The following is a 121,896-nucleotide window of genomic DNA, read 5'->3' on the forward strand; positions in this document are numbered from 1 at the left end:
AACTGGGAGTTTGGCCAAGCCCCAGCCTGACCCAGTGATAGCAGCGCCTGCTGGCTCATTTCCTCCCACCAGTGACAAATTGTCTGTTCTCCTGCCGCTCTTTGCTGATCACACGTTGTTGTCTCAGCATAAGTGTTACAACTGAATTGCTTGCAAGCCAGATGTGCATTACAGGCTTGCCACCCTGGTTGTATGGAAGAGAAAAAAGTCATCTCTGAGAAGTGGAAGTGCTTTTCACGGGTTGGAAAAGCAGTTTCACTTCTGCTATGAGCACAAATGTAAAAATGTGTACCAAACTTCAGGGAAAAGAGAACTGTCAAAATTTTCATTGAATAGAAACATAAATATAGTTGTGTGTCAATTTAGTCCCAATACTACATGTGAAACGTGTTTGCATGGCATAATTTTATATAAATATGTAAAAAATACTGTAGATTCATATAACATTTTATATTTTGCAGTATGTATAGGTTATAGTGAATATATCAGTTATTGAAAAATTTAAACCTTGTGGTAACAATACATATATTATCTGGAAAAGCACTACTAAAGGGTTAGCTGTCCCTGTCTAGAAATCCCAATATATTCCCAATCTATAGCTATACACAATTTTGTTTATTTTGCACTATCTGCCACCTGTATCCTAATGAAAAAAAAGTGATAAGTGCTTTGCCTCTGAAATTTTAACACAAATGCATTCTTCTCCCAACAGGAAAATCTTGCACTATATTTTTTTTCCATCGTGCACTTTCTTCTTCTTTTATTTTCTTCAACTTTCTATACTTCATCTCTCAATCATTTTTTTATCTTCCAATCCCCAAAGAGACTTTGTCATGTAGCTAATACCAACTTGTCTGTCAGTAGCAGGTGTTGACTTCCATCAGCTCGCAGTTGCTCAAGCAAATGGATTATAATGATGTTTCACAATTTAAGGGTGGAGGGGAGGAGAATGGACCATTCACATGTTATATTTATGTTTCTTAAAGTGTTAAACACGCGCTGTACTACTGAAAATCTATCAGAGTTATAAGGGCACTGAGATGCTAAAAATCAAGTCCATATATCCATAAAGCTCTGAGACAATATATTCCATACTGATAAGATTCTGTCTCTGGCAGGCTTGTATTTGGGGGCAGAAGTGTGGAGAGGGCCCTTTTTTCTTGGAGAAAATGATTTCTTTTCCAAGTAATGTTTTTAGTCATTTTTAGAATGACTGAAAATGGTTTTCATAAAGTTAATTTTTTTCCCAACCCTGTTTTTGGCATGTTTCTAAATTCCATTTAATACTAGGAATAGTACATACCGGGAAGGTCAAAGGCAAAGGGGAGCAGTGCAGCTTCACAGAGGGTACTAGTAAACCATTCTAAATTGATTAGGAAGATGAAGGAATTTAACACATTATAGATAAACTCTATAAAGAGAAATAGTAGCTATAAGAAAAGCTCAAAATGGCAACAGATATAGTCAGCAAACACAGATAAGATAAGATAGTGTCTGTGATACAGTGATAATAGAATACATATTGTAATGCTCAGAGCTAAGTTTTATCCAGATCATCCTTCACCTTCATATACCTGTCCAGCTTTAGAGGAGCATACTTGTAGATTGATTGGTAGATAAGTGTGTATGCACACACACTAAAAAGCAGGGTTTTTAATATATGTAAAATACAAACATATCTTTAATTGTATGTTGAGGTCCAAGAATAAAAATTAATACATGCATACGCAAAAAAAGAAGCTGTTATAAATTCCATGGTGTAGTAGCCATGGTCATTAAAGTTTATTCATGGAAGGCACTTGCTGAAAGCATACACGTTAAAACTACCTCAACTCTGCAATTTGCCACATATTCATAAACTATTGCTATATACAGTTTTATTTATACTGAAGAATACTACTGCCAAGGAGAAAACTGAAATAAGCTTTCTTATATACAGGAATAAAAAATGTGGGCAAAGCCTTCTTTAATTAGTGCTTACAGCAATTTCAAAAGGAACTCAAAACTGAAATGGGCTTGATTTTATGTACAGTGGATCTTAGAGTTATTAATGTCTGCAAAACAAAAATTCAGAGGCTGAATTTTTGAAATATAAAGAAACCGCTTTTGATTTGATGTGATTTAGATGTTTAAAGCCAACTGTAGCCACATCTATCGTGGGAATTGAATGTGAAATATTTTCATTACTAATCTGGTGTTGATGGAAATCTTTTATGACTTTGGCATGCCTACTGTCAGATTAAAAAACATAAATATAGTAAGAAGAATGGATTTATTATTTGTTTCTATTTCCCTGCCTGTCTAAAGTGTCTCTGTGCAACTATTCTATTAATATCATGACAGTATAATTGGGTAACCAAAGATACCTGCCTGATTTTAAAAGCTCTCTAATAATCAAGGTGAGGCCAAATTGCAAACTGTAATGCCCACAGATACTTTGAGGCAAACAAATCTTAAAGTGTAGAATGTGATATCCATATGTTTTTCTAGATTAAATAATCAGCATTGATCTCTCTAGTATAGACATAAATTGTATCTTTGGCAGCAGGTCTTGCAAAAAGCATGAAATTTATCTGACTGAAGATCCTTTCTCCTCAGAACAGCAGCTGGTATTTAGGTAGGACAATGGATGTTTAAGGTTGGCTTTTTCTATATTTACCAGCCACTTCACCCTGTCTGCTGGTACTCCCACAATGACCATTTCCCAGAAGCAGTGTTTTTACAGATTTTCAAGTGTTTAATCATTTAGCATATGTAAAGCAGAGCTTCTCTTTCCAGAAGTTTACAGTAATAAAGGGAAAATGTGGAAATATTCTTACTTCATAGGATATAGTGGAAGTATTTAAAATGCTCTAAACCAATCTCGTCTCTGCTCTAGAAGCAGCGGAGAGCTACTCGACAGCATTTCAGTTAACAGCCATTGCAAGATTTAGCATGTGATCATTGTGTTTTTCATGGAAACTTGGCAGAATGTGTCAAATTCCTCCCATTCTCTTACTCTCACTTCCTTTTTTCCATCCTTTCATACTGTATGTGCCATATCCCATTTCAGAACAGCAGTAAGTGATTTCAGATATTTCTCAGGGATTATCACACTACTTGAGCAGCTGTACAATCCAAAGCATCGAGAAATGCCCCAGAAATGCTTTGTTTGGAGTATCTTGCTGCTGAAACGGGGCTAGAGGTACCCGCTGAAACAGGCAAATATGGAAAAGAGGCAAAACAATAGATTTATTCTTGTTCACAGTAGAAAATCAAAGCGGCACACACTACGTCAAAAACTGAATCTGATTTATGGGCTTGTTCAGTCTCCCTGAGTTCATGTTAACTTTGGGGAGTTGGGGGGCAAGCTTCATCTGCACTTCACAGTGTATATTCAGCTTCTTTCAGTAAGCAGCTGTCACAGACAGTTTGCTGGTTTGCTCTAAAGTGCTACTGATTGCAAGAGAAATATAAATCTCCATTTTTACCTGCTACTGAGAAACCATGAAGGGGCCATTTAAAGACACTAATTTATGCAATTTAGGTTTGTGTCACATCCATTTATCAGAAGTCCAGTGTAGTGGAAAAACTTCCGCTCCTGAATTGTTTTCCTGAGACTTATTGAAAGAGGCCTAAAGTACTAGAATGTACTTCAGAGGTTAGTTCTATATTGGTGACTGAGGCTGACTCCAGGTGGAGACGAGATGTGGCATTTTGCCTTGCTTTTTACAGCTTTGCCTCCCGGTGTTGGTCTGAGTTAACTCCTCTACTGGTTCCCTTCCTTAAATTTGGCCTTTTCCGTTATGAAGCCATGGTGTGAGAAAATTACAAAAAGTATGCCACTCATCAGGCACGCCCTTTTGCTGCCATGCTTGTATGGATGATTTTAGTGATGCCATATACAATGTTGCTTAACATGCTTGTTAATTATTATCTCAACCTGTAAACACAAGATGACTAGTTCTATTGTATCCTCTGTCTGCAAAGCAGAGGGCTTGTGTAGGCATGGAATTTGGCCCTACACCAGAATTTTTTTTTTTACTTCTAAAACTATCAGGAAAATGTATGTGTATTTTCTGTTTGTGCAATGTCCAGCACAGTGAAGCCCTGTTTTCCTTAAGGTGGTGTCTTGATAGAAATATTAAATAGCAATAGAAGTACAAGATTTTCAAAAGCTGTATGACCAGTACAAGCATTCTCTCCACCTGAAAACATTCAGTCGCTCACAGCTAGCTGCCTTGACTTTTGAAAATATAATGGGAAAATAGCCTTGTTTTCTGGTTGCTCCATGAGCTGTTGTACTCCAGTGGCCCTTTCTCACCTTAATTTCATCCCTCTCCTAGTATAAATCAAATTTTCTTGCTCAGGCACCATCTTACCTTTGGCTTAAAAATTCAATTCATACAAGAGACTTTGTATAGCTTCTATCATAAAGGCCTCTCACAGAGTCCACAGCTACATACTGAAGACAGATTGGAAAAGTAGAAAAACATTCCTGCTTGACATGGGTGTGAGAATAAGAACTCATATTTTCATCTACCATCATGTTTTTAAGAAGGGATGATGTCTTTTAATATGTTTCCCTCTTCTGCATTGCAAAACTGTTCAGAAATTGCCAAGGCACGGATGCAATATTTTCCCCTTTTTGCCTAGGAAGAGTGATCAAAGAATGCAGCAATAGCTTTTATCTTCCATAATAATGCTCTTGCTAGAATGAGTTTTAATAATTGCCATGCCTATAGAGGTCAGGTTTAGAATACCCATCAGGAAAGCAATTTCCCATCACTTTGAGTAAAAGGCAAGGGTGACTTTTCCCCCTTGTGAATGGCCATTTGCTTGAAGATGTCTCAGTGCATCCAAAAGTCTACAGTTCCCTGGTGGAATGTGTAGCAGAAAAATGTGGATGCAGGGAAAGGGATAAATAAAAGAAAATTAAGACAGCACAGGAGCAGAGAGTGCTCAGACAGCTTCTCTGTTGACATATTTAGTACCTCATAGAGATAACTCCACTACTTCCAGATACCTGTGCTAGAAAATAGCCCATTGTCACCAGCTCTATGTAGAAAAGATCATTTATCTTTTTTAAAGCTCAATTTTTCCACACTGCTGGACTTTAGGAGACCACTATTTTGCAGGTGTAAAGTCTGTCAGCATAAGCTTTTCTGATCTTCCCCATCAAATCGTACTCCTAGTAATTCCCTCAGGGGAATATGGACTTGGGCAGCGTGCTATGTGATCACCAGAAGGGGATGGCCTAAGAACCTGTAAAATTCATTCATATTTTAATGAAAACCCTGAAACTTAAAATAGTAACTCAGCTGATTGAGCCATGAGTCACAGAAGGATGTTTCAGTTTCCCATTGATTTCTGTACATTTTTACTACTAGAGTAGGTGGCTCTTCTCAATTGCTTGGAGCCAGTGTGGATCTTGGGGGGTGGTTATGTGTCAGGGAGACTCCTAGAACCACCTCAGGGCAGAGCTCAGCTTGCAAAAGTGACCTCCTGAATCACTTGCTTGTGTCAGACAGCAAGGAGCACACTAATCCTCCTGTTGCCCAGAAAGCCCAAGGGATTGCTGTCTCCTTGTCTTAAAATTTATGTGTAAAGGAATTGGAGTTGTCTTCCCTTATGGAGAATCAAACCTCTCTTTACACATCATCTATAAACAATATTTGTATAACAATTTTGGGGATGGGGATGGTACAGACTTTTATGGTTTTGTTGGTTCTACTGTCTGCTCTGCAAAACTATACCACAACATTCCTGGGAGCTCTTTCAGAAGCAGGTTGATCCACCTAGGCCCATACTGAAATACTGTGTGATGGAGATGAAGGCCACTGACAAGGCCAGTGCCATTCTAGAACTGTGTAGCTGCTGCTTTTGGGTCTGCTGGTAAAACACGTGCTGTCTTGGGAGCGGATGAGCAGCCACGCCATTGTCTTGACAGCCTTGTGTCTTAGCTCCAGGAAGAGCTGAAGTATTTCTGGCATAGGCTATTAATGGATAAAAAGCATGTGAACTTCATAGATCAGTCTGCTGTGTAGTGTCCCAGGGCAAAGATGAGCAAGAAGCACTTCAGAAAAGAGGGGGAGGGGGGCGAGAAACAATGAATCGAGCCAAGTGGGGTCTGTACCTTATATTTTTACTGGCAGAAACACAGCTACAGTCTTTTGCAAAGCTTCAGAGGTCTCAACTTACTGTGAATAGCTCTTGGATCAAGCTATCAAAATGCAGTTTTAAAAACTCAAGAGATTCAGGATATGGAAATTATTATGGCATATACCAGACAATCCCAATATTAGTTTTAAAACTTCAGGGTCCTATAAACAGACTCTTCTGCCTTCTTGGTATTTGTACTCTCTAAGTGTCCATGAAAGATATGGGACATGACTTTAGTGTTTATCTGTCTAAATTCTTATTTCACTTTTGTGATTTCAGTATCACTTGATCACTGCACTTATTAGTAAGCTCTTGTTTTTAAGTAATCATAGTTCCATTTTTTCCACACTGCATTCCCTGTGTTAAAGCATTTTTTCAAAGGAGAAGAAAGGGATCTGCTGAAAAGCAGTAACATTTTTTGTATAACAATCAAGAAGTAATTGATGTGTTCATTTTTATTTTATTTAAAGTGAAAAGTAGAGAGGGGAGAAGAAGAAAGCCTCTTTAGCCTTAAAGAACATATGAAAGTGTGTTGCTAAAAGTATTTTAATAGAAATATACAGAAGAAGCCAGAAGTGTTTGTTAGTGGTAAAGAACAGTATCAAATAGGAAACAACCCAGCTCTGTGTTTGCACTCTGTTAAGGCCAAGGAATTTTTTTTCCATATTATTCTTTAAACAAAATGGAAAAAATATATACATTTAATATATAAATTAAATATTATAAAACTAAATAGCCTGAAAGCCAAATAGCCATTTCACATATATTTATTCCAACAGCTCCTTTTTGGCCAGTGGGAATACAGTGGTGTGGGATGAGTTCTTGATTTTTCAAGGTCAGTCATCTAAACAGTATGTAAAAATCATACATTTGCAAGGAAAGACAATCCCTTAATTGCTAGCAGAGGCTGGTGACATCTGAAAGTGGATAGGCAAAACTGCCATAGGTCCAAGACCAGAGCCAGTTCAGAGCATCTGGTAAAGATCACGGAGTGTTAAACTTGCATCTGCCTGTGACACAGAGCCCTGTCTGTTAACTGGAATCCTGCGTATCAAGTTGCACAAACAAATGCGGATTTTAAGATCACTTATAAGGTGGCTACTTTGCAAGCTCTGTTCTCTGCCTTCAACTCTGGTGCAGTATCAAACATTCCAGAGGACAGGTGGCTATTTTATTTGAACTGTGCAAGAGCAAATATATTACTTGGAGTTTCTCCTTCATGCCTTTCTCTACATGTATATGCATATATTATTCAGCTGCATACAAAGATCATCTGTTTTGCGTATCTGTAAATGATAAGGATAGAATTGAACAGCAATTATATATTTATCTAAAAAAAGTTCTCACTGTGTTGCAATAAATGTGAGTAATTAGAGCTCTTGGAAGAAATGGCAGGCAAAATTATGAAGCAATGCAAAACACCCTTTTCAGGTTCAAAAAAATCAATTTAGTAAAGCAAGATATGGACTGATTCTCTGATTGTCATGACTTTGAAATAGAGCTCTTTTTTAGGTGTAGCAGGTCAGGAAATTCACATCTTATTAAGACAACCACTGTATATGTGAATCAGTTTGGCTAATGTTCTTCCTGTTTTCCAAATTTGTGCTTATGTTGGTTATTTTCTACTTAACAGAACTACACAATTTACAGATATTAAAATCTAGTACCTTGTTCAGATTTACTCACCTGCAGGTATAACATATATTCCCTTTGATACTGTAGTAAACTGTTTCCAAATTGGAAACTGGGCCCCAATATTGTGTACCAACATTTCCATCCAGTAATAGGTGGTAGCTGTTCAAAAATGCCACATTGCAACATTTTCCTTACTAAGCCAGCAAGGGATAAGCAAACTGTGTGTGCAGTAATATAGCCCCACTAATATGTAAAGCCTTTATCAGAGTTCCTGCTGAAGGTCTTTTCTGACATGCACCAGGGTATGGTTTCAGCAATTAAACATCTGAAGAGAGGACTCAAGATATTATGGGGGTTTGTGCATGTACATGGGTGGCTGGCCGTGCCCTCAGAAAGGAGCAGAGCTTGTGCAGCTTCTATCCTCCTATCAACATTTGAGGTTCCTTTTTGGTGACATAAACTTAGGAGATGAATGTCAGATAATCTAGTGCTACTCTCAGCTCCGACTGAGGAGATTTACCAGGCAAAGGTAAACCAAAACCTGTAAATAGCTGGCAGAGTGGCAAGATAAAGAGAGCTTCCTCTCTGAAGAAGTTGTATCAAACAGAAGCCATTTGCGGCCTTAACTTTTTAGAAGTTAAAAGCTGCTTACTGAAAAGCCCTGTCTAACACTTTTGTTGCTTTATCAGTTTGTTCTGGGAAAACAATTGTTTAATATGTTATATGGAGATCAGCCTTGACAGTATTCTGTTAATGTGGGTCTCAGGGCAGATAGCAGCTGAGGCAAGAATGTTGCATAGGAAAAGTTACCTCATAACAGAGTCCTACATAGTAAGTTTTGTAGTTAGATTTATATGCTGAGAAATCAAGTAATCACTGATGTTTCATGCAAGTGTCTCTAAAGCTTGGATTTAACTGGATCATTTCAACTGAGGGACAAGAAACAGAAACAGCTTTCTAAAGCTGGAAAAAACAGGACAGGGTAGGAGCACAGTACAGGAAGAAATTATGTGTGATGCACATGGCATCTGATTTCAATAGGATGACTTTTTCTGCCCTCTTTGAATGTGTATCTGGAGTATGCCATTTGTTTTAATGTCCACGGATTGCCTGGTTATTAAATTAAATGTGACCTCTGCATTTCTATCAACCTTAGAAAGAACTGCTGCTTTTGTAACTTTATAGATGGTTTTGTCAAGTATATTTATAGCCTATTTATTCAAATAGTTCTTACTATCTTCAAAAGATGTTCCAGCAAGTCTGGCACCTTGCAGTAGCTTTGTACCTTTGCTGTAATTTAAATGAAGTTTGAAGATGATAATTTCTTTTCTGCTTTCTGAGATACAATCTTTCTGTCCTTACCCCTATCTATTTCTTCCCTGGTATTCTGGCTGCCAGTTTTAGTTCCTTGGACAGCACTGCGGCCTTTGAAGTCAGAAGAAGAATGTATCTTTCCACATGATCAATAGGCATTTGGCCACCACGTCTCCACAACACTATTTTTAAAAATAATCACAGAAGTTTCTCCTGAGAGAGAGGAAAATAAATTCTTGAATGGCTAGGCATTCATCAGATGAGGCTGAGATAAGCAGATGAAATAGGGGGGGCTGGATCAAACTGCTACAGCATTAAATTTTTATGCTTTAACATTTTTTGCTAGATGAGTTAACACTTGGCCCATTTGTACTGTATATTTAGGTTTGGGGTTTTTTTATTTTAACATATTCTTCCTTTTCTCACTTGCTAATAAAAAGTAGTGAAATGCCAACATCTCCCCTTACATTGGAGCCTTTTAAGATGTATATTCAAGTGGAGATTGGCACACAGAATTTAAGCAGACAAATCTTGTCCAGGGAAGTGCTATGCCTCTGACAGCCGAGGATCCACAGGCTCAGCTTGCCAGTCTAGGGCAAACCCTAACAGTCAGGAGATTTTAGGGGGCTAAGAGGCAAATGCAAACTGGGAGAAGGAGGGGAGCAGCATGAGAAAAATGAAGATGGGGCTCATGTAAAGAAAAAACCTCTAGATTGTGTGAGACTCAGAGTACAGACAGAGCTGGCAGTGAGAGCCCGACTAATGGACAAGTTAGAAAAAATGGGCACATTGTTGAAATGACTGCACATGGTAATAGGTGGTAAATAGGGAATGAGTTATATATGTCTACTGAAAAATTATCACAACTGATATCACACTTTTCCTACTGTGAGTACATGTAGTGATGCACCAAAGAAGCAGATTAATTATGACTGCAATGTATCTTTTTAGAGAGGACTACAGAAGGACAAATTTACTAGAGAGGTGTATAATGCAGCTGTGACCTGCTTGAAAGGCAGCAAGAATGTATTTTGCAGACACCTAATAAAATGCATGTACTTTTATTTCTATTAAAAGCATTTAGTTGAAAAAAATGCACTAAGCTTAGATTAGATTTTTCCCATTTTATGTAATTTTCATTTATTTCTTTTAATGGAGGCTGGATATATCACATCTTCATACTCTTACAGATAAAAAAAAATTATGCAGTTTTTCAGTGTAACTGTTTTGTAAAAATAAGGGATCTAGTAATGATTTACTATAAGAATGAGTAAGACTACAGTAAGGACTGTGAAAATATACAGCTGTTTGTAATGAGGAACAAGCACCAGGAATATGTGGGATAGTGGAATACGGGGAGAAGAAATATGGCAGTCAAGAGTGGAACGGAATGGAGTGGAATATTTTTAGTTGGAAGGAACCTACAAGTCCAACTGCCTTGACATCTGAGGGCTGACTATTAGGGGCATTGTCCAAATTTCTTTTAAACACTGACAGGCTTGGGGCTTTGACCACCTCTCTAGGAAGCCTCTTTCAATGTTTGACCAACTTCTCAGCAAAGAAATAGTTCCTAAAGTCTAGTCTAAACCTCCTCTGATGCTGCTTTGAGCTGTTCCCATGTGTCCTGTCACTGGATGCCCAGAAGAAGAGTTCAGCAACTTCCTCTCCACTCTACCTCCTCAGGAAGCTGCAGAGAGCAATGAGGTCACACCTCAACCTATTTTTCTCCAAACTGGATAAACCCAAAATCCTTTGTTGCCCCTCCACAGGACACACCTTCTAGCCCTTTCTCCAGATTGTTCCTCTCCCCTGGGTATATTCGAGTACCTTAACATCCTTCTTGAACTGTGGGGCCCAGGCTGATTATGCAGTGATTATTGCACCCTGACAATGAAGATTATGTCTCTTAACTGATTCTCCTTGCCTACTTCAGTTATCAATGTAAAGAGTTATGAATATTCACAAAACAAAACCCCAAAACCAAAACAAACAAAAAACAAGCAAACAAAACAAAACCTGAAAAAAACAAACCCAAAACAGTGAAAAGTGTAAAAATTGAACCAAAACTTATGTCTAAGAATTTCTGATTCCTGGAACTGTTTTTCTTGAGTCCTTATTGTTACTCCTGTACGAGACAAGCTTCTCTAGAGGGAAGTCCTTAAGGCAAATGCTGCCATCTAGAGAGAAGCAGAAAGAAAGTCCACGATCTAAGGGATACGATTTTCATTTACAGAGAGCCCCAGGAGAAACCAGGCACAGAATGTCCACAGAATGGACTGCTGTGACAGAGATAGGAGCCTTTGGGATGTCTTTTCAACAGCTGTTGACTGAAAGTATTCAGGTAATTCCAACAGACACTGAGCAAAAAAGCCACTGAGAAAATCCTGACAAAGGATTTTGAGTATGTATCAAAGGTACTGAACAGGCATTTAACTTCTTAGCCAATTAAAATAATTTCATGTTGCATTTTTTTCTCAGTGTTTCCTTTTTTTCTGTGAAAAGCTGTCACTCTAAATTTATTTGGTTTAAAGAAAGAAATGCAGAAGAAGCTTGTATTATAAGCAATTTATTTTTCATCTGCCCTTTTTTTTTTTTTTTGACATCACAAAGCCTCTGTTTACTCTTCATCTAGTTTTGAGAATTAGGATTCCAAAATTCAAATAAAAGGAAAAACACAAAGAAACCACTGAAAATACCTGAAAGACAAGAAAGAAAATTGGGGATTTACCTTGTCTCAGTATATTATGTGTGCAGCTATATAAACATCCCAGTATGTTCAAAGACTGAGCTATTCTTGTAGGTGCTTTCAAAACTCTGCTAGTAATAGCATTTCTCTGGGTATGGTGAAGAAGATTCATTATGAACTAGTGACTGAGAAGAGCCTGCAAATAGTAGTGCACATGTTCAACCTTGTTGTGTCCATTCATTTCACTGAAATTATTTGTACAGTTCACCATAAGTTACTCAGAGTTCCAGTTTGAAATGTTCAAAGGAATAAAAAGAAGGTACTTAATTTTTTTTATGGCAGATATGTTTCAATGTCAGTGAGTAAAACTCTGTAATGAGCTGACAAGGTCTCTGCACAGATGATTTTTAATTTCCACTTTTCTTTAATGTGTTGTGCTGTTAATGGCTATCTGTATGTTGTCTTGCTAGTGATGTGGGTAAGCAGCAGGTGAGAAGGAAAATAAGGCAAATTGTCTGCACCCAAACATTTAAAATCTGAGACTTTGGAATAGCTTAGCTGCTTCTCTGAAAGTGGTGTCCTGCAAGTGGAAAAGAGCTATGGTAGAGCCCTGACTTTTTAAAATAGATGTGTATTTGCTGAGGTGTGTGTTTACAGGACTGGTAGTTGGTATTTTCATCTGAAAATTGTGAAGGAGCTGGAGACACTCTGAAGAAATACTACTAATAATTCCTTTATTTTAGGTATATTTGTAACATATATAATGCTAGTAGATTCTGTGTGCCTTGGGATTTGCTGTGATTTCTGGAAAGACCTTTGGGTTTTGTGCAAACTAAAAATGTAGAGATCTTCAGAGCTCTGTAATGAACTCAAACAAAATAATTTTATAAAGCAATACTGGGTTTAAATATTATTTGGTAAGTGGGACATTTTCCTAGTGTTTGTAATGCATATTAGTATCAGTAATACCTTCCACTTGGAAACTTTTTTGCCCTTCATATTTCATATCTAAATCTGTAGTACGATTTCTGTAGTACGATTATATTGTAAATTGCTCAAGCATAACCTATACACAACATGATGGAGTCAGAGAAAGGCTAGTTCTGCCCTGTACCATAAAATATTCTGAAATCACAGAACAGATTCTTTTTTTTGTCACCACACTTCTTCCTGGACTTTTGATACTGACGTTTCTATCCAAAAGCCTTGACCCATTAACCTTACTCTTCATTTGTTTTTTCAGTCATGAGTTTAGCTGGGTTTTAAGCACCAGACATGGGAACTGTTGCAGCCCAAAAGCAATGATTACCAGACATTTTTATTTCATTGGGGAGGAGGCTACAAGTTTGAAGCACTACAGGATGCTGAGGCTATCTCTTTAAGTACACAAAAAACACAGTAAGTTTTAAAATATATTTTCTCTCTGGCTGCCATAGAAGATTAGAGAAATGAAATATGCATTTCATAGTAATGCAAGGGCATGTTTTGAAGTGACAGTTCCATATGTTACTACAACAACAACGACAATAACAGCAAAAAGTTGGGGAAGGGGGAGAAGGAAATCACAGATGCCTGAAAATGATGGGGTAGCTGTATCCAGTATCACCTGGAATACAGTTTATGTTAAAACTTGCACTGAAATGTCTTACTTCTGACATCTCTGGATTGGTGATAGACTGGAGGTGGCACAAATCTAGACACACTATATTCCAAACAAATTCAGGACAAAATTTGATTTAATTGAAATTTTCCAGAAATTAGGAGCTTGGAATTAAATTTATAGCACATTCTGGTTTTGATAATCATACAACAGTATAAAAATCCCCACAATTTATTTTCTACCACACTCACTGGGCATTTAGCATCTTCAACTTTTAAGCAACATTTTGCTCAAAACAACTGAACATATGCAGTGCAAATAAATAGATAAAGGCATGCACAAGCACTTGTGTAAACTGGACAATGTGCAACTGCCAAATGAATCTGGTATGGCTGGCAGCCACATCAGCAAGTCTTCTCTCTCTCGCCTGTTCCAGAACAGTTTGCTGTACACAGCTAAGCCTTTCCCTTCTCTTCCTTTCAAATTAGAAGACAATACATTCAGTTCATTCCTGCAAGTGTCTGTTTAGTAAATGTGGCCTCCTCTTAGCAGTTCTAGGTTACGGTCCTGTTGGGGTTTTATTTTCATTCACTAGTATATTACATTGTAATATATATGTAATATTCTTCCCTTTTTTCCTTTAAATAAGCTGTTTCTAGCACATACCAGATAAGCTTGATCTGTTTGTAAGTATGGAACATTTTAAAACAGATGAATGTAACCAAAAGATCCTTTTAACTGTGGTTTGTAAATGGCTGTTTTAGAGGAACGTATTGTTAGTAGCCATACTGTGTACTGTGGGCCTTTCTTTGTCTATTCATCACCAAATACAAATCCATGCAAATTCAGTGATACTAAACAGCAGTGCAGAGCTGCAAGAACAGTGGTAGTTTGTAATCACTTTTTCATACACAATATGACTGGACCATAATGTAGATTTGAAGTTCTAAGTCAAACTGCAGGGAGAAATGAGTTATTACAGGATCTGGATTCTGGTGAATACCAGAGATAAAGAAATTTTATTTTGGAACAAGCTGTTAAAAATCCTGACTAGCTGGGACATTGATTTTATTTTGTCTAAAAGATGGCATCCCCAGGATATAAATTCCTAGGCCTATTCCAAAGTGCTTGGTTGAATACTGACATATAGGGAAATCTTCCAACAGATCAATGCCAAGAACATCTATATCATCAGACATAAGCATGCCTTGGTTTATAACCATTTTCTGTGACATGGTTTGGGCCCAGTTTTTCTGCTGATTTGTTCTACTTTGTATATTGACCCATTTTGTCTGTAGTAGATTCTTGACAAGGGGGGATTATTACCTAGGCCATTGTGTCACAGGATTATTCTACCGTGTCAGATAATGATGATCACAGAGTGACCTACCACAAAGGTTGTGATAGGAGTTCTTCCCTTCCCTCTAGAAAATGTGACAAGGAATGAATTGTTGACACGTTTCAAAAGACTCAACTCTTTCTTCTGAAAAAAAAAAAAAAAGATTAATCAGTAAAATCCGAAAGAATATTCTATTTTCTGCAAACCAATGGGTTTGTCCTGTGTGTTGAACTATGCCCCCAATCACTCCAAAACCATTGTTGTTGCCTGATTTGATTGTCCAGTGACCTATGCTTGGCTTCTGTTTGTGCTGTCTGGGCTTAATGTTTGGTTTCCATCTATCATGATACTACCTTTCTCCTGAATGATAAACTCTGCATTCAGCTAATAGAAAGAGCTATAAAAATTAACCTAGTTAACTTTTATTGGCTTGTTTTGGTCAACTACAAACAGGGTGCGACAAGACGCACCCCTGACCTGAGCACCTTCATCATCAACTTGTGGCATGTGACATGCCTGCTATATGCTAGATAGTTATAGCTGACCTCTAAATGCTATTTTCGAAAACCCATGCATTAGGCAGTCTCTCAATTGTAGCAAAACTTGAATTGAAAGTGGATGAGCTTTAAATTCCATAGCCTATAAAACAGACCAGGTAGTGTAGCTGTGGAGCTTGACATAGCTTCCTATACGGCATGGAAGGATATTTTAAAAACCTCAGCAAAAGAACTATTTCTCTTTGGACTTACTGTCCATTCTCATCTGGAAGACAAACATTGCTTTCACAGAGTAGGACTCGTCTGACCATTCTCAGGTGTCTACATCTAACCTGGTTGCTGCTGGCAGTCTGTGCTTAGAGGAAAGTGTGGTGCAAGCCACCTCAGTCTGAAACAGCTGCTGAAATAGATCAGGTAAATAATTGTTTGTAACTCTTTACAGACTATAAAGTAGGTAGTCTGCTGGGAATCCCATCTCCAGTGTGGTCACCTGAAGTTCAGTGAGCTGGATCCCATTGATTAAACCTTTGTTAGGCCTATTAACACAGCCCTCAAGATGTATGGCTGCAGTGAAAATGCTTTTAGAGTCTGCTGCATTTTTTCCCTTAATTAAACAAAGCTGCCTGTTTTTCAGAACATATACCATCATTTTTGTTTTATTCCTTTCCAGACATGGTCACCACATTTTTTAATACCTAAATTAGAAGTGCTTTCAGGTTCCTTTAAGCTTGCAGAGCAAGACTGATATGCAAAGAACAGCCCGTGTTCTGTGGATCATTCAAATACCTACACATACCTTAACTTAATGCCTGGCCAGTAAACATAATCTCAGGGTCTGGCCTGTTATAGCCACTGTTTCTCATGCTTCAGAATAGATTTCCTTTCAATTTATATTTTAAATCTTGCTACAGATACTCTCTCCTGATAACTGAATTAAGGAAATAACTAGAGGCAGGAATCCAAGTTTACCAAAATGCAGACAAACTCCAAATCCCTTCCTACTCTCTTTTTCAGGCAAGAATCCCATTGCTGAAAAAAAAAATAATTGTGTTGCCTAAATACTGTATTTCGGGATTTAGTCCTGAATTGTTCTAATATTTACAAGTATTAATTTAGAGATAGATTCAACTGGATCTAAAGATTGAGAAACAAAAACACAGTTGATGTTTGTTAAGTGGTAGAAAATGCTGGGTGTCATTAAACATATTTTTAAAATGTAGCTAAAAGCAGCTAAAATGATGAATTTAAGCAATCTCTGTGTAAAACATGGTTAATGTATCAGTGCAAATAAATTCACAGCATATACAGAGAAAAAGCTAATATGCTGGATTTAAGTGAGAGGTTTTTGCAGCTTTCAGAAATTCTAGGAGATCAATTTAAAAATTATTTCAAAATAGATTTGAAAAATGCTGTAATTATTATTCTCATCCAGGTAAATGGACATTAGATGACTAACTTAGTCATCTAATTAATTGCTTTTATGTGCCATAGTTTTCACAGACATTTTTCTAGTCTGTGGCGAACTGATGTGTAACTCTGCAGTCATATATTGTTCAGCAGACTCATAGGGTTAGTATCTCAAACAGCACAGGCTATTTTAACCTGTCTCAGAAATTAAAAGCAGTCTTTTTAATTCCTCTGGTACAAAGGCAAATATATGTAATTCTTAGGAGTTTATAAAATGAAGGTTTCAATTGCAAAATGAACATGCACATACACTAAATTAATTTGTGGATTTCCATGACTTTGCCTCAGTGTCCTGACATGAATGCATAGAGGAACTCACTTTCCCCACTAAATAACCCTGTTCTCCCACTCCCTCCTTCCCCCCCAGCACTGCCACATGTATCTGTAGTTTGATGGCATCAATCCAGAGAGCGATGAACAGGTCAGATCAGCAACCAACTTTTTATCCATTGACATACAGACTGACTGATGGAAACTTCTAACAACCTTAAGACTTTAAGCCTCAGTACAAGAGTTTACATCAGACCCTTCACAGAAGGGGAAAGCCGTTTAATCCCAGAAACTGTTAAAACTTCCCACAAGACAAAATAAACTACCATGGTATAGTGTTTGTGTATTTTATTTATTATTTCTAAACAATTCGCTATGAAAGATAATAAACTCGGATCTCTGTGTGGTTTTTTTCTACTTAATCTGGCATTGGTACTTGAGTGATCTGCTTCATATGGCAAGACCTTTATTATCTGCCACTGATAGATTTTGTTCTGAATGCCTTCACTTGTCAGGTACTGCTGGGAATCTTGCTCCCTCATTTCACTGTAAAAGGGAGATTTTTAAAACTTGAGTAATTCTTTGTTACAAGTTCAAATTCCAGCTGTCACTTAATTCTAAAATAATTTCAGAGCATATTTCCTGTATTATTACCTTACTACAAATTCCACTATGAGATTGCAAATTGCGGTGTATTCGATGAAATAATTTTACAGTATAGCCTGTGAAATCTAAGAAGCCTGAATGCAAACATACTTGGGCAGTGTCCATTACCCATCTCTAGTAACAGATGCAAGCATTATCTTGCATTCTGATTGCCAGTCAGCAGCTACAGCCACACTGCTGCCAGCCTACGCATGATCCCCGCCTACAAGGGACAGGATTTTCTTCCAGATGCAAGAAAGGTTTTCAGTAGTGTTTCTATAGTGTGCAGGACTTAGATGAAAGCATACTGTTTCCTGAAAGGTACAGCCATTAACGTAGCTGTGAAACTTCTGCTAAAAATGTCATCAGAAGATGATTACATACTGTTGGGGAGTTCATCAATAAATTAAAATTGTTCAAACTTTTTCAAAGCCAACAAATACATCTGAACTACAGAACTTTTCAATTTCTTTACTAAACCTATAATTTTGTATGATTATTCATAGCCCACATATTCAAAAATTGCAAAGCACCAAATCTTCTGCACAGTATTTGCATCAGTTTGCTGTTTAACATGTACTCATATGTCATCATTAGAAATCTAAGCAGGCATACATCATCATTTGAAGACCAATTTAACACAACTGTTCTGCTCCTGACATCTTAATTCTCACTCTAAAGAAATAAAAATATGCCTTAGATAAAGAATTTGCTGTCCATTTTTAAAGCTTTTTGTTTGTTCATTTTCACTCAGCCTAGGCCTCATTTACCACAGGATTTGTGCGGGATCCTTCTGGAGTGCCTCAGAGTTGTTAAGTGACAATCTAAAAGCCAATTTAGGATTAGCTAGCTTAACCAGGTGAACTGAGGGTTTCACTTTGATTGGGTAGAAAAGCCGTAGCTGTGCTTGGAAGTCCATATTGTGATACTGAAGGGCTTTATCAACATCCTGAGAGAAGTGCATTCAGAATAGGTGATGATGCGAATCTCACTAATCAGTGAAGGATTATCTGAGGCTCAGAGCTATACTGCTTCTAATTCCTTCTTCATGACGCTGTTCATGCACTGCAAAATGATCTAGTGCAACACCAGAAGTATAAATATTAGATGAGACTCTTCAGTATCTTAATTAGTGCTTTCTAAGGGAGCAGTTCTTGAATAGTTGGGGTAATCAGATGTTTTCTAAAAAAAACACAAAATCAGAATTGTAGCAGAAATCTATCATGATTTCTAATGTACAGTGATTGACACTGTGTCATACACAACATATATTACTAATTTTAAAAATGGTATCAGCATCAATGATGATGCCAAATTATTGACAGGATTTAGTATTTCTAGTCACACCTTTACTGTGAAGACAGTGATTCTGCATAATTCTTTCCTCTTACTGAAATATGTGAAATTCTCCGTTGACAGATTTTTCATACATGGATTAGGAGTGTGTCAATACCCTGCACAATCATTTAAAATAGATTTCTTTATACCCTATACATGTTTCTTCCACAGAAAAAAACAAAAAAGAAAAAAATAAAGGTGGGGGGAGGAATTTAGTGAAACTGAATAAAGTGGGGGGTTTGTTTGTTTGGATTGTTGTTTTTTCTTCCCCTAATAAATTTATCAGTATAACAGCCTAGGAAACATGGGATTGATAACAAAACTGAGCAGCCTGATCTAATGGGAGGTGTCACTGCCCATGGCAGTGGAGTTTAGAATGAAATAATCTCTAACATTTCGATGATTCTATGAATCTATGAAAATTAGTATTTCCTACCACAACTCTGTTGAAAACTTATGCTTGCACTTTCAGTAAATGACAGGTTTTCTAAATTGGAAAGAAAACTTATATATGTCTCTTAATGGTAAAACAAGTGTTGCTCTAGTCTGCTTCACTACACACATTGTCAAAATGACAGAACAAGATACCTTTAATTCTTAACATCTAATTAGGTCCAATATCTACAAGACCACCAACAGAGTGAGGAATTGCTTCCCAGCATTTCTTGTAGTGTTTTATATCTCTCTGTTGCTTCTTACCATCCTCATTTTAGTCTTCTGGTCTCCAAGAAAGGTATTTAAGTCATTCACAACTCTTACAACATGTTTTTATCATACTCTTTCTCCTCACCATAATTTTTAAAAACATACAGAGGAAGGGTGGGCTACAAATAAGGCCCTGGATCAGAGGAATCCAGAAACAGGTTCCGATTTTGCAGTATAGGACCATTCATAGAATAACTCCATATAGCCAAAATCTTCATATGATTTTGTACAGGATTTTCATACTACAAATTTTTAGTTGAATTCAGTCTTTATTTAAATGAAGCTTAACAAAAAATCAATTTCATAATTTTACCAGACAAGTGTCATTACTTATTATCAGAAACATCTATTTAAAGGTCACAGAAAGTCAAATTTTAACTTGTTTCTTTTTGAAGTAGGGGAAATGTTAATTTAAATTTTACTGGTGTTCTTAAAATTGTATTCATACAGATATACTTCTGCTCATCATGGAAAGTACGTACTTTCAATTTGGCTGGCAATATTTCCATGAATAGAAACAAACATCTTAGAAACCAGGCATTATACACACAAGTAATGTATTTCATTTTAATATTGTTTTCAAACCAGATAGCAATATTTTATCTTCTGCTTTCCATGATACCGAGCAAACATACATCCAGGTAGACTTCAGATACTGTGTCAGAGGACTTCCATTTCTATCACTCCTTAATGATGAATGACGTGGTTCTTCTAAACAAATAAGCACTTCAGAGACTTACCCTTGACAGGGCTGTTAATCCTGGGAGTCTGCCTTATCATTGTAGAATTCAAGGGCTGATGTTGTACAGTATCCCTGTACTGCCTGTCTCTTACGCTGCTGCTCTGGCTGAGAGCTGGGGCAGAACTATTTCACGTCTTGCATGTAAAGCCATGCTCAGGCCTTCTGTTCTGGTGTACTTGCAGATAGAGCGGCTTATCATCTTAGTAGCTGCTGGCCTTCTTTAATATCTGGCTGAATTTCTCATTCAGATAGATGTGTTATCAGCCTGCTTTCACTGGTGTATCGTTTCCTTTGCAGTCTTCACTGAATGCAATGAATCTTGGGCTATAATACAAAGCTTACCTTGAGTGCTACAGAAACTTAAGGCAAGTCAGATCACACTCTTTTGTCATAAATGAATTAAAGATGTGGCCCTTTAGCACAACAGAACATCACAAAATGGCGATTGTGAAGAAATGCAGAAAAGCTCTTATGATTTTGCATACCTGACAGCAGCTATTCTGCTTAATGTCACCATTAAAACTATAAAGCCTCTAAAAAGCAACAGGTACCTGTGTAATTCTGATGATTAAGCAGAGACTTTGGACCAATTTTCACAGAAGTGAAGCATTCTTCCAAATGTCTTTCATCCTTTCTTTCCACCACCTTTCAAATCCTTTCCACACCACCTGCCATAGAAATCTGGAACACTACCAGGATCATATAAGAATTACAAGTAAATATTTTTTATCTCCATGAGTTTCTTTATCCCTTAAAAGGCTTAGAACAGGCATGCGACTTCAGCTGCTGTTTGAAAATCAAAGCATAATGTGTTTCCAGTTTATAAATTATAAGATATTCAAAATCACAGACTAACATTAAGGAATTGGTTACACTACTTGATATCTAGAGCTGTTTGTCCCTTTTATCTCTCTTACTTTCCCCTCCTACTGCATCTTTCCTTTCCTTCTTAAGGATAGAACACAAAGAAAATGTAAATTTTGATGCCTTGGGCCTTGGAAAGATAGGAAGGAAAAAGATAATGCCAAAAAATAAATGAGGGAGATAGGGTGAATAGAGGGTCTCTTTTGATCTGACACCAGTAGTTCTATTCACTAGTTTCATTCCTTGCCCATCAGAAAGATTCCTAATGCAAAGTATTAGCTTTTTACAGGCTTTTCTGAACAGTGGGAACAAAACCAGGCGTGTATACTGTGCTAACTTTCATTCTAGTCTCTCAAAGATCATGTGAGAGAGACATTTTAACACCACTTTACAGAGAGGATACTGTGAGGTGCAAATAGTTAACAAGCATAGGGTAGCAGAAGAGCATTCCAGGAATACTGAACAGAAAACGAATGTTTGGGTCTGATCTTCAGAAGCTGTTTTCTTAAGGGGCAGGAAAAGCCCTGCACTCATAGCTGGTAGAAAATGTGCATACCATCCCCCTCAGCTGCCTGCACTGAAAAAGACAAATTCTGTTAGATGTAAAAGGTGAAATCCTCACTGGAGTGATGAGTAACTCCCTGACTTAAGCAGAGCTGAACTTTTCTTTACATGCTTATTTCTGCTTAGTATGTAGTTTGTCAAAGTGAAAAAGAGACTTAGGCTGTAGTTTGTTTTCATGGATTTGATAGTGGCAATCCACTATGAAAAGTTCTCTCTTGTCCTTTACTCCAGCTTCATAATCCCACATTAGAGTTTGTGCCCTCCTCAGCTATCCTGAACTGTCTGGAAAGCCACGGTTACAAATCAAGCCACTGAAATTTTTTTTTTTTGTATTTTAAATCCTCAGGACTTTTTTAGGTGACATTAGGGGAGAGAAAATTTAGTTGGGAGTGGTTTGTATTTTCTAAACCTAGATAATTTTACTGTTCTGTATTGTAACAAATTCATCAGACAGTTGCAGCAAGTGTTAGAGGTAGGGGTAAACTGGACTGCATTGGTATTCCTGCCAGGGGAAATAGGTTTAAAGGCCCTGCGAATCAGAAGCATTTGGATATTTCCATTCCGCCAGTTTACAGTGAGCCTATGTATTTTTATAGGTCCTAGCACAGTGAAAGCTTGATGCTGATTCAGATGTTAAAACTTCCTTAATAAGCCTTTAGTATTACAACTGTCTTTAAATTGAGTATTCATACACTTTTTTTTATGGAGTAATGGCATAAAGCTGTGACTTTTTTAGGACTTGCTCTATCTGCTGTCAATGACAAAAAAACGTGTGAGCAACTATTCTTTTTAAGAGACCCTTTCTCCATAAACCCTTGTGCAATGAGGATATGTTGCTTCTTTCTGATCTTGAAGAAAGGCAACCCACAGTTTTGAGCATACTATCCTAAGCCTTGTTTTCTGTGTCGTATCTCAGCTGCCTTTATAGCCCTTTATCTTTTAGCTAAGCAAATGCTTGAATATTTGCCATATCCCTGACATGGTGTTTCTAAAAGCTATAAATCAGAACTGCAAATTAGACTCAAAGTAGCTTTTGCTGCTGAGAATTCTATTTGCCCTCAATAGATATGTACCAATAGAGAGGCAAATACACCCTTCTTGATTGCTCTTATTTTGTCTTCATGTATCTATTGATTAAGACATTTATCTAAAGAATAAACAACTGCATCTTGGGCAGTGTTATCAAATGTGAGGTAATCATGGCATACAGAGATTTAGTCCTGTTTTCCTAACTTTGTTATCTAGCAAACACATCATTCTCTGTTTAATTCCAGTCTTACCTCTGCAATAATTAACATTCTTTATTTTATAATAGGTTAGATGTAACTTTTTTTGATCTATTTATATGTTATATGTAATTGACTAGGGTAAGTGATGATACTTAACTGACATTTAGTGATTTGAAACATGTGGGAAAGCATTATATTGACTGCATTTTATTATAGGATGAGTATATAAAATTGATTTTGTATGATACAAGGTTCATGCTCTCCATTTAGCACTTTTTATTATGAATGCCTGTTACTGCTGGTTTACTTTTTTTTTCCATCAACCAGGCAGAAAATACATTCTTTTTCTCCTTATTTAACAAAGCCAAAGGCTTGACCTGTAGCAAAAGGAGGCAAAGCACTAAAGCATTGCATGTCTGGTCTTTGAAAGCCTCAGGGTCTGCTACAGCTCCTATTGAAGTCACTGGGAGTTTTGCCATAGATTTCAATAGGACTGGGAGGAGAGCCTATGTTTATTGTTAACTGAGATATACTGGAGTTCTGTTCACAGTGAAATAGAATGATGGGTCTGAATTGTTTCAGAGGTTTATTATGTGCAGGCTGCAATTCCAGAGAACGTCTGTTTACAGGAGGAAAAAAATTCTGCATTCCTCGTACAGTCAGAATTTCCACTGAAGTCAATGAAATCTTTGCCTGAGTAAGGATAAACACTTGCAACCAAAGTAGATGATTTAGTGGAAAACAAGCATGTTAGTGAAGTGCCTGCTGGCTGTGTTCCTGTATTTTCTGTCATTTAGATTTGAAAAGTCTTCCAATACTAATAGGTTTCTGTTACTTACATCCAGTTACTGTTGGTCACTTTACAGCAACTACACACTACCACCTTTCTTACAAGGAGAGTTTGTGTGAAACGAAAGAGCTGAAGCCCTTTAACTGGTTTCTCATACAAATTCTGGTTGATTCGAAACACGCTGACATACCGTCTTCATTTCTTGTAGCTTTCTCTTGATAACCTGACCGTTGTACGAAATCCACAATGTACTTGTAAATTTGTGCACTCAGGGATCCAAGCTTCTGAACACTGAGGATCTCAGGGAGCTTTTCTCCTTCAGACACCTCGGCTACATCAGCTATAGCCTAGTCTCAAGCACTTTTCGTGCATGAGCATGCTGAACCCTCATGTCTCAACAGTTTTATCGCTGCAAATTAACTTCTCAGTGCTCTTCCAGGATTATTACTCTGTGACATATGTGCCGAGTACTGCAAAACTGGGCTGCCACAAATTGCCAATCGAAATTGGAAGGTTTATGAGTAATTCAGTACTAAAACAGAAAATACAAATAGGTGCCTTAAATGAAGCAGAGTAGGATTAGAGATTAATCTGTCCTCCCTACTAATTCTAAATCTTCAAAGATAGTGTAATACCTCAATTTGCCCCATATATGTATGCAGTAGTGTTTTGAGAAGCTTCTTGGTCAGGGGCTTAGTAACACTGATCCCTCTATGCCTTCAGCCTGCATTGGGACCAGTCAAATTCTGCAGCAATAATAGTACAGTAGGAACCTCCACAGGAGGTGAGGAGTGGGGTGGAATTACTGCCATGTGTTTCAGAGTGTTTCTCAAACTTACTGGTCTGATGTAAAAGAGAAATGATCTTCCTAAGATACATGTTAACCCTGGGTTTGAAGGCAAAAGAAAGTGATTAGAATTTGCAGAGAAGAGATGTTCAAAAAAAATAACAAAACCGAAATTGTTATTTGAAATTGGAGATGATATACTGCATTCTGAGAATAAGAGATACTAAGAAAACAAACTACTTAATTTGACATACATTAATTTCTCCACAGTCTCTATTATTCTCTGTCAAATATACTGGGAACACAAATCTGAATTGATTGGATGAATTTCAAAGACCTTTTACCTGCTCTCTGTTTGTGTTGCCTCATATCTTTATGACATGGAATGAACTGCTTGGCGCCACGTTGCTGTTATCCATTAACCATTCCTGTTTTCCTAATCATCTTAGACTCCATCTTTCTCTGTCCTATCTGTTATTGTCTTCTGCAGAGAGATGTGATGTTCCTGTAGCCTGTTCTGGTTTGCATGACATGATTTGTGTCTCTGCCTACAAGGGTTTCTCTACTGAACCCTGTACATTATCTTCCCCCAGCCCCCCTCCTCTGTAACCAGGAGAAGAGGGTCATACATCTGTAAAATGACAGCACTTATGAAAAATGGGAGTTCGGTACACATGGCTCTCATCAGACACAGACTCATCTTCCATGCCACAGACACTACTTGTTTCCTTGCAATGCAGACTGTAGCTGGAAACACAGGAAACACCTAATAAATTGCCTGACCTATCAAATTAACAAGTCATCAAGAAACTATTTTGGTAATCAATGAGCAAAGCAGAATTGTTTGCTTTCAGGCCGAGAAACAAGAATGCATGGAGATGGAGCAATTTATTTTCTTCATCTCTCTTCTATAAACAGCATTTAACTGGATTGTAAGTTTGTTGCAATACATGGAAAAATGTGAGGAATCTATTTTTAGAATTAGGAGAGCTCAGACCTAGAGGCATGCATTGGCCTAAGTTTATGGCTGAGTACAGAACTCAAAGAAACTCGGATATGCTCGGATATGTGACAATATAATTATGTCATCACTGTTTCTGGTGAAGGTGATTTTAGTTCTGATTATAATAAACACATAACAGAAATAAAGTTTTGTGGGTTTAAGCATGGTATGAATTGAAGTAAGCCTCAGTGTAGTTCCTATGCTTGCAGCCTTATAGAAAAACTACAAAGTATAAAATTTTTAGCCTTTCTCTAAAGCACCTAATAAAATTAAAATGAGTAATAGACAATGAATGAAGAAGCAGACATTTTCTTCTTCTACCCGATTTGCCCTGAGAAATAGAAATAGTTGGCTCTTACTTCTGGTTAGAAAAGGGAGATGTTGGAACTGCTGAAAATTAAGTCGTGGTGCTGGTTGTGCAGGCAACTGCCAAGGATAACTGGAGCATTTACTGCCCAGTTGGGATAATGCAGCAAAGACTGTTCCTGTGAAATAAGAACACCATATAAACACCAGAGACAGACTGGAAACTTGTGATTTTTACTTGTAACTGCCAAGGATGTTGTGCCCAGTGAAACTTGTATAGGAGACAGTAAGATGTTAAAGCAGGTGTCATTTATGTTGTGAGCTTAATAGTAGATGTCTGCTTGAATACTCTGTCAAACTGTGGTCTCAAAAGCAATTGGATTATTTGGAAATTTTTAGAACACCAGTAATGTTGCTACCAGTGTGACATCCTTTTGCCTTTCTTGGGCATTTTTGTGGTCCTTAACTTCCTGTTTTAATAACAGGCCTTTACCAAATCTCCATCACATTTTTAGAGGCTCCTGGAATATTATGCACCATTTCAACTGAATTTTTTTACTTCATTTACTTCATTACTTTTTTATTACATTGAAAATCACAAAATCAAAATCCTGATAGGATAGAATAGAGCTCTCCAGGTTATCAGGGTATTATCTATGGCCCTCATTTTCCATTACCTTCTGACAGTGGGAGGACAGAACAACTGCTATAGAGGAGTAAATGGGAGAATGGAAGAATCCTTCTGATAAAAATTATAATTACATTTTGTTGTGGAAATTCATGATATGCCTCTTGCAAATTCTTCTTATTTATTAAAAAAATGTTTGCTTTGAAGTTATGCATACTTTTTTCTGTTTAAATTCAGTTCCTTGTCTGTAGTCCCAGTTCAGTGAGATGTTTAAGCATATGGACTTTGGTAACAAGTTTTATGTTTTAAATCTGTTCTAAATAACTGTAGGGAAATTTTGTTGTTGTATTGTGGTGAAGGGATGAGGGATGGAGTGTGTGCAAATTTCCCACCTCGGTCAGTGTTAGTTTGACTTGGGTGTGCAGAATTCTTTTTGTTGATGTAAGTGAAGTTTGTGAAGATTGTGTGATAAATGTATACTTTAATGATAATTTTTATGCATGCATGTAAGTGTTTTCTTAATGCCAAAATCATATGACAGGGTTCCCCCCCCCCCATTTTTATGTAAACTGTGGTCAAACAGAAGAAATTATACCTCGTGTGGTTATCATAATAATGAATATTGGCCTAAATTAGGACTGTGAAACTTGGCACTAAGTTTCAGATGGGATAAGAACATGGGTTACACCGATGGCTCTTTACAACTGCCTAAATCCAGAAGTACACCAGAGTCAATGACTCATGGCCTCATTCCTTGTGTGCTGAGCAATGTCTCCAACATGTCTATAGAAAACTTTAAAATTGTGCTGTTGCACAATGTGTAAAGAGACAAATGAAAATTTCTGGATATTGATTAATTATTTAATTTTTAAGAGGGAGAAACAGTGAATGAAATGAAACTAATTGGTTAACTCTGACATTTAATTAACTTTTAAACAAAAAAAAATTATGTATAAACACTGAGTTATGGTAATTAAGGTTTCTTTTCCAAAACATCCCAAACAGAAATTGTATCTGATATACATCAAGATACTATAATGGACACTGATTAATGGAATATTTGTTGAAGGCACCATACCTTCATGTTAGGTTTATTATTAAATTTTAAAAATACTTGTATCACATAAATGCTAGAAACTGTTTCCTCCATCCTCAAACCCTGATTCAAAGATACCACAAATCTTTTAGTATCAGAACACATGCTATTAGGCAATCAAGACTTGATTTTCATCTTTTAATTGTTACTTTTTAATCGAATAAAATCACCTTTTTCATTTTTTAAATCTACAGGAAGCTTGAGATACAGTTAATTTTTTTCTTTAAAAATGACAGAAACCTAATTGCTTCTTATATTTGCTCCATATCCTTCCTTAGTTTAGAATTTTTCCTAGCAGGTTCTGTCTGTAACACTAGCAGTAGTTTGTTTATTCATAATTTTAGATTTCAGAAAGACAAATGGCTGTATATGCACATCTTCCAGTTTCTTAAGGAAAAGCTTCTGTCATGTGTCAAGGCATTCAGTTTGCAACTTTGAAAGTCAAGGTTAACCATGTAAACATATGACAGGAGAGCAATGAAAATGTTATTTTGAGCTTAGCTTTATTTAATACTAACTGTAATAGTTGTTTTGCTTTTTTGCATTATGTTAGCACTTTGCTAAATTTAATGGTCCTTGGTGTGGGACTGTTCAGCTCATGGGAGTTATGCATTTCTCAAGTCAACTTCTGGTTTAACAGATGTTTGTTTTAAGAGTTTTTTAGCAGTATAAATTATAGTGGACGAAATTGCTCATTTAAGGGCATGACAAAGTAACTCTCAGAGCATGCTCTGGTATGTGGAGCAAGCTGGGTAAGTGCAAAAAGCAGCACATGGGTCTCCATGAAAAAAGTCCTCTTTGCTATGTTTTAGAAAAGGACTCTGTCATACAAAAGTTATGCCTCCTGCTAAAGTAGTTGAACCAGCTGCATCCCATGTGCTGAAAACACTCTTGTCTCTTATTTCTCTTGTTCAATTATTGTGTCTATAAATTGCAGTGGGCCACCTGTGCAATGCACTCATCCAGAATAGCCCCAGAGGAAGCATTAACATATCAAGGCTCATAAAGCACAAATCCTTAAATGTAAAAACTGACACTTTCATCCTACTTCAGCCTACGTCTATATAGACGTTAGAACAGAAAGGAATAAAGAATATTTTGCTATGCAATTTGAAGGCCCTGCTCTCTCCTTGCAGAGGTCAGCAGCAAAACTCCTCTTGATTTTTCCTTGGGAACAGGATCAAGGTACAAAAAGCAGGAATTCTAGTTGCATATTTTAGAAACTTATTCTGACTTTCGCCATATATCAGGTTTGATGCACCTACTAAAAAAATGAAAGGAAGGCTTCTGTTCTTGACATTAACCATATTTTTCTTATTCCCAGTCTAAAAGAATTATATCAGATCTCTCTGGAAATGGAACTGTGGGTTTGGACTGACCAGAGGAAGATCTCCAAATTACCAAAACTGCTTCTCCCAGCTCCAATACTCCGTCTTTAGAAAGGGTTTAAGAATGATTATTCTTTTCTTGACATGTCAAGGATAAACCAACAAATGCTGAGACTGCTTTTTTTAACCTCTGGGCATAGCCAGAATGGATGTAAAGATGGCTGTTTTCCAGTTACTGCAATCTGCAACACAGGTAACTTCCAACAGGGACAGAGGAAGGTGAGAACAGACATTTTCAATCAACTTGAGCAGTTCTTGAGAAACATCCTTAAGAAAGGAAGCTCTCTGGAGAAGCAACCGTCTCTATGCACTCATCTCTAGTGCATACAAAGTATCATTGGCTAGTAGATAACAGCAATAATTGTAGTATAGACAGCATTTCTCTGTTCTTGGCACAGGTTGGTAAGGTACCCTCCGCTTCACTCCATTCCATCTCTAAATTTATGTATGCTTTCAGTTAAGACTTTCTCCAGGCCAGCGTATGAATATTCTTAAGGACCTCTTCTAAGAAGTGTTCTACCACATGCAACAGGGTTGTGCTTTGAAGGAATTGGGTTCGGGTACAGGAAATGCTGAACAAGACTGTCTGTACAGAAGGAAGCAAATCAAAGCAAGTGTCTCATAAAGTCAGCAAACAACTGGGTGATGCACATTTCCCAAAACAAAAGACTCAAGATTCCCCATGCTAAAAGCAAATAGGGCTGTTTTGGAGCTGATTGCATACCTAAGAATACAGACCCACCTAATCTCAATTTAGGTCTCTGTCTGAACAGCATATTCACATTTCCACACTTTGGACATTTGATGTTTATTGAAGTGGCTGCCTATTTGACTCAGCCCTTCGTAAACCACGCTGTCCTTCCTTACCTTGGTGTTTAACTGTATGTTTCTCTTTCTTTTTTTACTAATTCCCTAGCTCCAAATCTTAAGACAGTTTCTAACACATCTCCACATTGCAAATATTTTCCTCTCTGCAGCACAATTAGACCCCTGACCTTCTATTCCCCAAAGCTAAAGAAATGCCAGATTGCCACCAGCACTTCATTATGTTTATGTATTGGTCCCATGAGACTTGAATTTTCTCTGGCTGTCCACATCCCTCTTTTTATTTCCTGTTTATTGGCATCACAAAACTTTCTGTTATATCCAGTGTTCTTGAAATAGTATATATATGTATATATTTTTAATCAGGTAAGGTTATTTGCAGTTAGTGATTTTCTCTTTTTTCCAAAATTGTATCTTTTATATGAACCACTGTGAATTAGTGACTATTACAAAATCTAAAGAAAGGAGAAAAAAAAAAATAAGAATTCAATAGTCTTAGGCATAGAGACTTGTATTTCATAGTACAAGAAGACTTTTGGGTTTGGATCAAGATCCAGCATAGGTGTGTTCACTGTTACTTACATTGATGTCATGAAAATTTTTTGCCTTTTCTTTTGTACCCTTGTTATACCTTTTTACAACTTCTGTATTCTTAGTGCTTTTTGCCTACATTCTTGGACTTGTTCGTTCAGCTACAAGACTAAACATTTTAGAAGCTTCATAGGTAGAGATCAGTGTGCCCCAGACCCCAAGGTCCTCTCCAGAACACATTCTGTAAACTGAGATAGAACCATCCAGGGGAAGGCTCCTTGGGAGGGGGGCTCATTCAAGCCTCTCACTGGGGAATCTTTGATAGATATGCTAATTAGTAAGATCTATACTGTTATACCAGATCTTTTGGGGTGTGCATTTTGCAGGGTGCATCTCGATGCATATGACCTGGACATGTGCACCTAAGGATCCTTAAAATAAATACCAAGGTAAAATCCCTTTTTCCCTTCTAACCGTGTTTGACTCTTGATTTTAAGACCAGGAAAAGGCATCAACATGAGTAGCCTCTTCAGGACATTACTGAACCCTTACTTTTCAAGTGCACCCTTGCAAAAACTTTCACATTAAACCTTCCTAACTGCAGATAGAAAACTACCCACAAATGAATGCATTTTCCCTGAAGAAGCCAGGTCAGTAAAATTCATTCAATAAAGGATTCAAAATATGTTTTATCAACTTTAATACATAACACTGCTTAATACATCTTCTGTTTAATCAATCCTACACGAGCATTTACTGTGGCCATGAAGCACATGACATTACGTGTGTGCAGTGATCACACAACCTTTATCCTTAACTCTGCCCTGAGAACATCGAAAGAAAAGAAACACACACCAAAACAAAACTAAACCAAAAAAAAAAAAAAAAAAAAGTCTTTTCTTATCCTTATATATTAATCCTTATGCTTACTTCATGGTGTAAAAACGGTGGCCTCAACTATTGGTGTTAGCAGGAATTCTGTCATTCCTTTAGTGAATCAGACGCTGCTTTCAAATAGCATTACCCTGGCCTTTGAGAGGAACTGCTTCTGCAGGTTAGCTTCTAAGATCCTGCTCAGTTGTAATTGCAGCCTTTGCTTTTAGTACTCACCCTTCCATATATTCCCAATAGACTCTGGTAGCAGGCTCTGGTAGATTTTTTTCACTGACCAGTTCCTATTTCAATTTTTCACCTACTTAAGAACAGCATAAGCAATCAAGCAAAACTGTCCATCTTTATGCAAAATTCAATGCAGTTCTAATGCCATATTTTTGGCACAAAACTCTGTAATATCCTGTGACCCCTACTAGAACGCAAGGTCAGGCTAAAATGATAATAATGGTCACTTCTGGGCTTAAAATCTATTAATCTGTTTTCATTATTTGTAAATGCATGAGGTTAGAGGTTTGTGAGCAGACATGGCAATAGAATAACATCTTCTTAGTTCATGCCTGTAGGATTATTGGAAGAGTGGGAAGTTCAGCCTTGACCTGACTTGGAGGTAAGAGGAGTCAACACACAGGAGTATTCTTGATGGAGAGCTCTTCAGCAAAGGGGTTTTCCCATGGGTACACACTGATTCTTTACTACTTTCTTTTTAAAATTCAGCCTATTTTTCATAGCTTATGAGCCTTACAGGTAGAGTTTAAAATTACCAGTTCAGAGCAATCAGTGAAAATGCACACCTCTCTCTCTGGGGCTTTCCTCTGTGTTGAGTCAGTAGTTGTTTATTTTTAAAATAGTAAGAGCCCAGTTTGAAGTCGTCCAAAATTAGGTTTGGAAGTCAACTCCTGACTTCCTGGCTATAAAAAGTTCAGATTTTGCCTATGAATATCTTGATTGTGTTTGAAAAACCTGTTGCTTAGCTGAACAGAGCTGCCTTTCTCCTTGAGCTCATAACCACACACCATTTGCAAAATATTTGTACTTATCATGATCATGCTTGGAAATGTCTGATTGTTCTAAACTTAGCATCAGTTTTTTAAGGAGATTTAGAAATCAAAACAGGCTGAAAATTATCAACACACTCTATGTATTGCAGGGAAAATGCTGTGGAACTACTAACAGAAAGTTTACCGCTCAGGTCAGTGAGATCCTTCTCAAGCAGCTGCAGAAAGAGAGGAAAGGAAAGGTCTGGCACATGGCAGAAAGATGTGTGGTATGAATAGACCAATTTTTAAGGGGAAAGGTGTAAGAAATATTTGTCTCTGGTTTATAACAAAAATGTTCTAGAGAAAATGTGAAGCATGTTCTCATTTCTGGCATTAGTTCTTTTCATGAAATTTGCTCTTGTGTTTTTCCTGGGAATAAATAACACCAGAGGATGGGTAGAGAATATCAAAGTGACCTTCTTGATGATTGCATCTAAACTTGATGATTGCATTCCTTTTAAGCAAGCAGTTTCCCTGTTTATCTTCATTTCTTCACATCCCATAGTCTGACAGTGGTATAATGAGGAACATCAAACTTTTCAAATGTGAATTTATATTTTTTTGTTGGCACCTACTAAAGAAATATTTATGTGAAGGAAAGCAGCTCCTTTTCTCTTTCCCTAGCTTACAGAAATGGAGAAAATAAATAATGTGCTGCCAAAAATGAGGTCAGTTTGGTGGCACCACCTGCCAGCCTGTTTTAAAGCTTAGTGTCCCAAAGTCAGTCACTTCTTTCCCTCCGTTGCTGGTCGTGACAGGACTCCATGTTTAAAGTCAGCTGCATGTTTCCCTCCTCTCAGGAAAGGGGAGTGCTTTGAGGGTTCGTACTTCAGCACAGTTGTTCACTGACAGAGAGCAGTGAAGCCACATGGCAAACCTCAGCCATCTGGGCAGCTGGCAATGGCTCACCACTCTGGAGTGATACCGTACAGTCCCCATGAAAACCAAGGCAACCATCTCATATGAAAAGTAATAATAAATTGAGGACAGAGTTTCAGGAAGGAAATGATGACTAGTTACAGAAGGCAAAGCCAAACAGAAGTAACGCTGAGACTGTACAGCACAGCAAATTGCCCTCTTTCTGCAGCCTGTGAGCACTTGTTTAAGCCACACACAGGCTGCTCACACCATTTTCTCTGCACCAGTGGGTGTTTGGAAGGTCAATGAGGAGACAAACAAAAGAGAGGCAATACAAATACAAGCAGCCTTCTCCTTCTAATAACAGAACTCTACATGGGTATTGAAAATATACACAAGTCGCCTCTATCTTGCATATTAAACCACAGAGGGTAATGTAACGACAAACTGAAAATCTAGAGGTGTCCTTCTGAATTTACTTGCAGAAAAAAACTTCACCGAAAATAGTAAAATAAAGCTGTTATAAGATAGTGTAAGATTGGACCTCAGGTTTACACTGGGAATTTACCTCTGGGTTTACCCTTTTGTGCAAGAGATGGTAGCTGAGGTAATGACAGGACTGCATGGCTTGATTATAATATCCTGTAATTGCTGAATCCTCAGGGAGATTGCTGACACTGTGCGCTGGGGAATTTGTAAGCAAATGTCATTATCATTTTCTGTCAGAATTTTCTTATATTACCCTTTCCAAAAAAATACATCATTGGTGATCGCAGTCTGGTCTCAGTGAATCATCATGCTACAAAAGTGGCCTCAAGATTTCATTGAAATTGCATTCACCAGTCTCTGGATAATTCTCAGGCAGATTCAAATAGAAATAAGGCCAGTTGACTCATTCAACCTTTCCAGTGGACTCTGTTCCTGTATTTCAAATGATGGGCATTTGAAACCCAGATATAGTCCTAAAGTCTGTATGTAAGACTTTGGTCTCTCTTCAAAAGACCTAGAGTGAGGAATTTTGAGAGTTAGGGGTTTATTTTGACATAGAATAGACCAATCTCAACCTAATTCACTCTGAACACAGTCTTCCTACTTCAGTGAAATTACAAACCGGATGTACAGTCAGGCTGGGATGAAGGCAAGGTATTTTTCTGTTGGCTCAAGCTGAAATTCAGCTGCAGAAGAGTCATAGCCAAGTCAAGTGTTGCTGCCTGTTTTGAGCTTCCCATCCCCCCTCCCAAAGACATGTGCTCCGAGTTCCTTTGTTCCAAGCGCGGGCAAAGCCAAATGTAACTCAGACTCTTCAGCAGTGTCTGATTGGCCGCTCACCCCGGGTCCGCCCCCAGTCATCCCCTTGCCCCTTCTCCGAATAAAAAGATGGTCGAGGGGAGGCAAAGGCTCTCTCTCAGCTCAGCTACCTTCCTGTAAACATCTCTGGTCGTCTGTCTCATTTGAAGGCTTCTAACTGCAGGGAATTGAGCGAGCAGGGAGCTATATTTCTCCCTCTTTGCTTCTGCTGATGGTATTTGCTCTGCAGCTGATTCAGGTACCGATTTTAGAGCTACTAAAGTGCTAGATCGCCCGTGCTACCTCTCAAGGCTGCTCGAGGCTTTCTAAGGCATTGAAATACAAGCGCTAGCCGGTATAAAGCTGAAAAGATACCTTTACAGTCAAGTATTTCAGAACAAGTAGGACTGAGCTCTGTCTAGTTTGTGAGATACATGCTGACATACAGTAATTATCTACATAGTAATGAAGAGAGGCCTTCAATTAAAATCATCACTTAAATCCCAGTTCAGATTTATAGCACTTACAAGCCTTTAGGGTTATCTAGAGCTTAGGCTAAGACTTGGCCCCACTTAATACATTTCAGAGTTTTTTCATTGTTTCCAGTGAAATTTTCTGTATACAATTTTAGTAAGCTTATAAATCTTCCTTCAATCTGAGATATTTTACCTTTGGTGAATAGTACACAGAGCATACTGTTTATTTGTTCAATAATTACTACATTTTAATGTATTTCAGCTGCCATTGAATTGGTTAGTCTCCCTACCCTGGGATACAGCTGTGGGATAGCATGGAGATTGTCCTTGGGAAGATAGCAACATTTCTTCATAAGTCACTCTAAACACTGAACTGTCCCCTTGTGACCTCTAGCTTCTCTTAGTCACACATGTGCATGGAGATGAATTTTGAGACAGAAATGCTCTTTTGTAGCAGAGTGCACCTGCCATTTTCATCATGGACAGCAGCTACTCTGCAGCAAGCAGTAAATCTGTCAGTGGGATCAAGTAGTGGATGGCACCAGTGGTTTCACATCCAGCTATTTTGAGTCAAGCAGCTGAGTGATTTTTTTTTCCCTCTGAGCTGACATAATGCTATGCTAAGAAAATAAATTCCATTAGTATTTCTCTTGTTCCGTCCAACCCCCAGTAGGCTTCATATTCTAATTCTTTCATTCTGCATTTCCAGATTCTATAAATACGGTTTTCAAAAACAGGTTTCCTCTTTCCCAGCAAAATGCCCAAGAATGCCCATTCAACTTCTTTTTTCTAACACCACTTGTTTATTGAAGATTGACATAAAAATCAGTGAATTTAATTGTAGTTCACTTAGTAAACATTTAAAATACCCGTGTTTCAGAGAATCCAAAGAACTCCAGGCCAGAGATCAGAGAGGTGCAAAACCAATAAGGGATCTCACAAACATAAGCCTTATGTGACTCCCATCAAACTCCAGTGGCCTCTTCCACTCATCTAAAACCTGCCCATGTATGGCACCAATCTTAAAAGTTGCAACACGTGATCTTAAGGAACAAAAGCAAAACACAGAAAAACCTGAGAAAATCATGTCTAATGGTAATGTGATAATCATATCAAGATACAAAATTAACTGTACTATCAAGCCAGAAATCGTAAATCTGAGCTGCATATGGACACAAACCTGCGTTCATGCAGGTAGTGTGGTAAAAAGGCACGTCTGAATAGAGTCACTTTACAGATGCTTTTCAAAACACTTTAACTATTTTGGAAAAAAAATAAACAGTGTCTATTTCATGGAGTTGCATTGACTCCTACAGAGGAACGGAGCATCTTTGGATTTGGGCTGCTTAAATTTGTACTCTTGCTTTTTAAACAGGAGTAGAAAGTGTGTAAAGTATCACTTGTTGAAAACACTGATCTCTGTAAATACGAGAAACTTTTCTAGTCATGTCTTTCATGATACCAGAGTGTAAAGGAGCTTCTCTAGAAGCAGAAGGCAGCAAATTTAGAGCCAGGAAAGGTTTTTGGGATTTTTTGGTTTTGGGGTTTTTTTTGGTTTTTTGGGGTTTGTTTTGGGTTTTTTTTGTTTGGTATTTTTTTTATGCAAGACTAAAATGAATCTATGAAACTCCGTAAGACAGAAACGCTGGAGAAAAAAGTGAAAAATTATTTGCATTTGAAAATACTTCTGTTTGCAATAGTAAACATTTTTAAAAGGCAAAGAAAAAAAGAGAGAGAAAATATTTTAGACATAATTAACTTTCAGGGGTTATGAGGCAGTTTTCTATGGAAGAAAACTGTGACCCCCAGCTGGCTCTCCCTTAGAAATAGTTTTTGGTCTTGACCACTGCTGAGGGAATTGCTCTGGGCAGAACCGTGGGCTGGTCTGGTTCAGATTGAGATCTTCTATGTTGTGTGTCACACTTCTCATAATTTTCTTCACAGGCTTTAGGGGCACACACTCATAAAATGTGTAGAAACTGGATTGTCTCTGCTTTTGGCCTCAAGTTTGAATTTACAAAATCCTTTCCATTGAATTCCTCGGGAATTTGTTTTCATTGGGATCGGGGTGTGACAAAATGTTATTTTTTAAGAATTATATTCTTGCAACATAAATTGCAAGCTGAATTGTGCCAAAATGCAGTGCTATGTTCAGGCTTTGAATTCCTAAAATTCCTTCTGTGATCTGATTGGAAATATACCTGTTTAGCTGGGTGAAAAGCAGTGAAAAGTCCCTGGCAAACTTGAAAGGCAGACAATTCATGACCTCCACAGAAAGTCATGTAGAATCTGCCTGGTTTCTATAGACAGTAAAACTTCCCCCTGGTCCTTTTGGTAACAGTGTGAGGAAGTAAAGTCCTATATTTGAATGCTTGTTGAGTCTTCATAGGGTCATAGAATGGTTTGTGTTGGAAGGGACTTTTAAAAGTCATCTAGTCCAGCTCCCCTGTAATGAGCAGGGACATCTTCAATTTGATCAGGTTGCTCAGAGCCCCATCCAGCATGACCTCAAATGTTTCCAGGGATGAAGCACCCATCCCTTCTCTGGGTAACATGTTCCAGTGTGCCACCACCCTTATAAGATTTTGATCCTAAGAAGGGCAGGAAGAAAGAAATCCATCAGTAAGAGATGCAAAGAAGGTACTGTGTAAGTATTGTTTGAGTGCAGCTTCTCTATGCACCCTAGACCTGGGGCTAGACCTCCCATGAGATGCTGATTTGTATTCAAATCTGAAAGGATTCAACTAGTTTTGGACACCCCATCCATACGTGCAAATTTTGAAAAAGAGTGGGAGTTCATACATAGGATAGGAGGCTGAACCCATTGCTAATAAGAACCAATAATAGAGACAATAAACTTTCTTTATGAAATCTACTATCATCATGCTAATAATTGTATGCACATTTCATCCAGGAAGCTGAATCTTAATCAAATAATAATGTGTATCCTCTTTGAAATGCCTCTTCATTTTCCTTTGAAGTGCCAGACTGCAACCAGAATACTTCTGCATTTCTTACTTGACATGTTCCCATCTGCTACCATCAAAACTTTCTCTCCCTCACTGTTTTCTCCTCTTCCCTTCCTTCCTACTCTCCCCAAATATATTTTTAAGATGAAGACCAAAGGTTTCTGCACCTGACAGGGCAAAGATTTGTCAACTGCATCAAGCTTTGTGTAAACAGTGCTGCCTCACAGATAAGAAATTTGAAAAGTAGCAAGAAAGATAATCTCCCTTTTATTGGCTTCATTCATATTGAAATGTATGATCAGAGTAAAAGTCTTAACCTCACTGTCACAGCTGCTCAGCTAACCTTAGTGTGTATCCCAGTCCTCTGTGAGAAAGCAAGGCCCCTGTGATTGGATTAAAGGGCAAAGAAAGGGTATGTTGTGTTACCCCTTTAGGCAGCCCAAGCTCTCAGAAAGAAGCTCAAATAACAAAAGGTGAGAAATCTGACCCAGCAAAAGTATGGCAGGGTCCATCAGACTTCAGCCGGCTGCACCAGCTACAATGAGGTCACTTTTGACACTCTGTATGAGGTGACTTCTCAATTTGTACTAAATCCTCTCTTTTCTCAACAGAAGGCGGGAAGAGGTTGCTCTGCGCCTTCCTGCTGAGAGAAGCCAATCAGTAGCCCAGGAGGATAAACCAGATCATTGAAGCTTCCCTTGTAAGGCCTCCTGTTAACAATTATCAGCTCCTAAAATGTTAAAGAAAAATATTGACTGCCATTCACAACATGTATTTATCCAACAAATTGCACAAAGAAATCTTGTCTCTTTTTCTAATGTCTGAACAGTGAAGCTAAGCCCAAGTTTTGGTTGCTTCCCCATCACATTTGTTTAGCTCCTTACATCAGAAGTTACTAATAACTAGCTTGTTTGGATTTAAGAGTATTCACAGTCAAAAAATAAGAAGCTGGAAATTTGCCATTGTTCTTGATGAAGACATGCAAAAGGGGGAAGACTCTATGGTAACAAGATCTCATCAAAAGTTATTTCTTTTAAATAATTGCTATACTTCCCCAAGTGTAAACTGCCCTCACTTAGCAGTAAAGCTCTGGAGAATGAGTCCTCAAATAACCCACGCTGTCTCAGAGGCCCCCCTGCCTCTGGCCAGGTCAGGGCTGGGGGAGGGAAGTCGAAGTGAGGCAAGTTATGGAGAACCAGCTCTAAGGACATATTAGAGAAGAAAGGGCTGTCGTAGCCCCCCACAGCTGAATACCCAACTGCAGTATTGATTCATATGGTTTTTGAGAGGAGACTTTTAGTCAAACTTTTGAAAACATAATAGGAACAACTATAACCAGAAAACCCTAACAAAATCAAAAGTGGGCTGAGCTTCAGGTGCTTGAAGCAGAAGAGCAACTTTTTTGAAAATATCATGTTCTAAATTAAAATATAATTAAGCAAAAAGAAGAATGTCTGAAACATCACAAAACATATTTTACAGAGAAAGCTCACCTCAGCACATGACAGAACTCTGCACTGAGAGGTCAGTGAACTTCTGCATCCATTAGACTTGGATCTCTCCCGTCATTCAGCTTCCCTACAGCATGGTAGAAAGAACTTAAGTAATTAACAAATGTTAAGTCTTGTCCCTAGAATTAATCCTTGACTCAGGCACCTACAAACCCTTGATGCTACAAGTCTATCATTGCAAACACAGATTTGGCAGACAGAGATGCTGCTCTGAATTAATTGCGTTGAGGCCAGGCCTTTGGACAGTCTCCAGTGACTAACTCCCTTTTTACCAACCCTTTATAAACCTATCCTTTGTTAGAGCAATCCTCAATGGATGTAGAATCACTTCTATTCCAGGTCACCTTTATTTCTGTTGCAAAGCAGGTCTAGGTAGTACCGTGGTTATGGTGTCCTGTGAATCCCTGTGTGTTCAGCACCCAAAGCAGGATCAGGGTCATGTTGCTATAGATTAGAGCTATCACCCAGGTACTTTATTTTGCTGGCAGTTATTGTTTTGGTACTCCAGGGTTTGCAAAAGTGGCTTAAAAACACCTTTTCTTTCCACTTCCTGATCTCCAGTCAGATGTTGGTCAGCTAGACTGAGGGATTAAGTATCAAAGTCTGCTTTTTACATTCATCAGACTTGATGAGGAACTTTTTTTTCAGTCCTACTGGAAAGAAGTGCAGTCTCTCCTCCAGACTTGCACCTCAGGACTGTACACAGAAAAAATACCTAAATTCAGCAACAGAGTTTCCAGGAGGCTGCTGCTGCAGCAACAGAAATGGAGACATACTTAGTGACATGTCGATCAGCTCCCTGCTGCTCTTTTGTAAAAAGAGACCAAGAGCCAGTGTTTATTTTCAAATAGCATTTTTTGCTGAGGTTCTAGAAAGATGGATGAACTGAAACTGACTTTGATTTGGAGCTAATGGCCCAAATAAATCACTATAACTGGCCACTGCCTTACCTTAGGTGGAGGCATTGGCTGATGGTGTTTGGGCAACATACAAGCTGACAGACTTATATTTGCTGATGTGTTTACCTCAGCCATAAACCTTTAAGAGATTGGCCTATTGATAGGTGGGTCTCAGTTTACATTTATTACAGTAATATATGTGTGAATAACTGTAGAAAATATTTCAAGCCTAAAATGTTATTATAGAATGTAGAGAAATAGGAATCATGTATTCTGTACAGTGGAAGAAAAAAAGGCTTGTAGTTGAGCACATATAAATTTGTACCCTTTGCCTTGTGCTAAGCTATAATATTGGCTTTCATGCAGAAATGAATAATAGCTTTATTCACCCTCTCTAGATTGCTCTAACATGCTGCAACTTGATTAAGGGCATGAATTCAAGGCATGAATCTTCCTGATATAGTCAGATTATTGAAATTATCCCAAAAGAGCATGTTTGCTGCTCTGCATGCAAAGATCTTCCATTGTCTGCTTAAGAATACACAAGACAGGTCAAGAGAAGCTTAATTAATATGGAATTAGCACAAGTCAATTTTGGTTTTTTATATTGTCTTGCCCTTTGTGGCCATAGGGCAGCTGGCAGTTCAAGGAGATCATGCTCATATAAATGTATTGATCAAACGTTATTAGTTAAAGCTTATTTGTGTGCTATCTTTAGGGTAGCAGAACAGGAATTCTATACAGCACAGAGTGCTAGGCAGAAAAGGCCAACAGGTTTCTTCATTTAGGCAAGTCTGATTTAAGGCTAATAAGTAGGTGAGCTTTTCAGCAGAAAAAGGCAAGAGAACAAGGTTTTGGATTAGCTCTGTAGCTACATGAGGCATTTCTTGCCTTGTTTGATTGCATTGCAATCAAACGGCTTCTTCAACCAAACTACCATGTCTGTGTAAGATCATTTAATATCACTCGGTCATCTGGCAGGTTCCACTACCTAGTTTGCAGAAATAATTGGGTTTCTTTAATGTCATTTGTTCTCAAATTTATTGGACAAGGACAGGCAAAAACAGGCTATTCATCTAATTGACTGAGCACTACACTCTTTGAATATCATATTACCATTATGTCTAAGCTCTCAGGAGCCAAACTTAGCATTTGCCAAGAACTTATTTCTCATTATTTATCCATATTGCATGACAGCACAGGGATTCAGAAAAGATCATTCTGTCATCTTCACTATTCATTTCTCTTGGTAGTTGTACCAAGTTCATAGTGAGGCAACTGTATTAATCCTCGTATTTAATGATGCTGTGCCATGCAAAATTCTCATTGACTTAGTGGATCCCCTGTGGAAGGTACTACACAGCAGAAGGCGTCTTTTCTGGAATATGCTTTCTCAGCAGTCCTTCTCCATAACAGTAAAACACAGCACAGCCAAGGACCTTAGAGACAATGAATCCACGCTAATCAAGTCCCTGAACAACTGTTGCAGTTACTTTTTGCCTGTGGAACAATTCCACAAAATCTGTGATAGATGCAAACAGCATATTCTTATATGGCCCTGTAGGCAACCTGATGTTCCTCGGGACTTGTACAGTTCCGCACTAGCTCAGTTCTTAGATTTGGAAATATGTGAATTGTACTTCTTTTATTTAGTTTTATGAAAAAATATCTTCTCTGAGTCATCAACTCTTTGCAATGGGCTTATTCCCATCACTAGAATCACAATGATTTATGATTTTAAAGCAGAGTTACTTTTTTTTTTTTTACCACAACTCTTAATTCAGAAGGAAATATTCACCCACAAAACCTCCAAAGTGTTTTAGGCTTCCTGCCATGTGCCTATTCAGTTGTGCCTGTGTCAATCCACATCTTTTGTCTCACCCAGATTTGGATTTTGGAGTTTTTAGAGAATTTGTTGGATGAACAAGAGAGGAGAATATATCAGTTGGGCCATTTATAATATTCTTCTGGGACAGTATGAGTGTGACAGCTATCACATGTCTTTCACAATCTGAGAAAACAAACCTGGACAGGTTAAAAAGTCCCCTTAATGCACATGAACGGATACAAATACACACATGCAAGCACATGCACATGCTTCATCTTTTTGCTCTTTCTCTCAATTCTGCTCTTTACATTACTGCAATTAACATTATGAGCAATAACTGAATTAATTTGACAGTAATCCCAAGCTTAACAATGAACTTCACATCTAAATCAGTTCCATGTCTCTGTCAGTATGTGGAAATGCTCATGGAGTAGCAGAGAACTGCCATGAGCAAAACCCCACTGTGTTAAAATTAAAATCCCTCCACACTCTCATAGAATCATATAGGTTATCTCTTTACATTCTTTTTGGCAGCTCTTGTTTTGTAAACTGGAAATTTGATCACTGCACATTAAAACACCTTTATCTGTTATGCAAAGGTAGCAAGAAACAGGATTTAGAACAAAACCAATAATTAAACCTCAGTGAAGAAGTGGGGCTAGGAAAAAATACTGTCCAAGAATAATCTTCCTTTGATGTAAATTATATAAATTATATCAGCTTTAACTTCTAGACATTTGAGGCTGGGCTCTACAAAGTTCTGTAATGCTTTACTAACATCCACTTTTAAAAGCATTTGTTAAAAACCTCTTGCAAGGTTAAACTCCCTGCAAACTAATTTCAATCATTTTCAAATGACAGCAAATATTCATATACATTTTTATTGTTATAAAATATTTTGTTTCTGTTTATGATGCTGTGGGAGATGGTTAGATTATTTTCATATCACAGCTGTTCAGAAACCTTTCTTCAGATTTTTGTTTCCTACCTTTCAAAGCAATTGACTTCATAATAAGGGCAAAAACTACTTATTCCAAAATATTCTTTTAACAAAAGACCTGCAATACCCAGAGTGAAATGGAGTAGAGTAAGTCTGAGCCTGAACACACTAAACAAATTTCTTCGGGTAATCATTGGGATACTGGTTTATATCATAAAGTGTTCTGATTCATTTTCAGGAAACGTGGCTTATTTTTATGTTAATGTTTTTCTTTTCTCCAAAGAGGTTCTATGAATTATCCCAAATAGATTAATGTGCTGACCTTTGATCCCTAGAAACCAGAGGCTGGATTACAGCTGTGCGCGCCTTGAGAAGCTTAGCTTTTACCATTCAGTTAAGATGTGAGCAGCAACACTGAGAGCTGCCTGAACCTGACATTTGAAGGAAACAGCAAAATTAGCACAAGATTTTTCCAAGACTATTTATATATCTTCTGAAATAAAGAATAAGGCTGATTGTTGCCTTTGAAGAGTATTCACAGAAGAGGCAGATCACTGCTGTAGGAGAATAAAATCTTGCAGTCATTCTTTAGACTTAGTGAAAGTAATTTTCTTATACTCACTCAGCCCAGAAATATCTTTGCAGATATTGCTATTAGCAACTGCAAGTCATCTTTGCTCAAAAGCCACAGTAAGTTGGTGCTTTTTCAACAAAATAGGTTGTCCTGTCTCTGTAAGACACCTTGTCCTCATTGATACTCAGCCATATATATATACATTGGTTAGTAGGGATTTTGTCTGTCAGTGTTTGGAAAAGTTGAAAACCTAAGTAGGAGGATTGCAGCTTATTGTAACTCAGCTGACATAGACATGGCAATTCCCCTTGCATTCACACAAGCTCTCTGGTTCTTGGGCACAAATGCAAAGGGAAAAGTAGTTCCTTTTTCTCTGGAGCAGAAAATAACATGTGAGTGAGCAGCCTATAGAAATTAAGGAAGAAATAAGGTAAAATTTATCCATTGCAGCTTTAGAGCAACAAACTACAGCACTTCTTAGGAAACAGGATGAGGAAGATGAGAAGGAAGAAGTGATAGGTCTGATACTTATATCTCCAAGGATTACAGTCCATCACAGAAGGTTTAAGACAAAAAAAAAAGTAACTCTGCTTTAACAAAAATTAAGATAAAACTTGATTGCTTATGAGCAAAAAATATGAATAAATATATACAATTTTTTCCACAAAGTTAGGTATGATTGGCAGCTTCTCTTGGCAATTTTTTTTTTTTTGTAAAGTTTCCATAATACAGTACAAGATTTTGAGCTTCATTGATACCAAAAAATTCTAAACTGCACAGAACTTTAATCCTACAAGCCAAATGAATTCTCAGCAGTCAAAGCCTGCTAAAAATTCCTTGCATCCCTGAACAACATGAGAAGAAAATTTTTAAATCTGGTGTGTTGGTAAATGATTAATTTCCAATAAAATAAAAATTAGAACATGGTGGTTCTAAGACTCTTCTCATGGCATTTTCAACTTGTCTGAAACTAGAAAGTGTCAAAAGTGTTACAAGAAAACCTGTTCATAACATATTTGATTTATAGACTCCAAGAGGTTGGGCTGTATTGGGATAATAATTTCATTTTCTGGAAGGTGATCAAAACAAAACTTTCAAACGTTCTGAGGTTTACCCAGTGCTGGAGGGTTGAGTGGTTGCCATGTCTGCCATATGCACTGTATCAGAGTTATTCATCAGCTGTCTTTTTGATATATAGAGTTCATATGATACAGGGAGTTTTAGTCTACATTCATTCGTTTCATTTTACAGTTCTAAATATTCTTCAGGCATTAGAACTAATTTCAAAGAAAAAATTACTTAAGAGCATCACTTAAAAGAAGTTTTACTTATCAATTTCACAAAAAAACCCAAACTCCATTACTTACATCTGGTTGCTATTGTATAATCATTCAACAATGGCAAATACTGGATTTTTAAATGAAATATTTGTATCAAATAAAACTTTAGCAGTTTCTCATATTGTCTCTTGCTCACCAGTAGTGAGCAAGGGTTGTGCATTACATGCCCACGGTATATGTTAACACTGGAGAGTGAGAGCAACCCTACCTGCAGAAAACTCATCCTAAACCTGCCTTTCTGTGAGGTGTCTATTCATAAATGACTCTGTATGATTGCAGTTAGAATTAAGCCATTTTTCTTCCAAACCACAAAGTATAATATATGGAAGGAAGTCTGAAAGAGAGTTCTAGTTCTGGGTGTTTTCATAATTTAGGAATCCACTTTTCTGTGAGTCTCAAGTCTAAGGAGCAAACTCATTATCTTATTCTTTGCATTGTGCTTTTTTTTGGTGGCATTTTCCCTCCCAAAAGAAGTACTTTATTTCAATTATATTTGAAAAAAATTCAAATTAATATGAGGCTTGATGCAGAACTATAGGTAAGCAGCAGGTACGGTATGATTATCAGGTAGACCATGCTGAATGAAGAATTATAATGGTTCACACAGGGAGATAAACCAAGATTTTGACTTGGGTTTCAGTGTCTCACACCTAGGTCCACAGCCAACTTGTGACTAATGTGTGCTTTTTAACTAGGGATTCCACTTTTTCCACAGCTTACCTTAAACTGTGATGAATTCTTCATGTGAAATCTTTCTTCCAGGCTTGTGTGTATTATCAAACAGATCCGATGGTCTGCTCTGTCAGAAATTAAAAAAAATTATTCTGCGTGGGTAAGCAGGAGTCAATGCTGGGCTTGTTGGTGGGAAGCTCAATGAATCTGTTATTACACTGCCATGCTATTTGCTGGCCAGAGATCTCAGTGTAAGCAAACAACAGATTGCATTGCAAAGCTTACCATCACATCAGGTAGATGTGATGACAGTACCAAGGAAAGCAATAAATCTAAAAGACTAACTGGAAGTAGGAGGGAGTTAGAGTTTTTCTAAGTAAGCTGTGTGGCGCATTGGCTGTGTGTACAGTGGGCTTCACAGAATAAACAGAGGCCCAGGAGCCCAGGACTTTGCTATCTTTTCAGTGCAGCATATTCACAGTATAACTGGTAAGTGATCAAAGTGATGCTTCAACAGATCGAAGTTAAGACAAAAACTGAGCTTTAAGCATCCCTAGATGTGATTTTGAACAGTAGCGTAGCTTTGGGATTTGTTTAGAATGTAATTTATTTGCTTGCTTGTTTGCTTTTAGAGGGGTGAGTCTTAAAAGGATTTGTTGGCTTTGTACTGTTCAGGCACCTCAAAGACATAAAACTTGAAACATTGTCTGTTGACTTCCTGTTGGGAAAAACTTCTAATTGTCACGATTTACTAGAGCATGTTCATACAGCCACCAACTCTTATCCTGCTTGGAAGCACAAAGGGAACAGAAAAGCACAGTGTTTGCCAGCCTCTTTCCTCTCAAACCTCTATCAAGGGTGTCCAAAGCAGTAATGGGGAGTGGGGAGCAAGAGAAGTAGGAAGGGAGATCTTCAGGTCTGAAGACATGATGCTGCCTTTATGTGTGTTAGAATTCAAAACCAGGTATTTCATATTTGTACAGTCCTTCATTTGTTTTTTGGATCAGTAAAATATTTAAAACGTACAAACCCTTCCTTAAGCTTCTTTATTTTAAGAATCATTTGTAAATAACCTTTGAAATGCATTCAGGTGATGGAAACCATTTGTTTGTTTGGAAAAGGTAATTTTCCCAAGCTCCGAGGGGAATAGGCAGTTCTTTCTAGCAAAGCCTTTAAAACGCTATGAGAAATTATGGTCTCGATAGCTGGAGTGACCTCTCGTGGTCTTCACGGGAACTGAGGCAATTCACCTCCCTGCTTCCCTACCCTCTTTTTAGCAGATACAGATGAACGACGCTGGTTCTATCTGAATTAAGATTAGAAGCACAGCTCCATCAGGACAGATAAATGTTAAAATGTAGCTCACAATGTGCTCCGAACTTAATTATATCCGGAAAATACTATTTTAGCCTTTGAATGTCACTCATCTGTTCCCAGCTGCTCCAAGAAAGAAACGTTTTCCAGATATGGCAAGGTGGCTCCCTCCTACTATGTCTCATCTGTGTTTTTTTAATGTTGGCTAACAAAAGTGCAGGTCTTTAAAAAAGAGGTTAACATCTTCCTAAGCCACTGGAAATGGGAGCAATCAACCCTTCACAAAGAATCAACTAGTAGTGGTTTAAGTAGCTGAAATATCTCTAACAGATGCCTCCAATACCTTTCACTACCATATTGCTTCTATTTCCCCATTCCTATGAGTCAGCTGGTTCCAGATAACAGTGAGAAATTTCCATCAAATGTTTACAGACTGGAAAAAACAGTGTATATTTTCATTGCTGTAGCTTCATCTTAGCACCCAAGGGATTATTTTGTTTTCTTTAAAGTTGGTTTTTCTTTTTTTCTGAGGGGGAAGACAAGGAGGAGGAGGAAGGTTATGACAGTTGCTTAACATGACATAAAGCTATAAGTAATGCTTTTTTCAACAGGAATTAATTCCTCTTGTTAAAACCCAAGCACTGCAGATCAGATGTCCCCTGTCACCTCAGGTTGTCCTATGCCATGTATTCATGTATTGACCAGTGCATTAGATGCCTGGGAAAGTATTTACAATTTATATGTTCCATTTCTTGAGAGGGACAGCTGTTGCACTAGGATCCCTACATCCCTTCTTCATGTAGCATGTACATTTCTCTAATTTTAAAAATTAATCAAGATATATCGTTTATGAGCTGTTTTATATTGTTAGATGTTGTATCTCCATATATATCTGTATTGAGTAGAGGAGTCTGAACCAAACTACAAGTGTACACACCCTATTCACTCCCCAAACACTGCCATCAGAGTCCAAACCTAGATTTAAGTTTCACACTTTGCCCATGTTCCTAAACTCCATGCACCATGGAATAGAAAAATCCTCCTGCCAATCATGGTTCAAGAGTTGAATACTTGAAAACCAGATCATGGTCTTAATCAGCTTAGGCCTGCCTCTAATATTGATAGCTCTGCTAGACAGAGAAGACAACTATCAGTATCCCTACCCTTCTCAGTGGTAGGGGATAAGGAAAAAAATATCAGTCGTCTCTAGGGGCACAAATAAGTGTCTATTGAATGGCTTTGCATGCATTTTCCTTGCCATCTGTTCTTTTAATCTTCCATATGAATATCACATACTGTGACAGCATCAGTGCAATTCTCAGTTCTTTTAAACTTTTATTTTCCCTTTTCTTTTCTATTATTTTAGTGCTGACTGTTCACATATTTCTTCTTTAAGTTTCTGTTCCATGTGATTCTTCCTGTGGCTTTTGTAATGTCTTAGGGTTTTTTTTAGAGATGAAGTTCAGCATCTGGATACTGAAAATGGATGGTTATTTTGCTTAATAATAAAAATATCAGGTCATTTCATTTCATTATTTATAGCTACAAGACCTATCCAGCTATTTTCCAGACTTCAGTCACACATAGTATATACTAGAAGAGTTCAATTATTTTCTCTCATTTCCATCTCCTACAAAAAGTAAGAAAGTGTCCTACATTCTTTTGACACTAATACAGTAGCTTTTGAGATATGAGTCCAGACATGTCAGATATCTCAGTGCAGAGAACAGGATGTGCTCTTCAGTGCAACACAGACTGTCTGAACTTACTGCCAAAACCCATCTGACTTTTTGTACAAGAACTTAAGTTAACAGAATATGTTATTTTAAGTGCACAACTTCTCTTTAAAATTCTCATCTCTTCAGCCAAATCCAGCTGTCAGGGTAAAAAAAAATCTGCCTTCAACTCTAAAAGCAAAAGTTGCTTGACTGATATCTCTTTGGGCTTCTTTCATGTTCGATATGGTGTCCAACAGGGCAAACCCATGCCACTGAGGTTGATGAAGTTTCAGCCAATATAACTGAGGGGTTGTATGATGGCTGCTTTCTAGAGCTCTATGTAGGGTCAAAAGCTCTGATGTCCTCTTAGAAGGCATCAGAGGAACATTTGTTAAGAATATGTTTAGTTCAATGTTTTCAGTATTGTCAATAAAACCTGCTTCTAGCAAAGTAGCAATTTCAGCCTGCAGTGCTCTCCTACAATCAGGTAATTTAGGTCTCCTTTATTATTTGAGGTCTGGAATAAAGACAGCAGTAACAATTAAGATTCAGTACATTCTTGCTATTAACATCCACTATGGATTGCAGGCGAAAACATACATATGCATGGATGCATGAGATGTCTCTGTAGTTGATTTCTGTGGGGTTTTTCTCATTATTATTCTTACAAACATAAATATTTATCTTCCTGCTGAAATAGTCTCATTTCCATGCTTATTTAAATGGACTAGCTTGGCTGCTAGTGGTGCTTATTTGTGGTGCTTATTTTTACAGTTGAATAGAGGCTTCCAAGAATTTGTTAACTCAAAATGCAATCCAAATGTTTAGCATATAGATGAGAGAAAATATTTTAGGGTCATTGCTTTGCTGTTACAAGTCTTCCGTTTCGTGTCATTGCCCTATTTTTACTTCCCTCCTGTTTCTTCCATTTTCTTCACTACTGGGAGGGATTTTATGGCAGAAAACACACCTTTGAACATCACCACAGATTCCTTTCACAGGCATTGGAAGCAATGAAAAGGGGAGAGAGAGAGGAATAAAAGGCAAGAAGTGTTGCACCATACTTCTGCTTGCCATCCATTGACCAATGCCCAGCCCATGCTCCAGCAGCAATTGGACATTCTGGCCAACTCCCCCTCATTTACAGACTGAGCATGATGCGCTATGGCATGGAATATTCCTATGGCCAGTTCAGGTCAGCTGTCCTGGCCATGCTGCCTCCCAACATCTTGTGCACCTCCTCCCTGGCAGAGCACGGGAAACTGAAAAGTCCTTTGACTTAGAGGGAACACTGCTCAGCAACCATTAAAATATCAAAAGTGTTATCAACATTATTCTCACACTAAATCCAAAACCCAGCACTGCACCAGCTACTGAGAAGAAAATTAACTCTCTCCCAGCTGAAACCAGACCAATCCTGTTTAAGTAATTTCAAACTCAATATCTTTCCTTTGGGCAATATTTTTCTGTCATTGCTGCCTAAGCCAAGCACAGTTAGTAAGTTTTGCAGGAATCACACCATGTACATACATGCAGGTAATTATCAATGCAAATGAACTGTTAGTTTTTTAAAATAGCAGTATAACAATTATGTTTAACTATTTGAAGACATACCTTTGTGCATAGAGACAGAATGAGCAGCAGTAGCATAAGAATTTCCATTCTAAACATCCTTTTCCATTTCTTGTATTGTCAAATTTCAAAGCCTGGTTCCTCCCCCCCTGCAGAAACTGTACTTTTAATTCTGAGCTAAAATGTCTTACATATTTCCTCAAGGTGAACTATTAGCAATGTCTGGTGGTCAGAGCTGCAGGGAGGGATCTAATAAACCTTGATTCTATTCCCACTTTTGGGCTGACTGAATGAGTTTGCAGTCACCTTGCCTGTTTCCCCAAATATAAAATATTGCTGTTCTGTGCTAGGCAATATAAGATCTTCCAGTTTTAAAAGTAAGCAAACAGAAAACTCCCAGCTCACCATTGCTTTAGTTTAATGGAAGAGTAAGCACATACTTTTTGTTATTACAAAAACTTTGCAGTCCTTTTCTATGAGTCTTTTTTGATAAGTCTGGTATCTCAAAGTATGAAAGCTGAACATAAGGTAGAAATTAGGTTCTATTACCTCTGCAGGTGTTCTGATGAAATCCACTGAAGGTTAGAGAGATTTTAAGTACCCTGGGCCCATGCCACAAGTTTTAAATTTAAAAAAAAAAAAATTTGAAATTCACTTCTCACTATTCTATGTTATAAAATATGAATGCTAAAAGTTGAGTGCTTCCAGAAAAGCTTTGGATGTCTTTGGAGACATCATATGTAGTGGACTTTGAATCAAAACTTTCTATGACCAACAGAAGCTGTGCTACTGCTCTGTCTTCAGAGATAAGCAGAAGAATTTTTAGTGGCTGTTTCTGTTCCTACCATACAGACCAGTGTCATCTTTTCAAGTTTACTTATCTTTTTTACTGCCTTAAACCTAGGAAATTAATGACTCTGCAGAAGAATGTAAGGTGAAAATTTAAGAGATGCTAGAGTTAAGGCAGTCCATAAGAACTTATTTCCATTCTCTAGAATATTTTGCCTCTTTCTCTATTCTCCTATTTATTTTCTGGCTCTTGTTAGGTCTCTGTCTCTGCAAGTGCAATGCTGTGAAGAGAAAGGAGTGGGATGTCTAGCAAACTACACGAGCAGCTGGAGAATCTGGAGTTCCAACCCTAGCTGGCTGTGGCTTCTGGATACACATCTAGAATGGCTGTGCATTTATCCATGAACTTCAAACTTTTATAGGTCACAGTAACTGATAATATATTTGAGATCAGGACTAGGTAGAGCTGTGTTCTGAAAGGCAAGAGAGAAAACTGCTGTACAGGGGATGGCTACTCCCCTGTCACAGTGAGATGCTATATCTACAGGTGCCATCCCCTCCTGAAAGTGCATCTCTGTCTCCTCTCTTCATTCCCACAGCAACTGGAAATGTTGCATGTCAGATCCCATTAAGCAGCCTTTGAACTTGGGGGCAAATCTTTCTTTTGCTTTGGTTCTTCAAAGGCAGAATTTTTTTTGTTTAAAATAATATCATCCATAGAAAATAAGCCATTCCGGAAACAGCCTTGCTCCCGCTGGAATTAATGGCAATAATCTGTCTGCTAAAAAGTCTGTCTAGAAAAATTCACAGCTGCAAGAAAACCTGAATAAGATCAGACTTTGTTGTCCCTTTTTTTTTTTCCAGTGATTTTCATTTCCTTGCTTTCCCAAAGAGACAAAAAGCAGTAAGCAGCTGGATGGACAGATAGACAGTTGCTTGAAGTCAAACTTACTTAACTAGATTAAGTGGTAATCTCTTAAGTGTATTGCCAAACATACCACAATAAGATTTGAAATGGCTCTGAAGTGCAAAAAGCTGATGAGATGTGGTAACAGCACACCTCAAAATGTTTCTAAGTGAGCCTAAGACTTAAAAATGTTGCTTTCATCTTACTGGAGAGTGCATGAAATCTCAAAAGGTTTAAAGCTTTCTTCTTACTAAATGCTTCCTCTTTTCTTTCAACTGAAGGCTTTTAATAGTAGAAAAAATTTACCTTACTGAAGAAATTACTGCTTCTTCAAAGCAAATAGGAGTTAAAAATACCTCTAGTCTACATGAATTTAAATAAAACACTTCCGACTGAATCATCCTTGAATTTCCAAAACAAAAAATTGTCATTTAACTTGTTGTATTTTTCATCATTTTGTTTATTGATAGCTTCTTCTAGGCATGAAACTCAGCAAAAGGAGAGAAAAGTTATTCTTAGAAATGCTGATACCACTTTTAAACATAATTTCTCTCTTTTTGTGGGCATTTCTATTTTCTGCCTGCCTTTATTGACATATCAACTGGGATTGAAGTGCACACAAGTTCAAAATACCTGCCAATATGAATTAGAAAAATGACACGAGCATCACTGATGTTTAGATGTCAAGGCTGCTTCTGATACTTCAGTAGAAAAATTTTACTTCAGTAAACCAGCCTCACACAAACAAAAAGAGTCAAATTCAGAGATTGGTCTACTCTGATTTTTGCTGCTATGCCATCCATAGTTTTATGGTGTTCTTTTTCACTCAGCTCCCTAACTCTGTCAGACTCCACTCCATTCCTGGACCAAGAGGACACTACTTTCTGTTTTGTCTGGAAGGCTCTAGGTGGCTGTAGTGTACAGGCTGATAGACTGAAGCTATACTCACTGAGCTATACTCACCTAGATCTATCATATCTGATTTTATCCCTATGGACATGCCTTAAGAAATATACATTTTAGAAAAGGTTGAAGAAGAAAGGATTTTTTTGAATTACCATGATTCCGTTATTGCCTTGTGGAGAGCAGAAAGAAATGTTTTATCCCACTTTTAACTTGTCTTTATAGTGAAGGTATAATAAAAACTACCTACAGACAGAACCAGTGATTTGTTCACTTACCTGGTGTTCTGAGGAATGAGGCGTGAACTCTTGCAAGTATTACAGCCATGTTTTCTGTTCCTGCCCTATTTTTCACCTCTCTGTGGCAACCTCCAACCCAGGTAAGCCATCTGAGCTGCAGTACTGCAGCACAAATTCCAGCCCTCCAGCCAAAAGTCATTTTCCTTGACAGTCTGAGCAGAAACACCACAGTGAGCTGAGCACTCTCTCTTCTGCTGCCTGAACTATGGAAATCTAGGTGTTGCTTAGGATGTCTGGTTCTTAAACTCATAAAAACTCAACAGTTCATTGATGTCCTAAGTCTCACAGTTACCTATTTGCACTGAACATGCCACTTCATTTTTCCTTCCATTCTTCACCTTTTCTTTTCTTTACCATAGACTCAAAGTCTGAGCAGCCTAATGACAGTGATGTCCAGAGTGAACAAAGGATAAATCATCCCTTTTATTATCCAAGTCATTATCTGAATAATTCTATTATTCCAGGAATGCTGCCCTTATTGCTGTTGTAAATCAGAAAAAAAATGGAGATAAATAGCATGCCCTGAGGTATTTTTACAATGTGCTACTGTCAAAAAAACCCCAAAAGTAATTTTGCAATAGTGTCCACAAACTTGAAGCCCAGAACACATCCCAACTCCCTCTCTTTGGTGGAATTATTTGCCTTTAAAATCATAAGTCTGTTCATTATTGCAAGGTACCAGCTGCTATAGGGTCAGCCTTGAGGATTTGAAATTCTGCCAGCAACCTGTAGAGGACTTAATTTTATTTAGTAAATTAGTGACAAAAGACCCAACATTCCTACTGAAGTCCAAAATAACAAATGAGAAATCCAGTATATCCAGTCATGTAGACATAGGTCTGATTTCACTACAGTTTGTGCTGCAGGAGTGTATCCCCAGGTAGCTTTAAATTTCATTTTTACAGCATTCAAGTTGTTACACAAGCTCCATCAGGACTCCTTATTGTTCAAAAGAAATGGAAGCAGAAAATTGTTCTAATTTGTGTTACAAATGTTATCAAATTCTCTACATTTTTTCATACCTACTCCAGTGTGACACAACCAAGTGTCTGAAGGAGAAATCAGAATGAATACTGTATTAAGTAGTTCAGCTTGCTGAAGCCTCTAGAACAATTCCATATAGATATCTGGGTTGAGGTGATTGCAGGCATTGAAGCCTAGCAAAGACAGAGCAAGAGGGCCTTTAGAGATGAAATTATTAGAAACACTACTACACTCTGTTGAAATGCCTTCTACAAAAGGGCCTTTCCTTTCAGAAATTATGGGTTAAAAATTAAGAAGCTGTGCCATTTAAATAACAGCTCACAAAGATTTTGATCCTGTTTACTTAACTTTTACTTAACACTTCCTTTTGGTGTCAAAATGCTATTCTGCACTAGGTCTTTAGCTTCCCTATATACTCCCACCTGTAAAATGTGAAAAAATGTCCCAGGTGTAAGTTCAGAGGTTATATTCATGTCTGAAAGTTACTGCAAGATCCTCTGCCTGATATGAACACCCCAGGATTTGGGGTTGTTTTTATTCTGCAAGGGTACTTCACATTCCACTTTCAGGGAAATGAGTGATAAAATTCCCATGGATTTTAATTGTGTTGTTGTTTGTCCAGAATCATAAAGTAAGCTATTAATTTACATTTGCTGTTGATAAAGCCTAATCCATTTTCATAAGTTTCAGAAGCAGTCTTTCAGAATATAGACTAAAGAATATCTTCCAGCGTCTGTTGTCTGAATCAATGATATCTTGACTTGGTAAAGGACTTATGTGCTGACTGCAAACCATTTGGAAGCCTTCATTTGGAAAGAACTGTCATGTTGCTCCAGCCTGAAAGTATTGTCAGGATAAAATAGCTGAAATATACCACTCCTTTAACCAGGCCAAAGCAGTGCCCCTTCTTATCTAGGAATGTGTTATGGTTATGTCTAATAAACCAATTCAATAAGCACAGGATAAATTTAGTTTGTCAGTTTAATAGAGTTATGGTTCTTTGCATGTTTAAGTAACAGTAGATGTATGTAGATATAATTGAGAGGAAACCTCCATTTCAGACAGGATGTGCAAAAAAAAAAGGGATTTATATGTAAGTATGAACATACAGTAAATTACAGCAGTGAGCACTCAGGAAAGATGCCTGTTTACAGGCATGTCAATGCAATAGGATTGAAATCAAGACAATTTTAAGGTGGTTTGAAATGTCATGGGAGGCATTAGTTTAAACAGATGTTTTCCTTAAACTGGAAAGCATGATATGAGCAGTTGTCTTTTATCAGATGGAAAGAGAATGGATTCTTCTTTAATTCACTCCTTTCTATTTGTTTTGATAGGGTGCTACAAAAATGTAACCTGCATAATGTGCATCATTAGAAAAATGGCAATATTTTACAGTCACCTGGATTGTTTGATTTGGAAGGCATTCAAAGACTCTGTGAACTGCACTTATCCTGTAAGTTGGTGGTTTAGACACTACCAAGCATAGATGAACCACAATTGAATTTACTGAGCTTTGGGTTTTGCATTATGTGCAGAGACCATACTCTTTTGACCCTGAAGTCCCACAGTATTTATTTATACAATAGCAAAACATGGCTTTGAGATCAAATAACGGAGCTCTTTCTACCCCAGTAAATTCACAATCTAGGCTGAGTATGACATCACATTACTGAGTCTCACTGCTGACCAATTCCACAACATAGTTTTAGTGAAGAATGCTCTTATTCTGAATGGCTCCCCTTCTGAGTTCACAAACACATACTTGCCTAGAATTAAGAATACAGCAAATATTTTAATACTGGGATTTAACTGTTATTTCTTGAGGATTTTGGAGAGAAACTGCTACTTTAATTCCTCAGTAAGTTAGTAAATCTCACAGAGCAGGTGTAATGGCCAAGGCCAGTACCATACAAAAAGGGAGAAAGGCATAGAGGGAAAGTATAAGAATGAATTCTCTCATGCTGCTTGAGGTGCTCTCTGCCTCTTTCTGGGCTGTTAAAAAATTTTCACAGTTTCTGTGTCAGAGTTATGGTTATCATATTGGGGATGTGTGTGTGTCACGGTTCAAGACAAATTTGAAGGAACGTCCTAATTTGAACATCCTCTGATAGAAGGTTACAGTCATCCCTCCCCCACCAGGTTTGGGAAGAAATTCCTCAGAGGAAAGTGAAGGAAAAAAAAATATTTATTTAACAAACACACAGAAAAAGAATAATAATGCTAAATAAGAAAAGTTCTCGCTGTGGAGAGAAACCTGGGAAGATTTTAGAGTCCTTTCTGTGGGTGTAGTCTCTCTCCTCCTCTTCAGAGCTGGGTTTTCAGAGATACACGGTCTCCCAGGTATGTTCTGGTGTTGCCAAACAGTTCCAGAAGAGAAGAAGCCGAAGTCCCAGGGAAACAAAAGAGTTTAACTCTCCATGTCTTGCTTCTGAGAAAACGAGCCAAGAGCTGGGAAAAGGCAAAAGGTGCTTTTCTCCTCTCTTCAGCAGCAGCAGCTGCTATCTCTGTGTCCTTGGATCACAAACTGCTTTAAAATGTTTGTCTGGCTTTTTTTTTCCCTTCTCTCACACCCAGTTTTAAAGGCACTGAAAGGCACAGGATTCATGTCTGGTCATAGAGTGGCGATAGGGGATACACATCATAAAGTCACCCCAAGACAGTGTGGTGTGGTGTGTGAAAACTGAGTTGTGAAATGAGAGCAACCATAACTGGTCAAGTATAGGCCTGTTTAGTACAGGTAGTTTTTCATTTTACATGAGGTTTCTGTTGTACAGATTACATTAGTAATCATCATTAAATAAGGAAGCTTGGAAAAACTGGCAGTCTATTTACAGATACTTTGGGAAAGGAAAGAAACAATCCATCATAAAAGAAAAATGCAGGGTTTTTTTTAAAAAAAGCTGTGTGATACTTCCTACATTTTGTACCTGAATTGTGTGTATCTAAGTTGTATTAGGAGTTCTGTAAGGAGTGACCACAGTAATGTAGGAACCTTTAGGGTTTGCATTTTTTAAACTTCTGTCCTGAATCCAGAGGGTAGTAACTTGAATTTTAAAGTGAAAGCTAAGGTTCTCTCATGTTGAGATAGTGCTCTAAAAAGCGATAGATGTTGCAAGAAAAACTTGAGGAAGCTAGCAATACCACCTCCACCTGATAGAATTTCTTACAATTGCCCATTTCTGACTTGACAGTGACATTGTCTTGTCATAAGGATCCATATTGTAGTATCTAGAAGGCCTAATAATGCTCATGGTTTCTGCTGTGAGAAAGTATTCTGAAAACTGCACCAAAGCCTGCTCACAAAATTTATTCTCACTCTATTTCTACTGTAGGTTACATGAGAAACTTAAAATTGAGCCCTATTAAATTGAGATGTATGGTCTGTGCATTAACCTAGACAAATAGAAACATTTGCAGTTTTATCTTGTAGCTGAAGATCAAAAAAAGATCAAAAGCTGAAGATCAAAAAAAAAATTATTTGCACTAAGAGGAAGTAAAATCTTTCACCTATCATGTCTGCATTACTGCTGGTGAGCAAAATGTTTGCAGGGACAGAGGAATTCCTCACTGAATTGGAGGAAATATTTTTAAGCCCACTCTTCTCAAATATTAAATGGATATATGAAATAGATTCAGATTTATCAATAAATAAGTTAAATAAATATAGTCTTCACAGTGTACAATTATTAGTGTTGTTGTGGTAGCTGTTTTCCACTCTTACTATTAATTAGTCTAATTAGTGGTTAGCAGTTATGTTGGCCTTCAATCACTTTCCAATGTCTCTTTAGACAGATGTCAGTTACACTCAGATCTTCTCATGGCCCAGAAGGTGGCTTGGCTGTGGAGACAGGGGCTGAAACATAACACTCTTGGATTTGCCACCGAGCTGGAGCAGCTACTGTGAGTAAACAGAGCCCCTGTTTGCCACCCACTCATTTCAGCCTCTTCTGTCAGAAGCCAACACACAGTTTGTTGGCCATTGATACACCCAAATATCTTCTTATCTCTTCATCTCACCAGCTAGGTGGTCGGGGGTGTGCTTCCCCTCAGGGGAAATGTACCTGTTAAGGCAGTATTTCTTTTGGCTCTGGTTCCAAGCCATAGGCAGAGGGATTAGAGAGTCAGTTTTTAAAAGCTTGTCTTTTTCTCTTACACACGGCAATCATTCCATAGAACCTCATGTGATATGAAACTGAAAGTTGGATTAAAGCATATGTTTGATTCCTGACCAACCTTTCTGGTCAGAAAGGCACCTTGCTTAAGGGAGTGGGCGTACTTATCAGCCAGTGCAGGCTTTAGCAGCCACGTAGTGTAGGCAAATAGTGAGTAATTTCAAAGCAATCCAGGCTTCACCTTCTAGAGGAGAACAGTAAGACCTGTTTTGTGTTTTTGTAGACAACGCAGAGAATTATTTAGCATTGTTCATTTATTTATCAACTTCAAATCTTTAAAGTTTTGACAGATTAATAACTTCCTCCAGGAGTTTTAAATAAACATGATGTATTAACAAACAGACCAAGAGCCTACTTAAATTGTACAAACATATAAAGCAGGCTGCCTTGTCTAATGAAAACCTGATAAGAAAAATATCTTTTAAAAAAAAAAGTTGTGTCTCAATTTCTGAGGAAATAATTTATCTTTTTATATCCACTGGAATAACAGATGAATGGAGTCAATCAGAGTTTAAATAAACCCCAATTATGCTCTGCCTGATAATTCAATTTTATCAACACTGTATATATTTACTTATAGCTTCAATTATTTAATATTGTAAATATGGTGTGTTTTGGCAAACTAGGATTTGGTTTGTCCTTTTTTAATTTCAGCATAACTTCTGTAGATTAATAAATTAAGGAGGAAATATTCCATGCAGAGGGGTTTGGAATCATAGCTTCAGCAAACCTTATTAGTATTGCAGCTTTGCTAGAGTCTCAGCATCAGAGGTTGTATACTTCTGTAAGTTTAATTGGTGTTTAAGAACAAGCTGGATCCATCCAGTCATAGTCACTTAGTTCAATTCATATGCAAAACTGGTGTGGATTTTGGGCCAGATGACCCAATTCTCCACAGCAAAGATTGTTGCTTAGATCAGTTTACTGATGATTTTCAACTCTGATTTTCCAGATGCAGAAACAGGGTTGAAAGACCCACTTGCACGTGTTTACTATTGACAGGGTAGCGGGGTGAGCAAAATGTCACCATTAAACTACTGGTTTACATCCTCCAAATTCGTGCTCTGACATGTAGGCTTCAGCTAGCAAGTAGCTTAGCATTTCTCAGGGGAAAATAAGAAGTGAACTCTCATTCATACCTTCAGCTTAAAACCTCTGAAACTGCTCTGCGGCTCTACAGTGCTGGAGGGCAAGTCATGGCTACTATGGCAGCCGGGGGGGCCAGCAAGACTAGCCCAGCAGAGCTCCTCGATGTGTTTTGCAGGTAACCCAGAGTCCCAGCTCATCCTCCTCCTGAGAGCAGTGCCAGAAGCCCAGTTCCATCCACTCACCTTCAGCAATCTCTGAGTTCAGGCCTTCAATGCATATTAGCTTTGGCTTTATTGGCAGTGTTCTGTTTGCACTGATCGTATAATATAAAACAGTGGCATGGATTTATAAACATCCTCTGAGGAATATTATTAGATTTTGAAATGTCTTAACAGGTTTAAGAGGTGTGTTGCATAGGAGCAGAAACAGAAGGTGCAAACCAAAGAAACAAACAATAGCCAACAAAGCCAATGCTAAACCAAGTGCCAGTAAATATATGGACCAGTTTGTACAGGTAGAAGAGTACAACTGATTCAAGGGGATCCCAAGGGTCATTCAGAAGAACGAAATGTCTTTTCATTTTATTTTTCAGAACAGTTTATCACTTTAATGAAATAAATATCTGTATTTCATGAGTAAATCTACAAGAAAAATGACAGGTAGTACTCGTTCATGATAGATATTGCATTTTTGACCCCACCAAGATCGAATACTTTATATGAAGATATACATTCCTAACACTGAATTGCTTTGAAAATGAAATTATAATTTTTTCTCTTTTTTTAATATAAAAGTTTCCTCTCTTCCATACCTACTGTCATAAATCAGCTACCAAAAAAATCTTAGTTTAGAGGAGACATTTTGTATTTTGAAATCTTTGTTGTAGAAATATTGGAATGCTGTGCCTTTAAAATATATTTTTCAGGCAAACAGTAAAACTCCATGCAATTCATTTTATGCTGAATTCATAGTTCTGCTGTTTAAGCAGTCACACTATGTTTACATCAATATTATGGAAGGAACATGAAGGAAGTGAACATTTCATTCTTTAAAATTATTGCATTAAAACTACAGAAGATACAGAAATAGTACATGTAGGGCTTGAGGTAAGGGCTAAGTAGAGTGTTATTTTGCTACCAGCATTAATTTGAATAATGTTTGGTTTAAGTCTAATAGCTGTGATGCTTTTCTATAGTCAAAACAGCTGGCTTCTATTTTAGTTCAATCTGTTTCATAGAGATGTCTTATTTCTTTTGGAAAAAGAAATTGCAAACTATAGGCACTGAAGCATTTTTAATTACTTAAATCTTCCTTACAATGGAAAGCCTTCAACAATGATTTCTTCCCTTTTTAAAAAACTGTACCTGTTATCACTCAACATACCACTAAAACCATAGTGTTTGTTTTGGTTTATATGTTTCATTTTGGAACAGACTGCATCATTTTTGGAGAGAATTAGCTGAGATATAGGATTATCAGATTGGTTGACAGATTGGACCAAAAGTTCTACAGGGAGCAGTGGGAGAAAACACAGGCATAGCCATTCTACACAAAAATTAACACATCAACAAGGAGCTTAGAGGAATGAGAGATTTCAGAGACATGACAACACACACTTACATCAAGGGGTTTTTTTAGCTGTGTGCTTCCTTTTCAGAGTCTCTGTGGCTTATTTTTTCTGTTGCTGTTTCTATTAGATTCGTCACTTAAAATTCTCTCCAAATGGAATTTCATGAAATCCCAGAAGGCAAGGAGATTGGTAAACCTGCTCTAACTGCTCTAACAATATCATGAAACAGGGTTTGAATTACCAATACACCCGGGAATTCTAATGCAATTATGAGTGTTTACTTACACCATGTGTTTCTCACTGAGCCTCGGCTGTATCAGGATAAACCAAAGGGAGCTAATGTTTTATAGATGGTAAGGCTCTGTTTGTTTTCAGTAGGGCTAAGTCTCCCAAAGCACTCAGACACACTAATTAAAGTAAACTGCAGAGGCCCATAATAAAATATATGTGTTTGGAGACTGTGAGATGAACTCCACTGGCTTATTAAAAGTCAAAAGAAAAATATACATTATTTATGACTTCAAAGGGACACATTGTGAGCTCCAGTTTATTTAAAGGATTAACTAAGCATTGGTTATTGGTGACCATCTGAACAGCTTTCCTTTCACAGTTCATTAGTTATGTCATATATGTGGGAAGTCATAATTTGGGTTTAGATCAAATATTATTAATCAACTAAATTATGGAGGGTACACCAACAATATTAAATGTAATCTTTAGGAAAATAACACTTCACAAATCCACTTTTCTCCAGTTGCCCAATTACATTTCAATACATAAACAAAAATCCAACAGATGTGTGGCAAGTTTTATAGAGCTGCTGATCGCTGGAGTGGTTTTTTTGTCAATAAAAACAACACATTTAAAATACCAAGTGGAATTGGAAGGCCATCAAGGTCTTTGGGATATACCAGAAGTACAAATTCACCTACTATGAGCGCTGTTGTAATTTACCTAAAACATTTAGTTTTAAAAAAAATTACCAGACATGGGGGAATGAGGGGGAACTCAGGGTTTCCAGTGAAAAAGGCACTGGGAGACAGTATTTTCTTTCCCATCTTTGTCAGTAGTGCAGCCTGTGTATTTTTTTCTCATTTTTCTGATAAGTCTACTTACCCAACTTTTACTTATGACTTAAAAGCTGTATGGAAAACATTTGTCCAGGCAAAGGCAAGCAGAAGTACCCCCACACACACTCAAGAGTCTGGGAAGTGATATATTTTTATTATGTTTTTCTGTCTCTCCATCTTTCATGATACATTTAATACAACTCAGATTTTAAGAGTGGAGAAATGAAAAGATTCAGGTTGCTAGCAATAGAGTTTAAATCAAAGATTTCAATAAATTTTGCATGGGCAGATAGGTATGTAGAGTTTGCTGATATTTTAATTAAATTTTCTCTTTAAAAGTGTTGCAGTTTTATTTTTTTACGGAGCTGTTTAAATAACAAACTCAAGTCAAGGTTAGAAAAACACTTATTCTTGTGCTAAGTATTTAATTCACAGGAGTTTTTTTAGGGCTGTTCATATTTTCACTGACAGGAGAGCAAACGAAAATTGCAGTCCCTTTTGTTTTAAATATTATAGGCTGAGGTAGTTTTTTTTTAATATTGCATTGTCATTTTTGGATCAACTAAACAAATATGCCAGTGTTGGTACTACCTCGAGCTTGTAGCTTTGTTTTTCTTATATAAACATTGGGGGGAAGAAGAATGGAGGCAACATGTTCTACAGCCCAAATCAGCATTGTTCTGCTGTTCCACCACTGTACACTGTGAAATCCTAAAATTGATGGAGACTTAGCTATCATTGGTATTTTTCACTCTGTGCATTAGCAAGCAGTCTGGGTTTCTGCAAATAACATCTTCTATAAAATAAAATACTCAGCAGTGGAGGTCTGTTTATTGTTGGTTTCAGTTCAGTCCTTTTGCCCAAGGTACCAACAGGTAGTGGAAGTCACTTAATTTAGAAATAAGTTCTAAAATAGAAAAGCTTTTCCAAAGTGTGTACAAAACTTATGTCCTGCTGAACAACAAAATTCACAAATATAAGTATTATAATAGATTATGTATAATATATAAAATTATATTTATAAAGATAAAAGAACTCTTCCACAGGTCACACAGTCCCATCAGGTACCTGACCCATTTTACAATTACAGAGGAGAGGAAGAACACCTTACAGTGCTGGTTCTCACCTTTTCTGTTTCTGTGATGGGTTTTGCCATACCACCTTTCCCACCCAGCTGACATAACTGAGATTTCCCCAGGCATTTACCAGCCTGAGAAGAGAAAGTGATCATGATTCCAGATCCCAGATTAGGCATTTATGGGTGAGTAACCATTTCAGAAGACCCAACTCACATGCCTTGAGTGGAGGTGTGCCTGACACTTCAGTTCTCCTTCACAGATGATCCTTCCCAGGCTTGTAGGGAGATCTGCATTTCTTGCCAAATGTCTTCTCTTTCTGCATCGTGCATAAACAAATGATCACTCCGTTTTCTCCAGGGTTATATTTTTATGAAATCTTTAGATTTATATGTCCTGTAAAAGCAAGGCTTTGTTTTAGAAACTGACCTACATTTAGAAAAAAAAAGGAGGAGAAAATCCTTTGAAAGGTTTGAAGCTGAAATACAGTAAAAAAAATATTTTTAAATGTTTTTTGCAGCTGAGTCTTGCTCTGTTTTATTCAACTGTTTGGGGAAAAATTATGGTTTAACACAAGACGGTAATTTATCTCAGTCAGTAAACCTAAAGCTTCATCTTTCACATAATTCTATCGTTCATATTTTCTTCAGCATGTAACAGGATTTTGGAGATTGGACTTTAAAGACACCTTTCAAAATATTATGCCAGTTGTTCATCTTCTGCTAAGGATTAGTATACAATTGGAATTATTGTGTTCTTTCCCCCTTTATAGCACTCTAAGTGATGGTGCAAATGACAGGAAAAGCAGTACTAGTAAATTTATGAAGTAAACAATTTACGCACAAACAACATCTCACAGGAAACGACTTTGTGGACCTCACTGTGAACAATACTTCATTCAAGTTAGCTTCTAAACCTCAGGATTTCAGAGTAATGCTGTATATATTTTGAATTAAAGCAATTGACTTGCTAGGATAACTAGAATAAAGGAGAATTGATTCTGATACGCAATATTTTACCGCCTAATAGCGCATAATTTGCGAAGAGAAATTGTAGAATTATGAACAATTAATCTTGAAATGGTCATTGAACTTAGAAACAGCAATACATTTCAGAAGGTGACCTTCAACAGATTAATGAGTGCTCCTGCCCTTTTCTATCTCTGTAGCCTAATTTGTCTGAGGACGGTTGTCTTTGAAGTCAGGTTTAATTTACTGCCTATGAGTCCCTTAATAGATGTCTCCACAGTAGGTATGCTTACATGGAAAATCTTACATGGAACAGGTTCACACCTTACAGATAGAAAATATGCATTATATGTACCCCTACCATAAAATTGATAACTGCAGTGTTAGGAGGTTTGTTTTCTGACGTCCTTAATAGTATGCACAGACAAAAGATCAAGGTCAATAGCTAATAAAAGTGTTTTAAACTGTTAATTGATCATTGAATTGCAATAAAAGTAATCCAATTAGACAGATATCCTCATACATTTGACTTTATGCTTCCCTTTTTGCACCAAGTAGTATAAGCATAGCAAATGCCGGTGGCAGAAAATTGTACCTATTTTTTGGGGATTTTTTTCCAATGTTGCGTTGCATATTTTCCTGCTAGTTTTTACTTTATTTTCATTATGGACTATAGTAGATATGTAAAAGAAGTTTATTAGGAGAAGGCTGTTGAAGACAAAATTATATTGACTTATGAATTTAGTTACTGCTTTAAGAACATAATGTGGCTTTCCTTCGAGCATATAATGTAAAAATACTCTTAGAATTGCTGACTGATTAAATGAATGCAGTGTTAATTTTTTATATTTAAGCAATATGCTTAAATGCTCAAACACAGAGAGGAAAAAATGGTGCTCCTGGGTTCAGCACGCAGGTGGCTGTGAATAGATGCTGTTCAGTGCACATGATAAGGATTCAATTACATAAAATCATTTTTCATCCATTGGAGACAAAAGAATAAACTAGTTCTAACTAGTATATTTTTTACCTATTACACACTCAAATAAGAAATTAGGCTTCTGCTTATAATTAAGGTATTATAAGTAATAAAGAGTAATGATGATTGCTGCTCATGTATGCTAATAAATATGCTGGTGGAACAACACCTGAGCTAATGTCAGGAAGTTTGCCCTGATCACAGAAGCTGAAAAGGAAAAAGTGGTCTTAAGATACAATACTAAAATGAAGATTAAGAATGCTTTCCAAGCTATTATTCACTCTAGATTATTTTATCTGGAAGCTCAATTATAGAACCCAGCAGGAGACTGATTGTAAAGCAGAAAACCTGACTCCACAAAGACACATGGGCAAGCAGACAGCAGGAAAGAGTAAAGCTTATTTGCTTTCCAAATCCAGGAGTTACTGGGAGTATGTAACTATACTCTCACAACAGAGCAAGCCCTCTGCTGAATCAGTAGCTGAAGCCACTTACGCAAACAGAATCTGGCAGAACAGCCCAGCCATGAGAAGTGAAGATTAGCAGAGGTGAGCAACTTTGCCCCTTTCTTCTCTGAGAGCTGACTTGACATGAGAGTACAATCTAGGGAAAGTGAGATTTGGGCAAAATGTTTCAGAGTGGAGCCTGGAAGACTGACTGTTGTATACCTTCTGGGTCACTATTTCCTGTTTGCACAAATATGTTTATATATTGAGCTCTCACTTGTTTATTTGGAGAATGTTTCTTTACCCTTTTCTTTTGTGCAACACCTGTCTGAAAGAGCTTTTGAGTGCTTGCAAATCAGAAAAGAAACAAATTGACTTACAACTTACCAGTTTATTTTTGAGGACCAGAATTAAAAGCATTTCTGTACTTCAGAGCCCAAGTAGCAGAGGTAAGCAATGGCATCTTGACATTAAGTCTAGCTTACTTCAAATGTGTGCTTGTAGATCCCATTCAAGTGAGAAACTTTGCTTGGCTAAAACTGCAGTGATACTCCTGTCCAAAAAGACATCAAAATTTTCAGCTAATCAGGATTTATGCAGGCAGACCTTATCCCTCTAAAGAATGATCAGTAAACATACGAATAGAAATGTGTTTATTTTTCTTAGAGTAAGTCAAAATATGAATAGGAATCTGTGTCACCTTTGAAGATTAGGCTGCAAATACAGGGGCACCTTCTGGCAATTAATAGTAATGCTTCTTACAGAAATAATCAAAGTATTGAGTACTTTTTACTCCTATCTATCCAAATTCAGGCGTTTTTCAGCTTCTAGAAAAACTGATATTTTAAAATAATAAGCACTTTAGGCCTCTAAAATAATAAGCAGCAAAGGCCATTAAAATAATAAGCACAGGCTTTAGAATACAGGAGAGTTCAGTCTAGGCAAAAGATGTCATATCTGGCAAGCATCATCTTGTGTACCTCGTGTAGTTTCTACCACAGTTACATGAAGGAATAGTGTTGAGGCATTCCTGGTATTTGGTGCTGGATACTTCTGGGAGAAACCTGCGTTGCTTAGGCTGTGAAAAACACTCTGCCAGCCTGTGTGTCCTGTGCCTGCACTTTGCACACCTTGTGCATTGTGAAGTCCCACTGGATTCCCCACTGTGCATCCTGCTCAGGGACGAGTTTGTTTATCCAGCCAAAGGCTGTCACAGCAGATGCTTTGTTTTTATTTCTATATGAGAAAACTCTGTCTTTTTCCTAGATAATTTTTGATATTAAGTAGTTGTTGAACTCTGTAATGATTTTCACCTTGCAGATTCATTACATAATTTTCTAGTTATTTTCTCACATTTTCCCACTAATAAGAATGTAAATGGATTTACTTATCTGCAGTGGATTGATACTTCTACAAAATGCCTGGAAGAGGGATTGCTAACTTTGTTGAATTTGTTTTCTTTACCATTAATGATAAACCCTGTCTTTCTTTAAATAGTACAGAGTTTTTTGGTCATTGTTTTGCTGATGATTATTACTTATAGGAGGTATGTTGCCAGCTAAAATCTAAATATTTTGGCATACTGCTTAAGCTTTGCTATTTCTCGGATATAACCATGTACATCTTCTCTAACAATAAGGTCAATGGCAATGCCAAACAGGAGGAGTGAGGGATTGCATCCTGATTAATTCCTAATTTTGCATTCTGGGATCGTTGTGTTCCAATAGAACGGGGTGAATAATTCATTGCGAACAATTGACCACTGTTTGCCTGTTTTTCTAAATGGCCCATGAGCCGATCATGTTTCAACTGAACCATTTCTGTGATCGCATTCACTCCGCACCACTTCATGCTTCCTGTTCTCTAAATCACAGATTCCCAGCATCACTGTTGCCATCTCCCTTCAGAAATGGTTTTATTTACTCTATTTCCTTTCCAGATGCATGTTCCATGTACACTTCCCCCTTCTGATTCACAGACAACAGTAACTAATTATTATTGAATTATTATTATTCTTGAAAAAGTGAGAATAAATGGGCTAGCATGGTGTGTCAAGTGCACTGCCAGGTCTAACAAAGCCGCGTGTCCAAGTTGCCTTTTGAGGTCCCTAGAAGATCTTAGAAAGATCCAGAAGTACCAACCTGTCACAGTTATGTTCATTACCTTTTCTTTCTGTAAGATGATTCTGTCAATTTTAAGTCATATATATTTTTCCTTTTGTACCATCCCAATGAACACAGGATACAATGATGTACCTTGATATAGAGATCAAAAGGACACTTTGCCACAGAAATATTGGTATCTGTTCTTCCTTAGAGCTGGCTACAGACATTATCTATTGAAAAAGCTTATGTTGTTAAAAGATAATCTAAATGTTCATTCAGTGTGTTTGAAAGTTGGCACACAGAAAAGATGTGATTTTGTCATTTTCTTCACTGGTTGAATGATCAAAAAGATTAGAACTCTCTGTAAAAAGAGTTTTGGGGTAACCTTGTCACTACTAGGAGTGTATTTGTTCTAGACCAATTATAGAAATTAATTGTAGAATATATAAGCTGAAATAGAAATTTTACTCTTTTAACTGATATTCATTCCTATCAATGCAAAACCATTCCACAACTCCTTATAATGAATAAATTTCTATAGCTCTTTATCCTTTATCTATTACTACCCAAAACAGAAAATATTTTTATATATATAATGTATATAAAACTGAGAATTGCCATTTCCTCCACTAGAAAGAACCTTTTCCACTCAGTCCTAAGCATATCGTCCTCCCCCACGCTAAGCAAAATTCAGTGGTTTTTACCCTTTCTTGGTCTAGGAGACCTAAATTTCATTCAGTCTTGACATTATTAGAGCTATTTCTAGTGTTTGAATGGGTAACAACTGGAACACACAACCTGTTTTCTTTGAATGTTTATTTCTATAAATTCATACCATGCCAGTCAGCCCAGCTAGTCAGGGATTTAGAGTAAGCAGCCTTTCCTTATGTCACCATGGAGTATAATCCTTAGTATGTATTAAAACTAAACCCATATGTATTTCTCTACATCCATGAAATATTTTGAGTGAGGCTACATCATTTGAGGTCACTGGGGAAAAAAAGACCTAACAAAGAGCTGTTTCTGCACTGTGACAGGAGGAGTTCACAGGCATCTTGGTGAGTTTACCACTACTTTGCCAACAAATCTGGAGAGACAATAGTTTAGGATCTTCAGTATGCGAGGAAGGAGACAAGGTTAAGTTTTGGCTTTTTTCAGCAGTTCTTTCTGGCAGCCATTCATTGCATTTGTGTGGCATTAGAAGGCTGTAGATTAACACACCTTTTGTCATGCTTGTGTACCTTCCATGTGACTGAATATTTGTCAGATTTGCTTCTTTGCAAGCATTTGCTTTGAACTTGTAGATCAGGTGAGAAAACAATTCTGAAAATAGGACCTAAAATCGAAGGACTTCTATGTAAATTTCTCCTATCTTATTCAAAACTGGGGAAGTTTACTAGCAGTGCCTCACTCCACCTGAACTCCAGCTCCAGTTTTGCATCAACTGCAAATTCAAGCAAAACCCTATCCCACAGCAACCCCCTGCATCACAAGCATTCAAGCCATGTAATTTGAGGCCTAAATAAACCTGCCAGTGAAGCCATTTTGCTTTCTTTTCAGAATTTGTAATAAGTGCTGCACACTCTTCCAGTACAACCTCTAACTAGGAATGAAGTATGCTATTTGTGGAGCTACAGTTGAGTGTATTTCTCTGAGAACAGCAACTGCTTTGTTCAGAATGACAAATGCCCAAAGTGCTAAAAATCATGAAGCATCCCTGTGGCTTTCTTGTGGTGTGTAGTCCTTGAAATATGCCATAAAGAGGAGTAACTCATACTACCTCCTTAAAGATGGAGAAGCAGCAGATGGCTAAGTGATTTGATCAGCTTGTCGTGAGAGCTGGAGACAAGGAGTGCCTTGACAAACTTGGCATTCTGTGCCAGAACCTGCGACCGTGCTGCCTAAGTTCACGTGGAGCAAGTTGGTGCACATTTCCTGATACACAGGTGGAAGCACCATGCAGGTATAAACAGTGAAACAACTGTGATTTCTGTTCAGGGACAAGCTTCCTTTTCCTCTTAAAATTTTCCACAAAATAGTTGGATATTTAAAACACCATCCAGTATATCTGGAAATGTGCAAAATGAATAAATGGGCTTATTTTCTCTTCTCCCACTGCTAAATACATAGTTTCCCCAACCATATATTAGGCCATTTCTGAGGTAATACGTATAATTCAGTGACAAATCCACTTCAGCCTTCATAATGCCCTTCGTTTTTACTTCAAAACATTCGCTGACTCCCATGGATTTGTACTATTTAACACCCAGATAAAGGTAAGCTGCCTTTTTTAATAACGATGGATTACATTTTCTCGTTACATGCTCTGATTCAATTGGATTTTTCACTGTGAGCACATATATTCCAGAGAAAACAGTAATGCCAGTGTGAGAATAATTACAGTTATTAGAAACAATGTAAAACAAAAATTAACAGAAATTAAGTTACTGCTTTAAAGGCCTGCTTTTTCCTTCCTTTTGCAGAGTATCTCTAAATTTTTCTTTTCTTGACAAGTATATTATTAGAAACAATAGAGGCAGACTATTTGGTGAGACCTTTTCTACTAGACTGGGGCACTGCGAAAACTCTCTTTCAGAGGTGACTACCAGTGCAGAGGAGAGCTTCCACACCCTTCAGAATAGGGCTGTTCCTTGCTAGTACCCCAAGAGGGATGAAGTCGTGTTGAGATAATACCCCAAACCTCTCTGAAGATGGCAAGCCAAGTCTCTTTAAGGTTGTATTTCTCCAGTGGTTGTATATCTGCAAAAGTTCTGGTAACTTTCTGGCCCTCACAGAAGTTCAGTGCTTAAAGTGAAATTTGCCAAGGGGTTTGGTGTCCACCTAGCTGCATCTAGCGTTGAACAGGCTGCAGTGCTGGGGACTAATGCATCAAAGCATATAATATGCACTATTAATGTTGGAGTACGTCTTTCTTCACTTAGGAAAGCTTTTGACCATATAGATAAGTCCTACTGAAGGAAACAGCAGGTAAATGTATACCAAACTGGGGAGTTGCTGAAAAGCTTTTGCTGAACTGGGGCCTTAGACAGTCATTGCTTCTTCATATGGGCAAAAAATGTCAACCCATTAAAATGTCTGCTTTAAATGGCTTCTCCACTGAAATTCATCCGAGAAGATTTACACACTCTAATATATTTTGAGATGTTCCTCTGGGCAGAATACCGTGCAGCCTGCACACCTGTCCTGCTGGACTGATGATCTCCAGGGGAGAAGAGCTTGTAAAGATCTGGTTATTTGTTTAGCCACCCTGTCTCAGACATATGGAATTATATAACCTTGTTTTTGTAGGATTACTTTGCTAAAATAATATGAATATCACGTTTTTTTCCTCTAAAACATATTACAATATAATGTTGCCGTGAGAGAGAAAAGGGGAAGATGTGCAGCTCCTCCTGTTTCATTTCCTGCTTTCACGGATTGTTGTGTTACTAAAATATTTTTATTACAGAAGAACTTGAAGCAATATACATTGTTTGTCAGAGGATTATTTATAGTCCCTTTAAGCTGAATTTCTGTAATGAAATCCATTTACAGACATTCCAGAGTGCCCTATGGTTACTTGCTTATGCAAATGAAATGTGACCCTTGAAATAAGCCTCTTGCCCTTGCTGTCACCCTCCTTGGCTTCAAAGGTCTACAGACAATCGCTTCTTAAGTGAGTGGGGTTTTTTTATTTGGTTTTGAGTGGGGAAAGAAGAGAATGAAAAAAGAAAAACCCTTCCATTGCATGGTTTTCTTGCAGAGATTCATAGTGGCTGACTTGTTTTGTGAGAGAATGCTCATTTATTTTAGATGTTAATAGGAATCCTTCATTTACAAACATTTTCTTAGATTATACCCTTTTAAAAGTGAGATTCTTATATAACAATTTTGGAAATATTCAAGTGGCTTAAATACCTGGATTTAGGTTTTCTTCCTCAGTTGCACTTCGGATTCCAAATTCAGATATTGGTTTCAAAGTTTGTACTTGTGGGCCCACAGATGTGCTGTTTCAGCCTGACATACCTGCAGAGCTAATTTTACAGTGGCCTGTGAAAAAAAAAGTAGTGAAATTCTGCTCTGTAAAAATGATCTTATTTTATGGCTATGCTTGCAGTAAGCTACACTGATAAAAATGACTGAATATGTAAAAATACATGTAATACAGAAAAGATATGAAGATCCAGATATTTCAGAGATGTAGAGAGGACAACTTTTAACAAAATTTAGTTATTCTACACCTTTAATTATTATCATCTTCTGTCAGAAAATTCAAGAGAACAGGCCATACCACAATAATAAGGGCTACATTTACAGTTGATTGCAGGTCCCAAGTCGCTGCATTACTTGTATTTCATATGTTTCTGTAATCACTGGCATCATGTTAAAATTTAGCATGCAACATCATGACACTGACAGTAGTAGTTTTATGATACTTTTTTAAAAATATTCCTGATTGTTCACGACCTCTTAAATTAAGCAAAAGTCATAAAAATAATGAAAGATTCTCACTGCAAAGAGTTCTGTATGGATAGAAAGATTAAGGGAAATGTACCTTGAGATGGTTAGTTATGCTCTTTTCAAAGAGGAAAATTTCAACAAAAGCCAGAGGCAAAACCAGCTCTTTCTCATTTTGATGTATGACCTCTGTAAATAAAAGAAACTGACTTCAAATGAACCAGGATGTCCACAACAATGGTATCTCAGCTATAGGAATTGTCAGGAGCATAGTAGACTTCCTTATCACCAGTCTAGTTTCTTTCTAAGCTTCATTGTAAGTGGAAGTTGATTACCTGGAGTTACAGTCCACTTATGGCAATTGTGGATATCTCATTTACTTCAGCATTATCAGAATAGCAGTGCATGAGAGTATAGACAGCTTTTGCTGGATCTTATTATTTATAGGTGATTCCAGCTGGTTTTTATTACAAAATATTTGTATCTTAAGGCCACATTGAGAATAAGTTGACAGCCATGACCCCACATAATCCTGAGGCCTTTTGCGGTAAGTGGTGCTCCAAAAAAAATGTGAGGCAACAGCTGAGATTATGTAAATACAGGACTGCAGCCCTGCATACATTTTATAACCTGTGCAAGAACGTGGGGGAGAGTAACTCTCATAACTCCATGGACTCGGAGCTTTTTACCTCATCCTGGGCTTCCTGCAATCAGCACAATAGTTCAGTGCCATTGTCCATGGAGCAGAATGGAGCTCCAGGTTCCAGTATTCCCAATTCTTCTGTGTTCTGCAAGTGTCAGCAAAATGGGGCTCCCAAGCCACTCTCATGTTTGTTACTCCGGTCTAGAATGGGGTCTGGCCAGAGGGTCTGAATTTCCATCACTGTGACAAGCCACAGAAACACTGACAGAAAAAGCAGCCAGAAAACTAGACAGTAGGGAAAGAGGCACTTGGTTTTGTTGGTCCATTGAAAATATGAAATTACCTCAGAGGAGGAAGAAATGAGGTGGGAGAATAAAAGTGGTTTAGAATGAACCTTTGGTTCTTCTGTTTTAGGAACTGAAAATTAATTACACGGAATTATTATTATAATTATTATAGGGAAATTCTTCCTTGAACAAATTACCTTTATTTTTTCATCTTCCACTGGATTCTCCTGAGTAAATATGATAGGAAAGCCATTTTACAAGCAGGTTTTTCTACTTTCTCATTGACTTTCTAGAAATACAACAGAGAAAATTGAGGTCCAATTTGTAAAAATAGTGAGTCTGCATGAGTGCATCTGAATTCCAAGCTAGACCTGACGAAAAAAGAGAGAAAACAATTCTGGTACACTGCAACACCAAGAGCCAGTGTCTCAAAGTCTGGATAAGCACATGAATGAATATTGTTACCTCACATTCACCTCCCTTTCTTTGCAATGACAGGTCAATATTTGTGATAGAGCTGGATGCAGTATGGGTAGGACTATGAGGAAATAAATCATTCAGAATACATATCAGATCAAGAATAACATCCACAAAAACAATGCCTAGAGCTACTCACTCAACAGTGACACTAAGACTAATATGGCTTTGCTGTAAAGTGGGTATCATCTATCCTACAGCCTCTGGAACACACAGGTTAAGTAAATAGCACATATCATACTGTATGGCTGCAGGAGAGCTGAAGTAAAGTTATACAGATTTTCAACAGCTATGGAAACTTTTGCATCAAGACAGGGCCTCAACTTCCTTGGCATATAAAATTTGTGTAAATACTTCCTGGTGAGTAGGTTGGCACAGTAGGCTTTTAAGGTCCTGCAGAGTGAGAATGCATGAAGACATAGATCCTGATGAGCTCAATTATCTTCTCCCTGTGACTTCTACATAGGTTAGAGTTGTGGGTATCTATGTCAATAAAAGCATGATCTCCTGCTGTTTATGGACAGATCTCATAATTACTTGTGATTTTAGTATGATTTCAGTGTCAGGCATTTTTTCCTTCCATTAAAATTAAATACATCATTCATTAAGAAATGCTCTATTGCTTGCTGAACTAGGTCTCTTCACCTGACTGTGTTTTGTCTAGGATTACTTGCTTGCAATGGAGTGTGTCAATATGATCCCCCAGAGTACAAGTGCTTACTTCCTTTTTAGGAACAGTACAGACGATACGAGCATTCATTCTCCTGGATGCTCATCAGTCAGGTGAAGTGGAGAGTTGAGATGCAGGCTCTTAATTCACATAAATATCCTGGAGTTCCCACTTGAGTTAGCTAGCTGGCTAGATGCAATAAAAATTAAGAGTACAAATGCTATGCATACTTCAGCTGGCAGCCACCTGCTTTACTGCAGAAAACAGGATAATCCTTTTGTCTGATGAAAGTCCTTCACCACTTTCCCACAGTTCCTTTTGTGCTCCACAGAAGCCAACAAGTTCTCCTGCAATCTTCTGGAGATAAAAAAATAAATAGAGAGCCTCACTATATAGAGGAAAAAAGCTGCAGTCTGCCCCACCAAAGTTATAGCTCCCCACCAGGCTTTTTGAGTCCCAGTGGAAGGGAGGACATACACACAGCTACATGGGTGAACCTGCTGCCCAATATCTAGAGCTAATCACCAAAGCTAACTTTGCAAGAAAGACTAAATTGGGATTTTTTTCCATTCATCTTCTTCAGGAATTGCTATTTCTAATCAAAGAATGCCTATAAAGTATAAAAAAATGGCTTCAACCCGCCTTTTGCCCTCACCAAATTCTGTAAAACCTGTCACTGAATGACATGCCACACAGATATGAAATTCTTTTTTTTAATATGTAGGCTAGGAGGAGAAGAAAGAAAGAAAGAATAGAGTTCACAGTAACAGAGCTCTAAGAGACTCTCAGAATTACTTTTTCTTCGTATTTTCAATACTCATTTCTTTTAAACATTAACCAGAGGTACAGAGTGTAAAACCAGCTGTGCTTATTTCTGTACTGCAAAGTTTGGTTAGATTTGAACTCTTTGTACTGAAACCTACTCATCTTTCAAACATATGTTATTCTTTATTTTTTTTTCAGAGTCTATGGTCTCACCCTAGCAAAATACCACTTGTGTGGATCAGTGGGGTTTGTTGCCTGGTAAGGACTCCTGTGTCTTTGTTACAGAGACGCCCAGCTGAGCTATTTATGCAAGCAAGGACTATTTGCAAGTAATTTTCAGGATGCAGCTGCACTGTGAAAAGTATTGTACAGTCTATAAAAATAGTGGGTATGCCTTGTAATCTTAAAGTCCTGGTATGTTTGCAAGGAAACTCCACTAATGTCCCTACATTGTTTCTTATGACCTCACAGAGGAGCAATGTACTTTCAGGAAGTCTATTCCCAGGGATTGCCAGGGTCTGACATTTTAATTATGGAAAGCAATTCATCTTATTTTCAATACTAACTTAAGGATGACTTAATCAAATGGCAAAAATGTACCTAATGAAGCTTAATTACATGACTAGAACAAATGAAAAAAGATATATTTGATAAAATGTAACTGAACTGTGAAAATCATCGTAATATAAGAATTATTCCATTATCTTTGAATCAATTTGGACATTTAAGATTGACCTCTTGGGGAAGGCAAGATTTTTCAGTGAAATGCAGGTTGGATGCTTAGTATCTCACCTTTTAAAATGTTTTATTTCCATTCCGGGTTCTATTTTACCTTAGAGAATATTATATTAAATAACATTTTCATGAAACTATGAAGTTATATTTTGTGTTTTAGAGTTCCAAGACAAACCAACTGACTTTTAAAGATCTTTCTCCCCTATTTGGCTGAAGTTTTGGGGTTATATTGTTTAAAAATCCTGTATTTTCCTGAGCAGAAATTATGGCTAGGACATTAAACAACAATACATGCATAACCTATAGATCATTATTCCAATATATTCCAAAAGCACCTTTTATGATGAAAAAAAAATCACTTTGCTTCCACTTATAGTGTTACTAAAAGCTAATAAAATTTTGTGTGCAAAGGGGTTTGCATAATGATCTGTGCACTATGCTGACTACACGGGTGTGGTATCAGAACACTGAACTCTTCCAGAATAAAGCTGAGAACCAGTAAAAATCAAATTTAAAAACTTTGACTATTTACTTGTTTACTTACAGGATTAAAGAAAAAAAGTAAGGCAATTTTACATATTCACCAGGAAAGAAGGTATAACTTACTCTGTTGGCTTTCAGCACAGAGAGGTGTGTTTGCTACATAGGCTGTCAAAGATATTACCAGATCTGGGGCAGGGCTGCTCCTGGCTGCAGAATATCAAGGGTGCCTTGTTTATAGGAGAACTACATCAGTTTATGTTGTGTCAGCATCTGATGTGCATGCAGATCTCACAGACTTCATTTCAGCAGCTACACCTCCCAAGAAGTTCTATTCTTGGGCTGAGAAATTTGTATATGGTGTTAGAGAGAGAGAGACAGAGGGCAAAGGAGAGATAAAATAATACCAGAATGAAATGGGCTGTGTATAAAGCTCTGAGAAGCTAAGCACATCTCTAAATTGAAGATAGAGGGTTCTTCAAATGCTGAGCTGCTTCTGTAATGCCCAAACTCATCTTGCTCAACTTTACATGTCTGCAGTAGGAGAAGGTGCACAAAAGAGGCAGCGCTGAAGATCCTTCCTCCATGTTGAGCTAGGTGAGAACATATACTGATTTCCTCCTTGACAGCCCTACTGCACTGTTTCAGTTTCACTTGGAGCTCTCTTCCCAAAGGTGGTATGGTGGTCCCACCTTAGCATCTGCTTTATCAGCAGCATTGGCATGTGAACAGCCCTTCACCATATTCTCATAGTCATCAGATAACCACAGCCCTGCCCTGGCTTGATGCTCTACCCTCTAATAGAGAAAATCTCATCCTCCTCCTGCTCTGTAGTACCTAGCTAAACAAACCCCTGGCCCTTTCTGGAATTAAAAATCTGCATCTCAGATGCATACAAAATGCATCAAAATTTGATGCATTATAAAATCTGCATCTCTAGCACAGGTCATCTTAAAATAAAATAGTATTAATAACAAAACACACAGTAAAAAAGAGGGGTTCCAAAAATCAGGTGGCTCTATAATGAGAGAAATATGTTAGGAGGAAATTCTCAACTGTGAGGGTGGTGAAGCACTGGAGCTGGTTGCCCAGAGAAGTTGTGGATGCCCCACCCCTGGGAATGCTCAAGGCCAGGCTGGATGGGGCTTGGAGCAATCTGCCTATGACAGAGAGTTTGGAATGAGATGATCTTTAAGGTCCCTTTCAACTCAAACCATTCTGTGACTCTATTATTCTAAGAATTTGTGCTTTAGATATCTTTACATGTGTTTGTATTTTCCAATTACTATTACCAGTAGCAATCAATGATTTACAGAGGGTTCCTTGGATAAGACTATATAGTAATACACTTATTTAAATATCATTTTCAAATTACTGGATAGATATGTGTGACAATATTTTTGTTAAGCACTAATTTTGTAGAGATTCCTTACCAAAGCACCAACAGTCCCTTTTTAGTCATTTGTCATCAGCTTGACATTTGACTATGAGTTTTATCACAACACAGTGTATTATAAGAAGGTAGCCAACACTGTGTAGCTAGTAATCAAAAAGAAGAGCTTGTGCATCATAGTTGTCCTAGCTGAGATTCAATTATTCTTTATGTATTTTGGCCAATGTAATGCTTCTACAGCTTCCAGCTTCAGAGATGTTTCACGGAGAACTGCATATCTAATGCTTCTAAATAGAAAACTAAAACAAAATGGGGCAGATTGTTGTCAAGACAGATATTGGGACTGTCCAGAACAGCAAAAGAAATAATTGTATGAAATTATAACAGTTATAATTACTATCATTCCTTATGAAAAATAAGGAGACTCTAGTTAAGTACATATTTCACAGTACATCACAAACAAATAGCACTGTATGTAGCTCTGTCAAATTGAACCAAAACAGGGCAAATATGTGTACTTCAGCAACTTTCAAGGGTTAAAATATCATGACACATTATATATATACATTTATACCAAAGGCCAGAGGGATGGTAGTCCCATTTCTTAAACGCTATGGCATTTTATGGAACTTCTGCCTCTTTATGGTTCTGTGACTTCCCTCATTCAGGAAGGCCGGCATAAAAAAAGGTCAAAATAAATGTCAGCCCAAGCAATTATGAAAGAGAGAACTTGGACATGACCCTGAGATTAGAAATGGTGACCTGTCACAGTAACAGGGGAAAACCTGCCATGATGCCTTTATGTCAAATACAAACTACCATGGCAGTCTTAAAATGTGCTCTCATTTATTTGCATTTTAATCTCTTTCACCTCTAATATTGGGCTTTCCTTCTCATCTTCTCTCTTCTGCTATACGCAGATGGCTCAGATGGCAGAAGATAGGCAGAGAGTTTAGAATATCCACATCTCTTGCAAAGAAAGATCTTGGGAAGATGGATCAAAAACTTATTTGCCTGGACATGAGGACCACAAATAACACAGTAAGCAAATTGTGGTCTGACTCTGAACACTGCAAGAAATATTCTAGGGTCCTTGAAGGTCAATGGTATCTTGATCTCAGGTACAAAACATCCTCAAAAACTTTGTAAATAGGAATGGAAGAAGAACCTGAACAGAATCGGATTTGGAAGTGAAATTTTCCTTTTTTTTTTTCATATTTAAGGTTTAATCATAGTAACATAGCAACATGTCTTGCTGGTTTTTTTAATTTGCAATGTAGATATTTAAGTTTGGTTTTGAACATTATTTGAATTAACTATGTCATCTTTGGACTCAATTCTTTACATAGAGGAGCATTTTCTCTGCAGTACATCTTTCATTTTACAGTTGACCATCTGTGGAAAGACTATTGTGGAAGATATAAAGTTCATTTTCACTGGTAAAACATGAGGCCACGCTAACAGAACACAGGGCTGAAGTGTTTAACTGGGCCAAGAATCAGAGATATAGCATCAGCATGGCAAATTCTCATTAGAGAGTAGGTTTTCTGCTTGCCACTCTTTAGCCAAAAGAGAGGCCATGTTCTCAGACGTCATCAGCCTGATACACAAAGTACCAATGCTTTCATAGTGTAGAGTTGTCCTTTTTCACCAGGGCAAAAGATTTGATTTCTTTACTATTCAGCAAATTAAAATGTTTAGTTACAGGGTTTATGGTGGTTGCACCTCAAAAGTTTCTTCTTTGCCTCCAGGTTATTTGTATGTCAATCTTTTTTTCCTATCTCAACAGCAGAAAAGTCCCATTTGACATTTGAACATGCTTTCTGTAAACAATCAATATTCACTATTCAGAAGGGCAGACATTTCTTTATAACTTTTTTACATTCTGGAAATTAATACAGTAATGTTCATATTGTGTTGCTAAGTCTGATTTCCTAACAATTACATTATCACCAAAGCTATGAACAAGTAAGATTAGATCTGCCCCCTCCTCCCTTGCTGGGACAAGTTCGTTGTTATTCCAAAAGGTGTGGCTTGGTTATAGAAGTCCTGTTTGCTGAAAAACAAATGTCTGGAGATTGGACATCCTAGGAGTGGTATTCTTGACAAACATTGCCCTCCTTGGTCTCAACCACAGATGTATGTGACTGCCTGCGAACAGTATAACCTTTTTGCCCAACTCCAGAAGAGCTGCTATGCCAGGAATAGGAAGTAGAGGAAAAGGTGTAACAAACTTGAAAATATGAGCTAAGTCTAATGAAGTGTTAGGGACAAACCTTAAGAGAAAAGTTATATATGTTACATAAATTTCTGGTTGGTCTTCTGCCATTTTCCTGTGTTCTCTAACTTTTACTAGGGTAAGGCTTAGAATTACTGTTGAAGGTAAAGGGCCTTCTTGCTGCATTACACTGTTGGCAGGGTGTCAGTCGTCTTTTTCTCTCTATTTATCTACTGCTCACAAGTGTTCATGTATGAAAACACACTACCATATGAATATATGCTATATGAATAATAGGACAGATCCTGCCCCTGTTATTAAAGGAAAGAAAAGGTGTTGCTTAAAAAAAAAATTAACTTTGTCTTTTATTTTTTTTCTACTGCTACCTTTCCCAGATCCTGAAATGTTGACCAATGCACATTTCTATACAGCTCCCTGTATCTGTATCAAAATAGCTGCTCAGCTGCACATAGACTTCATAAATATAAAGTTACTTCCTGTTTGTACCTGCTATACTTTTGACTGCAACATGTCACTGAAATGTTGCCTAGGAAATATCTGTCTGATCCCAGTTTGGGACAAAATTTTCTTACATTTGCTATCATGTAAAAACACAGAAACAAATATTTCCATCAGTAACATTTGAACCTCCATTTGGTAGTGTGGATATTGCACATGGAATGTAACTGAGATTCAGAACTTATGTGTTGTACTCTTTTCTTCGTCCAGAATTTAAGGTTAAGAAAATATAAGATCAGAGGATATGTAGAGACCATCTCAAAATTGCTGCGCTTATGAAGTGCTTCTAAGCTTTGACAGGAACCTCTAGTATGCAGTGTATAAACATAGGCATCCTTCCAGTTGCATTGTGAGTCTGAATATACATTCAGAACATTCACTGTGATTTTTATCTGATCATCAGTGGATCACACAATAGGGAAACCAGAAATACACTGCATCCTTCCAAACCTGCTGTGAACAAAGTACAACTTGAAAATATCTATGTGACTGCAGGGTTAAGGACTGGAGCACAATTTGTATAAAAGTGAATTGATGCCATAATCTACCATTTTGATCATTTTATTTTGCAACTAATGCTCTTTCAAAATATGTAATTTTTCCACAACTTATGTAAAGAGATGGCACTTAAAAGCTCTTGTAAGGTTCCACTACTTTGAGTTCTATCCCTTACTGTTACTACTGGGAACAGGATTGAAAAAGAAATGCATATGCATGCAATTTAGGACTCTCTGATATAGAATAATTGCGAAGTGGGTAAAAAAACAGTGTGTTGGCAATTGGTGGTTTTAAATTGGCAAAATTGATCTCACAGTTTCAGGGGTGTATCTGTATAAAATAACGGAGGTATAACTTCTTCTTTTACTCTTAAAAGTTGTGATTGTTTTTAAGAAATCAGACAAGCGGGTGCAATTTTTTTCTTGAAAGCTATATCTTATTTTGATCACTCATCTTAACAGCCTTTTTAAAAGTAAGCCTTCTACCTAAATATGCAAGTTAACTGTTGTTTCAGGATGAGATTCACACATGCTGATATGAAACCCATTTTTACAAAGTATGTATTTGTTTTATCAGATGGGGAGCAGAAAGAAATAACGAGTATAGTACTCCTATATTCATAAGGTCTGAAATTAAATATAATATGGTTCTTAACAACCAAATTTTTGCAACCAGCATAACTTTTCAGTTATAGTCTTTATGAAACAACAGAAACTCTTGTGAAGTAACAAAAAAATTACAGTATGGAGAGAAACAGCAAAATATTTTTCATGTGCAAGGTGTGTAGTAATAACTCAATAGAATATTTTATTTCCCAGTGCTGGTAAATATGAATTCAAAGAGCAATACCGTAACAGTAGTAATAGGTGGTGAGGTAGCGCTCCAAAGCAGCCTAGCTGAAATACTTAACATTAGGTTTTGATAGCCAGTGGTCAAGACTAAGACCACAGCAGAAAAACTCATTCATTCCTCTATTACTGGATTTTTAATGCTTATTGTCATCTCCATGACGAAAAGAATGACAAGGCTGTATGTTGTTCTAAAGATCTGGTCACTGGAGTTTTCCTGTTACAACTCAACCATGGACCTAGTACCAACCTCTCACTGTGATAGTGCAAGCAAAATCAAAATTCTTTCTTTATTGCATTCTATTAAGTGTCACTCAACTCCAAGCCTGTCAGAAGCTCTGTGGTGGATATGGGAGCTGCAGCTGCACCCGACAGCTTCAATGGACGTTGGTGAAAACTAGGGGAGAAGAGAGGGACTATTGCATTAATATTCAGTGCTATGTTCAGTTCTCTCAGCTGGCCCCACATGTTCATGGAAAATTGGAGAGAAGCTAGTCCAATAACCAATGGAGGGAAGAATGAGATTAGAGAGTCTACGGAGAGCCTGTTAAGATGATAAGGGAAAGAGTTTATCTGGAAGTATAGGAGTGGCTGGTCACATATATGGATAGAAAAAGAGCTTTGGGAAGGCATTGAGAGAGACAATCAGGTACTGATTCTCTGCCTGAAACTTCTGAGTACTGTCACAGTGAGAGGACACTGTGAGAAAATGCCTCTTTCTGTAGCACAGCACTCAACCAGGCAGGAAAAAAAAAAAGGCAGACTTGTTCTCAAAGTAGCTGAAATAATTTTGACTTCAAACTGTGTTCTGGCAAGTACCAATTATATCTGTCTTTAAAACCACAAAATTTAAGTCTACCAAGAATAGACCTTTTCATGAGTTATATTAACAGCATTCTGTTTAAAGAATGAGACGTTGCTCACTACACTGCAGTACTTCATGGGCCAGAAAGCATACAATATTGTATTTACACTTGAGTTGTGATTAAATGCATGATGCCCATCAAAGTTTCTACCGCCTATGTATTTAAAATTTAAAAATGCATGACTTTTTTTCCTTAGTGAATGCTGAAACATATGAAGCATGATGAAGTTTCAGCATTGGATATGGGAAAGACATTGTTCATCAGACAGAGTAAATTGCCCAGAACTGTTGTCTAATGTGATTCTGATTAAAGAAATTTCCTTAAACTAAGTATTTTCTGGAAAAAAAAGAGCAACAAACTGATATCCACATCTTGCTGTCTCACTTTCATTCATATCTAGAGCATCAATATCCATTTCTAGATAAGATTAAGTAAAAGTTTTAAATTGAAAACTCATCATTGCAGCGTAAAAACTCTCCTTTTTCTGATACTATAAAACACATGCCAAATAGCCTGTTTTCCAGCAAGTAAAAACTTCCCTGGAGGTGTAACAACAGGTATGATTTTACATACAGTGAAGTAAGTAGGCGTCTTAGTAAGCCGGGAACCACATTTTTTTCAGATGAAAATCAGCAATGACATTGACACCTCCCACATACCTGGGGAATCTGTGAGCAATGGATTAAAATATAGCATAATTGGTTAGGTAATACAGTCCTCATCCTTCCTACTAATAGAACTGAATCATGTCAGATACAGGGTCTTGGGTTTGAACTATGGATCCAAATATTTTTCCAAAGACACTTTTGTTAGAAACCTCTATGTGTGGACATAAAGCTCACAAGGAAGAAGTCTGTACAATATGACACCAGTTTAAAGAACTCCAGATGAAACTGTCAGTTGTTTGTTTAGGTGGTTCTAATGAATTCTCACGCACATCAAGCCACTGAAACTGTCTATCGTTTGCTTAAAAAAAAAAAGTCAGAAAGAAGCAAAGTTAAAAAGTTACTGGTGGCCATTGTATGTCACAAATATGAATACAGTTGTGTGTTAGTGATGTTGGATGACACCACGCGACTTTCTTTAACTTCCTTCAACTAACAACAATCTTTGCCTGTGATAATGCCATTGACCTTGACCCTATTAGAAGGCTCACCTTTGGCTTATAGCACACAGTTCAACCTGCAATCAATTACACCCAAGCAAGCTGTCAGTAGCTGAGAGTGTTGCACAAATTGTTTATCCTAATGTTTATCTCATAAATATTCACAAAGGCTGAGATGGGGAATCACATGCAGTCAAAATAAACAGCTGGTCAGAGATTCTTAATAGAACAGCATTTTTTTTCTCTTTATAATTACTAGAAAATCTTACAGTTTTGTTGAACATATGACCAATGAAATCTATGGAGATATTTTCAATTACTTAGATTTGTGGTATGCTTTGAACAGTCATTTCTTCCTTTTCCCTTTTCTCTTTCTCCACTTCAGTCTCCCAAGGACAACAGTTATTCAAACCTAAGGATATCACTGATCGAAGAGGTCTTGTAGAATTACAAAAAAAATATGATGGAGCAAATGAGATTTTTCAGAACTGTTTTGAAATAAGAAAATGAAAAAAAAAAAATTAAATTAAAAAGAATAAAAAAGTAGATTGCTGATGTAATGAGCAGATTCAGTACAATGAGCAGATTGAAAGATGAGAAATTAGTAGATTGCTCTTCAATAAATCCAAATAACCACTGATTCACTCATTTGCTGAATGAATGAGAGCAAACTATTTCAGTGGTGAGAAGATGAGCAAAAATCTGCAAGACATATTAGAACATGCAGAGAAATGATCTCATTGCCTCCACCCAAAGGTAAAGCTAAGACTTGTATAGCATTTAGGAAAACTTCCTTGAGAGCATTGGGCATGACAGGGAAGTAGATGAAGTGGAATATTTCCTTTCAGACACAGATCTTCCTGCTGTGTTCTGCATCTTCCCTGTGGTTAAGAATGGATTCCCTCAGTGTGGGCTGCATTAGCTCTGTGCACAAACTGAGACACCATGGAAAGCCAGGAGGCTGCTGGCAGAGCTGCTGCAGCGTGTGGTACCAGTTCTCTGATTTGTGTACTGACTGTCTTCCCTCAGTCGACCCTAAGCAGTTAATTGTCTTTTTATTCAGCAGTCATTCCTGTCACTGTGCTCTACTGTTATACATCTTGGTGCTGGCAAATTAAATCAGAGTAGGGAACTGCTGCCAGAATTTTTTGTGAAGAGCATTGGCCAGAAATCGCCAGTGCCAGAAAGGCCAAAGGTACAGTTTAAACCTCCTGTAAACTTCAGCTGTGTGGTCTTGCATGGATCCAAATTCAGAATTTTCTTTGTGGTTGCTGACAACCCTTTGACCAAATTAACCTTTTATATTCATTCGTTATTCCAAATGTTGGCAATGCCCGCTGGACCTTCTTGGTCCTGTGTATGAAAATAAAAGCAGTTTTTGTGATCCAAAATTAAAAGTATTTGTAGGTATGTTTGATGGCAGTTATCCTAAAGAGTAAAGATCACCTTAGGTATTGTTTCTTACTTTACTTTTGTTTTGAGACTTGATGAAGCCTCTGGATTTAAGTCTGGTAATTAGAGAAGGTGTAGGTGGTATTTTGAAATATTTATGCAGTGCTCTTTAAAAAGTTAGATAAAAAATTAGATGACAGCTTGTTATATGAATATAAGCAGGCACTTTTTTTTTTATGACAGCACAGAAGCTTGATTAAAATCTCTTTATTAAACTAGTACAACTGAAAAAAAAGGCAGCATGTGCTTGTGTGAGAATGGTACAATTTATTACAAAGCAAAAACTTTGTCTAACATCACAACAAGAAATAGTAATTGTACATCAGCTAGGTGGATAATCCATTTAAAGTAAGAAATTGATTGAGCACCTGTGCAGTGCTTACATTGTGCATTTTTTTGGAAGGAAGGTGAGAGTCACATGAATGACTGTCAGTGAAGCAAACACAGGGTCCTGAGCAAACCCTTCATGTTTCCAGGAAGACATAGGTGCTCTTGCAGATACTGCAGACCATACTGGAGACTATGCTGAATGTGCACATATCATATTTATTTATGCACTTGAACAGGTTTTATAATTACTTAGGCCCTGATTCTTCCAGTATTTGTGTACTGCTTATCTTGAGAATGCGAGCAAGAAGTCCACCAAAAAAAAGGGTGTAGATGTTGTACCTGTGGCCATGCTGAAAAAAAGAATTCCTATACAAGCATATGACTTTCTGGCTACATTGAACCAGCTTTGAAAATCCCCTCTCATAGGGATAAACTTGGATTTGCAGAAGGCAAGAAAAGATTGACATCTGTAGCTGCACATAACAGCTTTTCTGGCATGATTAATGGAAAGAGGTCAGCTACGAATATGACATGATGAAAAAATCTAATCAGTATGAACACACATAGGCATAAAATACAGAAAAATAAAGAACTCCAGTTGAAGACTATGAGATCTATTAGAAATTGTACATAAATATTATACTGGTAAAAATCAAGCCTCTTGTCAGTTAACATTCATTTAATGTTTCACTGATGTCTTCACTTCTGGAATAAAACCTTTTATAAGTACTTGTGGAAAACATGCATACTTTCTAAATTTATTATAGTGTTTAGGAAAACAACAGGTAGATTTATACATAATACAAGTAACTACAGTGTCTGTTTAGTTAAGTTTGTGTTGCAACTAAGTATGTTCCCTTTTGTCCTCCAGAAGTTTGTAAACAGCTCCATCTTCAGGCATCATTCCTTCTGCTAAAAAAGAAAAATGCAACATAGCACAGTCGAAGCTTTCAGAGACCTGTTAGCATTTTGCAATTTACATTAACTTTTAGTACTTAAACCAATGCAATGGTCTCATATAACCACTTCTCAGATATATTAAGGTGAAAGAAAATCATTGGGATTGAACCAAGAGTCTAATGAATTCTGGTAGATCAATGGCAAAGTAGATGTATGACAGGAGTACATTTACCTATATCTAAATTAGACTGAAACTGCGTTGCCACCACTAGAATGCCCTTTTGTCAGCAGACAGATCCCAAAGTGCTCAAATCAAGTCAAATAAATTTTTTAAATGTGTATGTGACTAAACAAAAATGAATGAAATGAGAGAGGCAGCCCTCAGAAAATGTTAACATACAGGAGATGAAATATCTAAAAATCTTGGAGAGGGTACCTCTCCCAAAATCAGGCCTGCAGAGTGGCCTTTTTACAAACATTCAGTGTGAGAATGAAAGACAATTTCACATGCTTGCAGCAGTGTAAATGAGCTGTTCCTTGGATATTGAGGAGAGTGTAATTCTCTTGTCTGATGGGTGATTTTCTTCCCAATGGCAGTGCCTGAATAAGCCAGTGAAATGATTTGATTCTTTAATCTGAAAACACTTTGGAATACAGTTTGCCTCCAGAGCCTCCAAAAGGGATTTCTGTTTATTTAACAGGATATTTGGTAGTGTACAATATAATAATTTCTAGAATTATAAACTAAACTGAATATATTAGTCTGTCAAATATCAGCATGCTTGCCATTTTAAAATACAGTCTATTGTCTTCATAATTATTTTCTACTAATCCTGCTGATCTGATTTTATCATATCACTGTTATTCTAAAGTACTGTGTGGTTCCATATTAAATAGATGTATGTGATCTTCTTCTGTGTGTGTGTGTGTGTGTGTGTGTGCGCGTGTAGGTATACATGAAACATCCTTCTTTTCTATAAGTTGTCACTTTCTGCACCCATCAGACATAAGATAGGTAGCTGAGAACACAAAATATAGCACAAAAGATGAGTGTGTTCCTTCTCTGAAAGTGGAAATGTAAAAAGAAACCTTTTACTCCATTTCATAAAGGTTGTAATTTCACCACCTCTCTCCATACATAGCCTGTCCTATCAAATCATTGGGAATATTTCTAATTTGAAAATACGAACATGCTTGTATATCTTATGAAACAAATGTGCATTTCCCACACCCCAAGACACTGTATCTACTCTTTGTGCCAAAAGCTAAGGAAACTGCATGTTTGTAGGAAAGCAAACACTATGGAAGGTACTGGATGTGGACCCAACAATCTGTATGCAAATTTAATACATGCCTAGAGATGTCATTTCTAGTATGGTAAAATCCTGACTCCACTGAGGCCTGTAAATTTCCATTGATTTACATGGACCCTGGATTTCCTCTACATCATTTTCTTGCCATATTATAGAAACACTTAGCAAAACAATTGAATTTTAGAAAATGAAAGTACTTCTGTAACTATATTTATAGGATAACTGAGTATTTCTTTGAAAGGTTAGGTTTGTGCAATTTTTAAAAAAAAAAAAATTTCCTTCTATTTAGAGCCTACAGGACTTTTACCAAAGGTAATGACATTAGCTAATGATATTAGCTTTTATTAGAAAAAAAAATGGGATAATTATTGGAGTTTATGGACATGAAGTTAGAATATTAGAGTCTAGTAGAGTTACCTTAATAAGAAAAGAGAATTCATTTTTGTCATTAGAAAAGGATACCCCTAGTATGAGTTTCTGATTATACATCTAACAAATACTGAATTGTTCTTTTGGGGAGTATCCCCAACCTCTCCTTGACTCATCTGCATTAGTTGGGTGGACAAACAAAAACCATTTTGGTAGGGTTGCTAAAATGATTATTTAATTCTTTGCGGAGTGCTTCACATATAGCTTTGCAGATATGTGTTGCAATTTTATTGTCAAAAACTGGGATAGGTTCCCCAACAAACCAGCTGTCACATACAAGGAATACTTCATGATCATTTTTGAAGCTGTGTTCACCAGCAGAAGCAACAAAACAGTTAATTATGGCTGATAAAATGTTTTCATGTTTCTTTTCTTTGTAAAGAAAAAAAAAAGCCAAAACCATTTTGAGAGATTATCTAATTCATATACAGTTTCTGTAATTTTTATATCAATTTGTCACTGAAATTATCATCTTAATCATATATATTTCTAAGTAATAGAAGTTGTGGGTTTGGTGAGTAAAATAGATCTAAAACCATTCTTACATAGGTTTGCACTTGAAAAAAAATAAAGTGGTATATAATTTCTCTGAGCCCTTCACAAGGGAATCTGAAAAAAAATCCCTGAAGTGTCTTTTGTCTATCTCAAATTAGTAGCTGCTAATCCTAAATCAGTTACCTACCTAGCTACCAAAAGATTTGGAACTAATTCAGATTTGGAACTAATCTTGGATTTATTTGCAAATCTTTGATTTAAATATTTTGACTGAAGGAATTTCTTAGATCAAAGGAACCAGGTTGGACACAGTTCTAATTTAGATTATTGTTTAGAAGGACTCCGTTACTGAGGACCTGAAGCCTTTGGCAGGAAATGTACTTAATTCTATAATTTTTCAGGTATGCTTTCGTAGCCTGCTGTTTTACTTGCTTGCACACTCTTTTTTTCATTAATAAATTCAGAAGCAGAAACTTCCTCAGCCATTCTTCCCGTAGGCTTGCACAGTTGACAGTATTCCCATGCAAATATTCTCCCTGTGCAAGCGTTCACTTTGGTTCCTTGAAGGGGGTTTTCCAGCCTGTCTGGTGACGCACGCCGTGCGTTGCCAAGCAATAATGGAAATGAACCCATCAACTCATGGTTGCCTTCCCAGGATAATCTGCCACCCCATCTGTGCCTTTGCAGCAAACTTCTGCTCTTCCAACATCTGCCCAATGGTTATTATACAATCCATTTAATATATTCTCGAGGAGCCATAACCACCGCTGTGCCTAGACAGGAGACCAATGAGGCCTCAGCAGACATGCCAGAGCAGCCTCTCCAGGGGATTGAATAGCAGCCAGATTCACCACAGTCAGTTAAGTACACATTCCTTTGGTACATGTGTGGCTAATCTAGTTTTAATTGAGCTCCATTGTTTTCATATATTTAGTAAACAAACGTGCATAGGTACAAAAGCTGCTGCTTGTTGACAGCACAAACAGTATGCAGCTTGCTGGAGCTTTGGGCAGGCACCCTTGGCAGTAGATGTGGTAGAGTGTATTTAATACGCAGACATATTTCTTTGTGCTTTTTGCCTTTTTTTTTTTTTTTCTTTTTTTCTTTAACATTTCCTGGATCTTTTTGTCCCGGCAGCCTATTCTGTGTGATTATCACAGCTGAGTGTAGGTGCAAACACAATGTCCTGCTCCATGCAGAGACATCTGTGTGCCAGCATTGTTAGAGGGTATGAAGCGGGTTTTGTCTAGGTTTGCTCTCACTTTTTTTGATTAATATTAAGCCTCTTTAGACTGGGCTAAAAAGGCAGGGTTCTGCCACTGTGGTGACTCTTTTATTGCTTTACAGGGAATGGAGACGTGTCATTCACTTTTCACCCACCTTTAAAAGGACAAGCATTCTATATTTTTCTTTCCCTATTGTTAATCAATATTCTGCACATGAGATTTAGAGAAACCTTGGCATCCTTTGTTTGGTATGTTAAATAAATGGCCAGTTGCCAAAAGAACGGGGCAGCTCCAAAACAAGGTTCAAGTCATCTACTTCCTTTTTTTGGAGATGGTTTTAATTTGCTTTCTGTTGCCTGTAAGGTGGTCCGGGAAGACATACACACATCAGGGCTAGTACCTGCTTCCTGTTGGTGAGGGATGAGAGATGTTTGGGGCAGTTTCTGGATCAGTACTTTGCTTGGATCCGTCAGATCTCCTGTGGAAGCCCAGGGTATCTGCACAAAAGCCATCCCCCTTCCTACCAAGCCTGACCCTGTTCTCATTGTCACTGCAAGGGAGGACAGGATGGATTGTTGGCAAAGACAGTGGTCTCCTCACTCCTTCCCTTGAGGGCAGTAAAAACGATTTTAGTGGTTGGATAATCTTTGCTAGCACACGTCTAGATGGCAGCTCTTCTCCTGGCAGGTGGTCATGCATCCGTAAGCATCCTCATTGTGCTTGAGGCACCCCAGTGTCACATCCTGACCAGCGGCTCCTGCTGCAAGACAGCTCTCAGCTCTTTGCAGGGGGGGATGCTGCATTCGTTCATCAGGATGCTGTCCTTCATCTTAGCAAAGTCTCAAAGTGACATCTAGTGGAATACCTAGTCTCTGTGGGGAAATTTAATTAAACCACAGTCCCTTTATACCAGCACAAATATTGTGAAGGAAAACAACTCAACTCCTTTGACATTTTTACAAATAGGTTCAGTGGAAACTGCTGTGTTTACTTTAACTGACATTTGTTTTTTCAGTCAATTATCCCTCAGCCTTTTTTTCTTCCATAATTTATTACATGCAGCTCAGCCATAATAATAAATACAAAGTTGTTTCCCCTTTCTGTTGTTGTCTTGGAGGCTATGCTATGAACAAATGAAATAAAAATGAGTGCCCCTAATCTCCCTTGATTTTCCATCTCTGTGGTAGCCTCAAACTATTTATTATGGACCTTAGCAGTCTCATATGGAGCAGAGTTTAATCCCAAATGTGAACAGAAGATTAGTCTGCAACTCTAGTATTTTTTTTCCTCATGCTTATGTCCTGCTTCAAAATGCATGAAAGACACTAAGGGTTGTTTGAGGTTTTTTTTCATTTCAGTGGTCTTTTGAGCAAGCTCTTTAACCATGACACTTAAAAACATCTTTTAGCCAGATGACATCTTTCTGACTTAGTTGCTCTATCTGAACTAAAAGACAAACACTCCATCTTTATTCAGTACTTTACTTCTCACTTCTATTTTTTTTTCAAGAATTTCAGGAAATCTTTAGAACTCTCCAAAGAAAATCTACCCAAAAATCCATTTTGTAAAAGGAAGGCCCTTATAATGGGGGGTGGAATCACAGGCTGGACTTCTGCAAGTGTTTCCATTGGTTTCAATGCTTGGGTTGTAGCCAAAGCTGCAATGAAAAATTATTTTTCAGGTTCTTCAATGAAAAGCTGTCTGACAGAGAAGAAGCATGACTTCTTTTTTTTTTTTAAACTTGCTGTTTTAGAATGAAAATAATATGACTGCAAGGGCAGAGCATGTTCTTCACAACTCTTTGGCATGCAGCAGCTGTGCTTTAAGTGATTTAAGAAAAAGCAGTGAAACAGCAGTGTACTATGCACTCATTTAATCCATCAGGTACTGTCATGCTGCTACTTTCCTTTGTGCACAGAAATAATCTGATCTTTAGCTAAAATCTTTTACTGAAGCAAACCAAATATTTTACAGCCAACAATCTTCAGATGGTCATTTTATCTGAAAATATTTCCATTTTCTGAACAGTTATTTTTCATAAAATCCTACCAGTTAAAAGCTATTTTTCTTCCTTTATTCTTCATAAAGAGCAAAAGGAGAACCTCAAGAGCTACATAAAGCTTTATATTCCATCTGGGAAGCTCATCAGCCATCCACAGAAATGAAGTTATTTAAAGTAATCATAAATAGAGATGCGAACATTTGGAATTTGGAAAGCTAAATCCACTGGAAATAAGTTCTTTTTCAAAGTCCTTTTGAATATGTCTTTTGCCAATAATACAGTGAATCTGTGACATATCTAATGATTCTATAAAAATCCTTTATGTTCAGTCTACCAAATACTTAAGAAAACAGGAGGACAAAAAGAGTGAGGAGCAAGGAAAGCATATAGCAAATCAATATAGAAATCAGCTGTATTTTATCCCGATGTGACAATGTTAATTTTTTTTCCTTGCGCCTAAAGCTTATGTGCATCTTGCTTAGAAATCCTTCCTTGCCGTAAAATGCCTTCCACAGAAATATTTAGAAAATCAAGTAGGAAGAGGGATTTCCTTTAGTCAGTTTGGAACTTAACAGTTCATTTATGTTTTAATTGAGATATGGTGGAAAATGCCCTTCAGATTGCAATTGTCCTTGCGAGCCATAGATTTACTTTGATTTCTGCAGTAAGTTGCACAGGTGTCAATGGAAGGGGCTTGGTATGGCTCCTAGAGTGTGGGAACCCAGAGTGCAGAGAATATTTCTCTGCCTGTTTTGAGGGGTTTCACCCCCCTGAACAACACAGCTTTTGACCTCTGTCCGTGGAAAAAACTGCCTACTATTAGAAAAGAACTAGAAACTACACTAGTGTAAATTAGGTGATAGACTACTATGTAAGATTCTCACAGGGTGAAAAATTTAGAGGTTTCGGGTTTGTTAATGTAGTAAATAGATAAAAGCAAAAAAACATCAAAATAGAGGATTGTTGTTGTTCTCCAAACCTTCTTCTTCTACTACTCCATATTCTGCAGTAAAAGTAGTTTGGGATGATTGGACAAAGAATTCTGCAGTTCCTGGCTGTGTTACTAAATAATTGGTAGAAAAGTAAAAATAATGTACGTTTTTAGCAATCATTGGTTGATTTACCCTTAAAAAGGCCATGTAATCTTGATAATTCAGCTTTCTCCTGCATTCTTTGCCTTGTGCTATGTCTGGATCACGCTAGTGACTCTTTTTCTCTCATAGGACTTAATAAACAACTATCAAGAAGCAGCGAAGGCTGAGAGTCCCATTTGTCTCTGCAACTCCTAGCAAGGACTTTAAAAACTCTCTCCCATCAGGAAAGGTTTGATTACAGCATGATCAGTGTCACTAGAGGAACTGAAATAAGGAAAAAAAAAAAGGAAAATCAAAACAAAAACTCAAAATGTGCTATGGATTTACTGCACTGACTCTCCTATAAGTCTGTTTTTCCTGATCTGATACTAAACCTGTGTTTTACCATGTAGGGATGAAGAGCTTAACTTCTCTTACTCTTGACAGACTCTGGTGGGGCTTCAAAGAAATCTTCTGACTTACATTAACATAAAAGCAAAACAAAAGATTAAGTGGGACACATGTAATTAAGTTTACCACACAGAATGCATGTGGTCACACCTTTGCTAATGTAAATTCACAAAGGAGCTTTGTAACTGGAAAGGGAGACAAACCATGTGAGTGCAACACAATACACTGGTGAAAGCTGAAGTGGGTAATCCTGCTCGGAGGAAGAGTGGAGCAGCCTAAAGGCTGAGGTTGTCATCCTGGGTAGAACACTGAAACAGAGCAGTTGAAAAGAAGAGAAAGAGAACTGGTCTGCACTGCCATGTTTCAATTTAAGCACCTCAAATCAGCTTCTTTCTTTCTTTCTTTTTTATTTCCCGCCTTAATTCGAAAAGAGGTTGCCCAGCTTTTAAAGGTTGGTTTCATTGAAATTAAGCATTTGAACAGCTCTAAAAATGTGACCCAGAAAGATCACCTCCATTGACATTGCAAGCACAGCAAAATAGCTGAGATATCCTACTGCAACTTTTGTGAAAAGATGAGTTCAAACCTTGAGATCGAAGAGCTAATTCTGTATCAAATTATGTAAAACGATATAACCTTTTTATGAGGCACTATTTGATAAGGATATTTTTATTAGTTTTAACTTTAAGGTAATTTGATTGAATGTATTCATTGAGATAAGGTTTTTAAATTGTCATTCCACATTTCAGGTTACCTGCTGAAAGAAATAATGATTGAATGAATGAATGATCTTCATTTCAAATAGGGACATTTATCCTAGAATAAGGGCCAGATCCTACCAGTTCAGCTCAAATTAGAGACTAGTGACAGCCTTCTGAGAGTGATTCTGGCCCTGGTAACATAAAAAAAAAAAATGACAACCCAAGAGAGAACTACACCTGTGCTTGTCAATAAGCAGTTTCTTCAGAAAAGTTAGACAAGCATGTGACACAGACACTGCTGCATATAATTTCTAATTTCCTGAGAGCCAGGTTACTTTTGACCACCAGCAGGGTTTCTTTGTTTTTCATTAGAACACGGCTAAAGCTTTGTGTGTAACCATATCCAGATTGCTAATGAAAAAATATTGTCTGGAGTCACACATGTAATCTGGCGACTGTGGGTATAATGAGGGTAGGGAGCAATGTATCAACCTGTGCTTGTACTGAGTGGCTTTGTTACCCCACTACTGCCTCAACTGAGCCGATATTGTGCTGCTTATTTTGACAGATGTGTGTGAAAATCTGCCTCTAGGTGGAGTTTCCATAGACTAGTGCTTTTGCAGACTTCAAGCCCTTTCATCTTTCCTTCCTTTTTTTTTTTTTTTTTTGGCTCAGTGCCCTATCCTCACTACCAAAAATTTAATTGAATTCTAATTAACTTAATAGAAATAGCATAGATTCTTATATTCTAGGAAATATGATGCATCACAACAAAATTGCCTCCATTTTTTCACATTATTTCACAATTGCAAATGATGCTCATCATGTGTTATAATACTTCTTGGTGAAGACTGACAGATTTTCTGAGACGGTTCTGTGCAGTAAAAGCTGTATGATAAGGCAGGCTGGGCTGGGCTGTGGATAGTTACAAATCTGTCATTGCTTGTACAGCCACAAAAGCGCAGAGTCCATCACAACTACAAAACCAGTGTGGTGCAAACAAAGGACAGATGCTTTTTGAAACCAGAATAAACCAGATTCTGATGACCTGGGGCCCTCTGAGCTCACTCTCCATTTTTCCATCCAATGCCAGCAAGGCTGTAGTTGTAAGATACACCATGTGCTTCTAGGGTGCTATCCTGTTTTCTTTTTTGCCCTCTGCTCTCCCATGCATTTCAGCCAAAGTTTTATCTACAAATGCCTCCTTACAGATCAGACCTCACCTCGTTCTTATGGTGGTGTGAAGTTGATGCCCGGGGCACAGGGGGAGAAGAAGCAGAAGAGGGAAGCAATTATTCTCTCCATACGTAGACGCTTCCTCCCCTCTTCCACCCCTTAGAAGAACAGGAAGTTCATCCTCAAACCATATGGTACCTAGAGATGTGCTGTGAGTCTTGGGGGAATGCCAAGGGCCCAGCAGCACCCTCAGGGGCCAAGGGGGTCCTTTGCCTCACCTCCTCTCCCCAACTTTCCATGGCATGCTTTCCTTCACAAGTTCCCTTATCACACTTCTGCCAGTGCATCTCCTTCCTGGCCTGCAACACCTGTGCTGCATTACAGTGCAGAAAACAATACCCACACTGAGACAGGCAAACCGTATTTCATTTGTCAGCCTCGCTCAGCTCCAGAAAAGCCGGTGGAATTAATCCATTGTGCAGCCTTTGATAGCCTGTTACTGAGAGGCTGGGTGAAGGTACTGGGAGCACTGCAGGAAGGGTCAAGGCCTTTGGATCAAGGATTGAGCACACCAAGTTGTGCTTGAAGTAATCAGCAGTAATTGTTTCATTTCTGTGATGTGCTTGTTTCTCTCTGAGCTGTCCATTGGCAGTGACGTAATCCAAGTCACTTGGCATGGAGATGGCGGACACACAACGGTTTGTCTGCTTTGGCATTTGTGATCCACTTTGTTAGCAGGACCTGCTTATAATTTGAAATATATGATTTCCTTCAAAGTGGCATAGTTTTGAAAAATAGCATGTGATGCACTAATAAATTATTCAGCCTTCTGAACTGGCTACATGAAAAGCACATTTTTCCATCTGCATCTGGCTAGGCATTTGCAACTGTTTCTCTTGGATCTGTACCGCAGCCCACTTAGCCATGGTTTTGTGACCTCCAGAAAGGATTAATGCAATATGTTGTGCAGGGGGCTGCTAGTGAAGGTCACTTGGAAGTGCAGGCTAGTGCAACATGTGGCTGCCCACCTGCTCGGTGCTGTTGGCCACAGGGAGTGTGTTATCCGATGTCTCCAAACCGCAGTGAGCTCAGGCATGGCACACAACAGGCAGAGAGGGTCCTGCTCCTTTCTAGCCATGTTCCAGTTAAGTGCTACAGTGCTCAGTGCTGCTGGGTTTGCTGGGACTATTTCTCATGGGACCAGTAATAAGAGACTACCTACAGTTACATCTACAGCTACAGTTAATGCAATGCCACTTATAAAAATCAGAACTTGAGACCAGACCCTTAAAACCACTTCTTGTGGAGGAAAAGGAGAACCTGCTGTAACTGCTCTCACTAGGGAAGTCCTTTGTCATTCCTGTTGAACTTACACAAGGGGTTGGTACTACTCAGCCATTAACAAAAACTCATCCTTTGTGCTTTTTTTCACTTTCAAGAAGTCAGTTTGGATTAGACACTATTTTTGTTGAGTTCAGCTGCAGCACTCAGGACTGCAGTCTAAACCCAAGATGTTCTCAGAAGAGAGACATAAGGATGGTGTTAGTCCAGGGGAACTGAAACCTCAGCAGCTCAAGACTCCATTTTATTTTCTCTTCTGTCTGGGAAATAGCGTTGTGCAGCCTGCTCTGAGATAGGAAGGCTTATGGTGGAGATGGCTTTTTTAGGATTTTACTAATTAATTGTTTTCATTGTGTTACCTGCTTTCTGCATTCAGAGGTATATTTCATCAATCAAACAAGAAGCATTTGTACATGAAATGAGTACTGGAGCAGTTTGCAACAAGCTGTAGAAAGCCAAAATGATCTCTGTACCTGAAGCATTCTGGCTTTCATAGGCAGTGTACTCTGTTGTTAGGCACTGGATAAACAGTGATGATACAGACTGAAAATAGAGCTACACAAACATTTTCTTTTTGTGACAAAAGCTGCTCAGTGTGCCAGAAACATAACCATGATCATATTCAGCTAAAAAATATCAGGATTTAAATGCCCTGGGCCTTAATTTTCATGAAAGACTTTTGCATACCACCAAAAAGATAAATAATCAGTACTGCCTAGGGTCTGCATCAATCAGGCTCAAAATATTTCTTTGCCAAGGAAAATACATCTTCCATATCTTGGGATAGGCTGGATGTCTGATGTGTTGGTACTAGAAGAAAACAAAAATTGGGCATGTTTAGACTAAGATGAGAAGTTTGAGTCCTACATGACAAGGAAAAGCTGCATATTCTTGTTAGCTCTGACAAATCTGAGAAGTCAGATTTGAATCCTCATTAAATGTAAAAAAAAAAAATAACATTGAGGAAGAAAGATTAGCCAGATTATGCCTTCCTATTATTTTAATGTGTGATTTAGTAGAAGAAAGAGTATTAAGACAGGCCATGAATGAATATGATATACTGCACTTTGGCTAGACAAATCAGGCACAGATTTAAATGGAGAAAGGTGGGGGAATGAGTTATCACTTATTCCCTACCATGTGCATCACCACAGTGGGGGAAATGCAGACAGCACAGCCAAGATCGTGCCTTTACCTCCCAGCTCAGACAACTGGTCCTCAGCACGTGCTCTCCTATGGCCCTCCCCCTCCTTCTGTCCCAGCACCACACTGTCTCTTGCTTCAGCTCCACATCCACAGTACAGAAAGGCTTTGTCAGTCACTCTCATGAGGGCACTTAAGTTTCAAAAAAAGCTTCCACAAAAGGTATCATTACCCAGCTGCCATTAGCACTACTGTCTTTCCCTGTTACAAGACCTGCCTGTGCATAGGTTGATACACAGGATCTCACACTGGCAGAGAACACCTTGAGCCATTTGGCCATATGTTCTTCTGGACTCTCCTGCTACTCCTCCTGCCTTGCATCCACCCCTGCATGAAACACTCTGCATAGTCCAAAGGTCTTAGTCTGGCTCACACAGACACAAGAAACATACATTTGGAATAGAATTGGCTGAATCCAGCGAGACTCAGGAGTGAGGAAAACTCATGGGATCAAGGCTGAGAAAGGGTCTTACCACTCAGAAGCTGTTACTGCCCCAATAATTTTGGTGGTTCGGGAACACAACTTTTTGTTGTCTTCTGAGTGGTGAAGCTTGCATTGCCCATATCGCATAACTCAGCCCCTGAGTGTACGTCAGCAGATAGCCAAAGGATGATATTTCACAGCTCTGCAGTAGCTGGGCTAACCTTCTGCAAGGCTCTTAACCTTGAGCTAATAAGTATTGTCCTTCAAGGGGTAAAACATTTAACTGCAGCTGTTTACTATTTACACAAAGGGACTGAGATGCAGGCCTTCCCGTCATGCAGTTTGGCCCATAAGAAATCTGTTCAAAAAGATAGGAGAAAAAACATTCAGATTTTATTACATTTGCAACTTACAGAGGGCAGACTGTCCTCAGCTGTCACTTGTGAGCTCTTTCTTGAGCTTTGCTCATTGTCAGAGACAGTATTAATTTTTTCAGTCATTTTCTTTTCCATTTGTTGTTCAACACCAATCCATGAAAAATGAGCACTGACGTAATGATTGATCATGGGGCTGCGGGTTGAAAGTGAACACTAGAACTGTTGGGCTGTGTATGAAAATGGTTTGGGCTTTTTCCTTTTTTTTTTTTAGATGATAATATATTGTTTGTGAATGGGTTATTTATTAGAGCCATGTGTAGCCTAAAAGGTTTGTAAAGATGATTACTAAAGCATATCCATATGTGGAATGTGTGTGCATATTTGTAAACTTGGCAATTCCTCCAGAATTTTTTTTAATGTTTGCAGAAAAAAGGTCTCTGAAATTGTGTAGGGTCATTCTCTTTCTTAATAGTAGGCAACATATTTTCAAAACTATTGTGCTTTGCATAACTTATACTTTAGTTCTGACATCTCATGCTTATGTACCATTGTATACTTCTAAAATCATGAATGATCTAAACATTTGATAGTCTGGCATCAATCTTAACAGAAAATTGCTTCTTTGCCAGCATACTGTATTCTCCAAATACTGTATTAGATCAGATACAGATCTCTTAAGGCATCTCTGTTGGAAGGTAACAAAAATTAGGTATGACTAAACTACTGTTTAGTAGATCTGGAGTGCTTTATCACAAGGGAAATTGTTGTGGTTTTTGTTACTTTTTGGAATCCTGGAGTGCCAGACTTTTCTTAAAGAAACATTTGGTCAGATCACACTCCTGTGGGTTTTGTCAATAGAAACTGTGGAGGTTCAGGCAACAAACCAGTACTCTTGTTTCCTGTTCTTACCTAGTGGGTCTAAATGCAGAGCTGTTCCACTACTGTAAGCAGAGAAGTTCAACGATAGCCCTGGTGAGGCTGAGAGCAGGACTCTTCCCGTCATATGTTCCAAGACACCCCAAATGGTAACAGGAATGGGTTCTGTTGGGTCTGACAGCATTAAATCAGGCTTTTACAAGATCTAAGCATTGTACAAAGGAGGCCGTCCTGCAGAGCGCCTCAGAGGCAGGCTGCTATCTATTAATCTCATTTTAAAGGAAATGAGGAAAGCAGCACAGACAGGTGCTCCCTAGCAAGGCATCACAAACATAAAAGGAAATCCATGAGCTGATACTGCAGAGGGGAAATGGGCTTGTAACTCAACATTGACAATACACAACCAGTGGAAACAAACTCAGGTACTCCTGCATGCAGCTAAGTTCAGGCCCAGGGCTTTGCTGAGGCTCTGCCACCTGGGGAGTTTGCCATCATCTGAAATAATCTCCCCTAATGGCTCTTTGGAGCTGTGCAAATGCACTCGGCTTCTCTCTCCAAGGTGCCCAGAGCAGCACTGTGCTGTCACTCTGGATTGCCCTGTGAAGTCCATGTCTTGAACGTCTTTGTGAATATTTTCCAGCATCTGTGTAAATTTCAAAGAAACAGGTAACAGTGGCTTGGGAAAACAGACCTTTTCCATGTAGGTGAGAGTTTATATTTCAGGAAATAGGGATGTTATTAAATTACGCGTTTATTTGAGTGTCTTGTTTTATCAAGGCATAAATATTTATTTACAATACTCTTATAAATGAAGGCATGGATCATTTAAATTCATTTTCAGTTGCCAGAATGCCTCGCTGGTTTGGACTGGAATTAAGAAAGATCAAAAAGTCATGTCACAAACCCAGCAAATATATAAAATATAGGTTTACTAGAGAAAAAGATCTAGTAAACAGAGCAGTCTGAAACTAAATGAGAAACTTAAAAGGGATTTGGGAAGTCAAACACTGGAAGCTATGATTTGCTTCTCATGTTAAAAATAGCATCTCCTTCACATCTCCTTAGGATCAGGCTTATTTCAAACAATTCTAGTTTATGGAGACTATTCTATGGAAAAAAATATTTAATATATTCATTTTCCTTTAGGCAGACATTTCAGCTGCAATAATAAACTGTACCTAAATTCATGAATGAATTAATTTTACATCAAAGCCATGGTTTATGCCCATAAAAAGTTTTGTGTTAGAGCCCAATGTGGAAAAACATATTTAGATATCCTGGAAGAATTTAATTCCTAAAATATGCAGTAAATGTTCTTGGAAAAGGTATACAGTGTGTTGTCAGTTATGGTGTTACTTATCTTCAGCTAACTATTATTTTGGAGAGCAGGTAAAGTATATAAATGTAGATTTTTTTTTTTAACTGCAAGTTATGAAAATATATAACTAGCTTCTTATTCTTCAGCTTGGTCATAACTAGTCTCTAATTTTGTACCAACAGTTTTATGGAGGAGGTTTGGAGGGGGGTTGCAGTAACTGTGTGTGTGATTGATGCCAGTTTAAAAGTCTTCAGAGCTGGCTTGTTTCATTTTTGTCAAAGATCAGCAATGGTTACACAGGGTTTAAACCATTACTGAGTACTTAAAAATTTCTTACCAGATGTCTGTATGATTGTGTTTTCTAGTCTAATATTTAACTGGGCATCAAAGCAGGCTCTAGGATTTTTTGTGTTCACAGAAATGAAAAGCAAATCCTTACTAAATTCATCAAATTAGATCCTTGATACATCCCATTGCCTGGTATATTGCTCTCAAGGAAAATTTACCATTCTGTTTTTGTCTTAGATTCTTTCATTTACTTTCATAACTTTTTGCTTTGTGACTGTCTAGGGCTTCATTAAATTCTTTGGATTCTTTAAGCTCATTTGTGTTAAATCATTTCAGCTTGTGCTCTGTACACCATGATGTGAACTTACACAAGACATGTTGGTGGCTACTGTACTGTAACACTTGATCAACTGCTCTTCCCCCCGGGTTTTGTACCTTCTGTCTGAACTTTTATTACTGCCTGCTAAATTATGGCAGTCCCACTAGTGCCTAATAAATGTCTTCATTCTCCTGGAATTGTCACTATATGTTGGTCTTCTCCCAGCTGCTGGTTAGGTAGTTTCCAATTTTTCCTGACCATTATCTTGGATGCAGGTCTGGCTTGACTTTGGTTAAATGCAGCACCAAAAGTTTTCCAGCATTGTGTCAAGGGATATTCCTGTCTCTTCTACATGTTTTATTGAGTGCCTGTTTTTCCTCTTGCCTAAATAGTCTTGTACACTAGGGGAGGAGTGTAACAGAGATTACTTTAGAAATGTTTTCACAAATTCTGTGTCATTCATTCAGATTTACCATTGTTACCCGTATGAACGCTAATCACTATATCCATTTCTCTCTTACATACCACTCCTCCAGCACACGTGTGATTTATTTTATTAGCTTTGCTGACAGTTAAAGGTTTCTGGCATTTGAGAAAGTAAGTGTTGGCATTCCCAGTCCTGTGATCATCAACTACAGATAAGTATTCCCCTGCAGATATTCAGGGAGAGTTGTGTTACTTGCTACTTGAGCTGATAGGGTTGCAAATATAAATGCAATATAAATCTAGGTTTTGAAAGCACAAATTATATGTGCTTTCAAATTATATGTGAGAATGTCTGCGCCATTACCAGTAATTCTTGCACAAAAAATACCAGATTTGTCTTAGACAGAAGTGGTATAGAGTAAGAAAGATCATTGGTTAGTGTTATAATCGAAGAGTGCTTGCTAAAGCATCATATTCAGCATTTCTTGGAAGAATATGACCTCATTATAAGATGGCCTTTTGGTATCTATTGTACTGCTGGTAGGCTGCCTATCCTCTTGCTGTGTCACTTGGCAATCCTTTTATATAGAACTGCATCTTCCACAGAGTAACACACAACAAAAGCAATGAAATCCAAAGCACACAAGATACAAAGGTTTTTCCAGTGAATTGTTTCACTTTCAGTGTCTGTGATCTGTACTGCATGTCTGAACCAAAGTCATGTAGCCACACTTTTGCCCATATACACAACTGACGAGGACAGATCACTGCAGAAGCTGAAAAAGGTTGCAATTATTAATTCCTGGTTACTACATTGTGATTATTTGCTCTGGCTGGTTTGTAGTCAGTGTAGGTCTCTCCTGGATGAGTATTAGTGGTGTAATTTTAGGGCCACTGGAGGGCTGGGGATGAGAGGGAGTGAGAGGAAAAAGGAATCACTTCACATCTTTATGGATTGACTGTTTGGCAGTTGTCATCCAAGTAACCACAGAGTGTCAACTCCTACTCAAGCTGCACCACACCTTTCTAGGCACCCATACAGGCAACACTCATTTCATTTAATTGAATGATAAACAAATGAATCAGATGGATAAACTGAACATGTCACCGGCCTTCCTGAGAAGCAAAATATGATTGACCCACTTACTTTCTTTCACATACTCCAGTGCTAGTCAAAACATCTCCTCTCCACTTCCCTAGCAATAATTATCAAATCCTAGATAAGAGAAAGAGTGTATCAGGCCCAAGCACAGCTCATACACTTTGTGCAAATGCTGGAGGGAAAACTGGAGAATACCCGAATGACTGTTTTATTACTGAACAGGACTCTTTGTCTAACCTGTCAGCTACCTGGCTGGGAATCTCTCATTTTGACACAATAACGAGAGAACCAGTTTTACAAATGAATGTTCAGATGCTGAAAAAAGCAAGTCCCAACTCATATGCTCCAAATGTCACCTTTCTGTTTAATAAGGTGTAATTTAGATGCCAGTTCAGTGGAGGTTTCACCCCTTTCTTTTTCACTTCCAGGTAAGCATGTCAGTGGGTTGAGATGTACATGCCCTTCAGCTGTGGCAGTCTTCCCTGACGAGAGCATAAAAAGGATTAACCACAAATACTTTTTAAAATATTCCTCCCCTTGGTTGGTTAATATTCCATTTAAAGTTCTCATTTTATTCATTTGACTTACTCAGACACTGCAGTAAGGTTTGACACTGCAGTAAGACATAAAGCTCTCTCCTCTGGGAAGTGTGATAATGTGGCTCTCACTATTGCAACAACACTGTCCCAAGTTACATTTCCCCAGACTCTGTCCCTTCATTTTCAGCAAGTCAGACAACAAAACTGCAAATGCCTGATGAGCCTTCTGCATGTGTCAGCTGTCTGTCAGTTTCCTCCATCCAAGTCTGTAGGATTTGTAGTCTTCTTCAGAAAAATGATCTCACTTGTTTTGTCTGAGGTGCCTTTAACACCCACAGTTGGAATAGGTGCGCATGTGCAATCCCTGCACTTTTAAATGTCAAAGAACAGGGCTGTCGGATGTGGGCCCAGCTTTAGAAAAAATAGCTCTTCAATAATTTGTTATGAAGGTTTGACAGCTCTGCAGCCAGAGACCAGTTTGTGGCTACTACACTGAGGTGAGTGATGCAAGAACCCTCCATCACCCTTGCCTGAGGCATTGAATGGTGCCTTCACACAATGGCAGTGCCCAAGAACCTTGAAATCAGGCAGTGCTCCTCCTTTAAGGCATCAATTCTCTATCAGAAAAAGGAGTGGAGGTATAGAGGGACTAAGAAAAATGTGGGAAAAGCTAATGGTGCTGAACATAGGGTCAGTTTCTGTGCTACCAAACAAAATAAGTCAAGAAGGAAGAGACAGTAACAGTGGCCTGAGTCAGTGGCTGGAGTCCAAACAACAAAGAGGCACAAGGCAAAGGTGACAAGGAAGGGACACTGGCAGATATTGTGTCAAGAAAGGACTGAAAGGTCAGCGTGGACACAGGAGAGAGACACCAGCCATGTAGGAAACAGAGAAAGGCAGTTTCTTGAAGAGGAGAGGGAATCCCATCCTAATGAGAATGACAGACTCTTGATGACAGAAGCACTTTCCTGAGGGATTAGTTGATCAATTAGGTAGTTTTACTGCAGCTCTTCTATAGATGGATGAAGCATTAGCCCAAGGTAGATCAATTGCTGACAGAATCTGTGCCCTTCCTTAGATGTTGGCAGACATGGCTGTGCCTTAATAGGGAAAGGAACTTTGTCAGAATTTGAATTAAGCCAGTGGCCACCTGTTTCTCTACCTGAGACCTTTTTTCTTTCAAATATAGCCCTTATTCAGTTTTATTCCCAGCTCTCGAACTTTATTAATTACCACTGGCCTTCTAGTTGATCTTGGACACTACATACCTCAGTTTGTACATCTTTAAAATAAACATAAAATAACTCATCTAAGGATGTCCTAACCACTAATATGTGGGAGCCATGAACTTAGAAGAGGGAAAACATATTTTAATTAGATTGTTACCCTTATAAAAATCAGAACATTCTTGTAATACGTTTCCTTTCCATTTGAAATCCATTTTAATAAGTGTTGCATACAATTCATTAGATGTGAGTTGTCACTTACCTACCTTATTTTAGTTTTTACTTTACTTGACTGTAGAACAATTTGAATAGAATCCAGAAAATACCAAACATTTGTCTGATCTGTCTCTGATATTGAACAGCCACATTACAGGGGTTGTTACAGGGGTAGCCAACTAGGAGATGTCTATAATGATGACAGGTCCTGACTTTTTGAAAAACAAGGTTAGCTTATCTGACACTAAAATCTCTGGCTCTTACACCCAAAATTGAGGACACTGAATGTCTGAGAAGCGTATGTTCCAAATCAGCTGTCAGTAAATGACCGAAAAAATGCATGGAACAACTTAGACATTCTTCCCACTTTGCGAATGCATAGACACCTTCTCTTATTTTCAAGTTTTTCCTTTACACTCATATTCAGATGGAAACCTCTCCAAAAGCCAGGTAATGTGGTGCACAATGGGAAAATAGCACTGAAAGTGATTGACTGCAAAAACTGGAAGATGTATTGTGTAATTATATGCTGGGAGAAGGAGCAGGCAAGATGACTTGGTTTCCATTTCAAATAAATAGACAGTGGAACAATCAAGAAACTGCCAAAGTAAATGAATTCAGCATGGTTGGAACACCAGCACATCACTGCCTCAGAGAAGGTTTCTGTCACAAGTTACAGCATCAACAGGGAAAGACACAGATCTTCTGTTTTATTTTTCACTTCCTGAGCCACACTCTGCTCTCTGTTATTCTAACTGACATCTGGAGGAACACCAATCTGGAGGTTCACTCAAATTAGTCATAGTTCAAATTATTGTAAAACAGATCAGATTCCTGCCCACTGTTCTTGAACCCCTGAGATATGCAAAATGTGTGATGGACTCTTTCTCATGGGGATTTATACACTGATTTAACTGCTCCAAACAACTTCTTTACCACATTATGAGCTTTAGGCGAGAAAGAAAAAAACCTTTTAACTATGAAAAAGTGAAAGAAATAAAGAAGAATTAGTAGCTCTCCATGGAAATTGTAAGAGGTCCCAAAGCCATATCAAAGCACATCATTTAAATTCTTTTAGCTTTCAGCCATAGAGCTGAACTTCTCTTCCAACATGTCCAAATCTGCATTTGATCTTGTAATTTGAGATATGCTAAGATAGAGGTTATCATACTCCTTTGCTTTGAAACCTATCCCAGTGCTTCTTGTAAAAGACTCATTTTCACAACATGCTTGACTTGCATCAAATACTATCTTTACAAACTTCAACAGTGTTGTGCAGGTGTGTGACCAACATATAATGTTATACACAGCTTATGTGAGGAGAGAGCACTCAAACAGTATCACAGTCTAATACTTGACATGCTTTTCGTGAAAGCAGGATGCTCCTTCATTAGCTGAAGGTCACAGATCATAATAATGCTTGGCACTTAAAATTCTGAAGGTGTTGTACTCCATCTAATTAAAATTGGCAGATACGTAGGCTTTTATGCATAGGGAAAATGAAGTAGAGATTTCCCTAAAGGCAGAGATAGAAGAGGAAATAAGTCATAGGCACAGAATCCTAATTCTAATTCAGTTCCTGGGTACCCAGTGCTTCCTCAGATTCCTGACCACACTTTCTAATAATAAGGGAAAAATCTGAATTTCATTAAAAAAAAAGAAAGATTAAGTGAGGAATAAATACTAAACCTATCATTTATGCTAAACTATGGCACAATATTTTGAATAACAAAGAGTATACCTTTTTTTTTTTCTATTCATACCTTTCAGGAGTATAATAGAAAAACAAAGCATAACACCCACTGGTGTTAAAATTCACAGGCTTATTACAAGCCCAAAGTGATAGCTTCTTTTTCTTACTACTACACATCTTCTTTCCCAGAGCAAAACCTTGGAGTATGAGCAGAAGCTTTAAAGAACATTCACCCTTCTGCATTTATGAATATCTAACACATTCATTTTATACAGACTTTGCATGTCAATGCATTTACTAAACTGGACACCATCGCATTACTCTTTAGCTTATATTAAGCATTGAAGCAGAAGGAAAACCCAAATCTGACCAATTCCATTTTTATATTTTTCTTTCTTTTTTGAACCAAGTTTTTCTGATAGATTCAAACGTCATAATGAAATATCCAATTCTTCAGCAATCACAGTTGTATGAAGCTCATTTCAGCTGGGAGTACAGCTATCTGTCATTCTTCACACTGGACTACATGATGTGAGAGGTGTCCACATAAGTCAGCTCCCTTGGTGCTCTCCATGCTCATTTGAGGTTGGGTGTTACTGGTGTTCAGAGCAGCAATGCTCATATCCCTGAGTTGCCAACTGAAGGGACGCATCTCTTTTGCTCAGAAAATTCCCTGACATCTGCAAAGGTAAAGAAGCATTTTGAAATTTTTCTGCAAGCACAGACAGACTCAGCTCTATCTGGCAGAGTTACACCACTGATGTTCAGCAGATCCACTTGCAGGAATGGGAGAAATGCCCAAGAGTTTTCTGTCTTTGGGATGCAACCTGGCAGTGTTTATCCAGGAAAAATGCCGTGGAACTTCGTTTAAGTAACAATGTATGTTAAGGCCTATGTATCTTATTAGTCAATAAAGAGAGAGGCTGTGAAGTGCAGAGTACATGCACTTGACTGGCTGTAGCTTGTAGCTCATAGAATCTGTTATTCTGTGTGGCAACAGCATTAACTAGAAATGTTTAAATAATCACATGTATAATCAATAGTAGGTCTACTCCACTCTTAAAATTGAACACAACAACAATTCTTCTAAAGAACTTTCTGCATCTCATTGTACACTAACTTAGAGAATGTCTCAACACTTAATAAATATTGTGGACTTTTCAAACCATGCTTTGCACTCTTAAAACATGGTGCAAGCATTGTCTAGCAACATCTGAAAAATATGGAGAGATCAAAGTTCAGTAAAGTGCATTACATATGCCTCTTTACCTTTATTCAGTGGCTACAATTTCAATCCTTCTGGAGATAAGGAACACACAGAGCAGGCTGCCACCCCACAGAGTTATTTTGTTGCTACCAACTTGATTATTTTTTTCAAACTGGAACAATCAAGAAGGTCATTCTTAACAAGAGCAACAACTGTGGACGAGATGAATTGTATCAAATAATTAATTTTTCAAGAAAGCAGAATGTTCACTCACGCTGTCTTATATTTCTCCTTGTTTTTAAAACAGAATAATACACTGGAATAACTTTTCTTAATTGGCTACATGTGCTTTAGAAAATAGTGAAAATGATAGTGTGGAAAGTTCAGAAGCTTTCTTCCTCAACCACTAGCTAGAGAAGATTTCATGTAAGACTGTGGAAGACATTTTCTCGAGTTGAATAAGCAGGGGCAGTTATTTATACTGAAAAATTCCAAAGATTAAGCTTCTGCTCTTTAATGTCTCAGCCCTAAAAGGTATGTGATATATGTGTTCAGTTTGTTCCTTTTTACATTTGCCCTTTAAGTGCAGCATCCATTGATAGCATTTAGAAAGCACTTGAGTGCCATGTGTTTTAGCAAAGCTAACAAGAGAGAGGATTTAGATATAAGGACTAGTGTTTAAAATAACCTTGTGAAATTGCTGGTTTCTGTACACAAGCTGGGGAGGGAGGGGAGCAGGGAAGCTTCAGAGGAAGTCTTAAATGAGCCGTAGCCAATGCTGTCATTAATGCCAGTGAGAGTCAGACTGGCAGTTTAGTCAGGGTTTAGCTAGTGTCTGGAATTTGGACACCCCTGAACACAAATCATTGATGCCAGGGAGCTCTGTAGCTGACTGGCACTTGAGCCAGGCACACAGACATGGAGTGGCTATCCTGCTGCAGATGACATGTCCAACCTTTGGACAAAGTAAGGGCTCAGATGGATGTAGAAATGACAACTATTTGCTTGTTTCATCCTGGCATGGGGTGGTCAGAATCCCACTTATCCTTCTCTAACAGTGGATTCACACTTTTTTTTTTTTGTCCGTCTTACTCCAAGGAGTTATTCTTGCTGCTGAACAAGGCAGGATGCTGCAAAAGCATTCAGTACTCCAGAGAGATGTTTCAATTACAAGCCACCAGGTTTAATGAGGGGACAGGCCTTTTCCAGCAGTCACCAGGCTGCTGAAACTTTTTCTTTACCTTCTCTGAAGCAATATGATTTTCTTGGTCTTGCAAGACACCTTTTTTTGGCAGAGGTTGTGTGTAACACAAGAGTTTCTGGACATGAGTGCAGTGCCAAATTTGACCCACTGCAGTGATTTGATTGCAGTGTTCATGAAGGCTGAGTATGCCTGAAATGCCTGAAAGTGTAGTTATCTTCTGTGTTATTATCTGAATTGGTCTGCCAAAGTCATGAAATTGAGGTTGGGGTTCAGTGAGGCTTGCCATAGCCTTTATCAGCTGCTGAGGAATGGAGTTCCAGAAGGATTGATGGGAATTGGTGGGTCTTGATATTTCTCAGGATCAGGTCTACATCCCTTTCAGGATAACTATTGTGCCATTATTGATACAGCTTTCAAAAATTTAGAATATATTTGCACCCTTTTCTTTTTACCTAAACTATGAGAGCCTTGGTCTGAAACACCTCAATGGTATGAGAAGCTGGCAAGAAACGGTAGCCTAGGGCACAAACTTGGACTATTAATCTCTGACTCCAATTAGTTCCCAAGAAATGCCATGGGATCCATGTTGCTTAATTAATCTGTAGTAAACGGACAGGAATTTTCTCCCAGTGGTGTTACTTTCCAAATTGTGGCCTTTAAAAACCTTACTCATGTTATTCTTTAGATTTTTGACCTCCCATTCATCTTTCTCCTGCCATACAATAGACAAACTTCAATCTAGCATGAATGACAAGTGTTCATCTAGCAGAAGTCCTCATCAGCATTGCTCTTAGTCATTCTGCCTTGAAAATACCATGTTTCAATAGAAATGAGAAAAATGCCTTTATCCTCATTTCTCTGTGAAACACAATTTATTTGGAGGATAAGCCTAGACCTGTTATGTTAATCATAAATCAATTATATTCATCCCAAACCTGGAAAGCATGAAAATACCTTCTTTCCTTATTGCAAAATCCAGTAGGATATTCACAGTAATTATGGCTTGTTTTGTACAAATCATAGGCTCTTATCCTAATCATTAGAGCTACAACAGAGTATTTGTCTACCTTGGAATATTTGAAACGCCTGTTTCAATTGCAGTGGAGGTTTGGGAATTTATTTATTTTTAATAGCTAAAGTAAATCCTTTCATGCACCAGGTTTCCCCTTTTTATTCCTCATGTAGCCTTTTGAGTTTAGTCAGATTTTACACGACATGAAGAAAGTGAGAAGGGAACTATGAGGTTAAGCCTGTAAAATACTATCTCTGTCCAGTACCATTGGCCATTGATTTGGCAGATAAGCACCCTGCAACATTGCTCCTTACACCTTTAGTCTGTAAATAGATTATGTCAGTCAAGCTGTCCCCACTGTTTGTTATTACTAGCACTTGAACCGTCCAATGTGTTTATCAGGTTCAGACCTCCTCAGAGTTAAGGAATGTACAAGAATGTACAAGAACAGTCACAAAAGCTGGAAATAAAGAAATATTCTTAATTCTGCTATAAGCATGAGTGGCTGAGATACAGAGAAAGTAAGGGTGCTTAATTGTCTTCGTGATCCTTATTTTTTGTAGTACGGTTTTTTGACGGTGTTTTTTTGTACGTCCATTGGGTAGCTTTGGTGTTTGGGGGCTTTTTAAGGGGTGAGGAGGGATTGGGGGGTGGTATTTACAGTTCTGATCCCACCTGGAAAGCAGAGGTTTCATCTTATAGGAAAACAGGAAGAATGGATTGATCTACAATCTGTAGCTTGCACATACTATTCCCCAACCATGTCTAAAAACTGGCTAGGTTCGCTGTGGGCTTCAACTTCCTTAAAGCAATTTACTCCATTTGAAACTGAGGTACTGAGTTTGGCTCACATTGGGACTAAAAGTGCCAGAGAATAAATTCTCTGCATCTTGCCTCACAGTTTAGTTGGCAAGATATCAAATAACTACACTTCTGCTTATGAGAGTGCACATTTCATTGTCAATGTCTAGAACTCAAGCACCAGAAATATCCCATTATTCTGTGTTCATTATTAAATAAGTGTCATGGACTCATTTCTCCGGTTTGTCTCGGACTCTGTGGAATGTAAGCATGATCTTATGGTCAGGCCCTGCTGCCCTTTCCACATTAAGTACTAAACTGTCAGAATGAATGGAAACAGGTGTATGCAGAGAAAGAGAGATGGCTGTATCTGAAAGAGTGATTTTGATTGTTGTAGCCATGGTCGAAATTAAATCTGGCTGAGAAGTGCAACCAAAATTGTTCAGGCTTTTTTGTGCACCATCATGACTAATGACCATTGTGCCAGCAAGCATGTTAATAAAAGCGCATTTCTAAAATTCCCTCATTATGACAATAACCATTTCAGTTGCACATTATTTCTTTTTGAAGCCTCTGGAATATTCTGTCTTTGTTGTGTCAAAGCTTCCTAATGAGTAGGTCAAATGACTCAGATACAGCCTTTATATTTCTTTCAATTCCCTAAGAATAGATGAATAAAATCAATCCCAGTGAGTTTGCATGTAATTGCCAGTGCTGGAAAACAGGCACCTGAAGTATCTATCCCACCATTTCTCATGCACTGTGAGAACTGCTCTGCCTGGCTCAGGCTCTCTAGGCGTAAAATGCTCCTTGAGGTTACATGCTCTTCCTACAGGCTGATGCTATTATGGCATCATGCCTAAAAGCAGCCGCTATTTATGTCAAAGTGCAGGTATGATAACTAATTTTACAGGATATAGAGCATAATGAAGAACAAAATAACTACAGACAGGTTTAAATTGAGAATTAAACAGTCTTTTGTTATCATTTTGGTGGGGAAAGGGGGACATCTGGTGGGAGGTCTTTGTAAAGAATTGAACAATGTCATTTTCTATTTGCAGTAGGATACAAATCCTTAGGGAAGTTGTATATTCTGAATAACCTAGAGACTTTGCATAATTTCTAACAAGAAGAGTTGATTAATTAATGTATATCAAACTCACACAACAGGATGTTTTGCCGTGGCGCATACTGTAAAGCCCTCACTTCCCTTTTATCAGGTTCACAAAGAAGTATAGCTAAGCCTGGATGAATGCCCAGTACCCTCTTGTAATGAGATTTTCACAAAAGGTCTGGGAGAAAAGTGGTGGGATGAAGACTCATCGAGAAAAAGCACTTAATACTTTTTGCTCAGGGTTAGAAAATAAATATTAGAAATCCTTCAGCTTGCCTGAGTACATAAGAAAACAAGACATTGTGGCATTACTAAGCCTTGAGTAGATATCTTCTAAAGGATTATAACCTGCTTAATCAACCTTTGGGAATGCAACAAAGCAGGAGGCAAAACATACAGTTACACTTGAGCATGACACTTAAAAATAAATTACTGTAGGTTAAAGGAAGTCATAAGAATGTGGCACAACCAGGTTAAAATGCCCGGTATGCTTGGGCCCATCATGTAAATAATAAGTAAAGATTGCATTTCTTGATAAAGACAACTACAAGTCTTTGTTATTTCAATCTTCTCTGATCCTTTTAGTAACAGTCAATCTGGAATATGCAGCTTTGCTCCTTCTGCTGCTGTTTCATAGCTTCTGTCCCATTTTGTGAATGATCCCCTTCAGAAAGCATCCTACGAGGAGGTAGCTCCAGGGTCACAGCAGCTACAGGATGAGAGCTTCAGTTTTGCTGTGGGAGAAGCAATGCTGGAAAATCATTCCCTGCACAGGTATTGCTGCACGGGGCTTTGAGGAGAAGACAGCCAGCATGATGTGAGACCTTGGCACAGCTGCTCACTCTGCCAGGCCTTCTTGCTTTATAGCTGAGCTATATCATCCACTGCAAACTGGGTGAATCTAATTTCCTGGGAATTCTGTGACAGACACATTTCTTTTCACTGAAGTCAGCACAAGAGATCTGTTGCAAGCTGAGAATTGAAATGAGTCTTTTTCCCCTACTCCACTGCCATATTTCATTTCTTTGTCTAAATCATTTCATATTCTGTGTCCCATGACAGCACTGTTACAAATTCAGATGTTTTTTTAATATTTCTCTTTTCTCACTAAAACATTGTCTCTGCGTGCATTCCAGATTTATCTGCAGCCTTTAAAGTGCAGTAAGGGACTATCAGTGCATCTAATTTATGCTTGCACTTGTATTTAAGTTATCATTAGCATAAGGTATTAAATCAGATTATGATTAACTTGCTTTTGCAAAGCTAAAGCGGAACTTTCTAAGATCAAATGTATCTTACTACTCTCCAAAAAGTTATTTCCATATAAAGTATGTTTATTAAATGTGCTGAACTGCTATATAGTTCCTTTAAATTTATGAAAAGACTCAGAAACTGCTTGGCAAGAACACTTGAAATGACAATATATATCATAAATGCCTTTCATACAATATAAAGAACAGCATGCATAAAGAGCAACTAAAAAATTTAGCATGTTCACTTATGCTCTGAGTATAATATAAGCCAAGCTAACCTCATTTTATATGAGGCCCTTTTTTACTCAAATATATCAATAAGCTTTATTTTATCTGTTGTATTTTCATTATTTTTGGCCAAATCTGAAGTGCGAGCATTCAGGCTTCTAAGCCGCCTGATAGAGAGGAATTTAAAAATGGAACAAGGTTCAAAACTGATGGATACATAACGTATTTTAAAAGATGGGCTTCTGAGCTAGCACAAAGAAGCAATGCTAATGTTGTGCTCCTATCTGGAATGCACATTGTAATTGTCTGGACTTTCACTGCAAGCAAAGTTTCACTTCTCTCTTTCAAAAATGAGTGATGTCATAGTTTGTTAATTTTGGCAAACACTCAGAGCAGTTCAGTTTTTAAACATGCTACAACTGGTAAGATATGCCATTAGGAAAATTATTAGAGCTAAGTGCCCTTTTACTGTCAAACAACGAAGAATAAAATGTGTTGCATTAAATCTTCAATTCCTGTTGGTTCCTGTAGGGTTTTGTATCAGTGATGCAAAGTCATTTTCAGAGACGGTCTCACAGCTGATGGTGGACAACAAAGCAGCTCTATGAAACACCACTACTCAACAGTTACTGCACTGATGACTCTTCATCAGTGTTGTGCAACAACAACGGTTGCACGACTAACTTGTCCATTTTGAGATGTGCTCAAACCAAGATTCTGAATTTAAATGACCATTCAACACAGAATAAAGTTTTAGCACTGAATCTGAAATTGCTTCTGCATTTGACAGGTGACAAAGGGAATGGTAGGTCATCCATGACAATTTTGAGAAAATCTCAGTGAGATTGCTCTCCAGGGGAGAATCCATTGGCTAAGCTGTATAACTACATTTTCAAGATTGCCTGTAATCATGGAGTTTTTCATGCTTAGAAAGGTAGTTGAATTTCATCAGCAGCTTGGTATGTTCTTCTATTTCTATCCCATATGAGTCTGCTGGGATTTTCTACTTTTCTGTGGGACAGTGATTATTTATGATTTGCTAGTGAAAAATACCAGCCTTGATGGAAAAATCAGCTAGTATCTTTTGGTAGATCTGCCTTTCTGAGAGCCACAGTAGCTTCACATCCAGGGTAACTACTTGCACTACCAGAGGCCAGCTGGAGGTCAGTTAATGCTCAGTGAGGTGTGCAAATGGCATCGCCCCTAAGGATTGGTGGGAGTTCCCTTACAGAGTCCAAAAATCAAAAGGTTTTCATGACTCTCCATGTGTGTGTGAACATATGAATTTTTCAAAATGCCTTCTGATTATTTTTGTGGACATTAATCCATTTGTAAACCTGTTCTTTGTCTTAGTTGTGCAATTTTATTTGTCCCAGACTGTTCCATGAAATAACAGGTGGCTGAGATGTAGCTGCATTAGGAAAAAATAAGTCCCTTGTGATAGTAGATTGCAGAAATCTCCAGCACAAAAAGTAAGTGACAAGTGTTTGCAATAGAGAGTTTGTGGACATATAAAAGATATATTGTCAGCGATTTGGGTTTAAATTATACTAGAGTTAATGCTTACCCACTCTTTTCTAAGGAACAGGGCAATAAAGAAGATATGTCTATTTTTCTAATTGAGATTGTGTGTCAAATCTTGTAGAAACAAATCCAAACTCTGTTGAACTCTACAAACAGAATCCATGCCAGATTAATTTTTGGTATGGTTGCTTATGAACATCACACACAACTGGACCCTCTGTAGCAGACTGGCTGCCCAGTGTAAGGCTGTTGACAAATTACATGACCTGTGTGCAATATGTACACAGCTGAAGGTGTGCAATGCATGTAACCATAATTTTCATTATAAACTCTGTGTAGGAGTCTTCCATCTTCCTGGAAAATTAACTCTTTTTCTTTGGCTGCAGAGAGGTAAAAGATACTCTGTGGGAGAATTCAAAAAAGGAAGCATTCATTTGAATTGAAAACACAGACAGGAAAATACGTGACATCTGTAGCACAAGAGTTTATTTCTAAAGGATTAGCTGATGAGATTTTTAGGAACAAATACAATGTACATTAGGTTTAGAAAAGGCTTTTCCCTAGATTACTATAAGAACATTATGCCATTGATTTCTGACACCGGATTTGTAAACTTAAAATGTAGTGTTGAATCACTAAGCACAGCTTTCATGGAACTTAAAAATCATCTCAGGCAGTAATTGTTTCAGCTGTAACTCTGACACCAGCAGAAGTGTGGGACGTGTGATTTCTGTTCTAATTGCATGATGATTTGGCTGAACTTATTAGTTTCAATGTAATTCCATAGAATTAATGAAGGTGCACTAGAAGAGAATTCTTTTCTGGTCTAATTTTCAACTGGGTCTTTCTTTTCATTTTTTTTTACCTAAAGGTAATTGTGAGATGTCTGTACTGGTTGCATCTATAAATGCTTATGCAAATTTAATACTTGTACCATACTGTTCACTCCTTGTTTAGGTGATGGAAATATTTATAAGGAGGAGGAGAACTCAAATACCTTTGAGATAATCCTATGGTCATTGCTAGTCAGAAATTAGGATTGACACATTAGATTGTTTATGAGAGTGCTGGCCAAAAGGTTTGTGAAAACATCACTGAAACTACTTCTTAAAGTTGGAATAATTTTTTGTGAACAGATCTGCTTAACACATTTTAAGCTCTCCTACTTGGCAGAACAAAAACCCTCCCTGCTTGGTCTTGGTTCAATTTTTTCCATTTTAATGAAAAGAACAGTTATTTCCACATCTTGTGTGGAAGTAGCAATAACAATTCAATATTTTCAGTAGTGCTAGCAGCAGAGGAGATGCAGGAGTGATGTCCTGACACTGAAAACTCTCTTAAGATGCTTCTGTTTAGATAGTGTATAATGAAAATAAAAGGTTTGAAGTATGCACCCAGTTCTCTTCCTGCACAGGAAAGCTAAACACTGTTCTTGCTGGCCTGTTTGTTGGGCTTATCTCATATTGGAAGAATATCTAGGAAAATGTGCTGTTTATAATCTTGGAACTGATTCAGTCAAACAAAAGCCTGATGTTTCCTGCTGCTGCCAAGTCTTCACTGTCAAGACAGGGTTGACTTTTGGTAAACCAGAATCTGATCTTTTACCATTTTTTGAAATATTTCTGTTTCTTTCATTATTTCTTCTTCCTATTCCTTCTCATTTTCCCTTGGCCACTGGAGAAACAGATACCAATCTATATTTCTACATATGTATATGAGCCAGCCAAGAAGGTCAGTAGTATCCTGGGGTGCATTAGGAAGAGCACTGCCAGCAGGTTGAGGGACATGATCTTGTCCCTCCACTCAGCCCTGGCGAGGCCACTTCTGGAGTGCTGAGTCCAGTTCTGGGCTCCTCAGCACAAGAGAGACATGGAGCTCCTGGGGCAGGTCCAATGGAGGGGAATAAAGATGATGGAAGGGACTGGAGCATCTCTTTTATCCTTTAAGGCTGAAGGTGATGGGCTTGTTCATCCACAAGAGACAACTGAGAGGGGATTTCATCAATGTGTATAAATATCTAAAGTGGGGGTGCCAAGGAGATGGATCCAGGCTCTTCTTAGTGGTGCCGAGCAATAGGAGAAGAGGCACTGGGCAGAAACTGATGTACAGGAAGTTCCACCTGACCATGAGGAAGAATTTCTTTACTGTGCAGGTGACTGAGCACCAACACAGGTTGCCCAGAGCGACTGTGGAGTCTCCCTCACTGGAGATACTCAAGAGCCCTCTGGACACAATCCTGTGCCATGTTCTCTAGGATGACCCTGCTTGATCAGGGAGGTTGGACAAGGTACAACTGTAGTCCTTGTGGAACTTAACCATTCTGTGGTCCTCTGGTATGTGTTTAAGTCTATGTATAAACATGTCTATGTATAAATAACCTTGAAAAATCATTAGTAACTGAAATCCACTTCTCTGGATCAACTGTGCGGAGTTCACCCATCAGGAATGAGAGAACCCCAAAGCATAAGAGAACTCATAGACTCTTTGAAGGCAACTCAGGCAAAGCAGACCATGAGCTCCCTCAGGACCAGCTCCCAGGATACAGACAGAGAAGATGCTGGAGTGCCTGGCCCTACCTCAGGATGCCACCAATGCTCTGAATCATTCTGACTTGCCAGTACAGTGTAAGGAAATATTTGTATTTCAGTGTTGCACGGGAGCACAACTCGAGATAAAGCACTATTGTGCAAGGCTCTAAGGCAAACTGAGCAATAGCATACAGACTGCTTGGGAAAGCTCACATCAATTTAGAGAGCCCTCAGGAAAATCACTCCTGTAACAGAAATTACTCATCCTCTGAACACCAAATGCTCCGTTAAGCTCTGAGATGTGCAGTAAGACACAGTAATCGCATTTTGCCCTGAAGCATTTGGGAGTTAATAATTCTTGTAGAGAAAATCCACCTCATTCAATTCTCGGAGGAGCTCACTGTCCACACAGCCATCAGTTCAGTCCAGTTTTCATCTAGAGATGTTGCTTCAGAGGAACAGCAAGTATTTCATGCTGTATGCTGGAATGTAATTCTGCATTGCTCACTCATAAGAAGATAATAATGAACAGTGACTTAAGTGACTTAAGTGACAAGGACTACAGCAGCGATGGATAATATTGGCCAATACAAACTGATGAGCGTGTGTGGGGTACAGAAATGGCACTCAGCAGCTCTGGCTTTGAAGGACACAGTGCTTTCCATGTACACAATGCTGGGTCTCATTTCTGACGCTCTCAGCTTCCCCCCAAGAGAAGCAGGATCAGGCACAAGCTGGGGGCTACTCACAGCTCCCACTGCTCTTGCTGTGAACATGAAGCACTTTCTCTCACACCCATGGCTCTATAATTGTACAAGCCTACTTGATGGGAAATAGAAGTCAAGCTTTCACTGGCCCTGTAGCTCAGTTCCTTCTCTTTCAAAATATTGTGAAGGTATATTTATTTTGTATTGTTTTAAAGTTCACATGCCTTAGTGACAGAAGCTTTTTACATGAATATTTGGAAGCTATTCTTATGCAAGATTTTAAAACTTAACTTCTCCAGAGTACTCCAGGGGTCTAGACAGACTTATTTCCTCTACATATGCTTTCTTTCTCTCTTTCTCTGTTCATCTCCCCTTCCCATGTTCTGTAAAACATATTAACTTCTTTATCCTGAAAGGTATTTACTTTCAACTTTTTCAAGAGACAGACCCTAAACTCCACAGCTACATCATCTAGTCTCTGGAACTGCAAATGTTGCTATGCTGCCTTGCCTCTATAAGCACTTACAAAAAAGATCTTTTCCTCCTTTCCAGTGACTCATGAAGAATTATTCCGTATTAAATATCTCCGCCCACTGACTTGCATGTTTTATCAATAGTTATAAATATCCTGAAAGGACACAAGCCAATCAAATAAATACAGCTGTTTGCTGGCTCTTGACTGAGACAAAAGAGAACCATAATCAACTGCTTTAGAGCAAAAGTAGGTTTATGCAACTGACTCCTGAATTTTCTTTCTAGAGTATTTTGTAAAGAGGAGGAAATGCTTTTAACTTATGCTCTCAGCAGCTCTTCTTTTACCATAAATTGCTTCAGTTGTAATTATTGCACCATTTCTTTGGATTTTAATGATGTTTTATGTTTCCATGTATCTAGTTCATAAATTCTTACTTTTTCCCACTTTGGATACCTTTACCTCCTTTTGGAATGGCAGACCTCAGTACCATGGAAGTAAAAAATAAGCTGTTGCAGAAGAGACTGAAAGATTGATGAAGAACAGGAACTAATAAATTACATGGAGTGAGCATATCCTGCACTTATTTCACATAATTCTTTAAAATTATTATGATGCAATGATTTTTTTTGTTCCATAAAGAGGGTTTTTGGCAAGAACTTGCCTAGTGAACACATCCTAGTATTAAACCTACACCCACTTTTTTTTTTCCTGGCAGGAACTGGCAGTAAAAAAAAAGCCCTAAAGCTGGTAAAAGGTCTGCTGGAACTTGCCACCACTGCCTGATCTGCATGCTCCTTTAGTGGGTTCATCATCATTCAGGTAACCTTCATGCTGTCTAAAAACCAGCCCCTGCAGAGCTGTGTTATTTGAGTTATTTTGCTCAGGTGACTGTTTCAGAGCATTCACCTCAGTAATTGCATATCTTTCAAGCACGAAGCATCTCATTCTGACAAATCTGGTAACCAAAGTAAATGACACTGTACTTGAAAGAAAACCAAAACTAAATATAGAAATATCAGAGGTAGGTACCAAAACTGATTGTTTTCAGACATAGAGTAATCCATAATAACAAATTAAATTGACAATTCAATGCGAGAACGGGAACTGATCCGTGCTACAAATGATAAGCAAATGGCAATGGAAACTAAGGCTGAATGGGTTTGTTATTTTCAGCTGCAATTTGTGTAACTCCATGATCAGTCTCTCTGATTTCCGGAACACTCTCTCAGTTCATCTGCCAGTCATGCAAACAGGGGTTCACATTGTTTCTGATTAAAGAAGCTTCACACATTGTGTCACAAATCTAACCTTTGAAGAAATTATGGATTTAAAGGCAGGTACAAAGGACCTCAGCTCCAGACCTCCAAACAGGAGGTTTACATTGAATTACGGGTGGAAATGGTTTGGGCCCTTCCAGAAGCACCATCTGGTTCTACGGCTGGTCATTGTTTAGATTATTTATGACCATAATTTTAAATTTATCTGGTTAACCTTTGGATAGCCTCCTAAAATAGCTATTGACTCTTTGAGTTTTCAAGGTAATATATTGAGATGCAAGGGTTTAATGTTATTATTTTATGGAAAGAACCACAAGCATTTTTATGTAATATATCAATACCTACAAACCCAGGAAATAGCTATACTATCACACAGCAAAAAGAACTGCAGCATCACATATTTGTTGTTCATACCATGACCTATTCAGACTGAAATTTCTTCATGAGAAAAAACAAAGGACAGCTTTTTTATTTTTGGGAGACTCCCCCTCCCCTAAAATATCTATCTTCATGTTATAGTTCAACAGAGAAGAGTATATGGGATGAAGTTCCTCCAAAAAAAATAGAAAAGAAAAAGGAAATGGGTCTTGAGGACTCATGACTTGCATCAGATTAAAATGGATGAAAGGAGATGAAAAAAAAGTCTCTTACATATTAGTGTGTATGACCTCATCCTGAACTGTTAGAGGTGCTGGGAGTCTTTCCATTTTCCTTGAGAGATCAGGTCCCATAATTCAAAAACAGTGTGCAAAAATAAGAAATGGACAGAGCCCTGGTTGGTTTGGCAAACATTCATCAAGGACGGTTCAAATTTAGGTTGAAAATAAGCTAGCAGAAATCAGTATCTGTGGGAAAGGTTTTGTGAGACTGAGATAGGTTTAGTTGGAATATAATTACAGTTTTTATGCTCACTAGGTTATGCATACCAATATATTCACTTCAGAATTAAAGAGCATCAACTTTCATGAATTTGTTTTTATTTAAAGGGAAGAACTCCAGCTAAATGAGAACATTCATAGAATTTATTCTCAAAAAGGGTGAGCCCACAATCTCATGTAGCTTTTGGCTCCTCTCTGTGTAACAGACTGAAAACAAACCCTGAGATTAAAACACCTTACTGTTTCACTTTGGACTTTACGGCTTATTTCCAGTCTTGGTCTAAAATTCATTTTACAGTACTCTGGATCCACACAGCACTGTACAAAATGTACATTAATAAGGATATTGGCAACAATTTAAAAAAATTAAAATATTACTGCAAGCTAACGTTAGTCTTTTCTTAGCAAAATAAGGATAAATTAGGGAAAGCTTTTTAGTCTTCCTGATAATGTACTGCATTCCTCTTCTCACCAGAGAAAATAGTCTTCAATTACGAAAATCAAAAAAAGGCCTGCTTCCTGATTATCTCCTTGCATTCCCTCATCATTAAAAAATAAATCCAAGAGAGAGATTGCAGTACAGTCCTACAATAAACAATGGCCCCAGGTATTTTCGAAGGACCTAAATGTACCTGAAAGAACAAAAGAACATTAGATGAGGATCTCAAAAAAAATGCGAATTCAAGGCTTCCACGTGGTATTACAGAAAGATCAGATTGTTTCATTTGTGTGAAAAGCAGCCAAAAATGTTGCATACCTATTCTTTTTGTTACCTACCCAAATTCACTTTGGCATATCCTTTTTAGCAGTCAGTGAAGGCATTCCACCAACCACATTATCACATGAGCTGCTGAAGTCAAACACAGCAGATGCAGTAAACCAGGATGACTTACTTTATTACAGCTGGTAGCTTCCCAAAATGCACTCAGAACTGTGCCCTGTAGTCATGGAATTTTCCTTTTTATCCTCTAAACCTATAAAATTAATTTGCCATGTTAGACCCAGATTGAAATCTCCATATTCATCTGGAACACTAGCAAAAATGAAATTAAATTGTTTCAATGTATATTAACACCTAATGAGAGGGAATAAAGAGGGCAAATTCCAAAGAGGAATAAAGTCAGGCTCCCTTCAGTCATGCTTACTGACAGAACAAGAGGTGATAGGCACAGATTAAAAACCACAAAACCTAAGCACAAAGAAGTTTCCTTTCACTCCAAGGTTGTCAAAA

General features: G+C 37.9%; 1 long non-coding RNA gene across 1 annotated transcript; it reads left to right on the top strand.

The window, feature by feature from the left end:
• Positions 1-78,472: 78,472 nt before the first annotated feature.
• Positions 78,473-119,325, top strand: LOC125326391. The gene is made up of 3 exons (XR_007203796.1): positions 78,473-78,588; positions 112,381-112,569; positions 119,226-119,325. It is a non-coding gene; the product is annotated as an uncharacterized LOC125326391 (long non-coding RNA).
• Positions 119,326-121,896: the final 2,571 nt, after the last annotated feature.

The sequence above is a fragment of the Corvus hawaiiensis genome, chromosome 5 (genome assembly GCF_020740725.1).
Source record: "Corvus hawaiiensis isolate bCorHaw1 chromosome 5, bCorHaw1.pri.cur, whole genome shotgun sequence".
Classification (NCBI taxonomy): Eukaryota; Metazoa; Chordata; class Aves; order Passeriformes; family Corvidae; genus Corvus; species Corvus hawaiiensis.